General features: G+C 40.2%; 1 protein-coding gene across 1 annotated transcript; it reads left to right on the top strand.

Moving 5' to 3' along the window:
- Positions 1-48,738: 48,738 nt before the first annotated feature.
- lingo1a (leucine rich repeat and Ig domain containing 1a) lies at positions 48,739-125,273 on the top strand. The gene is made up of 2 exons (XM_063003686.1): positions 48,739-48,885; positions 123,072-125,273. The coding sequence occupies exon 2, from the start codon at positions 123,084-123,086 to the stop codon at positions 124,932-124,934; it is 1,851 nt and encodes a 616-aa protein (XP_062859756.1). The 5' UTR covers positions 48,739-48,885; positions 123,072-123,083; the 3' UTR covers positions 124,935-125,273.
- The last annotated feature ends 18,906 nt before the right edge of the window (positions 125,274-144,179 follow it).

Genomic DNA, 144,179 nt, shown 5'->3' with positions numbered 1-144,179 from the left:
AGCAGCTTTCTGACTGTACGGGCGGACAGGGACATGAAGCAAATGAATCTTTGCAGGATTGTCTGAAATTTACTGACTGGGATGTGAGTCATATGGGGAGGATATTGAGGGACTCACTGATTGCGTTATGGATTACATCAAGTTCTGTGTTGACAGAGAAATTCGGTGCTTTCCTAATAACAAACCATGGATTACCAGCAACCTGAAATCTCTGATAAATCAAAAGAAAATGGCTTTCAAGGAGGGTGACCATGCAGAGTTGCAGGTGGCAGAGTTAAGAATGCTCACAAAGCTTAACTTGATAATCACAAACCATTCACACCCACTTCATGCCCTGGAGGTGTTTCGACAGAGCACCTTCAGTCACAGACTGATTCCACCTAAGAACAGGACTGAGCGCTACAGGAAATCTTTCATAACAGCTGCAATTAGAATTTTCAATAATTCATAATAATTTAGAATAAATACATACCATTATTGGATGCTATGCATACACCAGCTGTTAATGTTTACATGTAGTATATAGAGATTTTTGTGTATTTTTTCTTTAGCTTGTTTTATATACTTGCCAGTGAATGTTGTATGTATGTAACAAGTTGATTTTGTCTGATGTGAGCTGCTATAACAAAGAAATGTTCTATCTATCCATCCATCCATCCATCTGTCTATCGTGGTCAGATGAATCAGCGTTCCAGGTCTTTTTTGGAAATACATGGACTCCATGTGCTCTGGACCAAAGACGAAAAGGACCATCCAGACCGTTATCAGCAACAAGTCCAAAAGCCAGGGTCTGTCATGGTTTGGGGCTGTGTCAGTCCCTTGGCAAAGGTCATTTACACTTCTGTGATGGCAGCATTAATGCAGAAAAGTACATTGAGATCTTAGAGCAACATGTGCTGCCTTCAAGACGTCCTCTTTTCCAGGGACGTTCATGCATTTTTCAACATGACAATGCAAAACCACATGCTGCACACATTACAAAGGCATGGCTGTGGAAGAAGAGGGTACGGGTACTGGACTGGCCTGTCTACAGTCCTGACCTGTCCCCAGTAGAGAATGTGTGGAGAATTTTTAAACAAAAAATATGACAACGACGACCCTGTACTGTTGCACATCTTAAGACGTGTTTGCAGGAAGAATGGGACAAAATAAAACTGAAACACTAAATCACTTGGTATCCTCGGTGCCAAAACGTCTTTTAAGTGTGGTGAAAAGGAATGGCAACATTACAAAGTGGTAAATGCTTTACTGTTCCAACTTTTTTTGGAATGTGTTGCAGGCCTGAAATGCAGGAATTGAGCTACTGTATAGTAATAAATGAAATGAAGTTGAGCAGACAAAACATGAATTATCTCAGGTTCATCCTGTCTGCAATCAAATAAGTCAAAGTAAATGTAAGAAACTCTGTGTTTTTTTTATTATTTGCATTTTCCATGCTGTCCCAACTTTTTCTGATTTGGGGTTGTAATTCATTGTCATTGTGTTGCAAATAGTGAGCAGTCAGCTCCTCCTGTGCAGCTATAACAACTTTCACTCCTCCGGGAAGGATTTTCACAAGATTTCAGAATGTGCCCAAAGGAGATTTTCTTTGTGCCAAAGAAGAGTTCAGTCACTCATGTTAAACCAGAAAGCCTGGCTTGAGGGCTCTGTAGGCCGGGGGAGATACTCCACATTAAATTTACTTAATAAAATCGGGTACAGGGCCATACTGTTTTCACAAGGTCAGAAGGATAAACATGTTAAATGTGTGTGTGTGTGTGTGTGTGTGTGTGTGTGTGTGTGTGTGTGTGTTTGTGTGAGAGAGAGAAATGTAAAATTCATTAGTTGTAGCATGACAGAGAGATGCATGGCATGCAGGTGAGCTCTTCCATCATGTAGCAGTGTGAACGGAGCTTGAAGAGTGATAGACTGTTATAGATTCTGCCAATTACGGCTGCTGTGTGTCCTGCACAGGCAATTGGTCACAGCGAGGCAGGCAGGACTGAGTGAGCATGAAGAGGACCTGGATGAGCCAGAGTTGATGAGTTCAGGACCAGTAATAGCTAGAAATCACTGAGTGGCTCCAACATCCAAAACCAATGAGTGTACCTATCTGGCTGTACAGTATAATACCCTCTCCTGCCATCAGTGTGTTTACTGTGAAATTAAAATATCACACTTGATTAGATTCATCCCTTATATTCACAGCTGATTAAAAATAGTTTAAATGAACCCCCTGAAAGCTTCATTTTTAACATCTTGAATTCTTAGTCCAGTATCAAATGTGTCTGATATTATCCACTACTGCAAACCTCTTAAGCTCTCTGAACTTCAAAGCATACATTGTTAAAGAATTAAAGTAAGATCATTGTATTCTGTAAACATATGAGTTATAGATTCATTGTATGAAGTATTAATCAAACCTATTTGATGTATGTAGCATCATGACCTCATGTAGTTGTAATCAGAAACATTCAACCCCCCCCCCTTTTCCTCCCGATTTAGCATACTCAATTTGTCTTCCGCTGCTGAGGGATACCTGATAACATCCAAGGAGAGCACGTCACTGTACACGCCTCCTCCGACACGTGCACAGCCCTCCTCTTCTCACCCCTGCATTCTGCACAGGCGTCTTTTCCGCCAATCAGGGTCCGTATGAAGATCCCACCTCACACATAGTCCGGCCCCCGGTAGCCTATTAGTATCTGCTGCAGGCACTGCCAATTGTGCCCACCAGATGGCGCCCAGACGACCGGTGGCAACAACCGAGGAGTATAGAATCTCGTCATTATTGTGTATCCCACTGCGCCACCTGGGCGCCCATATAAGCTTTTTTATGAGCTTTTTTCGCTGCAACGAGACACTCCCACCTAGGGGTGATAACACAATAACACCCGAAGTGTGTTCCTTATGTCCAGTGTACTTCGTAATTTAGTTTTGGTTGCCGTCACTGCAGAAAATCCCGCTTCACATAGATTTTTGATTGATTGATTTACTTTACTGATCCCCGAAGGGAAATTGCGGTGTAGCCGCAGCAATTACAATTATTACAAACATCGCACAACGACAATACAATGAGGTAGGATGTTGGAAATAGAAGCAGTGTTTTTATTGCTTTTGTAGCAATTTCTGATTATTTATTCTTTCTGTGTGGCCCGGTACCGGTCCGTGGCCTGGTGGTTGGGGACCACTGATTGAACCTACAGCCTCAGTACTGGGTAAAATATCTTGCCTTGCCTTGATAACCTCTAATAAGCAATTTTGTTAAGTGTTATTACCTCTTGTGAAATCTTCACCTAATTTCTGATTGCAGCTGTAAGTCAATAGATATATGAGTGGTATGGGTTGCAGCAGATAGTAAAGACACAGGTTCATGTGACCAGGGGAGCTACGTTTGATCCTTGCCTTGAGTTGAGATTTGTGAGGAGCTTACCTGTTTTCCCTGTGCCTGTCTGAGTCTCCTTAGCCTACTCAGGTCTTACATTTACATTTACATTTTCAGCATTTAGCAGACGCTTTTATCCAAAGCAACTGAGGGTTAAGGGCCTTGCTCAGGGACCCAACAGTGGCAACTTGGTGGTGGCGGGGCTTGAACCGGCAACCTTCTGTTTACTAGTCCAGTACCTTAACCACTGAGCTATCACTGGCCCCACTGTAGCTGCATTATGTTGTCTGATCACTAGACTGGTAAATAGAGGTAGGCAGCCGAAAGAAAGACAGAAAGTACATTGCATGGCCTGATGCATGCAAATTCTACTTCTAATTATTGAGGAAAAAATACAAATTTAAAACTAATAGAAAGATAAATAATTAAATTGCTTTCTTGCTAGATTACTTAATTACTTAATAATTGCACTTTTCCTAGATTACTAGATAACACAGTCAGGTGCATTTAATGTCGTAAGGGGTAAAGCTTTGCTTTTTAACTTGGTGGATGTTATCTAGCTGGAAATATATTATAGCTGCCAGTCAGTGATTCAATAGCCTTTCTGTAAAAAAGGTAAAATGATCATGCATTTAACATTTTCCATAACCTCTTTTGGTCTTCTCACACTTCCCCAAAACATGTGAATGTACGAGGGATCTTCAAAAAGTTTCGGCACTTTTATATTTTCGTTGGAAACGCTGAGGGTGGGAGAAGTAGTCATTCGTTTGGTAGTAATTAAGCTTAAAGTCTGGATTAAGCGTAATCTGATTTCCACCTTTTTTAGACCGTTCAAATAAGCTTTATGGGGAAGAAGATTTTCATTTGATGATGATGAGAAAGCAGCAGTGCATCAGTGGCTACATGCTCAACCAAAAACATATTTTGATAATGGCATTAAAAAGTTGGAACGATGCTGGGAAAAATGCATCGGAAGGGGACTATGTAGAAAAGTGAGTTATGTATGTGTAAAAGAGGTTATGGAAAATGTTAAATGCATGATCATTTTACCTTTTTTACAGAAAGGCTATTGAATCACTGACTGGCAGCTATAATATATTTCCAGCAAGATAACATCCACCAAGTTAAAAAGCAAAGCTTTACCCCTTACGACATTAAATGCACCTGACTGTGTTATCTAGTAATCTAGGAAAAGTGCAATTATTAAGTAATTAAGTAATCTAGCAAGTAAGCAATTTAATTATTTATATTTCTATTAGTTTTAAATTTGTATTTTTTCCTCAATAATTAGAAGTAGAATTTTCATGCATCAGGCCATGCAATGTACTTTCTGTCTTTCTTTCGGCTGCCTACCTCTATTTACCAGTCTAGTGATCAGACAACATAATGCAGCTACAGTGGGGCCAAAAAGTATTTAGTCAGCCACTGATTGTGCAAGTTCTCCTACTTAGAAAGATGAGAGAGGTCTGTAATTTTCATCATAGGTACACTTCAACTATGAGAGACAAAATGAGAAAAAAAAATCCAGGTAATCACATTGTAGGATTTTTTAAGAATTTATTTGTAAATAAGGGTGGAAAATAAGTATTTGGTCAATAACAAAAGTTCAACTCAATACTTTGTAACATAACCTTTGTTGGCAATGACAGAGGTCAAACGTTTCCTGTAAGTCTTCACCAGGTTTGCACACACTGTAGCTGGTATTTTGGCCTATTCCTCCAATCAGATCTCCTCTAGAGCAGTGATGTTTTGGGGCTGTCGCTGGGCAACACGGACTTTCAACTCCCTCCTCAAATTTTCTATGGAGTTGAGGTCTGGAGACTGGCTAGGCCACTCCAGGACCTTGAAATGCTTTTTATGGAGCCACTCCTTCGTTGCCCGAGCGGTGTGTTTGGGATCATTGTCATGCTGGAAGACCCAGCCACGTTCCATCTTCAATGCTCTCACTGATGGAAGGAGGTTTTGGCTTAAAATCTCATGATACATGGCCCCGTTCATTCTTCCCTTAACATGGATCAGTCGCCCTGTCCCCTTTTCAGAAAAACAGCCCCAAAGCATGATGTTTTCACCCCCATGCTTCACAGTAGGTATGGTGTTCTTGAAATGCAACTCAGCATTCTTCTTCCTCCAAACCAGTTGAGTTTTTACCAAAAAGTTCCATTTTGGTTTCATCTGACCACATGATATTCTCTCAATCCTCTTCTGGATCATCCATATGTTTTCTGGCAAACTTCAGACGGGCCTGGACATGTACTGGCTTAAGCAGGGGGACACGTCTGGCACTGCAGAATTTGAGTCCCTCTCAGCGTAGTGTGTTACTGATGGTAGCCTTTGTTACTTTGGTCCCAGCTCTCTGCAGGTCATTCATCAGGTCCCTCCGTGTAGTTCTGGGATTTTTGCTCACCGTTCTCATGATCATTTTGACCCCACGGAATGAGATCTTGCGTGGGGCCCCAGATCGAGGGAGATTATCAATATTCTTGTATATCTTCCATTTTCTTACAATTGCTCCCACAGTTGATTTATTCACACCAACCTGCTTGCCTATTGTAGATTCACTCTTCCCAGCCTGGTGCAGGTCTACAATTTTCTTCCTGGTGTCCTTCGACAGCTCTTTGGTCTTGGCCATGGTTGAGTTTGGAGTCTGACTGTTTGAGGCTGTGGACAGGTGTCTTTTATACAGATAACGAGGTCAAACAGGTGCCATTAATACAGGTAATGAGTGGAGGACAGAAGAGCTTCTTAAAGAAGAAGTTACAGGTCTGTGAGAGCCAGAAATCTTGCTTGTTTGTTATTGACCAAATACTTATTTTCCACCATAATTTACAAATAAATTCTTTAAAAATCCTACAATGTGACTTCCTGGATTTTTTTTCTCATTTTGTCTCTCATAGTTGAAGTGTACCTATGATGAAAATTACAGACCTCTCTCATCTTTCTAAGTAGGAGAACTTGCACAATCAGTGGCTGACTAAATACTTTTGGCCCCACTGTATTTTTTTATTTACGTGCCTATATATGGAATCTATACTCCTCACAATTTACCAAACACATTTGTTAAGGGTGGCATAGCCTTTTGATATACAACCCCAAATCAGAAAAATTTGGGACAGTATGGAAAATGCAAATAAAATGAAAACACAGTGTTCTTTAGATTTACTTTGAGTTTTATTTGATTGCAGACAGTTTGAACCCAAGATATTTCATGTTTTGTCTGTTCAACTTTATTTCATTTATTATTAAACATCCACTCCTGCATTTCAGGCTTGCAACAATTTAGTGCTAGCAATGAGGTGAAAAAGCTCAATAATGATGTGATTCCAAACAGGTGATGTCAACAGGTGATTGTAATCTTTGATGAGCAAAGATGACCAGAGGATCTCCAGTTTGTCAACAAATGCGTGAGAAAATGATTGAAATGTTTAAAAACAATGTACCTCAAAGAAAGACTGGAAGGGATTTGCATATTTCTCCCTCTACAGTCCATAATATCATTAAACCATTCAAGGAATTGGGAGGAATTTCAGTGCGTAAAGGCCAAGTGCACAAGCTTAAGCTGAATGCCTGTGATCTTCGATCCCTCAGATGGCACTGCATCAAGAACCGCCACTCAACAATAGCTGATGTAACCACATGGGTGAGGAATTACTTTGGCAAACCTTTGTCAAACCTTACAATACAGAGTTACATGCACAAATGCCACTTAAAACTTTACTGTGCAAAAAAGAAGCCTTATGTTAACCATGTCCAGAAGCGCTGTCGACTTCTCTGGGCTCGGAGGCATCTAGGACGAACCGTCACACAGTGAAAACGTGTATTGTGGTCAGATGAATCAGCATTCCAGGTCTTTTTTGGAAAAAAATGGACGCTGTGTACTCCGGACCAAAGACGAAAAGGAACATCCAGACTGTCCAAAAGCCAGGGTCTGTCATGGTATGGGGCTGTGTCAGTGCCCTTGGCAAAGGTTATTTACACTTCTGTGATGGCAGCATTAATGCGGAAAAGTACATTGAGATCTTAGAGCAACATGTGCTGCCTTCAAGACGTCCTCTTTTCCAGGGACGTTCATGCATTTTTCAACATGACAATGCAAAACCACATGCTGCACACATTACAAAGGCATGGCTGTGGAAGAAGAGGGTACGGGTACTGGACTGGCCTGTCTACAGTCCTGACCTGTCCCCAGTAGAGAATGTGTGGAGAATTTTTAAACAAAAAATATGACAACGACGACCCTGTACTGTTGCACATCTTAAGACGTGTTTGCAGGAAGAATGGGACAAAATAAAACTGAAACACTAAATCACTTGGTATCCTCGGTGCCAAAACGTCTTTTAAGTGTGGTGAAAAGGAATGGCAACATTACAAAGTGGTAAATGCTTTACTGTTCCAACTTTTTTTGGAATGTGTTGCAGGCCTGAAATGCAGGAATTGAGCTACTGTATAGTAATAAATGAAATGAAGTTGAGCAGACAAAACATGAATTATCTCAGGTTCATCCTGTCTGCAATCAAATAAGTCAAAGTAAATGTAAGAAACTCTGTGTTTTTTTTATTATTTGCATTTTCCATGCTGTCCCAACTTTTTCTGATTTGGGGTTGTAATTCATTGTCATTGTGTTGCAAATAGTGAGCAGTCAGCTCCTCCTGTGCAGCTATAACAACTTTCACTCCTCCGGGAAGGATTTTCACAAGATTTCAGAATGTGCCCAAAGGAGATTTTCTTTGTGCCAAAGAAGAGTTCAGTCACTCATGTTAAACCAGAAAGCCTGGCTTGAGGGCTCTGTAGGCCGGGGGAGATACTCCACATTAAATTTACTTAATAAAATCGGGTACAGGGCCATACTGTTTTCACAAGGTCAGAAGGATAAACATGTTAAATGTGTGTGTGTGTGTGTGTGTGTGTGTGTGTGTGTGTGTGTGTGTTGTGTGAGAGAGAGAAATGTAAAATTCATTAGTTGTAGCATGACAGAGAGATGCATGGCATGCAGGTGAGCTCTTCCATCATGTAGCAGTGTGAACGGAGCTTGAAGAGTGATAGACTGTTATAGATTCTGCCAATTACGGCTGCTGTGTGTCCTGCACAGGCAATTGGTCACAGCGAGGCAGGCAGGACTGAGTGAGCATGAAGAGGACCTGGATGAGCCAGAGTTGATGAGTTCAGGACCAGTAATAGCTAGAAATCACTGAGTGGCTCCAACATCCAAAACCAATGAGTGTACCTATCTGGCTGTACAGTATAATACCCTCTCCTGCCATCAGTGTGTTTACTGTGAAATTAAAATATCACACTTGATTAGATTCATCCCTTATATTCACAGCTGATTAAAAATAGTTTAAATGAACCCCCTGAAAGCTTCATTTTTAACATCTTGAATTCTTAGTCCAGTATCAAATGTGTCTGATATTATCCACTACTGCAAACCTCTTAAGCTCTCTGAACTTCAAAGCATACATTGTTAAAGAATTAAAGTAAGATCATTGTATTCTGTAAACATATGAGTTATAGATTCATTGTATGAAGTATTAATCAAACCTATTTGATGTATGTAGCATCATGACCTCATGTAGTTGTAATCAGAAACATTCAACCCCCCCCCCTTTTCCTCCCGATTTAGCATACTCAATTTGTCTTCCGCTGCTGAGGGATACCTGATAACATCCAAGGAGAGCACGTCACTGTACACGCCTCCTCCGACACGTGCACAGCCCTCCTCTTCTCACCCCTGCATTCTGCACAGGCGTCTTTTCCGCCAATCAGGGTCCGTATGAAGATCCCACCTCACACATAGTCCGGCCCCCGGTAGCCTATTAGTATCTGCTGCAGGCACTGCCAATTGTGCCCACCAGATGGCGCCCAGACGACCGGTGGCAACAACCGAGGAGTATAGAATCTCGTCATTATTGTGTATCCCACTGCGCCACCTGGGCGCCCATATAAGCTTTTTTATGAGCTTTTTTCGCTGCAACGAGACACTCCCACCTAGGGGTGATAACACAATAACACCCGAAGTGTGTTCCTTATGTCCAGTGTACTTCGTAATTTAGTTTTGGTTGCCGTCACTGCAGAAAATCCCGCTTCACATAGATTTTTGATTGATTGATTTACTTTACTGATCCCCGAAGGGAAATTGCGGTGTAGCCGCAGCAATTACAATTATTACAAACATCGCACAACGACAATACAATGAGGTAGGATGTTGGAAATAGAAGCAGTGTTTTTATTGCTTTTGTAGCAATTTCTGATTATTTATTCTTTCTGTGTGGCCCGGTACCGGTCCGTGGCCTGGTGGTTGGGGACCACTGATTGAACCTACAGCCTCAGTACTGGGTAAAATATCTTGCCTTGCCTTGATAACCTCTAATAAGCAATTTTGTTAAGTGTTATTACCTCTTGTGAAATCTTCACCTAATTTCTGATTGCAGCTGTAAGTCAATAGATATATGAGTGGTATGGGTTGCAGCAGATAGTAAAGACACAGGTTCATGTGACCAGGGGAGCTACGTTTGATCCTTGCCTTGAGTTGAGATTTGTGAGGAGCTTACCTGTTTTCCCTGTGCCTGTCTGAGTCTCCTTAGCCTACTCAGGTCTTACATTTACATTTACATTTTCAGCATTTAGCAGACGCTTTTATCCAAAGCAACTGAGGGTTAAGGGCCTTGCTCAGGGACCCAACAGTGGCAACTTGGTGGTGGCGGGGCTTGAACCGGCAACCTTCTGTTTACTAGTCCAGTACCTTAACCACTGAGCTATCACTGGCCCCACTGTAGCTGCATTATGTTGTCTGATCACTAGACTGGTAAATAGAGGTAGGCAGCCGAAAGAAAGACAGAAAGTACATTGCATGGCCTGATGCATGCAAATTCTACTTCTAATTATTGAGGAAAAAATACAAATTTAAAACTAATAGAAAGATAAATAATTAAATTGCTTTCTTGCTAGATTACTTAATTACTTAATAATTGCACTTTTCCTAGATTACTAGATAACACAGTCAGGTGCATTTAATGTCGTAAGGGGTAAAGCTTTGCTTTTTAACTTGGTGGATGTTATCTAGCTGGAAATATATTATAGCTGCCAGTCAGTGATTCAATAGCCTTTCTGTAAAAAAGGTAAAATGATCATGCATTTAACATTTTCCATAACCTCTTTTGGTCTTCTCACACTTCCCCAAAACATGTGAATGTACGAGGGATCTTCAAAAAGTTTCGGCACTTTTATATTTTCGTTGGAAACGCTGAGGGTGGGAGAAGTAGTCATTCGTTTGGTAGTAATTAAGCTTAAAGTCTGGATTAAGCGTAATCTGATTTCCACCTTTTTTAGACCGTTCAAATAAGCTTTATGGGGAAGAAGATTTTCATTTGATGATGATGAGAAAGCAGCAGTGCATCAGTGGCTACATGCTCAACCAAAAACATATTTTGATAATGGCATTAAAAAGTTGGAACGATGCTGGGAAAAATGCATCGGAAGGGGACTATGTAGAAAAGTGAGTTATGTATGTGTAAAAGAGGTTATGGAAAATGTTAAATGCATGATCATTTTACCTTTTTTACAGAAAGGCTATTGAATCACTGACTGGCAGCTATAATATATTTCCAGCAAGATAACATCCACCAAGTTAAAAAGCAAAGCTTTACCCCTTACGACATTAAATGCACCTGACTGTGTTATCTAGTAATCTAGGAAAAGTGCAATTATTAAGTAATTAAGTAATCTAGCAAGTAAGCAATTTAATTATTTATATTTCTATTAGTTTTAAATTTGTATTTTTTCCTCAATAATTAGAAGTAGAATTTTCATGCATCAGGCCATGCAATGTACTTTCTGTCTTTCTTTCGGCTGCCTACCTCTATTTACCAGTCTAGTGATCAGACAACATAATGCAGCTACAGTGGGGCCAAAAAGTATTTAGTCAGCCACTGATTGTGCAAGTTCTCCTACTTAGAAAGATGAGAGAGGTCTGTAATTTTCATCATAGGTACACTTCAACTATGAGAGACAAAATGAGAAAAAAAAATCCAGGTAATCACATTGTAGGATTTTTTAAGAATTTATTTGTAAATAAGGGTGGAAAATAAGTATTTGGTCAATAACAAAAGTTCAACTCAATACTTTGTAACATAACCTTTGTTGGCAATGACAGAGGTCAAACGTTTCCTGTAAGTCTTCACCAGGTTTGCACACACTGTAGCTGGTATTTTGGCCTATTCCTCCAATCAGATCTCCTCTAGAGCAGTGATGTTTTGGGGCTGTCGCTGGGCAACACGGACTTTCAACTCCCTCCTCAAATTTTCTATGGAGTTGAGGTCTGGAGACTGGCTAGGCCACTCCAGGACCTTGAAATGCTTTTTATGGAGCCACTCCTTCGTTGCCCGAGCGGTGTGTTTGGGATCATTGTCATGCTGGAAGACCCAGCCACGTTCCATCTTCAATGCTCTCACTGATGGAAGGAGGTTTTGGCTTAAAATCTCATGATACATGGCCCCGTTCATTCTTCCCTTAACATGGATCAGTCGCCCTGTCCCCTTTTCAGAAAAACAGCCCCAAAGCATGATGTTTTCACCCCCATGCTTCACAGTAGGTATGGTGTTCTTGAAATGCAACTCAGCATTCTTCTTCCTCCAAACCAGTTGAGTTTTTACCAAAAAGTTCCATTTTGGTTTCATCTGACCACATGATATTCTCTCAATCCTCTTCTGGATCATCCATATGTTTTCTGGCAAACTTCAGACGGGCCTGGACATGTACTGGCTTAAGCAGGGGGACACGTCTGGCACTGCAGAATTTGAGTCCCTCTCAGCGTAGTGTGTTACTGATGGTAGCCTTTGTTACTTTGGTCCCAGCTCTCTGCAGGTCATTCATCAGGTCCCTCCGTGTAGTTCTGGGATTTTTGCTCACCGTTCTCATGATCATTTTGACCCCACGGAATGAGATCTTGCGTGGGGCCCCAGATCGAGGGAGATTATCAATATTCTTGTATATCTTCCATTTTCTTACAATTGCTCCCACAGTTGATTTATTCACACCAACCTGCTTGCCTATTGTAGATTCACTCTTCCCAGCCTGGTGCAGGTCTACAATTTTCTTCCTGGTGTCCTTCGACAGCTCTTTGGTCTTGGCCATGGTTGAGTTTGGAGTCTGACTGTTTGAGGCTGTGGACAGGTGTCTTTTATACAGATAACGAGGTCAAACAGGTGCCATTAATACAGGTAATGAGTGGAGGACAGAAGAGCTTCTTAAAGAAGAAGTTACAGGTCTGTGAGAGCCAGAAATCTTGCTTGTTTGTTATTGACCAAATACTTATTTTCCACCATAATTTACAAATAAATTCTTTAAAAATCCTACAATGTGACTTCCTGGATTTTTTTTCTCATTTTGTCTCTCATAGTTGAAGTGTACCTATGATGAAAATTACAGACCTCTCTCATCTTTCTAAGTAGGAGAACTTGCACAATCAGTGGCTGACTAAATACTTTTGGCCCCACTGTATTTTTTTATTTACGTGCCTATATATGGAATCTATACTCCTCACAATTTACCAAACACATTTGTTAAGGGTGGCATAGCCTTTTGATATACAACCCCAAATCAGAAAAATTTGGGACAGTATGGAAAATGCAAATAAAATGAAAACACAGTGTTCTTTAGATTTACTTTGAGTTTTATTTGATTGCAGACAGTTTGAACCCAAGATATTTCATGTTTTGTCTGTTCAACTTTATTTCATTTATTATTAAACATCCACTCCTGCATTTCAGGCTTGCAACAATTTAGTGCTAGCAATGAGGTGAAAAAGCTCAATAATGATGTGATTCCAAACAGGTGATGTCAACAGGTGATTGTAATCTTTGATGAGCAAAGATGACCAGAGGATCTCCAGTTTGTCAACAAATGCGTGAGAAAATGATTGAAATGTTTAAAAACAATGTACCTCAAAGAAAGACTGGAAGGGATTTGCATATTTCTCCCTCTACAGTCCATAATATCATTAAACCATTCAAGGAATTGGGAGGAATTTCAGTGCGTAAAGGCCAAGTGCACAAGCTTAAGCTGAATGCCTGTGATCTTCGATCCCTCAGATGGCACTGCATCAAGAACCGCCACTCAACAATAGCTGATGTAACCACATGGGTGAGGAATTACTTTGGCAAACCTTTGTCAAACCTTACAATACAGAGTTACATGCACAAATGCCACTTAAAACTTTACTGTGCAAAAAAGAAGCCTTATGTTAACCATGTCCAGAAGCGCTGTCGACTTCTCTGGGCTCGGAGGCATCTAGGACGAACCGTCACACAGTGAAAACGTGTATTGTGGTCAGATGAATCAGCATTCCAGGTCTTTTTTGGAAAAAAATGGACGCTGTGTACTCCGGACCAAAGACGAAAAGGAACATCCAGACTGTCCAAAAGCCAGGGTCTGTCATGGTATGGGGCTGTGTCAGTGCCCTTGGCAAAGGTTATTTACACTTCTGTGATGGCAGCATTAATGCGGAAAAGTACAATGAGATCTTAGAGCAACATATGCTGCCTTCAAGACGTCATCTTTTCCAGGGACGTTCATGCATTTTTCAACAAGACAATGCAAAACCACATACTGCACACATTACAAAGGCATGGCTGTGGAAGAAGAGGGTACGGGTACTGGACTGGCCTGCCTGCAGTCCTGACCTGTCCCCAATAGAGAATGTGTGGAGACTTTTGAAAGGAAAAATGCAACAACGACCCCGTACTGTTGCAAATCTTAAGACGTGTTTGCAGGAAGAATGGGACAAAATAAAAGAAACACTAAATCACTTGGTATCCTCGGTGCCAAAACGTCTTTTAAGTGTGGTGAAAAGGAATAGCAACATTACAAAGTGGTAAATGCTTTACTGTCCCAACTTTTTTTGGAATGTGTTGCAGGTCTGAAATGCAGGAATGGATGTTTATTAATAAATTAAATGAAGTCGAGCAGATAAAACATGAAATATCTCAGGTTCAACCTGTCTGCAATCAAATAAAAGTCAAAATAAATGTAAGAAACTCTGTGTTTTTTTATTATTTGCATTTTCCATGCTGTCCCAACTTTTTCTGATTTGGGGTTGTATTAGTATTAGAGTAAAACCCATCTGGTCTAAAAGTCATCATATGTAGCATAGCATTCCATGTTGTGAAAATTGGAATAACACCATCTTATTTACAAACTAAATTTCCAGAAAAGTTGTGTATATTTAAAAAAATGCAATGTGTAAATTCTCAGAAATGTTTATTTAACTGATTTAAGTAAAACTTTCTTTTTTTCAATGTTTTCACTAATCAACAAACACAATTTGAATTTGATGCCTGCAACACACTCAAAAATTATTTGCAAAAAAGACAATAATCCTCAAGATACAGTATGTCTATAATTCAAATGGAGTCCACCTGTTCAACAATTAGACATTATTTTTGAAACACATGTCTGGGCCTATAAGGACCCACAATTTAGAATGCAGTGTAAGAACAAAAACCAGGGCATGAAATATAAGAAACTGCTTAATAAAATTGTGGCAAAGCATAGATCAGGGCAGGGATATAAAACAATAGAAAAGTCTTTGAAATGCTGCCAAGACCAAAGTGGTGTCAATTATTTAAAAATGGTAGAAGCATGGCACAACCTTGCCCCTTGCTATTTAGTCAAATTAGGGATCCATAGGCATAGACGTCATCGGTGAGATACATCTGTGTCTGTCAACATAGGAGGGTAGGAAAATTTGGAGTTATAAGTCCAAGTATAGGTATTATACATAAAGTGTAGAATGAATAATTAATGAATTTCTATATTAAGGTGAATATTTTGGTTCTCGTGCAGTAACAGGAAATACTTGGAATCAGCCACAAACTGCTGATGCCATGAGATTTCTCTCAAGCATTCATTATTTTATTTAAATAATCCTCTATTGTTGCAGGTTTTTCATACAAACCATGTACAAGCTAAACATTATCCAACTTTTTTTTGTTTTCTTTTATCTAATAATCTAGTCATTTAAAAAAAAAAATCTGCTTACATTTTCTCTGACTCTTGCACCACCCCTGGGGCGGCACTGTGGCTCGGTGGATAGCACTGTCGCCTCACAACAAGAAGCTCCTGGGTTCGATCTCAAGGTGGGGCTGTCCGGGTCCTTACTGTGTGGAGTTTGCATGTTCTCTCCGTGTCTGCGTGGGTTTACTCTGGGTGCTCCGGTTTCCTCCCAAAGTCCAAAGACGTGCAAGTGAGGTGAATTTTCCATGACTGTGTTCGATATACAGTGTATCACAAAAGTGAGTACACCCCGCAAATATTTTATTATATCTTTTCATGGGACAACACTATAGAAATAAAACTTGGATATAACTTAGAGTAGTCAGTGTACAACTTGTAAAGCAGTGTAGATTTACTGTCTTCTGAAAATAACTCAACACACAGCCATTAATGTCTAAATGGCTGGCAACATACAGGGGTTGGACAATGAAACTGAAACACCTGGTTTTAGACCACAATAATTTATTAGTATGGTGTAGGGCCTCCTTTTGCGGCCAATACAGCGTCAATTCGTCTTGGAAATGACATATACAAGTCCTGCACAGTGGTCAGAGGGATTTTAAGCCATTCTTCTTGCAGGATAGTGGCCAGGTCACTACGTGATGCTGGTGGAGGAAAACGTTTCCTGACTCGCTTCTCCAAAACACCCCAAAGTGGCTCAATAATATTTAGATCTGGTGACTGTGCAGGCCATGGGAGATGTTCAACTTCACTTTCATGTTCATCAAACCAATCTTTCACCAGTCTTGCTGTGTGTATTGGTGCATTGTCATCCTGATACACGGCACCGCCTTCAGGATACAATGTTTGAACCATTGGATGCACATGGTCCTCCAGAATGGTTCGGTAGTCCTTGGCAGTGACGCGCCCATCTAGCACAAGTATTGGGCCAAGGGAATGCCATGATATGGCAGCCCAAACCATCACTGATCCACCCCCATGCTTCACTCTGGGCATGCAACAGTCTGGGTGGTACGCTTCTTTGGGGCTTCTCCACACCGTAACTCTCCCGGATGTGGGGAAAACAGTAAAGGTGGACTCATCAGTGAACAATACATGTTTCACATTGTCCACAGCCCAAGATTTGCTATAGCAGCCCGGCCGTGGAGCTCCCGACGAACAGTTCTGGTGGAAACAGGAGAGTTGAGGTGCACATTTAATTCTGCCGTGATTTGGGCAGCCGTGGTTTTATGTTTTTTGGATACAATCCGGGTTAGCACCCGAACATCCCTTTCAGACAGCTTCCTCTTGCGTCCACAGTTAATCCTGTTGGATGTGGTTTGTCCTTCTTGGTGGTATGCTGACATTACCCTGGATACCGTGGCTCTTGATACATCACAAAGACTTGCTGTCTTGGTCACAGATGCGCCAGCAAGACGTGCACCAACAATTTGTCCTCTTTTGAACTCTGGTATGTCACCCATAATGTTGTGTGCATTGCAATATTTTGAGCAAAACTGTGCTCTTACCCTGCTAATTGAACCTTCACACTCTGCTCTTACTGGTGCAATGTGCAATTAATGAAGATTGGCCACCAGACTGGTCCAATTTAGCCATGAAACCTCCCACACTAAAATGACAGGTGTTTCAGTTTCATTGTCCAACCCCTGTAAGTGAGTACACCCCACAGTGAACATGTCCACCATTATTATCCAGCACTGCCTTAACCCTCCTGGGCATGGAATTCACCAGAGCTGCACAGGTTGCTACTGGAATCCTCTTCCACTCCTCCATGATGACATCACGGAGCTGGTGGATGTTAGACACCTTGAACTCCTCCACCTTCCACTTGAGGATGCGCCACAGGTGCTCAATTGGGTTTAGTCCATCACCTTTACCTTCAGCTTCCTCAGCAAGGCAGTTGTCATCTTGGAGGTTGTGATTGGGGTCGTTATCCGGTTGGAAAACTGCCATGAGGCCCAGTTTTCGAAGGGAGGGGATCATGCTCTGTTTCAGAATGTCACAGTACATGTTGGAATTCATGTTTCCCTCAATGAACTGCAGCTCCCCAGTGCCAGCAACACTAATGCAGCCCAAGACCATGATGCTACCACCACCATGCTTGACTGTAGGCAAGATACAGTTGTCTTGGTACTTCTCACCATGGCGCCGCCACACATGCTGGACACCATCTGAGCCAAACAAGTTTGTCTTGGCCTCGTCAGACCACAGGGCATTCCAGTAATCCATGTTCTTGGACTGCTTGTCTTCAGCAAACTGTTTGCAGGCTTTCTTGTGCGTCAGCTTCCTTCTGGGATGACGACCATGCAGACCGAGTTGATGCAGTGTGCGGCGTATGGTCTGAGCACTGACAGGCTGACCTCCCACGTCTTCAACCTCTGCAGCAATGCTGGCAGCACTCATGTGTCTATTTTTTAAAGCCAACCTCTGGATATGACGCCGAACACGTGGACTCAACTTCTTTGGTCGACCCTGGCGAACCTTGTGAACTGATGAATCTTGTGTGGCGAGTAACTACCATTTCTGTCGTGGATGTAACCAAAGGGTGTAAAACAAACAAACAAACAAAAAAGCACCACCCCCATGCTGGCTGTGGAGAGCCACAGACTTGCAAACAACTCCTTCAATCTGCATGCAGTCGCCGGCCTCTTCTTTTAACCTGCCACTGGCAGTATATCACAAAAGCTATGTCACATACAGAGAGTTATGCTATGCTTCCTGTGAATCATACGCTACTTATAAGATGCCTTAACCTCAATCATTTAGAAGAATCTTTCTCAACCTGCCCAAGTTGATTACATTCATAAGATTTAAACTGAAGAACTTGAGCTCTCTGTGGGGGTAAGCTAGCAGATTGATCACCCTCTAATTCTATTTTTTTTATTAGTTTATATCGGTCTACAAATAAATAAATACATAAATGATGAGTGGAACCAGGTAAAACTCACGCACTGTTTGGATGAAAACCTGCAGCCACCATGGCTCTTTGTAGATAAGTGAGTAGCACTGCCTTAAATTTACATCACAAAAGCAGAAAAGCATCTCAGAATGCATAATTAAATAAATAAAGTTAAACTTTGAGGTAAACAGGCAGATAAAACAGCATGAGACCACATTGTGTTTCATTCTTGTTAGCCAAGAATAGGAATCTGGTCTGGTTTGCAGACTATCACAGGCCCCTTTGTGCCACACACACACAGTCACTGACTGCTTCTTTTCATTTGCCATAGATGGGGTTATAAAGAGAGCTGTATTTTATGTACAGAGAGTCACACAATGCTCTCAATTATTCCAACATCTTTCAATGAACAATCATCCTCAAAAGATACAGTAAGTCATGTCTGTGTAGATGTCCAGCAGGTCAGTGGTAGGCTAGTGCATGAGACCACTATGACCACCTGAGTGTCTCCAACATGGTCCTAAATGTTCAAGGAAATATTTGAACACCTAGATGATTTTAAGATACATGTGATACATAGAACTGATACTTTTCTGAAAGTAAAGGGGGGCCTGCACAGTATTGTTAGTTTGGTGCCCCTAATGAAGTGGCTGATGGGCTGTGGATTTGTTATTACCTGGGCTGTAAAGTGGTCACAATTCTCAGGTGTGTCTACACCACAGGTTTAAGAACTCCTGTTTACAGACTATAAATACAGGCTTTACTAATTAATTGCACTAGTGTCAGATTCTGTTTTAGTTTAGGACCATGTTCTCTTGTCCTTACAGTACTGATATAATTGAACCTAATTGTTTTATTAACGGGCGGCACGGTGACTCGGTGTGTAGCACTGTCGCCTCACAGCAAGAAAGTCCTGGGTTCGATCCCCAGGCGGGGCGGTCCGGGTCCTTTGCATGTTCTCCCTGTGTCTGCGTGGGTTTCTTCCTGGAGCTCCGGTTTCCTCCCACAGTCCAAAAAACATGCAGTCAGGTTAATTGGAGACACTGAATTTTCCTATTGGTGAATGGGTGTGTGTGTGTCTGCCCTGCGATGGACTGGTGCAAGGTGTTACTGTGTGCCTTGCGCCCATTGAAAAGCTGGGATAGGCTCCAGCACCCAACCATGCAACCATAAGTGAGTGAGTGTTTTATTGACCTAGAAAAGGTGAATCATGGTCTTATTGCCTGCCTAATGAATATGAATATTGTAATTGTCAATTTTGCAACTGAGCTTCCCCTAAAATTTACCTTTTCTTTCATTTCATTTTCATGTTTACCATTTCTTTATACTGGTTGTGTTGTGGTGGGTCTGGTTTCCCTGAAATCATTAGGCTCAATGAAATAACACCCTGGACAGGATGCCAAGCCATCATGGGGCAATGGCAAAATTACATTTACATTAAAATTACATTCAATAAACATACTGGGGTGACCGGGTAGCACAGCAGTCTAACGCCCAGACCACCAATGCAGAGACATGAGTTTAACAGTGTCACCGTCAGGCATATAGGGAAATCAAGTTTATGCCACTATGACAGAAACTCCTACTGTGTCATGTGTTGGGTGTCATGAGAGTAGCAGGAGTTGCCAGACTGCATAGAGAAATGGAATACATCCAAGTTGTTGCAAGAGGGAAATTATATTGGAATAAAAGGAACAGCTCCAACCTCGCCCGGTTCCTAGAGCACATGGACACATGGAGCAATTTGTTCCTCACCTTCATGATGTTCACCTGTTCCTTGTTATGTAATTATCATGTGTATAAGTTAGCTATGTTTTACCTGTTTAGTTTCAGGGCTGTTTGTTTGAAGTTAGGTGTAAAAAGAGTTTTGGAGATCCATGTTTCTTGTCAAGTCATGAGTCTTTAGTCTAGAGTCTGAGTCAAGTCATAAGTCTTTAGGCTAGAGTGCGAGTCAAGTCACGAGTCTTAAGGCTAGAGTCTGAGTCAAGTCATGAGTCTTTAGGCTAGAGTTCGAGTCAAGTCATGAGTCTTTGGGCTAGAGTCTGAGTCGTCACGAGTCTTTAGGGTAGAGTCTGAGTCAAGTCAAAAGTCTTTAGGATAGAGTCCGAGTCAAGTCACGAGTCTTTAGGCTAGAGTCTGAGTCAAGTCACGAGTCTTTAGGCTAGAGTATGAGTCAAGTCACAAGTCTTTAGGCTAGAGTCTGAGTCAAGTCATGAGTCTTTAGGCTAGAGTCTGAGTCAAGTCACGAGTCTTTAGGGTAGAGTCTGAGTCAAGTCACAAGTCTTTAGGCTAGAGTCCGAGTCAAGTCACGAGTCTTTAGGCTAGAGTCCGAGTCAAGTCACAAGTCTTTAGGCTAGAGTCCGAGTCAAGTCACGAGTCTTTAGGCTAGAGTCCGAGTCAAGTCATGAGTCAATATAATCTACACAAAACATATATTGGAAATGTAACGTAGAAATAAACAAATAATATGTACGTTTAGATAAAAAACAACAACAGATTAGTGACTGTATTTTGCCGTTTCACTTAGTGCCTTTACTTTCCTAGGTACCAGTTAAAAGCTTTGTTTTCATTGCAAATTACGGCACAGCGGCCAAAATCCCAAACACCGCTGACCTCCCACGTCTTCAACCTCTGCAGCAATGCTGGCAGCACTCATGTGTCTATTTTTTAAAGCCAACCTCTGGATATGACGCCGAACACGTGGACTCAACTTCTTTGGTCGACCATGGCGAAGCCTGTTCCGAGTGGAACCTGTCCTGGAAAACCGCTGTATGACCATGGCCACCATGCTGTAGCTCAGTTTCAGGGTGTTAGCAATCTTCTTATAGCCCAGGCCATCTTTGTGGAGAGCAACAATTCTATTTCTCACATCCTCAGAGAGTTCTTTGCCATGAGGTGCCATGTTGAATATCCAGTGGCCAGTATGAGAGAATTGTACCCAAAACACCAAATTTAACAGCCCTGCTCCCCATTTACACCTGGGACCTTGACACATGACACCAGGGAGGGACAACGACACATTTGGGCACAATTTGGACATGTTCACTGTGGGGTGTACTCACTTATGTTGCCAGCTATTTAGACATTAATGGCTGTGTGTTGAGTTATTTTCAGAAGACAGTAAATCTACACTGCTATACAAGCTGTGAGGGGTGTACTCACTTTTGTGATAAACTGTATATACAGTGTATCACAAAAGTGAGTACACCCCTCACATTTCTGCAAATATTTCATTATATCTTTTCATGGGACAACACTATAGACATGAAACTTGGATATAACTTAGAGTAGTCAGTGTACAGCTTGTATAGCAGTGTAGATTTACTGTCTTCTGAAAATAACTCAACACACAGCCATTAATGTCTAAATAGCTGGCAACATAAGTGAGTACACCCCACAGTGAACATGTCCAAATTGTGCCCAAATCTGTCGTTGTCCCTCCCTGGTGTCATGTGTCAAGAACCCAGGTGTAAATGGGGAGCAGGGCTGTTAAATTTGGTGTTTTGGGTACAATTCTCTCATACTGGCCACTGGATATTCAACATGGCACCTCATGGCAAAGAACTCTCTGAGGATGTGAGAAATAGAATTGTTGCTCTCCACAAAGATGGCCTGGGCTATAAGAAGATTGCTAACACCCTGAAACTGAGCTACAGCATGGTGGCCAAGGTCATACAGCGGTTTTCCAGGACAGGTTCCACTCGGAACAGGCTTCGCCAGGGTCGACCAAAGAAGTTGAGTCCACGTGTTCGGCGTCATATCCAGAGGTTGGCTTTAAAAGATAGACACATGAGTGCTGCCAACATTGCTGCAGAGGTTGAAGACGTGGGAGGTCAGCCTGTCAGTGCTCAGACCATACGCCGCACACTGCATCAACTCGGTCTGCATGGTCGTCATCCCAGAAGGAAGCTGACGCACAAGAAAGCCCGCAAACAGTTTGCTGAAGACAAACAGTCCAAGAACATGGATTACTGGAATGCTCTGTGGTCTGACGAGACCAAGATAAACTTGTTTGGCTCAGATGGTGTCCAGCATGTGTGGCGGCGCCCTGGTGAGAAGTACCAAGACAACTGTATCTTGCCTACAGTCAAGCATGGTGGTGGTAGCATCATGGTCTTGGGCTGCATGAATGTTGCTGGCACTGGGGAGCTGCAGTTCATTGAGGGAAACATGAATTCCAACATGTACTGTGACATTCTGAAACAGAGCATGATCCCCTCCCTTCGAAAACTGGGCCTCATGGCAGTTTTCCAACAGGATAACGACCCCAAACACAACCTCCAAGATGACAACTGCCTTGCTGAGGAAGCTGAAGGTAAAGGTGATGGACTAAACCCAATTGAGCACCTGTGGCGCATCCTCAAGTGGAAGGTGGAGGAGTTCAAGGTGTCTAACATCCACCAGCTCCGTGATGTCATCATGGAGGAGTGGAAGAGGATTCCAGTAGCAACCTGTGCAGCTCTGGTGAATTCCATGCCCAGGAGGGTTAAGGCAGTGCTGGATAATAATGGTGCTCACACAAAATATTGACACTTTGGGCACAATTTGGACATGTTCACTGTGGGGTGTACTCACTTATGTTGCCAGCCATTTAGACATTAATAGCTGTGTGTTGAGTTATTTTCAGAAGACAGTAAATCTACACTGCTATACAAGCTGTACACTGACTACTCTAAGTTATATCCAAGTTTCATGTCTATAGTGTTGTCCCATGAAAAGATATAATAAAATATTTGCAGAAATGTGAGGGGTGTACTCACTTTTGTGATACAAAGTGAGTACACCCCTCACATTTCTGCAGATATTTAAGTATATCTTTTCATGGGACAACACTGACAAAATGACACTTTGACACAATGAAAAGTAGTCTGTGTGCAGCTTATATAACAGTGTACATTTATTCTTCCCTCAAAATAACTCAATATACAGCCATTAATGTCTAAACCACCGGCAACAAAAGTGAGTACACCCCTTAGTGAAAGTTCCTGAAGTGTCAATATTTTGTGTGGCCACCATTATTTCCCAGAACTGCCTTAACTCTCCTGGGCATGGAGTTTACCAGAGCTTCACAGGTTGCCACTGGAATGCTTTTCCACTCCTCCATGACGACATCACGGAGCTGGCAGATATTCGAGACTTTGCGCTCCTCCACCTTCCGCTTGAGAATGCCCCAAAGATGTTCTATTGGGTTTAGGTCTGGAGACATGCTTGGCCAGTTCATCACCTTTACCCTCAGCCTCTTCAATAAAGCAGTGGTCGTCTTAGAGGTGTGTTTGGGGTCATTATCATGCTGGAACACTGCCCTGCGACCCAGTTTCCGGAGGGAGGGGATCATGCTCTGCTTCGGTATTTCACAGTACATATTGGAGTTCATGTGTCCCTCAATGAAATGTAACTCCCCAACACCTGCTGCACCCATGCAGCCCCAGACCATGGCATTCCCACCACCATGCTTGACTGTAGGCATGACACACTTATCTTTGTACTCCTCACCTGATTGCCGCCACACATGCTTGAGACCATCTGAACCAAACAAATTAATCTTGGTCTCATCAGACCATAGGACATGGTTCCAGTAATCCATGTCCTTTGTTGACATGTCTTCAGCAAACTGTTTGCGGGCTTTCTTGTGTAGAGACTTCAGAAGAGGCTTCCTTCTGGGGTGACAGCCATGCAGACCAATTTGATGTAGTGTGCGGCGTATGGTCTGAGCACTGACAGGCTGACCCCCCACCTTTTCAATCTCTGCAGCAATGCTGACAGCACTCCTGCGCCTATCTTTCAAAGACAGCAGTTGGATGTGACGCTGAGCACGTGCACTCAGCTTCTTTGGACGACCAACGCGAGGTCTGTTCTGAGTGGACCCTGCTCTTTTAAAACACTGGATGATCTTGGCCACTGTGCTGCAGCTCAGTTTCAGGGTGTTGGCAATCTTCTTGTAGCCTTGGCCATCTTCATGTAGCGCAACAATTCGTCTTTTAAGATCCTCAGAGAGTTCTTTGCCATGAGGTGCCATGTTGGAACTTTCAGTGACCAGTATGAGAGAGTGTGAGAGCTGTACTACTAAATTGAACACACCTGCTCCCTATGCACACCTGAGACCTAGTAACACTAACAAATCACATGACATTTTGGAGGGAAAATGACAAGCAGTGCTCAATTTGGACATTTAGGGGTGTAGTCTCTTAGGGGTGTACTCACTTTTGTTGCCGATTGTTGAGACATTAATGGCTGTATATTGAGTTATTTTGAGGGAAGAATAAATTTACACTGTTATATAAGCTGCACACAGACTACTTTTTATTGTGTCAAAGTGTCATTTTGTCAGTGTTGTCCCATGAAAAGATATACTTAAATATCTGCAGAAATGTGAGGGGTGTACTAACTTTTGTGATACACTGTATATATATATATATATATATATATATATATATATATATATATATAATTGTCACACGTAACTAATGTTGCTGACTTTTATTGTCCACAAGTCATTTTTTGCGAGTCATGTCTTTGACATTGCCTTTGTCTTTGTATTCCCTATGGTGTCTTGCTCTCATGTTTCATGATTTAGCTTTTATCTCTGCACATTTAGCTTATTAGGAGCACAGAAACATAACAGTACTAAGCATTTATGCCAGGTATTCTAGCTCATGAGTCTAGAAATAATGCCCTAGACAAACAGGTAATTTATCAGAGGCTAGGGACTGGTGCCTTATAATTACTTGACTGTATTTACAAATTTGCTTGGTCCAACCACATAATATACTAGTAATCAATGCTCAGTGCCCATTACTCAGCAAAGACTGACATATTGTCTATGAAGACGGTCATGGTGCATAACTGGAATCTTACTTTGGACAAGATGTAAAATATAGCACTCATCAATTATTTATAAGACAGAACTTTGCAAAATTATCAGTCACCCAGCTGTTGTAGCATTTAACCGGTGTTGGTTCAATAATTGTGCAGTGTTGTAAAGTGTATCATTACAGCTAAGTTGCGCTTTATCAAGGTGGCTTTTCTCCCTTGGGACATGGCTGACAGAAGTTAATCTATAAACCCCGGAGAGGGGAATGCTTACTGTAATGGAGATGGAGACTAATGCAGGACATGTTATCCCATAATCTTTAAAAATACTCTTACTATAGCAGCGTAAGCATCACTTTAAACACATTAAATCTTTTAGAGTTACTTTTAATAGGGCCACACACCTAGATGAGAGCATAGCACATTAATTGTACCTGGCTAAGTCAGACAAGAAACAATCCATAGAAAATTGGATTGTTTAATTGAAAAAGTAAATAGGTGAAATGGCAATCATTAGAATAGGATTCATGGGCTAGAAAGGTTATGATGTGCATAAATTGCATACAAGTGCAAATGTAGTAAGTTATGACTACATGTATACGCCGATCAGCCATAACATTAAAACCACCTCCTTGTTTCTACACACACTGTTCATTTTATCAGCTCCACTTACCATATAGAAGCACTTTGTAGTTCTACAATTACTGACTGTAGTCCATCTGTTTCTCTACATACTTTTTTAGCCCTCTTTCACTCTGTTCCTCAATGGTCAGAACCAACACAGAGCAGGTATCATTTGGGTGTTGGATCATTCTTAGCACTGCAGTGTCAATGACATGGTGGTGGTGTGTTAGTGTGTGTTGTGCTGGTATGAGTGGATCAGACACAGCAGCGCTGCTGGAGTTTTTAAATACCGTGTCCACTCACTGTCCACTCTATTAGACACTCCTACCTAGTTGGTCCACCTTGTAAATTTAAAGTCAGAGACGATCGCTCATCTATTGCTGCTGTTTGAGTTGGTCATCTTTGAGACCTTCATCAGTGGTCTTAAGTCCAAGGACAGACCAATTGGAGCAATTAAAATGGCCTTAAGTGTGTGTGTGGGTGTGTGTGTGTGCCCTGTGATGGACTGGCAACATGTCTGGGGTGTTACCTACCTTTCGTCTAATGAATCAGACCCATGTTGACCATGACCAGGATAAAGCAGCAGTAAAATAAAGATAAGGATGGAATAAAATGTTTTTTGGCAAATATGTTTGTCCTGAAAAGTCAGGGCCAACACACTTACACAAACACACACACACAGTCATACCTGAGACAATTTTGTACCTCCAATAAACCTGACTGCATGTCTTTGGAGGGAAGAAAATGGGAGTACCCAGAGAAAATCCACGTAGACACGGGAACAACATGCAAGCTCTACACAGAAAGGACCCAGATTGCTCCACCTGGCAATCGAACCCAGGATATTCTTGCTGTGAGGCAATCATGCTACCCACCGAGCCACCAGGCCACCCTCAGGAACAATTATTGTCATATATTATCGCTATTTACTATTGCATGTTTAGGTAGTTTCTATGATGTAGGCTTCCTCTGTTAGGTTCTGTGGCGTCAGGGGAATGTGCCATCTCTCCCTGACACCACAGGCCTTACAGAGCAGAAACGAGCTGCTCATTTAATTACCTGGGCAGCTCGTTAGGGCGAACGAGCTACAGCTGTGCCTGGTGCCTTCCCTTATTTAAGGGAAAGGTGCAGAGCTGTAGCCGTCGCACCTTCTGTGTTCGTTGGCCTTTTTCGTTTTTCTTTCTTTCAGTTTGTTTGGCACTGCGGTGCCCTTTTATGTTTGTTTATTTGTTAACTCTAGGTTGTGCCGCCGCGCTGTGCCGCCGCCGCCGTGCCGCCGCCGCCGGGCCACTGCTGTTGGGCCGCCGCCAGGCCGCCGCCGCCGCCGAGCCGCTGCCATTAGTGCCGCCGCTGTCGAGCCGCCGCCGCCACCTGGTCGCCGCCCTTAGGTCGCCGTCAGGCCGCTGCCGCCGAGCCGCCGCCGCCGTGCCGCCGCCACCTTGAGATCCATTAGGAGTGCCCAGAGGAACGCGACCCCCTCCCAGCGTAAACCACTGGTGACAGCGTCGCGTTCCGCCCTCTGGAGCGCTATCGCAAACGGCCACTTCCCAGCCACCCTGGCTGGTGACAGCGCCGTTATATTTAATCTTTAAATCCGCAAGTAAATCACACCCGGTAGATGGCATGGCGCTGACCAGCATTAACTGCTGGTGAGCGCCGTGCCATTTATCTACCGGCGGTGTTATCCCCCCTTCTTCGGCCAACAGCGCGAGGTTTTCAATGGTCAGGACCCCCACAGGACCACTACAGAGTAGGTATTATTTGGGTGGTGGATCATTCTCAGCACTACAGTGACACTGACATGGTGGTGGTGTGTTAGTGTGTGTGTTGTGTTGGTATGAGTGGATAAGACACAGCAGCGCTGCTGGAGTTTTTAAAGTGCTTCTATATGGTAAGTGGAGCTGATAAAATGGACAATGTGTGTAGAAACAAGTGGTTTTAATGTTATGGCTGATCTGTGTATGTGTCCTTATAGGAGGTCCTAACTGCCTCCGTGTATACACATAATAATTTCTTTATTGATCCCCATGGGAAAAATTTGAGTTTCTTTCCCAAATTCAATTACATGAGCACACATATTCTTAAGATGATGCTTTCAATGCATGATTTATAGGAAAGAAAGGAAAGCTATCCCTATCCCTATCAAAGACTAGGCTAGAGATGTCTTTCAGTCTACATTAGGATTTTAATTGACTTTTTTGTTGTGCAACACAGAATTGTACAAAATAAAAATAAAAGCTTTTCTGATGTTAAAAACACAGCTTTAAAATCAAGCATTTAAGTCTTTACCTACCACAAAAAGGTTCAGTGCGAGAGAATTCTTTTTTTGGCAAAACCTCACTTCAGGAATGAATAATGACTTCCAGAAAACAGCCTTAATCCTAGTATAATTGAATACACAGACTCGGGGCTGGGAGGTTAGCCTACAGCTTTGGGTTTAGCTTGGAGGTCAAAAGAAAAAGAAAGGTGAAGGCAGCATTATAGAGCTGTGATTCATATGACCAGCATGATTTGGTTTGAGTCTGTGAGGGAGGACAAGCCATCTAAAGTGAATAGGGAACAGAGGATTGGGTCAGTAAAATAAAGTAGACTGCCACTGGTAATGGAATAACAGTCCTCGCTACCCACTGACTTCTCATTTTAAAAAATCTGTGTGGCTGAGAGAGCCTGGAAAGACTAATAATGTAGAAAAAGTCTGCTGAGGATCGTGGGTAGGGGTTCATAAATACAATTTCTGCCTGCCATTAACAGTGACAAAACAATATATCTTTTATTTAAGGAAAAACACAATGTGATATCAGTAGTTTGATTATTTAAGTCTCTGGGGCTGAACTAAAAAGATGATACAAATGCTGTTTTGACTGGATAGGCACAAATCTTGCATTCCAAAATCTCACAGAACGTCTTCTAAAAGAGTAGAGGCTGTTGTATCCACAAACTCTGTTTCAGTGGCTATACCTTAAAGATGTTTAACAAACCCATGGCCAGGTGTCCACGTACCTTAAGCCATATAGTGATATACAGTGTATCACAAAAGTGAGTACACCCCTCACATTTCTGCAGATATTTAAGTATATCTTTTCATGGGACAACACTGACAAAATGACACTTTGACACAATGAAAAGTAGTCTGTGTGCAGCTTATATAACAGTGTAAATTTATTCTTCCCTCAAAATAACTCAATATACAGCCATTAATGTCTAAACCACCGGCAACAAAAGTGAGTACACCCCTTAGTGAAAGTTCCTGAAGTGTCAATATTTTGTGTGGCCACCATTATTTCCCAGAACTGCCTTAACTCTCCTGGGCATGGAGTTTACCAGAGCTTCACAGGTTGCCACTGGAATGCTTTTACACTCCTCCATGACGACATCACGGAGCTGGCGGATATTCGAGACTTTGCGCTCCTCCACCTTCCGCTTGAGGATGCCCCAAAGATGTTCTATTGGGTTTAGGTCTGGAGACATGCTTGGCCAGTCCATCACCTTTACCCTCAGCCTCTTCAATAAAGCAGTGGTCGTCTTAGAGGTGTGTTTGGGGTCATTATCATGCTGGAACACTGCCCTGCGACCCAGTTTCCGGAGGGAGGGGATCATGCTCTGCTTCAGTATTTCACAGTACATATTGGAGTTCATGTGTCCCTCAATGAAATGTAACTCCCCAACACCTGCTGCACTCATGCAGCCCCAGACCATGGCATTCCCACCACCATGCTTGACTGTAGGCATGACACACTTATCTTTGTACTCCTCACCTGATTGCCGCCACACATGCTTGAGACCATCTGAACCAAACAAATTAATCTTGGTCTCATCAGACCATAGGACATGGTTCCAGTAATCCATGTCCTTTGTTGACATGTCTTCAGCAAACTGTTTGCGGGCTTTCTTGTGTAGAGACTTCAGAAGAGGCTTCCTTCTGGGGTGACAGCCATGCAGACCAATTTGATGTAGTGTGCGGCGTATGGTCTGAGCACTGACAGGCTGACCCCCCACCTTTTCAATCTCTGCAGCAATGCTGACAGCACTCCTGCGCCTATCTTTTAAAGACAGCAGTTGGATGTGACGCTGAGCACGTGCACTCAGCTTCTTTGGACGACCAACGCGAGGTCTGTTCTGAGTGGACCCTGCTCTTTTAAAACGCTGGATGATCTTGGCCACTGTGCTGCAGCTCAGTTTCAGGCTGTTGGCAATCTTCTTGTAGCCTTGGCCATCTTCATGTAGCGCAACAATTCGTCTTTTAAGATCCTCAGAGAGTTCTTTGCCATGAGGTGCCATGTTGGAACTTTCAGTGACCAGTATGAGAGAGTGTGAGAGCTGTACTACTAAATTGAACACACCTGCTCCCTATGCACACCTGAGACCTAGTAACACTAACAAATCACATGACATTTTGGAGGGAAAATGACAAGCAGTGCTCAATTTGGACATTTAGGGGTGTAGTCTCTTAGGGGTGTACTCACTTTTGTTGCCGGTGGTTTAGACATTAATGGCTGTATATTGAGTTATTTTGAGGGAAGAATAAATTTACACTGTTATATAAGCTGCACACAGACTACTTTTCATTGTGTCAAAGTGTCATTTTGTCAGTGTTGTCCCATGAAAACATATACTTAAATATCTGCAGAAATGTGAGGGGTGTACTCACTTTTGTGATACACTGTATTTGTTTATACTTGTTAAATTGTTTAGTGACCATTCACCCCGTTAATGAGAGCATTTTCATCCATTTCTTACATTTACTTTGACTTTTATTTGATTGCAGACAGGATGAACCTAAGATATTTGTTTTGTCTGCTCAACTTAATTTCATTTATTATTAAACATCCATTCCTGCATTTTTGGCTTGAAACACATTCTAAAAAAAAGTTGGGACAGTAAAGCATTTACCACTTTGTAATGTTGCCATTCCTTTTCACCACACTTAAAAGATGTTTTGGCACCGAGGATACCAAGTGATTTAAAGTTTCAGCTTTTATTTTGTCCCATTCTTCCTGCAAACACGTCTTAAGATGTGCAACAGTACAGGGTCGTCGTTGTTACATTTTTCATTTCCAAATTCTCCACACATTCTCTATTGGGGACAGATCAGGACTGTAGACAGGCCAGTCCAGTACCCGTACCCTCTTCTTCCACAGCCATGCCTTTGTAATGTGTGCAGCATGTGGTTTTGCATTGTCTTGTTGAAAAATGCATGGACGTCCCTGGAAAAGATGACGTCTTGAAGGCAGCATATGTTGCTCTAAGATCTCAATGTACTTTTCTGCATTAATGCTGCCATCACAAAAGTTTAAATGACCTTTGCCAAGGGCACTGACAGCCCCATATTATGACTGACCCTGGCTTTTGGACTTGTTGCTGATAACAGTCTGGATGGTCCTTTTTGTCTTTGGTCCAAAGCACACAGTGTCCATTTAAAAAAAAAAAAAAAGACCTGTGATGGTCCATCCTAGATGCTTGCAAAACCCAGAGAAGTCGATGCCGCTTCTGGACATGGTCAACATAAGGCTTCTTTTTTGCACAATAAAGTTGCAAGTGGCATTTGTGCATGTAACTCTGAATTGTAAGGCTTGACAAAGGTTTGCCAAAGTAATCCCTCACCCATGTGGTTATATCAGCTATTGTTGAGTGGCGGTTCTTGATGCAGTGCCGTCTGAGGTATCGAAGATCACAGGCGTTTAGCTTAAGCTTGCGTCCTTGGCCTTTACGCACTGAAATTCCTTCCAATTCCTTGAATTATTTAATGATATTATGCACTGTAGAGGGAGAAATATGCAAATCGCTTCCAATCTTTCTTTGAGGTACATTGTTTTTAAACATTTCAATTATTTTCTCATGTATTTGTTGACAAACTGGAGATCCTCTGGTCATCTTTGCTCATCAAAGACTCCTCTCCTGGATGCTGCTTTTGTACCAAACCAAATCACATCATTATTTAGTTTTTGGAATGTGTTGCAGGCCTGAAATGCAGGAATGGAGGTATATTAACAAATGAAATGAAGTTGAGCAGACATGAAATATCTTGTTGAAACTGTCTGCAATCAAATTAAAGTTAAAGCAAATGTAAGGAACACTGTGTTTTTATTTTATTTGCATTGTCCATACTGTCCCAACTTTTTCTGATTTGGGGTTTATATTATTTATATTATTCAGGTAAGCACTTAGCTGAATAACTTCAGCAGACTCCAGACCATGGCATTGATGTGTCACACAGCATGACAAAGGTACAGACAGGATTATCTCACTGTAGGGGTCAAGCACCTGTTCACCTCAGGTCTAGTTCAAGAACTGTTCTTTTGGTGCATGTTATTTATAGAATCACACGTGTTGTTGAATTGTCTGACCATGTGTGTATGGTTTTTGCAGCACTGAACAAATCAAATGTGCCTTTCTCTATGTATTAAGAGGTTTATTTATTTTAAAGAGGTTTATTTTTTTGGTGTGTGTGATGTATTGGAGGATGACTGCATATGTTTTATATGTGTTTTAATAATAAAAAAATAATAAGTATAATATAATTATATATGATTAAGTTTAGTAACAATGGTGGCTCGGTGGGTAGCACTGTTGCCTCACAGCAAGAAGGTCCTGGGTTTGATTTCAGGTGGAGCGGTTCAGGTCCTTTCGCTGTGGAGTTTGCATGTTCTCTGTGGGTTTCCTCCAAAGTCCAAAGACATGCAAGTGAGGTGTGACCAGTAACTACCATTTCTGTCATGAATGTTACCAAATTGTGTAAAACATGGCATAAAAATCCTAATAAATAAATAGTAACAACATCAAATCATATAACAGCATTTTTATGTGCATACCCTTTTTAGTGCCTTAAATAAACTATATGGCCAAGAATATGACAATAACCCTACTAAATATTGAGTTCAATTATTTTTGCCATGTGATTGTGTCAACATGAGGTTGTCCAGTATTATCTGAACACTCAAAACATACCAGAGAGTGGGCGAATGAGTGAATAAATGTATGTTTGGTGTCACATCCATTAAGAATATGATTAAACCACTTACTCTTGCATATACCATGATTACAAACATTGTATAAAATTTGTGTTCACTGGGTTCAAAAGCTGGCACATACCCTAGACTGAGATTTCTGGCAGCCTGTCTATCATTGTATTGAGTTCAGCTTGAACTCTTGACATGTTAAATACTATATGGCAAACATCCAGTGAAGTGCTGACTGGAGGAGTGCTTTACAACTTGCCATAAATCCATGCAAATTGAGATTTTATAGCAGTATTTGGAGACGAGGCTACTATACAACGCCTCTCTCTCTCACTCCGTTTCTCACATGCTTAGCTTTTCAAGGTTTGGTGCAAATGGGATTTTAAATGAGAATTGTGGTACATAACTTGATACTCTATTTGAGTATCACTGTGCTCCATGTCTCGTTGAGTGTTCATAAATTTATTTTCATTATTAAAATGCAAATAGAGCTGTAACAGTATCCATAGTCTTTTGGTAAAAATAGTCATAACTAGTGAGGTTTTTCCCCTGTTTCCATTTAAACCAAGCAATAAACACATTAAATCAGCTACGAGTGGATTTAACATACAGTATGTTCATACTGGCTCCATATTTTAACACAAAATATTTTATTATATTTGAGAATGCTCCTGCAATGCTCTGTGTACACACAGGATATAAAATAATTAAGAAAAATATGCAACCGCAAACATGCCACAAAACAACACAGGTCCTTGGGTTTCATTTTCACCTCCAGTAACTGTCTGTGAAAGGGGTTCACTTGTCAAATTATCACTGAGTAATCAAGTAATTACATAAGCATGTGGATCTCTTTTCTGAACTGGAGTACACCAATCAGGCATAACATTATGACCACTTTCCTAATATTGTGTTGGTCCCCCTTTTGCTGCCAAAACAGCCCTGCAACTGTGATGCACTGTGTATTCTGACACCTTTCTATCAGAACCAGCATTAACTTCTTCAACAATTTGAGCTGCAGTAGCTCGTCTGTTGGATCGAACACCCCACAAGAGCTGCAGTTTTGGAGATGCTCTGACCCAGTTGTCTAGCCATCACAATTTGGCCCTTGTCAAACTCGTCCTAATGCCCATTTTTCCTGCTTCTTACACATCAACTCTGAGGATAAAATGTTCACTTTCTGCCTAATATATCCCAACAGGTGCCGTGATGAAGAGATAATCAGTGTTATTCACTTCACCAGTCAGTGGTCATAATGTTATGCCTGGTCGGTGTATATCTTGCACAAAGTGACTCTGGGTGGCATCCACACAACAGCTTCATCAGGATGAGGTAGAAAAAAGACATTCTTATTTTTTTTAAATTCTTATAGAGCACTAAACCATGTTAAAAGCTATTTCTTTTTGGTAAACTAAATACCTGACATCTTTCACAATGTTTTATGGGATCTGTAGTTCTTTCCTGTGTTCTGCCTTATGTCTATTATTGCCTGGTAGCTCTGGGTCCACTGTAAGAATGATTCCTGATCAAGATGTAGCAGTAACTGTAGAATAATGAATGAAGGCTGCTCAGGTGACGCAGTGGTAAAAACACACGCTAGAGCACCAGAGCTGGGATTTCGAATACATCCGGCTGGGCTGAGCAGCCACATGAACAACGATTGGACTGTTGTTCATTTAGGGGTATTAAGCTGGATAGGTATTCCTTGTAACTGATGCACAACGACCTCTGCTGGCTGATTGATGGCGCCTGCACAGAGGTGGGAAAAAAGTTTGTTGATCTGGGTGTGTCTCTCCATATACAGTGCTGATTGGCATATATGCACTCACCTAGTGAGGGTGACAAAATGCATACGGCTGCTGCCCACGTGTCGGAGGGGGCGTGGGTTAGCTTCGTTCTCCTCAAATCAGAGTGGGATCAGCATTAGTGGAGAGGAAGCGATTGGACGCGCTAAAAAGTCGTGGAAAAAAAGGGGAGAAAATGCATAAACAAAATATTAAAAAGAAGAATAATGAACGAATAAAGTAATAGTGTAAATGGTTTGTCCAATTTATAGTCATCTATCGAAATATTGCTGAAACTGTGAACATAAGTCTTTTTCTGAGTTTAAATAATACAATTTAATCATAATTTTAATCACACACCTATTTCTGACCCCATATATAGAGCTTCTCTGTTCATGTGACCTGACATCCATTTACAAGCAGGGCTTTAACAAGCAGATTTTCGTAATTCTGTCTGTCCTTAAGAAAGCGTTCACAAATTTGCATTTTCCTTGAAAAGTTTAACAGCTTCTAAATGAGTATCACCCAGCCAAGGGTAATGAGATTTGATTGGCTCCAGATTAGACGAGTTGTGTGATGAGATTGGCTGGAAACATATTTTATAGCAGTAACTGGCATATAACTGGGCTATTGTCTTCGCAAGAAGGCGACGACCTGTAAGTCACGATAAATTGTGGTCCTGTGGAGGGAGGGAATAGCTTTGTGCCAGGCATTGTTTGAGTCTGGTGGTGAGAGAAATGTCTGGCAGCTCTGAGGCTCAGAGGTGAAGGTAATAGAAACTCACTCAGGGAACACATTAGTCAGCTAGTCCTGCAAGAAAAGAGAGAGAGAGAGTGAGAAAAAGACCGGGCACATCTTCAACAAGGCAGAATGGGTAAACATGTCAACATAAAGCACAGTCAGCATGGAAGTGAAAATCATAGTTAAAGTACTTTTGAACTGCTCTGAAAGAAAGTACTAGGGCTGCAACAGGGAAGGATGTGAATCCTCACACGGTGGGCGAGCACCCTGACCACACTATTCATCTCTATGTCTCCACGTCTATGGTGGATTTATGGGTGTGCCTCACCTCAGAAATATGAGACATTGCGCCACTACTGGGGCATTCTGCTCTCTTAGGAGGTGTATCAAGAAAGGCCCAAACCCACCCAAGAACCAGGGCGAGTACCAGAAACAACAGAAAGCTGACGTAGTGTGTCAACTGGCTGCTACCATGTTACAAAGACTTAACAATTGGCAGTTATTTACTGATGATGGCGTCCCCTCGTAGTCCGAGAATAGATCTCCAGTGCGATGCTTGGTTCTCCGTCAGTGTTTGGCTCTCTGATGCCTGGTGAGGCCAGTTCTTGAGGCAAACATTCTTGGACATTTTTCACAAGGGATTGTAAGAGCTCGGGGTTGCAGTGCTCTTTCCTTCCTCCGTTGTCGTCTCGCTTCCACATCCGCTCTTCTGTTGGCTTTGAAGAGTGTATTTCCTTGTTTGACAGCTCTTCTCCACAGAGGTCTTTCTTCAAAGTGAGTCAATGCTTCCCAGGTCTTGTGGTCAATGCCTGTGGATTTTAGGGTCTGCTATAATTGATCTTTGTAGCGTTTCACTGGGGCACAGAGGGGTCGTTTCACCAAACAGGATCCGTCGTGGGAGCTGATCATCTGACATGCGAGTTACGTGGCCTATCCACCGGTGTTGATGTTTCATGATGGATGCTTCAATGCTGACAGAGGAAGCTCTTTCCAGCACGGAATTATTGGTCACATAATCATCCCTGTTGATGTTGAGGATGGCTCGCAGCTCCTGTTGGTGAAACTGCTCCAGCTTCTTCCGATCTGCTCGGTAGAGGGTCCAGGTTTCACATCAATACAGAAGAGTGGGTGCGACGACGGCATTGTAGACCATAATTTTAGTTTGAAGGGTCGGATCCTTGTTACGGAAAACACGGCTGGTGAGTCTTCCGAAGACTCGCTGTGCCGCTTGGATTCTGTTTTCTATGTCCTTAGATGATGTGCACTGGGTAGACAGGATGCTGCCAAGGTACGGGAAGTGGTCCACACATTCTAGGGTCTTCTTGTTGATGAAGATGGTAAGGAAGTCCTGGGAGGCGGTTGTGCGAGGACCTTGGTCTTTGAGGCATTCATGGTCATGCCATTTAGGCTGTCTCCATAAGAACATAATTGTAATAGGTATTTTTTATTTGGTTTGACTACTTTCAAAATAATATAATTTCTGAGCCATAACCCAAGTATAAAGTCCGATTCACTGTTAGATTTCTATTTATTTATTTATTTATTAGTATTTTAACATCATGTTTTACACTCTTTGGTTACATTCATGACAGACGCGGTAGTTACTCGTTACACAAGATTCATCAGTTCACAAAGTTAATGTCGAACACAGTCATGGACAATTTAGTGTTTCCAACTCATCTCACTTGCATGTCTTTTTACTGTGGAAGGAAACTGGACTGCTACCCACTGAGCCATTGTGTCGCTGCCAGATTTCAGCCGCCAAGTCTTTAAAAAAGATTTGATAAAGTTTTTATAGCTCACTGTGTAGGGAAATGTATAATACTTACACTAGGCTATCAGCTTCGGATGCCTAACATGATATACCTATTACTTTTCTATGTGTTTACAATGTGCACATCAGTAATAAGTTACTGTAGTTACAAATACACTGTCATTATGCATTTATTTTATTTATATATAGTATAGTACAGTCTGTGTTTTTCTTGTGTCCTTTAGATATTTCCATTTTATTTGCACAAGTAAGAGCAGAAATAATAACCAATGCACCCCTAACCCTTACCAGATGGTTAATTTAAATAGATGTTATGTAACCACTGTGCTACTGTGTAAATAATGTGGAGTGGCAAAATACTTTCCTATTTGTGTCATTTCTCCAATTAATTTTAAACTACAGTATTAACTTACAGTTTTATTGTACTGTTTTGTTACACATGCTTCACAACACACATTACAAAGTATAACTGTATTACTTGGCACCAATAGACTATGGAATATAATCTGTAAAGCCAGATGTACTGTACTTTTCAATGTATGCATACACTGATCAGCCATTATATTAAAACCACCTCCTTGTTTCTAGACTCACTGTCTATTTTATCAGCTCCACTTACCATATAGAAGCACTTTGTAGTTCTACAGTTACTGAATGTAGTCCATCTGTTTCTCTGCATTTTTTTGCCTGCTTTCACCCTGTTTTTTAATAGTCAGGACCACCACAGAGCAGGTATTATTTAGGTGGTGGATCATTCTCAGCACTGCAGTGACAAAGACATGGTGGTGGTGTGTTAGTGTGTGTTGTGCTGGTATGAGTGGATCAGACACAGCAGCGCTGCTGGAGTTTTTAAATACCGTGTCCACTCACTGTCCACTCTATGAGACAGTCCTACCTAGTTGGTCCACCTTGTAGATGTAAAGTCAGAGACGAACGCTCATCTATTGCTGCTGATTGAGTTGGTCATCTTCTAGACCTTCATCAGTGGTCACAGGATGCTGCCCACAGGGTGCTGTTGGCTAAATAGTTTTTATGTTGGTTGACTATTCTCAGTCCAGCAGTGACGGTGAGGTGTTTAAAAACTCCATCAGCACTGCTGTGTCTTATTCACTCATACCAGCACAACACACACTAACACACCATCACCACCATGTCATTGTCACTGCAGTGCTGAGAATGAACCACCACCCAAATAATACCTACTCTGTAGTGGTCCTGGGAGAGTCATGACCATTGAATAAAAGCATGAAAGGGGGTAACAAAGCATGCAGAGAAACAGATGGACCACAGTCAGTAAATGTAGGACTACAAAGTGCTTCTATATGGTAAGTGGAGCTGATAAAATGGACAGTGAGTGTAGAAACAAGGCGTTGGTTTTAATGTTATGGCTGATCAGTGTACATGTATATGTATATATTTATTTTCCACTATTTACCAGATGCCAGATATCTACAAGCAGCCGATTGTATTCTTCTTAACAACAATAGTATCCTAAGATGGTAGTCAGTTAGCAGGGAAGTCTGCCATTTTTTGTTTGTAAACAGTGATTGTGATCAAGTAAAGGGCACATGGTGGCATGCTTGTAACCCAATTAGTGGGATAAATGTAAATAAGCCTGTATGACTTTTTTGATTCTTTGATTCTGTTTTATTAATCGTATAAAAGTCTTGCCTTTGGACCACCCTCCAAAAGTGTACATGACAATGCTTATTTTGCAACAGTTGTGCATATTATGGTCAGACACATAATGTTGGGCTGATAGTACACATGTTGAATGCAGCACATATGATCAATAGCTTTGGTAAGGGCCAAATTACTGGGTTTAAGCATCTTTAAACAGACAGCTGTGGTAAGTACCTGTCACGTATCCAGCATATGTGTGCTCCTGGGACTCCTGCCATGCCCCCTCACTCTGATTGGTCTCTGAATATTTACCCACAGGCATTTAAGAGGACAGCTGTGGGTCCCCCAGTGGGAACTATTTTAATTAGCTTTGCCTTTGTCATGCGTTTGCTTCCTAGCACATGTTCTTTTGGTTTGATTTTGACTCTGCTCTGTTTGCCCTTGCACGTTAGCTCCTGTCCATGTTTAGAAGTCTTGTTTAGTTCTTGTTCTAGTGTAGTTTAGTCTGGATGTGTGTGTTAGCTTAGCACAGGATTTAGGGTCATGTTAATGTGTGCTTATATTAGCTTTAGCATTGTTAGCTTAGCATGTAGCATAGGTTGTGTGTTTGTGTCTTGTCTTGTTTAAACCTGTCTTGTGTAACCTTGTCTTTTGTTAGTAACACACTTTTGTTAACATCTCTGCGTGTGTCCACCCCCTCTTGTCACCTCTTAGCCCTAAATCATTACAGTACCTACCGACAGTCATTCAACTGCTGAGGTGCTGTAGATTAGTCTAGTTTGGACATAAACATTACGAATATTTTGTTTTTGAAATATCTTTATCATCACTTTATCATCATGTTACTTTAACATGAATATTTTGCTGTTTGATCTCTATATTTTTTGTCATTGCTGGTGTGGCTGCAGGATTTCATTTAAAACCAGCAGAAGCACACCTAATACAAATCATTAATCGTTTGAAGAGCCAGACAAATTGATTAAACAAGTGGAACCAGGTGTCCTCCTGCTTGATTTGAATAAAAATTGGCAGCCACACTGGCCTTTTGAAAGATAAGGTTTGAATGCTTTGAAATAAAGGGCTTTCGATTGCCTTGGTCTTTCAATTGGGCAGTTAGCTCATTGTGCTAGTGATTTTTGAGAGAAAATCATTGTAAAATCTGTATGTCTTTCTCTGGTTAGTGTTCATTTTAGCCGAGAGCTGTTGACTTAACTGAGCACTTAAATCTAGTCAATATATTAGAGAAAACGCTGAAGCATATTTCCAAAATGGAGGAGATGCTTTTTAGCAAATACATTATACATTAACGGGTCTATAAAATGAATTACATAAAAAAAATGATATGCCTCCAACTGTGAGGTCCATAAAGATATGGTTTGAGGAGCTTGGTGTAGAGGGACTCCAGTGGCCTGTACAGAGCACTGACCTCAAACCCAGTAAAACATCTTAAGAGTTCATTTTAAAGTTGGTTGCAAGCCATGCCTTTTCATCCAACTTCAGTACCTGACTTCACTGATGCTTCTTTGACTGAAGGGGCAATAATTTCCACCGGCACACTTTAAAATGTTGTGGAAAGCCTTTAGAGAAGACTGACACCAAAGATGACGGCATGTTAACATACAGCAGCTTCTCCAGGCTAGAAAATCTTACTAGTTCAAGCTTTTTGTCCATTACTGTCACAACTACATGGAAAGAACCACCGCTTATATGTACCTCTACCAGACCCTGTTATAGTTAATAAACAACCAGAAATCAGTCTGGAAGATGATCTCCTACAGACGCTATGGAATCTCTGCTTGCTACGAGAACCAGACCTGAAAAAGACAGGAAAGCATTGGAAGTAAGCCAGGGTCTATGCTTGGCTAAAGGATGACCCTAGCCGGACAGCTCTACCATCATTATTCCTTGCTAATATATGCTCTCTGGAGAATAAACTGGACTATATCCGACTTCAGTGAACTGCCCAGCGTTCAGAGATTCAGAGACTGCAGTGTTTTAGTTTTCACTAAAACTATCACCCAGTATCCCTAACATCAGTCATGATGAAGTGCTTTAAAAGGATTATCAGAAACTTCATCATCTCTTCACTTCTGGACTCCTCTACTGTTAGCATACCACCACAAATGCTCTACGGATGATGCCATTACTTACCTTCTTCACACAGCACTAACTCACCTGGATGCTAAGTGGCAATTGTTGACTACAGTTCAGCGTTAAACACTATTATTCCCTCTAAACTAACCACCAAGTTGAAGAACCTAGGACTTCATCACTGGATTTCCATGTGCCTGACTGACACAACACAAGCAGTACAGGTAGGCAAACATGTGTCACACACCCTCAGCACTGGTACACAAACAGTTGCATTCTGAGCCCACTGTTGTACTTACTATACACCTATGACTGTTGCCACTTCCAGCTCTATTATCATTGTCAAATTTGCTGACGACACTGTTGTGGTGGACCTGATCTCTGATAATGATAGGAGGGCCTACCTGGAGAAGATAAAACACATGAAGAACCGGTGCCAGGATAACAATCTCCTCCTCAACGTCAGCAATGGTCAAAGAAGGCCTGTCAGCGTCTATATCACCTCATATGTTTAAGGGACTTCAGATTACCCTCCAGGGTGCTGCAGAACTTCTACACCTGCACCACTGAAAGCATCGTCACAGGAAACATCACATCCTGGTTTGGAAACAGCACTAAGCAAGACTGGCAGGCTCTAGCACTTAGCTCCCTGAAGGCCAATACAGAGAAAGTGAGAAGGAGTTTTTTTCGGCAAGGTATTCAGACCCTCAACCAGAACCTCAACTAGAACTAAAACTTTCTTAATACATACAGTGAACAAATTATCCAACCATACTGTATGTATTGTACTCACGGTGTATCTCCTGCTAGAGCAAATGCGAAGAGGCATTGTGTAAACTGCATGGAGCTATTAACGATCTGCACAGCATTCATCCAGATGGACTGTTTATTGCTGTAGGAGATTTTAATCATTCAAATTTTAAGACTGCTCTCTAAATTCTACCAAAATATGGACTTTGCAACAAGAGGAGCAAACCTGCTGGACCTTTAGACAAACATTACAGGGTACAGCTCAGAGCCCTGCCTCCATCTCATTTACTCAGATCTCATTTCTGTTATACAGACCACTTGCCAGATGCTCCAAACTGTTTCTGAAACAGGGTAAAACATGGCCAGAAGGAACCATCTCTGCTCTTCATGAATGTTTGGGACATTGGCTGGGACATGTTTGAGAAGGGTGCAATATGGTGATTCCACCTGCTTGGAGGAGTACACAAGATCAGTGACCTGGTACATAGTTAAATGCATTGATGATGTCACTGTCTCCAAGACAATCACCACACTCACAAACAAAGCCTGGATGACTGTGGAGGTATCTGCACTGCTGAGGGTCTGAGCAAGAAAGAAAATAGCCCTTAGAACAATGACGTACAAACAGTCCCAAGTGTTTAGAGAATCAAAGTGCACACATAGCCAGAGCATCTACAGCCACTTTCAAAACAGCGGTGACACCCGGTGATCACCAATTACAGGATTACACCATCTGCCTCTCATTCAAATTCACTTACAACTTCTATGCTCGATTTGAGCCACAAAGCAGCATGGTGGCAGAATCAACCTACAGAAAGCTGATGGAACGGACAACAATCCAGGCAAAGTGCTCAAAGTATGTGCTGTCAAATGTCCTTCCCTTTTTTCCCCTGGGTAAAACTCCACACTTTTAATGAGTCTCAAAGCAAAGTAGAGATTAGCAGAGCAGAGACTGGCACTTTTTTTCAGTTTACCCTATATTACCCAACAAAGGCTAACTGAACTGAGGCACAATCATAACCCATGCATGACTATCACCAGTCAGACCAAGGGGCTCACATTCACAAATAAATTGGAAACAACAAAGGCTATTTGAACTGAAGTGCTGTCAAACTGACTGCGGATGGACCTTGAGGAACTTAGAAATTACCAGTTTAATTCATTTTGCAGTGAGCTGGAAGAAAATGCAAAAAAGGCAATACCAGACCTGTATCCCAGATAGTGTGGAAGCTCACCACACCATTCTAACATCAAACTACAGCCATCAAGGACAAAAATGGGAAAAACCAATAGAGGTGTGTCAAAGATGGATGAACTACTGTGAAGAATTGTACAGTTGTGAAGATAAGAACACAGATTTTGTTCATTAAAAAGAACTACCACTAAAGTAAGAGATTATGTATGCCATGCTAGAACTTGCTAAGCAAAAGGCACATTGTTCAGATGACATAGAAACTGAGCTGTTCAGGTTTGGTGGAATAATGACTCTGAACAAGCTGCACAGAGTCTGCAGAAAAGTGCAAATCTGGCCAAAAGAGTGTATGTAATCAGCCACTGCCTAAGGAAGGTGACTTGCTCCAATATAGCAACTACTGGATCATTGTACAGGTCTCACGTGCTATCAATACAAAAATAAAGGCAAACCAAACTTGAAGAAGAGATTGCCCAATTACAAACTGGATTCAGCCCAAGAAGAGGCACACAAAGGGAAGGAACTAAGTACTATACCCATGTTTCACAAAGGCCTTTTTAAATGGTACAGGTGACCAATTATGGATAACCATGTTTGAGACGAGTTTTATCTTGTACCTGGTCGAACTACTTCTAAATCTGTATAGCCAACAACAGCTGTATAGCTGTCAACACAATCAGAAAGGGACTCCGACAAGGATGTAACGTCCCGACATGTCTGTTTAATTAACATCTTTGGAGAGCAAGTGATGGGAAAGGTGCTATAAGTATGTGATGGAGGATTAGGAATTGGTGAAAAGACCATTTCCAATCTCAGATATGCTAATGACATTGTAATGACAGGGAACTACTGGCACTCAGACTTGTTGTTAAGGAATAAAGAGACTGGCTAGAGGGAGCCAAACATCTGGTGTGGACTGACCTTAAGAATTTGTGGAAAAAGAAGAAGGTTGACAGGTCTGACAAATCCAGACGAATCCAGTTTTTTCCAAGATCAAGATCACATTGATGGCCAGGCACATGTGCATTGTTTACCTCTGGAAGAGATGCCACTAGGATGTATGATAATCCACCTTGCAATGTACAAATGGGAAGCCAAGTGCTTTAACTTCCCCCTGGCCAAATGGGTCTTGTTCTTCATCCAGTTTGACTTCATTCTTTCTTTCTAAGCCTGGCTTAAGGAACACCAAGCCAGACTTGTTAGAGAGACAATGGGCGCCACCAACCTCTTCTCCCTATAGTGAGCCCAGTTTATTGGGTGCCCAGGATGGCTCAGTGGCAGGGTGCCTGACCAAGGCAATGTCCCTTCAGGACATTATTTGTTCCTTTCTCTCTCAGAAAACAGATCCTGCAGTGGGGGGCCTTTTGCAGGACACCTAGAGGCCAACCACAGGCTGGAGTTTCTGTGTCAACATTTTTGGTGACTATCCATGGACAAGGACTTGCAGGGCTTGTGCAAGTGCAAGAAGAAGTGTACTACAACCACTGCCCATCCGATTCTGCCCTAGGGTGCCATCTGTTCCCTGGTCCCAGCTTTCACATAAGCTGATACCCACTGACAGTTGTTCAAGAAGGGAAAAGCGACAAACAGCCTTTAGGTTGTTGGGCAGCCAAGACAGGACATCATGGCAACTGGTACAGATCAGGTCATGAGCTTAATATGTCCCAACACACAGTGCATTGAACCCTTCTTTGTATAGGGCTGTGTAGTAGCAGGTCAATTAAAGTGCACATGCTAACCCATGTTCACTGTGAAAGCACCTACAACTTGCACATGCATCAGAACTGGACATCAGAGCACTGCAGGAAGGTTGACAAGTCTAACAAATCCTTTTTTTTTTCCAAGATCAAGATCACATTGATGGCCAGGCACATGTGCATTGTTTACTTTTGAAGGAGATGCCACTAGGATGCACTATAGGATGATCCACCTTGCAATGTACAGAAGTTGAAGGACCTGCTGGTTGGTTGGGGGTTTTCCAAACTCAGCTACCCGAGTAGTGTTTTTAGCTGCTTTAGACTTCGACATCTTGAACATTTTGTTTAACCGATTGCTAATGTAACCGAGCATCTTTAGAGGTTGCTGTGTTTATAAAGAAAGAAATAAACTGTACACAAACTACCCCCTCAATGTGCATTGTGAGTCTCTAACTGTGCACTAAAAGGGGACTGTTTGTTCCTAATGAAGTGTAAGTTGAAACAGTATTTAAAAATCCTGATGCACCTAATACACTCATACCAGTACAACCTGAAAGCCATGACTACCCTGTCATTACTACACTAGTGTTATTGCAGTGCTATGAATGGTAGCACTTGGTGGTCCTATGCTTTCTATTGATAAAGTTGGTACAGTTGGGTAAAATGTGTACAGAGCAACAGATGGGCTACATTCAGTAATTGTATACCCACAAAGTACATCAGTATGGTAAGTGTAGCTTATAAAACAATAGACAATTGTATGTACACAGTCACTTTATCTCTTTAAAGACACATGATGCATTAATTTGGTTGGTTGCCTTTTGGTCCCTAACTAAGGTTGTGATCTGATTTGCATGTGCACACGGTGGCTAAGTGGGTAGCACTGTCGCCTCACAGCAAGAAGGTCCTGGGTTTGATCCCCAGGTGGGGCGGTCTGGGTCCTGTCTGTGTGGAGTTTGCATGTTCTCCCCGTGTCCGCGTGGGTTTCCCCCGGGTGCTCTGGTTTCCTCCCACAGTCCAAAGACATGCAAGTGAGGTTAATTGGAGATACGAAATTGTCCATGACTGTGTTCAATATAACCTTGTGAACTGATGAATCTTGTGTAATGAGTAACTACCGTTCCTGTCATGAATGTAACCAAAGAGTAAAACATGAGGGTAAAATCCTAATAAACAAACAAACAATACATGTGCACGCATAATAAACAACTATGCCAACACATGTGGAGGATCAGGGACCTCTATCAGGACAGAAATCTGTTCTTTTATTAGTGGCTCCATTTAGATGCCATGGAGCTATTGTTGCTTTCCAGGGACATGTCTTGAGAGAGCATTGTGTAGAATTTAATGACATTGCTTCACAAGAAAAAAAATCTCCTTCTCTGAGTCCAATAGTGCCACCAGGTCCTCATAATGAGAAGTACAGCTCCATATGAAACCTCTGACTCTAAACCTCAGAATCAGTCTGCTGGGTGTGCATATTCATGTCATGTATGTTCAAATTAGATTAGTGATAAATAGCTTAGGTCATTACAATGAGCATGCAGTAATGTTGTACTGGTTTATTGTTTAAGGTTTAAGTTTCCAAACTACTGTAGATTGTGCCTATGTAGTTCTCTAATCAGTTTTAGTACAGTTGTTCTAAGAGTAATTATGCTAAAGCAATGCAAGTATTAATGTATTTATTAGCTAAACATATGAAACGAAATTATATAAAAAATAATAAAAATTTAATTAAGTCTCCAATCACTTATGAAGTAGGTAATTTAGAATATGTGAATATTCACAAAATAATATAATATTATTATTATTATTATTATTATTATTATTAATAATAATAATAATATGACACAGTAATAAACTATCAATCAGCTCTCCTGCCCAAGTGGTTTTGCTATGAGGACAAAAAAGAAAGAGCCAAAAGGCACTGCATAACTGGCAAAACTTACCAGTTTCCCAGAAAAAAAAGAATGCCAATATATGCCCACCATCACAACTTTAAACAGAAATACTGCAAGAACAACAGAAGCCAGCAAAATCTGCCAAAGAGGCCTGCACTTTAAAGGTCCTCTGCCAATTCATCGAATTAATGCTTAATGAGATTCCAAGAATGTCAGTTAAAGAAAACCAGTTCTATGACCCTCATTTATGCCCCATGCCATCTGCCAGCCATAATGACATTGTAGGTGGGCAGAGTACTAAGTTGCTTTGATAAGCTAGAGTGGCACCTTTAAGCAATAACAAATACAAGCATAAAATACATTCCCATAGTCTAATCCATCTTTTTTTGCTATAGTAAAAGCCTTTTCACTACACTTTTATCTAATAAATTGTTGCCAGGTTGTCACCAGGTTGTTGCTTTTTGTCACACCCATGATGTGGGTGGTGGGCCATTACTAGCACTGCAGTGACTGAAAATATCATTTTTGTTATTGGTTATGGTTGTGTGTGTTGTTCTGGTGTACCAAGCAATGTTGTTGGGATTGTTAATTACAATGTATAAACTTACTGGTTCCTTTATGACACATAGCCTGTTAGCACTTGTACAGTTAGGAGTATTTTCCTCCCAATCTAGTTGTATCCAATTACCCAATTGCATTACGCTTCCTCTCTACTGATGTCAATCTCCACCCTGGTTAAGGAGAGCCAAGTCTAACACATGCCCCTTCCAGCACATGTGCAATAGCCTGCACGAGGAAAGTTCATATGCAGATCAGCTTTGTGTATGGAGAGACACACCTGTCCACATTATCCCTCGTCTCTGTGCAGGCGCCATCAATCAGCCAGCAGAGGTCGTATTTGCATCAGTTATGAGGTCCCGTCCAGCACACCCCCCCCTTTTGAACAACAGCCAATCGTTGTTCGTGTAGGCGCCCAGCCTGCCGGATGGCAAAGCAGAGTTTTGAACCGATGAGTGTGCTAGAGTGTTTTACCGCTGCACCACCTGAGCGCCTGTTAGTGGTTTTTAATACTTCCCCTTGTTAAATACGATTTGGTTCAGGTTATCAAGAAATCAGTACCTAATTAAATAAAATGAATGTGCATTTGTTGAATTAAAAATAAATGAATGAATAAACACTGTAATAGAATAGCTGCCATACATTTAGAGATGCTAATTTTGTTTTAAAAATTGGAGTGGTCTCTTACTTTCAGCAACACCTATCAATAGCAGCTGTATAGTACTACAGAATACAATCAATTATATAAAGTTTTGCTTCCAACTTTAACAGTGCCATTGAGCACAAAGTGGGTCAATAATTGACTGGTTTGATCTGGTGGCTCTTTGTGTCCTGCACAAAGACCTGATTTCAACCTCACTGAACACCTTTGGTAATAATTTGAGTGGTGTTTGTGAGCCAGGCTTTCTGTTCCTACATCAGTGCCTGACCTCACAAAATGCGCTATTGACTAAATGGACACAAATTCTCATAGATGCACCCAAAACCTAATGAGTGCGACATAATCCCAAGACACATCATGTATACACTGATCAGCCATAACATTAAAACCACCTCCTTGTTTCTACACACATTGTCCCTTTTATCGGCTTCACTTACCATATAGAAGCACTTTGTAGTTCTACAATTACTAACTGCAGTCCATCTGTTTCTCTTCATGCTTTGTTAGCCCCCTTTCATGCTTCAATGGTCAGGACTCTCCCAGGACCACTATAGAGTAGGTATTATTTGGGTGGTGGGTCATTCTCAGCACTGCAGTGACACTGACATGGTGTTGGTGTGTTAGTGTGTGTTGTGCTGGTATGAGCTGGTAACAGCAGCAATAGATGAGCAATCGTCTCTGACTTTACATCTACAAGGTGGACCAACTAGGTAGGAGTGGACAGTGTGTGGACACGGTATTTAAATACTCCAGCAGCGCTGCTGTGTGCGATCCACTCATACCAGCACACAACACACACTAACCTGGTCTGTGGTGGTCCTGACCATTTAAGAACAGGGTGAAAGCAGGCTAAAAAGGTATGTAGAGAAATAGATTGACTACAGTCAGTAATTGTAGAACTACAAAGTGCTCCTATATGCTTCCTATAAGTGAAGCTGATAAAATGGACAGAGTGTAGAAACAAGGAGGTGGTTTTAATGTTATGGCTGATCGCTGTATGTAACCCTTACAAACGTATGTTAACTGTACATTTTTTGTGTCCCAGTTGATACCTTAGAATCTTATACTGAATCTGAATCCGATGAATGTGGGAACCAGTCTCTCTCTAGCTTTCTCTCTCGCTCTCTCTCTCTCTCTCTCTCTCTCTTGCTTTCGCATCCACCCTCATTGTGTGAGCTGGCGCTAGCATCAGGCGCATGTGAAAATCTTCCTCTAGTGCACCTGCCTCGCAACACGATGCTCTCACGGGTTCGATACTTGTAAAAGCTACAGGAATAGATCGAGTGCTTTGTGTGTATTGTACTGACCGAACATCATACATCAGTGATGAAGCTGAGATAGTGCTATCAGTCCGTTCTACTCGGGGAGTTGCCCCTTTGTGCCTGAGCGCGAGTGTGTGTGTGTGTGCTTGTAAGAGAGATAACCGAAAGGATGCTAAAGAAGAGCGGTGGTAGGTGAGTACGCATATATACACACATTATACTATACAATAGAAATATGACCGAGGATGAATGTTATTAGTATGTAATGGGATTCTTTAAACTCCATGCGATGCAAACGACGCCAGTTCGACTTTGCTGCTGTAGGTATTTAAGTGAATGGCAGATGGAGCGTCGATATCTGCTATCAAGGGTGTTTAAATGTCAATAGGGAGTGATAAATATCACTGTGCGAGGGAGCCAGTTCTTTTAGTTTCATCCAAGGGAATGTTTTAAAAAGTATTTAACCTGTTCTTTATTCATATTCATTTCTGTGACGTACATTTGCCCTTCGATATAACGCTGTCGTTTAGTGTAAGTGCAAACCTGAACATTGCCAGAACTATATATATATATATATATATATATATATATATATATATATATATATATATATTTTTTTTTTTTTTTTTTTTTTTTTTTTTTCCCCAGGTGCTGCCGAATTCATATACATTGTGCAGTTTTTAGAAACCCAGCTAGACTCAATTTTGCATGAAAATCCTGGACACCCACTTTATCTAGCTGAAAAAAAGCATATAAAGCATCTATCTAACATTGTTTTCAGTTCAGTAAGGCTATGGAGTTGTGTGTTCTGTACGGAAAACAGAAACCCAGCTAGACTCAATTTTGCATGAAAATCCTGGACTCCTAACAGGGAACCATACATGACTTGAAGTACATGTAATATGTACTTCATTCAACCACCTAGACACAGTCTTGAACAAAAATGCTAAACACTTATGGGTCATTCCTGGAATTGGGTGCCTTTTGGAAATGAAACACTGTTTTTAATTGTTTTTCATGTTTTATTATGAAAAGGACATGTTATACTTTTCCAAACTAATATTGGTCAAGCTCAAGCACACAAACTGTAGATTTTATTAAAACATTTTTTGCAGTCTCTGACCCAGGATGTTCACCCTGTTACGGACACATGCATAACTAAGGTGGCTACATTCATAGTCACAAAAAGGAGGACATTACACCCCAAAAGGAGGATGTCATACCAGGAACAGGGGGACATGATACTGCACACACAGAATGAAACCATAACCCATATAACAGAGTTTTACTGAGAGTTAACAAATTACTGTTTTACTCACCATGTTGTGTCTACTTTTGATATTTAAGTCTTTTCTTCGCAGCCTCCAAAAGTTTACTAATTGACTCAAGTAGAGGTGTATGCAGAACAGAGCGAGCGGGCGAAATTCAACCACAGACTAGCATTTAGAGGACGGACCTTCTGCGATTGGCCAGTGGTGGGCGAGCATTTGTTTTGACATGTACCTGAGCCAATGACCGATAATATTGATCAAAAATGTAACCAGTTCACTCCAAAAGGAGGATTTTTAAGTGTCCGTCCTAGCGTTGCATGGGCGGAGGACTGGCAGCTGAAAAACTGGACTGTCCGACCTAAAGCCGTACGGCTGGCCACCCTGTGCATAACTGTTGTTTTTGTTTTTCTGCTGCACTTAAGGCCATTCTTTAAAGGATGAACACATAATATCAATATTTCCGTTATTATTATAACCAAACTGAATAATAAAGCTATATAAATTACACATGCACCTCATATACACTGTGATGTCCACCCTGTTACGTATTAGGTCGTAAGAGGGTGGACCATAACAGGGTTGAAATTCTGACATTCAATGAGCCATTAGCTAGCGAGTGAGCAAAACCATGCTAGTATAAAAGTGAATTTAGACAAAGATTTCTCTGCTTTTTAGTATGATTATTTTTTAAATGATCAAATCGCATTTCTTTTTCTGATATATCCCGTAACAGGGTGGACATGTTAGGATAAAATGTGGAAAAAACAACATTAAAATGATTTTCATTTTCCACAGTTGTTTTCCCTCCAAAAAGATCATGTGAGCTCCAGGAAATGATGTCAGTATGTAAAACAGCTCTTCATTTTAAGAGACAGTAGTAAAAAAATAACAGGGTGGACGGCAACTTGGGGGAAAAAAAAATCCAAGGTTTAGAGGGACTTAAACAAACCTTTTAAACAGTATTGAAAGACTGAGATATTTTCATGATTAAACCTCATATATTAATCACTAAATCAGAATGTGCAACACTGGGGACATGGGAAAACCTCTGGTATCTAAGAAATAAAAACAGTGTAAAATGTATACAGTAATTTATTATTTTTTTTTTTTTGGGGGGGGGGGCATTGTGCTTTTTTGATAGTGTTAATTATTTTGGTAAGATGTTTAGAAATTGTATTGTTTAAAATTTTACTTAATAAATACAATGATCAGTACTGGGGACACAAAAGGCACCGAATTGTAGGAATGACCCTTATAGCATTTTACTACAGTAGATAAAGTATTTTTAGTGTTTCTTGCTTTGTATAGAACATACAGTGGGGCCAAAAAGTATTTAGTCAGCCACTGATTGTGCAAGTTCTCCTACTTAGAAAGATGAGAGAGGTCTGTAATTTTCATCATAGGTACACTTCAACTATGAGAGACAAAATGAGAAAAAAAATCCAGGAAATCACACTAGGATTTTTAAAGAATTTATTTGTAAATTATGGTGGAAAATAAGTATTTGGTCACCCACAAACAAGCAAGATTTCTGGCTCTCACAGACCTGTAACTTCTTCTTTAAGAAGCTCTTCTTTCCTCCACTCGTTACCTGTATTAATGGCACCTGTTTGACCTCGTTATCTGTATAAAAGACACCTGTCCACAGCCTCAAACACTCAGACTCCAAACTCAACCATGGCCAAGACCAAAGAGCTGTCGAAGGACACCAGGAAGAAAATTGTAGACCTGCACCAGGCTGGGAAGAGTGAATCTACAATAGGCAAGCAGGTTGGTGTGAATAAATCAACTGTGGGAGCAATTGTAAGAAAATGGAAGACATACAAGACCATTGATAATCTCCCTTGGGGTCAAGATCTCATCCCGTGGGGTCAAAATGATCATCAGACCGGTGAGCAAAAATCCCAGAACTACACGGAGGGACCTGATGAATGACCTGCAGAGAGCTGGGACCAAAGTAACAAAGGCTACCATCAGTAACACACTACGCCGAGAGGGACTCAAATCCTGCAGTGCCAGGCGTGTCCCCCTGCTTAAGCCAGTACATGTCCAGGCCCGTCTGAAGTTTGCCAGAGAGCATATGGATGATCCAGAAGAGGATTGGGAGAATATCATGTGGTCATATGAAACCAAAATGGAACTTTTTGGTAAAAACTCAACTCGTCGTGTTTGGAGGAAGAAGAAGAACCCAAGAACACCATACCTATTGTAAAGCATGGGGGTGGAAACATCATGCTTTGGGGCTGTTTTTCTGCAAAGGGGACAGGACGACTGATCCGTGTTAAGGGAAGAATGAACGGGGCCATGTATCGTGAGATTTTAAGCCAAAACCTCCTTCCATCAGTGAGAGCATTGAAGATGGAACGTGGCTGGGTCTTCCAGCATGACAATGATCCCAAACACACCGCTCGGGCAACGAAGGAGTGGCTCCGTAAAAAGCATTTCAAGGTCCTGGAGTGGCCTAGCCAGTCTCCAGACCTAAACCACATAGAAAATTTGTGGAGTCCGTGTTGCCCAGCGACAGCCCCAAAACATCACTGCTCTAGAGGAGATCTGCATGGAGGAATGGGCCAAAATACCAGCTACAGTGTGTGCAAACCTGGTGAAGACTTACAGGAAACGTTTGACCTCTGTCATTGCCAACAAAGGTTATGTTACAAAGTATTGAGTTGAACTTTTGTTATTGACCAAATACTTATTTTCCACCATAATTTACAAATAAATTCTTTAAAAATCCTACAATGTGATTTCCTGGATTTTTTTTCTCATTTTGTCTCTCATAGTTGAAGTGTACCTATGATGAAAATTACAGACCTCTCTCATCTTTCTAAGTAGGAGAACTTGCACAATCAGTGGCTGACTAAATACTTTTTGGCCCCACTGTAGTTACTACTACATAGTAACAGAATCATAACACAAAACAATACAGAGCAAAAAAGTCACATTTATCTTATCCTTTTATTATTAAGACAGCTTGCTGCACTCATTTTTGACTGAAGCAACTTGCTAAAAAGATAATACATCTTTCTAACATTGTTACAGTAAAGCTTATTTTGAAAAAAGGTGCTTACTTGAAACAGAAAACCATCCAAACACTGTGAATTAAATATGTCAGATTTGCCACGTCAGGAAATTGGACAACCAGCTAGATGCAGTTTTTAAAAACGTTAGGCACTTTAGTCAGGTTTATGAAGCTACATCCTAGACCTTGTCTACATAAATACATGTATTCCCTTAAACATGTTTTCCCCATCTTGTACTAGCAATGGCATACATATAACCTGTGTTCTCAGTACTTAGAAAAGTGAGAGTGAGAGAGCACATTTTGACAGAAGTCAGCATTTTTAAAAATGTGAATTTGCACATAAAATGCACATAAAAATAAAACAATTAGATGTCAATTTTGCTGCTGTAGCAATTCAGCCACTTTCACTCGTCCCTCTTCTGTAATAGGTACATATCTTTCAGTTTTTTATTTTGTCAGTGTTTGTGATTATCCTCTGATAATCTTTCAGTATTATAATTCACTAATGTACCAGGTTTTTGTGTTATAATGTATGTGGTATTTTGACTTCATGATTTTATAAACTGAAGAAAAGTTATATACTAATATATACTAATATCATATACTAATGTGCTAAACAATCTGCATAGCAGTGTTATAGTAAAACTGTGTTGCTATGTGCTGTATACTGCTGCTTCACATCAGTGGTACAACAGAGCTGTGGACCAGCATTTCTACTCACTTAGAGATAGGAATTACCTGCATCTCAAGTCCTGATTTGTTTAAGTCGAAGTCAAATTCAAAATGGAAGCAACTATTTATTAATTTATATACAACCCCAAATAAGAAAAAGTTGGGAAAGTATGGAAAATGCTAATAAAATAAAACTGCAGTGTTCCTTACATTTACTTTGACTTTATTTTATTGCAGACAGTATGAACCCAAGATATGTCATGTTTTGTCTAGTCAAGTTCATTTTATTTGTTAATATACATCCATTCCTGCATTCTGACCTGCAACACATTCCAAAAAAGTGCATCTCAAAGTGGTAAAAGCAGAGCATTTACCACTTTGTAATGTTGTCCTTCTCACAACACTTGGCAGACATTTTGGAAACCAAGCAATGAAGTGTTTCAGGTGTTATTTTGTTGTTCCTGTAGACTTGCTTTAAGGTGTGCAACAGTACAGGGTTGTCACTGTCACATTTTTCATTTACAAATTTTCCACACATTCTCTATTGAGGACAGGTCAGGACTGCAGGCAGGCCAGTCCAGTAACCCGTTCCGCAGCCATGCCTTTGTAATGTGTGCAGCATGTGGTTTTGCATTGTCTTGTTGAAAAATACTTAGATCTCCATGGAAAAGATGTTATTGTAAAGGCAGCATATGTTGCTCTTAAGATCTCAATGTACTTTTCTGCATTAATGCTGCCATCACAGAAGTCTAAATTACCTTTGCCAGGGGCATTGACACAGCCCCATACCATGACAGACCCTGTCTTTTGGACTTGTTGATGATGGATGGTCCATTTTTTTCCAAAAAAGATTTGAAATGCTGACTTTGTGTTTGACCACAATACACATTTCCACTGTGTAATGGTATATTCCAGATGCCTCCAAGCCCAGAGAACTTAACATACTTCTGGACATGGTAAACTAAAGAAAGAGTAAAGTTTAAAGTGGCATTTGTGCATGTAAATCTGTATTGTAGTGCTTGACAAAGGTTTGCCAAAGTAATCTCTTGCCCATGTGGTTATATCAGCTATTGTTGAATGATGATTCTTGATGCAGTGTGAGGGATCGTAACCACTGGTGTTCAGCTTAGGCTCTACGCACAAAAAATCCTCCAGATTCCTTGAATCGTTTAATGATATTCTGCACTGTAGATAAAGCAAATCACTTCCAGTTTGTCTTTGAGAAACATTGTTTTTGAACGTTTCAGTACTTTTCTGATCCTCTGCCCATCTTTGCTCCTCAAAAACTCATTTTTGTGGATAGTGGTTTTGTATACAAAATCATTATTACAATCACCTGTTTAAAATCACATAATTTTCTTATCGGTACCTCATTACTTGTCCTTTAACTTTTTTTAAATGTGTTGAAGTCCTTAAATGCAGGGAAGGATGTAGGTTACCAAATTGGAATTTGGAATTGACCAAACATAAAATATCATGGGTTTATACTGTCAGCGATTAAATAAAAGTCAAAGTAAATGTAAGAAACACTGTGGTTTCTTTTACTTGCATTTTCCTGTTTGCATGCTGTCAAACTTTTTCTAATTTAAGGTTGTATTTACATTACAGAATACATGTCACATTAATGTCACCATTTAATGAACTCCACAATCTCTAAAGCCTAGATCATGCACCAAGCTAAATGTAGTTTTAATTGGAGATGCTGGACACCAGCACCTTTCTAAAGGTTTTTGGTATAACATATCCATAGCTGTATACAGTCACCCCTCAAGTCACAAACTTCCAGCAGGTTGTTGGGTGACCAACGGACATAAAGGCTATGGTCTCTGAAGTGGATCAATATAAGGGCTACTGTGGCAAAAAATGCAAATCATGTTAATACTACATATGGGGTGAATGTGTCAGAACACACAGTGCATTAAACATTTCTGTGCATGAGGCTGCATAGTGCCGAATCTAACTTCTGTTCACCGTCAAAAGACTCACAGTGGGCTGGCAGGCATCAAAACTATAGCAGTGTGCATTGTTTATATGCAGAAGAGATTGCACCAGGATGCACTGTAGGACAGTGTACTTCATAACATACAGAACTTTATAGGCTGGTGGTTCTAATGATTTAGCTCATAAGTGTATACTAAAGTAAAACATTTATTAATTCACTCTGTGTATTTTAGAGTATTTTGTACATTTTAGCTATCAAGTGATTGTGTTTACCTAACACTATAATAACATATATTGACATTTTGTAATAAGCCTGCATGTTGTGTAGCTTGACAGGCTTGCTGGCTATATTATGCCCATCTGCTATGGCACTAATGGCTTACCGGGGGCATGGAGGTGCAGATGTTAGTACCTTTAAGCGACAGTGCCGGCTCCTCATTTAGCATTAATGCGCTTCAGGTGGGGCTTTGCCAATTTAATCAAAGCTTTTTTTTAGCCAGAGGGTTGCTGGCTTCTCTGTTTGATCCTGCATTCTGTGTCTGTGATGTCAGGCTCAGTCTGGTCATCATAGCCAAAATGCTTTGCCTCCAGAGGTGGTGTGACAGCATCTTTATAAGTGGACCCCACAGATGGAGCAGCACTTGATGTGGGCTGAGTTTCTGTTGAGCTCTTACTCTACACTCTTTTTTTAAAGAACTTGTGTTGTCACATGACATTGTTGCACATTCGTGACAACTGGTTTTCATTCTGTTTCTAAACCTTGCCTGTGTGCTCTTACCACTTTAGGCTGCTGTTTTTCATTTGGTTTTCTTTTGTTATTAGTGTCTGTTATATTGGTCAGCAGCTGTTATTTTTAGTATTTTTGTTTGTGGCTATTTAGTCACATTGTTGTGTCTTGGTTAAGCATTCTGCACACTGGTTTCATTTTTTAAAATATCTCAAGTATGGAGTTCCTCTTGGCACATTCTTAGCACTACCCACCTCATTACAGAAGAAACCAGCCAGTATGTAAACCCAACAGAGCTTTACCAGGGTGAGCTTCTTGCATTTCCATTTAAGATTTCCTTTCTTTCAGCATGCTGTTTTTAGTGGGGTGTTCAGCTTTTGTAGATACATTTCACTGGATTTTTAGGAGAATTAGGAACTTGGTAGGAGGCATGAACTACAGTATCATGCCCACCTGCCATGCCACAACAAATACAAACATAATACATCACTTTCACAGTCATAAATTCCTTATGAAACCATGCTTTGGTTTTTAGAAAGTGTTTTTCTTCCTAAAAATGGGACAGAGAAAAATAAGACCAAGGATGTACAAATAACACTGTTCTGAGGGGTTCCACAATTGGTCGTTTAACTGGTAACAGGTGATGCCTTTAAGAGTATAAAAGTAGCATCCTCCAAAGTCTTGCGTCATGGTCCACCACTTGCAAAAGCTGTGACAGAGCTGTCAATCACTTCAAAGACAATATCTCTCAGTGCAACATTTTATGTCAAGGATTTAAGGTATTTAACCATTTGCAGTATATAATATTATGAAAAGATTCAGGGAGTGAGGGGAAGTCTTGGTGCATAAAGGCCAAGGGCTGAATGTGCATAACTATTGAGCCCTCATGCTATTGAGTCATAATGCTATGGACATAGCCACAAAGGCTTGAGAATACGATGAAAAATCATTGTCGTTTAACATAGATTGGCGCTGCATCAAGTAATGCAACCTGAAAGTGTATTATGCAAAGAGTAAGGAACGCAGACGAGTACTCAAGGCCCAAAGTCATCTGAGACGTTCTGTGGTCAGATGAATCCATGTTTCAGCTTGTTTGGGGGAAAAACAGACGTCAGATTCAGTGTTACCAACAGAATCTGTGATGGTATAGGGGTGCATCAGTGACCACAGCATGAGTGAGCTGCATATACGTATGTGAAGGTATCATTGATGTAGAGGCTTATATGGCATTTTGGAGCAGCATATTCTTAAAACAAGATGACCTATTATCCCAGGAATTTTATGTCTTCTTTAGCTAGACATTGCCAGGCCTCATTCTGAATGAGTTACAACAGTGTGACTTTGTAGACAGAATGTGTGTGCTTGAATGGTCTGTGTGCAGTCCAGATTTGTCTTTTATTAATCATGTGTGGCTTATCAAGAAGAGGAGAATCAGACAACAGTGACTAGGAACTGTTGAGCAGCTCATGTCTTGTATACAGCAAGAACGGGCAAAATTTCCACCTGCAACAATTAGTATCTTATATTGCCAAATGATTAATGAGTATAACTAAAATAAAAGATGACATGACCCAGTAGTAAACGTGTGTTGCAGGCATCAGTTCATCACGGCACCTGCTAGTGGGTGGGATATATTAGGCAGCAAGTGAACATTTTATCCTCAAAGTTGATGTGTTAGAAGCAGGAAAAATGGACGAGTGTAAGGATTTGAGCGAGTTTGACAAGGGCCAAATTGTTATGGCTAGACGACTGGGTCAGAGCATCTCCAAAACTGCAGCTCTTGTGGAGTGTTCACGGTCTTCAGTGGCCAGTATCTATCAAAAGTGGTCCAAGGAAGGAATAGTGGGAAACCGGCGACAGGGTCATGGGCGACCAAGGCTTATTGATGCACGTTTGGAGCGAAAACTGGCCCGTCTGGTCCTATCCATCAGAGAAGCTACTGTAGCTCAAATTGCTGAAGAAGTTAATGCTGGTTCTGATAGAAAGGTGTTAGAATACACAGTGCATCGCAGTTTGTTGCATATGGGGCAGCAAAACGGGGACCAACACAATATTAGGAAGCTGGTCATAATGTTATGCCTGATCAGTTTATGTTATATAAAGGTTTAAGTAAATTAACAAACTACAGATTTCAGTTTTTATTGCATTTTTTGGAAGTGTCCCAACTTTAACACTTGTTGTACAGCTTGGTGTACAGCTAGATACTAGATCTTTTCTTTTTTTACGTTTAATGTGTGTTAATCTTCCTTCAGTCTTTTAAATCATCTTTTCACTACAGACTATAGTTTGTCTCCAATATAAATAATAAAATAATAAAATATCAGACGTTTGTAAGGTTAATAACTTTGAGCCATAGTAAAAACCCTTCAAATACAGTAAGATTTAAAGTGCAATGGGTTAAATCATTGCCTTTTTAACCTGTTCATACCATTTATAAACTATGGGTGTGTTCGAAAACCTAGTGAGCTGCCTTGATGTCTTACTGCCTACATAGGTAGCGGCCTACGTAGAGAGGATTCTAATAAGTCATCGACAAGTCAGGTTATACGAACGCGTTACTTAGACAGCGATTCCATAAGTTTTCGCTTACTAGGCTAACACAGTTAGCCTCATGACATTCAAACCAATGGGATGGGGTGGTACAACGCACTAGCATGTCAACTAACATCTCACTCTGTGTACCAAAAATGTTAAATTCGCTAACAAGATCGAATTTGCAAATAAATCACATTTGTGCAAGTTTATACAAATTAAAAATCAATGATAATTTATTTATGTTTGAAAAGAACTCGTTGCTCTGCACCGTCCGTCATATTTTTTTTATGTTTCTGTGAGAAAAGTTGTGCCGCACTGAATCCTGGGATTGCCTTCATCGCTAAGGCAGCATCGGATGCTCGCTCGTTATTCAGTCAAAACACAGTTCAAATTTAAGGTGCCATAGTAAGCAGCATTTTAAGGCACCCAAGAATTCGAACAGCCTCCTTCTCGGGAGCGCACGTAGGATGAAGTAAAATGCTGTCTATGTAGAGAGCTCACTAGGTTTTCAAACACACCCTATATGACCAAAAGTATGTGGACACATGACCATGAGTTTGTTAAACATTCCATTCTAAAATCATGAGCATTAGTATAGAGTTGACATCCATCTTCTGTGGGAATTTGTACCCATTCAGTCAAAATAGCATTTGTAAGGTCAGGCACTGATGTTGGATTAAAAGAAGACATACTTTTGGCCATACAAAAATTAGTTTGTAAGAATCAAAGTGCCTTAAATCGTCTATGTCTTTTTTGCTCCATGGTTCTCATGCATAATGCAGAAGTCTGTTACATCATGTCTAACGCTGTGTACTTTTGCAACCATTTTACAGCTGAGCCTGCAGGCAAAAATATGGTAAAGAGAATCCTTTCCGAACGTCATTATGTTTGGTGAGGGAGAAGGTCTTTTAACTCAAGCTCTGTATGCACCCCATTGCTGTGTTTATCCCCAATGACCCTCTTTAAATCACAGCAACAGCAGGTGCACGTTGTTGCATCCCAGCACAGACACTTACTTGCAGCCAGTTTCTGAGAGGAGGCTAATTTTAGGGTGCTGAGTCTTATGGCTGCTTTGTTGGATCCCTGTGGTGAAGGTCTTGAAGTTCCTAGCCCAGCAGCACATACTGGGCTGGCAGCCCATGGGACATTTGTAGGCTTTACCTGTGAGCTGTGAGATTTTTTCCTTGGGAAAAGGTGGAGCTGGAGCACAGAAGGGCACACTGAAAATATGACATTAATACTTAAGTTTCTGAATGGTAAAAAGTGTAAAAGATCCCTATCTGAATATTGAATTACTTATTAGTCAAGCCATATCACTCCCTCTCATTTAATCTGCTTTGAAAGCTAAATCATTTCCATATTCCTACACGGTGAGAAAGAAATAGAGCAGCCTACTGCTAATCTTTAAATGAAATGCATTTGACCAGATCAGGGGAACTCTGCAAGAGAGCTTTTAGTTCATCTATTAGCTTTTCTAGGTTGGTTAATGTTTACATATTGTCTGTAGACTTCTTATATAAAATTCTTAGTTAACATCAGGACTGAAACAGGGTTCTCTTTGCAATGTGTAATTATATATTGCGTTTATGCTGTTTGCAGAAGAGTATGTAAATATTTTGATGTGCATGCCTTACGAAACACCAGAGGTTCCAGAATTGTATCTATTCAAGTCTTTTTGAAACAATTACTCTAGTATTTATGTGGTAAATGTACACCGATCAGCCATAACATTAAAACCACCTCCTTGTTTCTACACTTACTGTCTATTTTATCATCTCAACTTACCATATAGAAGCACTTTGTAGTTTTACAATTAGTTCAACTGTTTCTCTGCATGCTTTGTTAGCCCGCTTTCATGTTGATCTTTAATGGTCAGGACCCCCACAGGACCACCACAGAGCAGGTATTATTTAGGTGGTGGATCATTCTCAGCACTGCAGTGACACTGACATGGTGGTGGTGTGTTAGTGTGTGTTGTGCTGGTATGAGTGAATTAGACACAGCAGCGCTGCTGAAGAAACACCTCACTGTCACTGCTGGACTGAAAATAGTCCACCAACCAAAAACATCCCGCCAACAGCGCCCCATGGACAGCGTCCTGTGACCACTGATGAAGGTCTAGAAGATGACCAACTCAAACAGCAGCAATAGATGAGCGATCGTCTCTGACTTTACATCTACAAGGTGGACCAACTAGGTAGGAGTGTCTAATAGAGTGGACAGTGAGTGGACACGGTATTTAAAAACTCCTGCAGCGCTGCTGTGTCTGATCCACTCATACCAGCATACCAACACACACTAACACACCACCACCATGTCATTGTCACTGCAGTGCTGAGAATCGTCCACCACCTAAATAATACCTGTTCTGTAGTGGTCCTGGGAGAGTCCTGACCATTAAGGAACAGGGTGAAAGCAGGCTAAAAAGGTATGTAGAGAAATAGATTGTAGAACTACAAAGTGCTTCTATATGGTAAGTGGAGCTGATAAAATGGACAGTGAGTGTAGAAACATGGAGGTGGTTTTAATGTTATGGCTGATCAGTGTAAATGTCATATAGCAGAGTTTTCTGTTAACATGAGACCATGTCTTAGATGCATCATTGGTCAAAGAAGCCCTGACAGATCTGAATAGAAAAGAGAAATTTTCATTTTGCATGAAAGAGCGAGTAAAGAAACCTTACTGACCTAAGCAAGGCCACTGGATGTTTCCATTTCAGAAGTAATCATCTAACACCTAGCCTCGGCGTAAGACTTATTTAATGTTTTCTGGATTCCCTCGCTTTAACTCCCAATGTAGTCATTTCCAATTGCTGACTTTGAATCTACTGTTGCTTACGCAACCCCCATTCTGATCAAGAAAAATTGTATCACCCCCTCCGACATGTTTCTAATCTGTGGCTGCTTTTTATCATGTGCCAGTGTTGGGTTCCTTCACAGAGGCTTGTTGTCTACGCAAAGCCATGCTAGGCTCTCTTTTGCTCGACAGCCATTAAGGTCACAAAGCTTTTAAGAGCTTTTAGCAAACACTTAATAACATGATATTAGAATTACCCCAGTTTGAAATGTAATCTTGTTAAAGGAAGGATTTTCAGTTCTGAAACAACAGGGGCCTATATTCTGTTTGCAGCATAAATCAGAGATGTTCACAAGTCACAAAATACGAGTCTTAGGCTTAGGCTAAAGTCCGAGTCAAGTCACGAGTCTTTAGGCTAGAGTCCGAGTCAAGTCACGAGTCTTTAGGCAGGAGTCCGAGTCAAGTCACAAGTCTTTAGGCTCGAGTCTTTAGGCTATAGTCCGAGTCAAGTCACAAGTCTTTAGGCTAGAGTCTGAGTCAAGTCACAAGTCTTTAGGCTAGAGTCCGAGTCAAGTCACGAGTCTTTAGGCTAGAGTCCAAGTCATGTCACAAGTCTTTAGGCTAGAGTCCGAGTCAAGTCACAAGTCTTTAGGCTAGAGTCCGAGTCAAGTCACAAGTCAATATAATATACACAAAACATATATTGGATATGTAGCGTAGAAATAAACAAATAATCTGTAAGTTCAGATAAACAAAAACAGATTAGCAACTGTATTTCGCCATTTTACTCAGTGCCTTTACTTTCCTAGTCATTGTGCAAATGAATGTAATTTCAGTAACAAGAAGGTACCAGTTAAAAGCTTAAACTGATACGTTTTGTTTTCATTGCAAAACAAAAGCGTGCGATAAATCACGGCACAGCAGCCAAAATCCAAAACACAGCAAAAAAAATCATAACCACTGCTTACCTTAGCTTATGTTCTTCCATATGCTATTACATTTATAACCATGTATTGTCTCATTAGGAATATAATCCGTTATTTTGTAAATGTGCTTATAATTAAAAACCTCCAAACTTTTCCCAGTTGTGAATTAAAACACTCACTCATTAGAAAGCCAATCAAGCGTTTCATTGACACGTCATCTGTGTGACGCAAACTGAATGAATGCAAATAACAGCATTTCTTACAAAAAATTAAAATCAGAGGGTTTAATTGGTTCAGAAAGCGGTTCTTTCAACCATTAGCGCCAATTCTGTAGGAGTGTTTCATTCACCCCAGTTGTTTTTGTGAAGTGCACTATGTAGGGTATTCCACCATTTTTAATTAGATTCCAAGCCAAAGGTAACGAAAATGTTCAAATGAATTGAATATATAATTGTTTATGAGTACAAAATATAAGTTTACGAGTCTTTTTTTTTTTTCGAGTCCGAGTCATTTGAAACGAGTCCGAGTCGAGTCTGAAGTCGATGTGTGTCTGACTTACGTGCAACTTCCCCATTACATTTAACTGATCATTTAGCTTCTGTCATCACACTGTAAATATTTTAAGGTTAACACAACAGTTTTGTAACATAATTAAATGGGACAATTACCATGGGCTGTTTCTAAAATTAGAAATAGCTTTTTATTGACATTTTTCATCACAACCATTTCTGACAGGAAACAAAATATGCCAGAGAAGATTTGACCGATAATGACATTGTGTCTGTAACAAGTAGGGTAAGGCAATGCTTAGTATAAGATGCCACATTTGTTTTTTAAAGTTGGAATCTAACACTACATAGTACAGATACACTCACTCACTTTTTTAACTGCTTATCCAGTTAGGGTCGTGGGCAAGGATGGATTAAGGATAGTCTGGGCCCCTGGGCAAAGAGTTGAATCGCTGAATCGCATATTTGCAACAAAACGTCTGTTATGAAATATGTTAGCTTGCCTGGCAATTAGTAGGTCCCTAGAAAGTCAAGGAGCCATGGTAAACGACTTCTATGGAAGTCAAGGGCCCCATAGCAGGGGCCCTCGTGATCAAGGGCCCTCTAATGGTATGCCCTGCTCTTCTCTAGGGCCCCCTGGTAGGGGCTCTCATAACCAGGGCCCTCTAAAAATATGCCCCCCTCTTTCCTAGGACCCCTAATAGCCAGAAGTCGAAGTCAGAGCAGTGCCACAACGCCTCATCCATTTTCATAAGGGGCCCAAAAGCATGGCTAGGGGCCCCAAAAGCATGACTAGGGCCCCCAAGAGGCCCTGGGGTCAAAGTCCCTAATAGTCAGAGGATCCTTAAAATGGAGGGCCCTCGGAAATAAAAATATATTGTATCATAAATGTTGATAGGCATAGCAAAATGTTTTGGGCCAGGGCCCCCCCGGGGCCCCCTGACCTCAAGGGCCCCTGGGCGCTGGCCCCACTGGCCCGGTCAGTAATCCAGCCATGGTCGTGGGAGGGTGCTGGAGCCTATCCCAGCTTTTCAATGGACGCAAGGCACACAGTAACCACCAGTCCATTGCAGGGCAGACACACACACACCCATTCACCTATAAACTGACCGCATGTTTTTGGACTGTGGGAGGACACTGGAGCTCCCAGAGGAAACCCACGCAGACCCAGGAAGAACATGCAAACTCTGCACAGAAGAGACCCAGACCGCCCCGCCTGGGGATCAAACCCAGGACCTTCTTGCTCCAGTCAGCTCCAGTATGCTGTTGTCACAATGGAAACATAAAAATTACTAAGAAATTCAGAAAGTTACAGACATTTAAGATTTAAAATGTGTGTGTGTGTGTGTGTGTGTGTGTGCATGTGTCTGTGTCTCAAAGACTGTGGAAATCCATAGCTCTGTGATCCACAGCCATTTATAAAGATCCGTCTTCTGTGTGCTGTAGAGATTCATTTTTTTTAATTGCAGCATTATGAACAAAAAAGGTTTCTTGTGGATATTGCCTTGCTTCATAATGAAATTGTATTGAGAAATAATATTTTACATTACTTGAATCCTGTTCAGTTTAGTTTGTGTAATGAATACTACTGGAGTGCTCACATTAAACCCACACAGTAGTGGCATGTCTAGTATGCATGCATTGGCATGAATAAAATGTAAACTGCACATCAATGTGTGTATAACATATAATAAATATATATATATACACACACTGATAAGCCATAACATTAAAATCACCTCCTTGTTTCTTGAAGTTCTACAATTACTGACTGTGGTACATCTATTTCTCTACATACTTATATATATATATATATATATATATATATATATATATATATATATATATATATATATATATATATATATATATATATATAATACATAATATGTATATAACATAAACACATATATATGTATATATATATATATATATATATATATATAATTAAACATTTTAATGTACCCAGATGAATGCAGTAAATACAATATTAATACAAGGATGCATAAATTACCAACATGCTATGACCGTGCTGGTTTTGGCACTGTTGAAAGACACAGCAAATTGTAGGATTAGGAAAGGTTTTTTTTTTTACTTGAGTTGGTGAGACCTGGGTTTTAGTGATTAGGATGGTCTATTTTTCAGACTTGCAAGTCGATAGCTGCCCTTTAACTGGGAAAATTCAAAGACATTACCCGTTTTAGGATTGACTGATTGGTCTGCCCAAGCTCAGTAGATCAGACAGGTTGTAAATTATATAGGCGTGGGTGGTTTACCAATCAGCATGAGGCCAGTGGGGTTTATTTGCAGCTTAGATCAGAGTGTGTCTAGAAAAGGAGCTGAGCTAAGCACTGCCACACTGATGCTCACTTTAATTGGATTTGTTTATTTATCTACAGCAGGCATGGTGATTTATGATGTGCCCTAAATATGTCAGCATCAATTTTCATTATGTATCAACGTTTGATTGGAATATCCATGAGGAGGCAGAGAAAGTGTTAGTCATGCCCTCATTGGGAGCTGTGGGTGGATATACACTATATGGATAAAAGTAATGGGACACCCCTTCCAATTTTTGTATTTATGTGTTTCATCCATAAAAATTGCCAAGAGAAATAATTCAGGTATATAAATATAAGGAAATATTTATTTAAAGGAAATTATATGCTTCCAACTTTGCAGCAACAGTTAAGAGAAGGCCCAAATTCCATCATTACTGTGCCCTCGGTTGTGTAAAGACCAGAAGGAAATCTTGGTTTAAACAAACAGTGGTCTGCACAAAACCCTGACCTCAGCCCCACTTAACAGATTTGACATACATCTTGTGAGAAGCCTCTTCTTTATAACCTAAATTTAAAATGATGTAAACACTAACTGTTTTATGTATAGAGAGTTTTTATTGCTATTCACTCCACACTAATGAGCCAAAACATTAGGAACACTGTCTAATATGCTGTTGCTGACCTGCCGAGACATTGGGTGTGTTCGAAAACCTAGTGAGCTCTCTACATAGACAGCATTTTACGTCATCCTACGCACGCTCCCGAGAAGAAGGCTGTTCGAATTTTTAGATGCTTTAAAATGCTCCCTAGTAAGGCACCTTAAACTTGAACATATTTTGACTGAATAACGAGGGAACATCCGATGCTGCCTTGGCAGTGAAGGCAATCCCAGCTTTCAGTGCAGCACAACTTTTCTCACAAAAAATTACAAATATGGCGGACGAATGCGGTGCCACGAATGGAATTATTTTCAAACGTAAATAAATTCTCATACATTTTTTATTTCTATAAACAAGTACAAGTGTCATTTATTAGCAAATTTAGGCTTGTCAGTGACAATTTAACCGTTTTCAGTACACAGAGGGTGATGTTAGTTGACATGCTAGCACGTTGTGCCACATCATCCCATTGGTTTGAATGGCATGAGGCTAACTGTGTTAGCTTAGTAAGCAAAAACTGATGTATACGCTGTAATTGCTGTCTAAATAGTGCATTCGAATAACCTGACCTATAAGTCAATGTCTTATTAGAATCCTCTCTACTTAGGCAGCTGCCTATGTAGGCAGTAGACAACAAGGCAGCTCACTAAGTTTTCGAACAGACCCATTGTCATCCTGTGATACCCCCAGTCCTGTGGTACCTTCACATTAAGTACAGGTCTGTCAACTTCAGTATTTTTACATTACATTTACATTTTCGGCATTTAGTAGACGCTTTTATCCAAAGCGACTTACAGTTGAGACAGGGTACAATCTAAGCAATTGAGGGTTAAGGGCTTTGCTCAAGGGCCCAACAGTGGCAACCTGGCAGTGGTGAGGCTTGAACCGGCAACCTTCTGATTACTGGACCAGTACCTTAACCACTAGGCTACAGTGTCCAGTGCTAAGCATAAGCACATTTTCACAGGGTGGTCCTGAGGTTTTTGCTTATCTGTGTTTTTGTGAGAATAAACTTTTGGATGTCTTTTGGATTTAGGATGTCTTAGCTTTTCTCATGGCAATTTGTAATTTCCCAAGGTTCACTGAGTTTCTGATTGATTCACAATGTTAAAATCCTTAGTAAATAATTAGTAGGATTCAGTCAGGCTAGGTCACACAGTCACTAATACCTTCCAGGAAACCAGTCATGGGTTGTCTTGGCTTGATGTTTGGGGTTGTTGTTTTATTAAACATCCAGATTACATTTCTTGACTGATAAGACAAAATTCTCCTCTAATGCCTAGTTCACACTACACGATTTTTGCCCTGATTTTTGCTCGCTGACTGGTCACCACTAGATGTGGCAGCTCGGGAGCAACTGTGCTCGGTGATCTAAACTTTGCTCTCAATCGCTATGTGTGAACTACTCAACAACTCGATCCGAGCGGCTAGCCGAGCGCTGAGGAGAGATATCTAGCATGTTGAATATCTGGATCAGTTGGTTGCGACTGGCAATGAGTGTGGTGAGGGGGATAATATAGTTTCTATCAGAATACATCGGCACACACACAAGCTTTACAATATTTGTGATCTTATCGTCCACGCCAAACCATCATACCAACAATGCATTACAAAAAAATATTTATTACCTTCAACTCGCTACAGAACAAAACAATCCCTGCTGGTCACGTTGCCAAATCCACTTGGATTCATTTATTTTTCCCTTTGATTTTACGCTGCACATCAGCGCACAAACAACTTTGATCGCTCGCTACTTGCTGACGTGCATTTTTGGACGTGGTACATTAAACTCCTCTTCACTTCTCGCGTTTGTTTTCATAACAAAATGTAGTTTGGGAGACCGGAGAAGCTCACCTGTGATTCCAGTTTGGTGATAGATTGTGTAGTGTGTGCCCCCCTATCACCGATCAATCGTGTAGTGTGAAAGCTACACCGACTTGAAAGACTCCCGATTACAAGAGATCCAGTTGTGTAGTGTGAACTGTACAGCGACCTGACGACTTGGAAAGTCGTGTAGTGTGAACTTGGCACAATATGTCCAAATACATCTCTTCATTCATGTTTTGATCACATGTAATGTAGCTCCACATGCAATACAAAGTGAAAGAGTAGTTTCAAGTGGTGTTAAAAACAACAAAAAAAGAAATTTAGAAATTAATTTGAACGTGAGCAACATTGCTGATGTGATTCAATGGCTGTTCACGTTCACCTAGGCATGAAAGCTTCCCATATTAGATCAGTTCAGCAAGCACGCCTTTACGATCAGCGTGGTCGGGTTTTTCCTGAGAACTGATTGCTTATTTAGTTTCAGAAAGCTTTATATTACTCTGGGTAATTTAAGCACTCTGTGCATTTTAGTTTTTAGTGTTTGAATACAGGAACATGGGCATCTTTTTACGCTGCCACTGCTGAAGCACAGCACATTTACTCCTCCGCCCTGCTTTTGAATCAATCAACAAACATTAATTTATATTTGTCATTATATAAATTAATTGTCATTTGTCATTTGAATCAATCAACAAACATTAATTTACACTGGATCCAAATCTCAAATCTCAATAGTGAATAATAATATTAGAAGAAATAAAGGCCATCATTTTAATTATTCAACATAAATTTCATTTTAAGAGGAAGGGTGTAGGAACCATGAAGGTTGCGGTACAGCTTATTGGTTGTTGTTCTTTGTATAACTGCTGTTTTCAGGTTGCTTTTTTGAGTGACTGCTGGCTATTCTGTCTTTCACCAAAAACCTCACCATTTGTTAGCAAATTTGGTGTGGTGGTTGTTTTGGTTCCCACTTTCTTCACAAGAAAGAAAGACTTTCTTCTTGTTTTGGTTTCTTCTTCACAATTTTATAAATTTTGTTACAGTTTTTCTCAATTGCTTTGGTGTATTTATCTGATCAGAATTAAAATTCTCATAACTGTTAGTTCAACCTCCACAAGATTTAGTCATTTGTGCACATCATAGTAGCAGTCTCTCATTCATTCCAACAAATTGCAAATGCTTTTGGACATGCATCAATTGCTTCCATACAATTCTCTGCTGTTTTATAACATTATCATTTGCTTTCGTCATGTCAGTCAAAATGAACTATACTTATAAATGCTGAATAGTCATTCCCTATGAAACTAGTAGTCCTCATTTCATTGCTTGAATCATTACATACAAAAATGTTGAACTAGTTGTCAAAATCAGTCAAGAACGATTTACAGTACTGTGTATGTTGTATGTTCCAATTCAGTTCCAATTTGTACTGCAATATTGTTTACAGTTGTGCACAGCGCTACCCAAAGGGTGTTTCTTATGTTTGTTGTAAATAAGTTTGTACTTTGCTTGAGCACAATGCTGTGAACAAATGAGAATTGCAAAGAGCATATGCAGTAAAAATGTGAAACATACGTATTGAGTGTCTTGTACTCATTTACCTCACTAAATACAGTAATGTGTAACTTAACTGTAGATTTCAAATGGGTGTGCTAATAGTGTATAGTGTTGTCTTGAGCATTTTCAGGTAGTGTCACCATGATCTGACTTTTTTGCATTGGAAAACACTTACAGATTGAACTGTCATAATGAAAACATGATAAAGCCATTTGACTATCTTGTTCATAAACTATGGTGTCAGGTCTTTTTATTTTGAATACAGTGGGGCCAAAAAGTATTTAGTCAGCCACTGATTGTGCAAGTTCTCCTACTTAGAAAGATGAGAGAGGTCTGTAATTTTCATCATAGGTACACTTCAACTAAGAGACAAAATGAGAAAAAAAAATCCAGGAAATCACATTGTAGGATTTTTAAAGAATTTATTTGTAAATTATGGTGGAAAATAAGTATTTGGTCAAAAACAAAAGTTCAACTCAATACTTTGTAACATAACCTTTGTTGGCAATGACAGAGGTCAAACGTTTCCTGTAAGTCTTCACCAGGTTTGCACACACTGTAGCTGGTATTTTGGCCCATTCCTCCATGCAGATCTCCTCTAGAGCAGTGATGTTTTGGGGCTGTCGCTGGGCAACACGGACTCCACATAATTTTCTATGGGGTTTAGGTCTGGAGACTGGCTAGGCCACTCCAAGACCTTGAAATGCTTTTTACGGAGCCACTCCTTCGTTGCCCGAGCGGTGTGTTTAGGATCATTGTCATGCTGGAAGACCCAGCCACGTTCCATCTTCAATGCTCTCACTGATGGAAGGAGGTTTTGGCTTAAAATCTCACGATACATGGCCCCGTTCATTCTTCCCTTAACACGGATCAGTCGTCCTGTCCCCTTTGCAGAAAAACAGCCCCAAAGCATGATGTTTCCACCCCCATGCTTCACAGTAGGTATGGTGTTCTTGGGTTCTTCTTCTTCCTCCAAACACGACGAGTTGAGTTTTTACCAAAAAGTTCCATTTTGGTTTCATCTGACCACATGATATTCTCCCAATCCTCTTCTGGATCATCCATATGCTCTCTGGCAAACTTCAGACGGGCCTGGACATGTACTGGCTTAAGCAGGGGGACACGCCTGGCACTGCAGGATTCGAGTCCCTCTCGGCGTAGTGTGTTACTGATGGTAGCCTTTGTTACTTTGGTCCCAGCTCTCTGCAGGTCATTCATCAGGTCCCTCCGTGTAGTTTTGGGATTTTTGCTCACCGTTCTCATGATCATTTTAACCCCACGGGATGAGATCTTGACCCCAAGGGAGATTATCAATGGTCTTGTATGTCTTCCATTTTCTTACAATTGCTCCCACAGTTGATTTATTCACACCAACCTGCTTGCCTATTGTAGATTCACTCTTCCCAGCCTGGTGCAGGTCTACAATTTTCTTCCTGGTGTCCTTCGACAGCTCTTTGGTCTTGGCCATGGTTGAGTTTGGAGTCTGACTGTTTGAGGCTGTGGACAGGTGTCTTTTATACAGATAACGAGGTCAAACAGGTGCCATTAATACAGGTAACGAGTGGAGGACAGAAGAGCTTCTTAAAGAAGAAGTTACAGGTCTGTGAGAGTCAGGAATCTTGCTTGTTTGTGGGTGACCAAATACTTATTTTCCACCATAATTTACAAATAAATTCTTTAAAAATCCTACAATGTGATTTCCTGGATTTTTTTCTCATTTTGTCTCTCGTAGTTGAAGTGTACCTATGATGAAAATTACAGACCTCTCTCATCTTTCTAAGTAGGAGAACCTGCACAATCAGTGGCTGACTAAATACTTTTTGACCCCACTGTACTTGCTTTTGAGGAATGAACTATCCGTTTTGAGCAAGTGAAACGCTTTTGCAGGTTATCAACTAGGTTTTTACAGTTTGTACTAATTGTTTTGAGGAATGCACTTACTGTTGTGCAAAAGTTAATAGTGATGTGAGAAATGCACCAAAGCGACTGAGAAAAACTTTAATACATTTGCTGTAAATAAACCCTGCACCAGTTTTTGACCTGTTGTATGTAGATAGATAGATAGATAGATAGATAGATAGATAGACAGACAGACAGACAGACAGACAGATAGAGCGATAGATAGATAGATAGATAGACAGACAGACAGACAGACAGACAGACAGACAGACAGATAGAGCGATAGATAGATAGATAGATAGATAGATAGATAGATAGATAGATAGATAGATAGATAGATAGACAGACAGACAGATAGAGCAATAGATAGATATAGCGATGGATGGATGAATGGATGGATGGATGGATGGATAGATACAGTGTATCACAAAAGTGAGTACACCCCTCACATTTCTGCAAATATTTTATTATATCTTTTCATGGGACAACACTATAGAAATAAAACTTGAATATAACTTAGAGTAGTCAGTGTACAACTTGTATAGCAGTGTGGATTTACTGTCTTCTGAAAATAACTCAACACACAGCCATTAATGTCTAAATGGCTGGCAACATAAGTGAGTACACCCCACAGTGAACATGTCCAAATTGTGCCCGAAGTGTCAATATTTTGTGTGAGCACCATTATTATCCAGCACTGCCTTAACCCTCCTGGGCATGGAATTCACCAGAACTGCACAGGTTGCTACTGGAATCCTCTTCCACTCCTGCATGATGACATCATGGAGCTGGTGGATGTTAGACACCTTGAACTCCTCCACCTTCCACTTGAGGATGCGCCACAGGTGCTCAACTGGGTTTAGTCCATCACCTTTACCTTCAGCTTCCTCAGCAAGGCAGTTGTCATCTTGGAGGTTGTGTTTGGGGTCGTTATCCTGTTGGAAAACTGCCATGAGGCCCAGTTTTCGAAGGGAGGGGATCATGCTCTGTTTCAGAGTGTCACAGTACATGTTGGAATTCATGTTTCCCTCAATGAACTGCAGCTCCCCAGTGCCAGCAACACTCATGCAGCCCAAGACCATGATGCTACCACCACCATGCTTGACTGTAGGCAAGATACAGTTGTCTTGGTACTTCTCACCAGGGCGCCGCCACACATGCTGGACACCATCTGAGCCAAACAAGTTTATCTTGGTCTCGTCAGACCACAGGGCATTCCAGTAATCCATGTTCTTGGACTGCTTGTCTTCAGCAAACTGTTTACGGGCTTTCTTGTGCGTCAGCTTCCTTCTGGGATGACGACCATGCAGACCGAGTTGATGCAGTGTGCGGTGTATGGTCTGAGCACTGACAGGCTGACCTCCCACGTCTTCAACCTCTGCAGCAATGCTGGCAGCACTCATGTGTCTATTTTTTAAAGCCAACCTCTGGATATGACGCCGAACACGTGGACTCAACTTCTTTGGTCGACCCTGGCGAAGCCTGTTCCGAGTGGAACCTGTCCTGGAAAACCGCTGTATGACCTTCGCCACCATGCTGTAGCTCAGTTTCAGGGTGTTAGCAATCTTCTTATAGCCCAGGCCATCTTTGTGGAGAGCAACAATTCTATTTCTCACATCCTCAGAGAGTTCTTTGCCATGAGGTGCCATGTTGAATATCCAGTGGCCAGTATGAGAGAATTGTACCCAAAACACCAAATTTAAAAGCCCTGCTCCCCATTTACACCTGGGACCTTGACACATGACACCAGGGAGCGACAACGACACATTTGGGCACAATTTGGACATGTTCACTGTGGGGTGTACTCACTTATGTTGCCAGCTATTTAGACATTAATGGCTGTGTGTTGAGTTATTTTCAGAAGACAGTAAATCTACACTGCTATACAAGTTGTACACTGACTACTCTAAGTTATATCCAAGTTTCATGTCTATAGTGTTGTCCCATGAAAAGATATAATGAAATATTTGCAGAAATGTGAGGGGTGTACTCACTTTTGTGATACACTGTAGATATAGCGATAGATGTATAGCGATGGATGGATGGATGGATGGATGGATGGATAAACATACAGATAGATAGATAGAGCAATAGATAGATATAGCGATAGATGGATGGATGGATGGATGGATGGATAGATAGATAGAGCAATAGATGGATGGATGGATGGATCCATCCATAGATACAACAGCTCACATCAGACAAGCAACTTATGTACATGCATACAACATCCACTGACAGTACGAAAACAAGCTAAAACAAATGACAAGAAAATCTATATACATGTAAACAATGTAAACAATAGAAGCTGGAATGTAGTCTGTCTTTGTTACATAACGTCAATCAAAAACAATAATGATACCACAGCCCACTTTAATGGCTGAAGACACTTTATTTTCATTTTGAAGAGCTTTGATAGAGCATTTCAACCCCTAAGAGTTGTATTTAATGGCATTAGATGTGTCTGTAATGTAGGAACTTGCACTAAACATTTTTTTTTACAAAATGCCATTAAAACAGACCCTTTAACTTAATTATGTTAAGGCTAATTAAATATTTTACTGCTATAAAACAAATGTATTCCATCTAGATGCATAAAATTCAGCCTGTCTTTTAATTATTTTGTTTTAATGCTTCCACCAGACCCTTTCTTTCTGCACTCAAAAGTCCAGTGTGTGCTTTTAATCTGCTTCTTAACACAATTGTATTCATCAGTTTTGCAGCTTTCTTTCTGATGAACAATGGATTGGGCTCTTAAAACTCTCTTACTGCTCATTATGACTGACCCTGTGAGGCTGCTTAAGCATTAGCTAGTCTCCAGTACTCAGCCAGGGTTGGTGGGATTAGCCAGTCATGAATGAAGGCTTGGACCCAAACTAAATCCTTCTGTTGCATGGAAGCACAGTCCAGTGCATGTCTGGTATTATACTGAAATGTATTCTATGTAGTTACAAGTGTGTGGACACTTGATCATAAGCATGTTACAAACCATAGGCATTGATATGGAGTTACCCAACCTTGCCCGTTTTTGTGGCTATGACAGCCTTTAATTATTGGAAAAGCTTTTGATTCTGTGGAAATGTATGCCAATTGACTCACTCACTTAACCGCAATTAGGGTTGGGGGGGGGGGGGGGTGCTGGAGCCTATCCCAGCTTTTCAATAGGCGCAAGGCACACAGTAACACCCTGGACGGGGCGCCATCGCAGGGCAGACACACATACACACACATATACACATACATTCACCTAAAGGGCAATTCAGTGTCTCCAATTAACCTGACTGCATGTTTTTGGACTGTGGGAGAAAACCGGAGCTCCCAGAGGAAACCCACGCAGACACGGAAAGAACATGCAAACTCCACACAGAAAGGACCCAGACCGCCCCGCCTGGGGATCGAACCCAGGACCTTCTAGCTGTGAGGCAACAGTGCTACCCACCCAGCCACCGTGCCGCCCTTTATGCCAACTTATACAGTGGGGCCAAAAAGTATTTAGTCAGCCACTGATTGTGCAGGTTCTCCTACTAAGAAAGATGAGAGAGGTCTGTAATTTTCATCATAGGTACACTTCAACTATGAGAGACAAAATTAGAAAAAAAAATCCAGGAAATCACATTGTAGGATTTTTAAAGAATTTATTTGTAAATGATGGTGGAAAATAAGTATTTGGTCAATAACAAAAGTTCAACTCAATACTTTGTAACATAACCTTTGTTGGCAATGACAGAGGTCAAACGTTTCCTGTAAGTCTTCACCAGGTTTGCACACACTGTAGCTGGTATTTTTGCCCATTCCTCCATGCAGATCTCCTCTAGAGCAGTGATGTTTTGGGGCTGTCGCTGGGCAACACGGACTTTCAACTCCCTCCATAAATTTTCTATGGGGTTGAGGTCTGGAGACTGGCTAGGCCACTCCAGGACCTTGAAATGCTTTTTACGGAGCCACTCCTTCATTGCCCGAGCAATGTGTTTGGGATCATTGTCATGCTGGAAGACCCAGCCACGTTCCATCTTCAATGCTCTCACTGATGGAAGGAGGTTTTGGCTTAAAATCTCACGATACATGGCCCGTTCATTCTTCCCTTAACACGGATCAGTCGTCCTGTCCCCTTTGCAGAAAAACAGCCCCAAAGCATGATGTTTCCACCCCCATGCTTCACAGTATTTATGGTGTTCTTGGGATGCAACTCAGCATTCTTCTTCCTCCAAACATGACGAGTTGAGTTTTTACCAAAAAGTTCCATTTTGGTTTCATCTGACCACATGATATTCTCCCAATCCTCTTCTGGATCATCCATATGCTCTCTGGCAAACTTCAGACGGGCCTGGACATGTACTGGCTTAAGCAGGGGGACACGCCTGGCACTGCAGGATTTGAGTCCCTCTCGGCGTAGTGTGTTACTGATGGTAGCCTTTGTTACTTTGGTCCCAGCTCTCTGCAGGTCATTCATCAGGTCCCTCCGTGTAGTTCTGGGATTTTTGCTCACCGTTCTCATGATCATTTTGACCCCACGGGATGAGATCTTGACCCCAAGGGAGATTATCAATGGTCTTGTATGTCTTCCATTTTCTTACAATTGCTCCCACAGTTGATTTATTCACACCAACCTGCTTGCCTATTGTAGATTCACTCTTCCAGGTGCAGGTCTACAATTTTCTTCCTGGTGTCCTTCGACAGCTTTTTGGTCTTGGCCATGGTTCAGTTTGGAGTCTGACTGTTTGAGGCTGTGGACAGGTGTCTTTTATATAGATAACGAGGTCAAACAGGTGCCATTAATACAGGTAACGAGTGGAGGACAGAAGAGCTTCTTAAAGAAGAAGTTACAGGTCTGTGAGAGCCAGAAATCTTGCTTGTTTGTTATTGACCAAATACTTATTTTCCACCATAATTTACAAATAAATTCTTTAAAAATCCTACAATGTGATTTCTTGTATTTTTTTTTCTCATTTTGTCTCTCGTAGTTGAAGTGTACCTATGATGAAAATTACAGACCTCTCTCATCTTTCTAAGTAGGAGAACCTGCACAATCAGTGGCTGACTAAATACTTTCTGGCCCCACTGTATGCATAGAATGAAATTTCTAATACCTGAATTCTTTAATTAGGGAGTGTGTGCATTTTTTTGTCGTATAGCAAATTACTTGTAATAGAAGTGCAACTTCAAAAATAGCTCTAGTTCCAGAAGTACACTTTCCAGTTGCTTTCTTATTAAACCATTTAGAAAGGCCATTAAATTGTAGAGGCCTATAAATCGTATAGACCCAGATGTGTGTCTTTTTAAACGATGTCCAATCAATTCAAATGGCAACAGTTGGACTTTAATTACATTCTATTCTTATCTCGAGGATAATTAAAGGATGCATCTCACAGTTTGGAGTACCACACATCAAACAGGTCTGAATACTTTTGTGAGTAAGAGATCTCTTCATTTATTTATTTTTTTTATTATTTTTATTTATTCATTTATTTTATTTGTTAGTGTCAGATCCAGTTCTTCTTGGGTTTTCTGAAAGAAAATAAAAATCAATCATGTGGCCTTAGAATAGAATAGAACTGAGCTGCTCAATGACAGGAGGATAAAGGGAGGAGAATGACTTTAGACATTGATGGGGTGGGAGAGAGAGGCTGAAATGGGCAGTTTAAAGCAGGAGATCAGGCAAAGCCAACCTGTCCAACACATTTACAGTTGTCAGATCTCATATGGGACACAGATCCACTAAAACTTTAAGAATAACTTGGCATAGTAATTCTGAAACAGGAAAGACCTATTCCTAAATTGTTGCTTCAGAGTTGGAAACATACTATTTCCTTCTATATAATGGATTTATTACACCTGTTAGCAATTGTTGCAGCTAAAAAACATGCCTAACAAGTGGAATCATTTTATTCGAGATTGAGGTTGTTATTATTCTGGAATATGGGAACACCTGGTCTTTTAAAATTGCTGCATGTTTGTTATATAGCCATGCCAGGCAATCATAGGAATGATTACCTCTAGACCTCTGCCCAGGCAATTATGGATCAATGTACTTGACACTTGGAAAAGGACATTGTGAATCAAATCCAATCATTCATTGGTCCACGTGTATGCATTACTCTTTCACACAATAGAATTCTAAATTGCAGGCCTGCTGTTTATTCTAGTTTGTATAATGCTTACAATGTAAGATTGGGTTTAAGAGGTGTTCATTCATTCATGTTTCATTATTTTTTTCCACCACCTGTACATGCAAGCTCTGACAAGACCACATATTAACACATACTATATTTTTGACATTACTATGACATCACAGTGTATTGTATTCTGCTGGGATTGACAAGCTTGTCTGGCATTTCTGTACGGCCTTTATTTTCTACTCATACAGGTTTGGTCAAACGTGTACACACAGTTGTATGTACACCAATCAACCATAACATTAAAACCACCTTCTTGTTTTTACACTCACTGTCCATTTTATCAGCTCCACTTACCATATAGGAGCACTTTGTAGTTCTACAATTACTGACTGTAGTCCATCTGTTTCTCTTCATGCTTTGTTAGCCCCCTTTCATACTGTTCTTCAATGGTCAGGACTCTCCCAGGACCACTACAGAGTAGGTATTATTTGGATGGTAAATCATTTTCAGCACTGCAGTGACACTGACATGGTGGTGTGTTAGTGTGTGTTGTGCTTGTATGAGTGGATCAGACACAGCAGCGCTAATGGAGTTTTTTAACACCTCACTGTCTGACTGAGAATAGTCCACCAACCAAAAATATCTAGCCAACAGCTCCCCGTAGGCATTGTCCTGTGACCACTGATGAAAGTCTAGAAGATGACCAACTCAAACAGCAGCAATAGGCAAGGCAAGGCAGGCAAGGCAAGTTTATTTGTATAGCACCTTTCATACACAGTGGCAATTCAAAGTGCTTTACATAGGGAAAAATTAAAAGCATTAAAACATTCCTGAGATCTAGAACCTCAGAAAGACTTCTTGCAAACATTTAGTTACAATTAAGACAACATGAAATTCAAACAAGAGAGATAAAAAAAATTAAGAACATGAAAAATTAAAAGAAAATATTGTAAAATATACCCTACAATTTGGGAAATACGAAATTAAAACAAGAGAGATAAGCAATTAAAACATGAAAACTAAAAGAAAATATAGTAAAATATACACTACAATTTAGAATGTACACTACTCTATAAAAAGAATTATTAAGAGCATGAAAAACTAAAAGAAATAGGGTAATAGCAAAAATTTCGAGCTCAATCATAGGCACAAGAAAAAAGAAAAGTTTTTAACCTGGATTTAAACATTTCTACATTTGCGGAACATCTAATATCTCCTGGCAGTCTGTTCCAGTTATATGCAGCCCAACAGCTAAATGCTGCTTCACCATGTTTAGTTTGGACTCTGAGCTCAACTAGCTGACCTGAGTCCATGGATCTAAGAGATCTACTAGGTTTATATTCTCTAAACATATCTGAGATGTATTCTGGGCCCAACCCATTCAGTGATTTATAGACCAGTAGCAGCACTTTAAATTCTGTTCTGTAACTAACTGGAAGCCAGTGTAGAGATTTTAGAACTGGAGTGATGTGCTCAGTTCTCTTCGTCTTAGTTAAAACTCTAGCAGCAGCGTTCTGAATGAGCTGTAACTGTTTAATGGTCTTTTTGGGAAGTCCAGTTAAGAGACCATTACAATAGTCCACCCTACTGGAGATAAAAGCATGGATCAGCTTCTCTAGGTCTTGTTGGCACACTAGACCCTTGATTTTGGCTATATTTCTAAGATGGTAGAAGGCTGTTTTGGTGATGGTTTTAATATGGCTGGTGAATGTAAGATCTGAGTCTATTAGAACGCCAAGATTTCGGACTTTCACTGACACTAGACCTCTTTTCTTTGCTGCCAAACACCACAATCTCTGTTTTGTCCTTATTTAACTGTAAAAAATTCTGGCTCATCCAGTTATTGATGTCCTCCAGACACTGACACAGTGAATCTATTGGGCTGTAATCATCTGGTGAGAGAGCCAGATATATCTGTGTGTCATCTGCATAACTATGGTAATCAATGTTGTTAGACTGTAGCATTTGGCCTAATGGCAGCATATGAAGATTGAACAAAAGAGGTCCGAGAACTGATCCCTGGGGGATTCCACATGTCATAGCCACCCTGTCAGATTCACAGCTGCCAATAGTGACGAAGTAACTTCGGTCTTCTAAATAAGACCTGAACCAATTAAGGACTGTTCCGGAAAGTCCAACACAGTTTTCCAACCTATCCAGCAGTATTCTATGATCTACAGTGTCAAAGGCAGCACTAAGATCCAGTAAAACCAGAACTGATATTTTACCCGAGTCAGTATTCAGCCGTAGATCATTTAACACTTTTATAAGAGCCGTTTCAGTGCTGTGGTGAGCTCGAAAGCCTGACTGAAATTTGTCAAAATAACCACTGGAATTCAAAAAACTGCTGACTTGATTGTAAACAACTTTCTCAATGATCTTAGCTATGAAAGGAAGATTTGAGATCGGCCTGTAGTTGTTTAACACAGACGCATCCAGAGTTCTCTTTTTTAGGAGTGGCTTAATGGCAGCTGTTTTCAGTGACTTTGGGAAAACGCCTGATGCTAGTGAGCCATTAACTATTTGTTGCAAATCAGTTTTTACAGAGTTAAAAATAGTTTAAAAAAATTCAGATGGCAGCATGTCGAGACAACATGTCGATGATTTAAGATGCTGAACTGTTTTCTCCAGAGTTTTTTGGTCTATTGTATTAAATTGTGACATAATAGTCGTGTTATTTCTAGGTGTCTGTAGGGGCAGCATGGTTTCATCGTTTGACTGAGTGGCGTTGATGGTCAGTCTAATAGTTTTTATTTTTTCACAGAAGAAATGAGCAAATTCATTACATTTCTCTGTGGACAGAAGTTCTGGTGTGATCTGTTTTGGAGGATTTGTAAGCTTGTCGACCACGTTGAATAGAGTGCGGGTGTTGTTGATGTTCCTGTTAATGATCTTAGAGAAGTGCAGCTGTCTAGCCCTGCATAACTTCGAGTTAAAACTACAAAGGCTTTGCTTATAGAGATCATAGTGGATTTGAAGTTTAGTTTTCCTCCACTTACGTTCAGCTCTCCTGCATTCTTTTTTCAGAGCTATTACCATCATTGTGTTACGCCATGGTGCTTTCTGTTTGCTCAACGTTTTCATGACTTTTACCGGGGCAACCACATCCATGACAGTCAATATTTTCACATTAAAGTTATCCAGGAGTTCATCAACTGACTCTGCAATTAAAGTTGGTGATATAGCTATGGCCTCCATAAACTGAGAGCTAGTACTTTCATTTATGCACCTTTTCTTAACAGAAACAGAGCTAGTTTGAGCATCTGGAGTGATCAGCATTTCAAAGAAGACACAAAAATGATCAGAGAGGGCCAAGTCCTTGACCATAACAGAAGAAATGTTAAGACCTTTAGAAATAACTAGATCCAGAGTGTGCCCTCGAGTATGTGTAGGCCCTTTCACATGTTGCAATAGACCAAACGTGTCAAAAAGACCAAAAAGTTATTTGGTGTTATTGTCCTTGTTATTATCTAAGTGGATGTTAAAATCCCCAGTTATGATGATATAGTACTCAGTGGAGATAACTGACAGTAGTTCATTAAATTCATCTATAAAATGTGCAGAGTATCTTGGAGGTTTATAAATGGTTAAAAATAAAATTTTGGGAGTACCCTTCAAAATAAAACAGAGGTATTCAAAAGACATAAAATTGCCAAGTACAGTCTCTTTGCACTGGAATACATCTTTATATAAGGCAGCTACTCCTCCACCTTTCCTACCACTTCGACACACATTCATAGAACTGAAGTTTGCTGGTGCTGTTTCATTAAGAACAGTAGCACTGCTGCCTTCTGCTAACCATGTTTCAGTTAGAAACAGAAAATCTAAACTGTAGGTTAGAATTATGTCATTCACTAAAAATCTACAAGGTGGACCAACTAGGTAGGAGTGTCCAATAGAGTGGACAGTGAATGGACACGGTATTTAAAAACTCCAGTAGCACTGCTGTGTCTGATCCACTCATACCAGTATAACACACACTAACACACCACCACCATGTCATTGTCACTGCAGTGCTGAGAATCGTCCACCATCTAAATAATACCTGCTCTGTGGTGGTCTGTGGGGGTCCTGACCATTGAAGAACAGAGTGAAAGCAGGCTAAAAAGGTATGTAGAGAAACAGATGGACTACAGTCAGTAATTGTAGACCTATAAAGTGCTTCTATATGGTAAGTGGAGCTGATAAAATGGACAGTGAGTGTAGAAACAAGAAGGTGGTTTTAATGTTATGGCTGATCAGTGTATGCGTCATATGTTATTCAGCGTTGGAATGTATTTATGTATTTATTTGCATCAGCTTTTTTTTCTTAGCTAAGAAGGATATAAAATGTGCATTGTATATTTCTGAGTACACACGTTGGTGATTCTCTCAAGTGCCTTCCTCAATTTAGCATTCCTGCTTTTTAAATTAATATATTTGGCTGTTTTGTCAGCACTTATTAGCTGGCAGAACTCACGTCTATTCACTGGTTTTATTAAATAACAATGCTTATTAAACAAATTCCATTACTTTAGTTAAGTAGTTGAATTAGTGATGAGACAGGTTAACAGAGAAGATTATAGTGCATGACCTGTTCATACTGTTTGCCATTGGACAGCTTGTTTGGATAGAAAACGGGTGGTGGGTTAATGGGTTGGTATAGATTGAGACACTGATCAGCCATAACATTAAAACCACTTCCTTGTTAGTACACTCACTGTCCATTTTATCAGCTCAACTTACAATATACAGTGGGGTCAAAAAGTATTTAGTCAGCCACTGATTGTGCAAGTTCTCCTACTTAGAAAGATGAGAGAGGTCTGTAATTTTCATCATAGGTACACTTCAACTATGAGAGACAAAATGAGGAAAAAAAATCCAGGAAATCACATTGTAGGATTTTTAAAGAATTTATTTGTAAGTTATGGTGGAAAATAAGTATTTGGTCAATAACAAACAAGCAAGATTTCTGGCTCTCACAGACCTGTAACTTCTTCTTTAAGAAGCTCTTCTGTCCTCCACTCGTTACCTGTATTAATGGCACCTGTTTGACCTCGTTATCTGTATAAAAGACACCTGTCCACAGCCTCAAACAGTCAGACTCCAAACTCAACCATGGCCAAGACCAAAGAGCTGTCGAAGGACACCAGGAAGAAAATTGTAGACCTGCACCAGGCTGGGAAGAGTGAATCTACAATAGGCAAGCAGGTTGGTGTGAATAAATCAACTGTGGGAGCAATTGTAAGAAAATGGAAGACATTCAAGACCATTGATAATCTCCCTTGGGGTCAAGATCTCATCCCGTGGGGTCAAAATGATCATGAGAATGGTGAGCAAAAATCCCAGAACTACACGGAGGGTCCTGATAAATGACCTGCAGAGAGCTGGGACCAAAGTAACAAAGGCTCCCATCAGTAACACACTACGCCGAGAGGGACTCAAATCCTGCAGTGCCAGGTGTGTCCCCCTGCTTAAGCCAGTACATGTCCAGGCCCGTCTGAAGTTTGCCAGAGAGCATATGGATGATCCAGAAGAGGATTGGGAGAATATCATGTGGTCAGATGAAACCAAAATGGAACTTTTTGGTAAAAACTCAACTCGTCATGTTTGGAGGAAGAAGAATGCTGAGTTGCATCCCAAGAACACCATACCTACTGTGAAGCATGGGGGTGGAAACATCATGCTTTGGGGCTGTTTTTCTGCAATGGGGACAGGAAGACTGATCCGTGTTAAGGGAAGAATGAACGGGGCCATGTATCATAAGATTTTAAGCCAAAACCTCCTTCCATCAGTGAGAGCATTGAAGATGGAACGTGGCTGGGTCTTCCAGCATGACAATGATCCCAAACACACCGCTCGGGCAACGAAGGAGTGGCTCCGTAAAAAGCATTTCAAGGTCCTGGAGTGGCCTAGCCAGTCTCCAGACCTAAACCCCATAGAAAATTTGTGGAGGGAGTTGAAAGTCCGTGTTGCCCAGCGACAGCCCCAAAACATCACTGCTCTAGAGGAGATCTGCATGGAGGAATGGGCCAAAATACCAGCTACAGTGTGTGCAAACCTGGTGAAGACTTACAGGAAACGTTTGACCTCTGTCATTGCCAACAAAGGTTATGTTACAAAGTATTGAGTTGAACTTTTGTTATTGACCAAATACTTATTTTCCACCATAATTTACAAATAAATTCTTTAAAAATCCTACAATGTGATTTCCTGGATTTTTTTTCCTCATTTTGTCTCTCATAGTTGAAGTGTACCTATGATGAAAATTACAGACCTCTCTCATCTTTCTAAGTAGGAGAACTTGCACAATCAGTGGCTGACTAAATACTTTTTGGCCCCACTGTAGAAGCACTTTGTAGTTCTACAATTACTGACTGTAGTCCATCTTTTTTTCTGCATGCTTTTATTACCCTGCTTTCACCCTGTTCTTCAATGGTCAGGACCCGCACAGAGCAGGTATTATTTGGGTGGTGGATCATTCTCAGCACTGCAGTGACACTGACATGGTGGTGGTGTGTTAGTGTGTGTTGTGCTGGTATGAGTGGATTAGACACAGCAGCGCTGCTGGAGTTTTTATATACAGTGTCCACTCACTGTCCACTCTATTAGACACTCCTATCTAGTTGGTCCACCTTGTAGATGTAAAGTCAGAGACGATCGCTCATCTATTGCTGCTGTTTGAGTTGGTCATCTTCTAGACCTTCATCAGTGGTCACCGGAAGCTGCTCACGGGGAGCTGTTGGCTGGATATATTTTTGGTTGATGGACTATTCTCAGTCCAGCAGTAACAGTAAGGTGTTCAAAAACTTGATCCACTCATACCAGCATAACACACCCTAACACACCACCACCATGTTAGTGTCACTGCAGTGCTGAGAATGATCCACCACCTAAATAATACCTGCTCTGTAGTGGTTCTTTTGGGGTCCTGACCATTGAAGAACAGGGTAAAAGCAGGGTAAAAAGGTATGTAGAGAAACAGTCAGTAATTTTAAAACTACAAAGTGCTTGTATATGATAAGTGGAGCTGATAAATAGAACATTGAGTGTAGAAACAAGGAGGTGGTTTTAATGTTATGGCTGATCAGTGTATGCGTCGTATGTTATTCAGTTTTGGAATGTATTTATTTGCATCAGCTTTTTTCTGTTAGAGAATGATTAGAATTTTCTTAGCTTAGAAGGATATAAAATGTGCATTGTATATTTCTGACTTAACAAGTTGGTAAGGCTTCCAAGTGCCTTTCTCAAGTTAGCATTCATGCTTTTTAAATTAATTTATTTGGCTGTTTTGTCAGCACTTATTAGCTGGCAGAAATCACGCTTATTCACTCAGGGTTTTGTGAGCTCATTAACAGCAAATGTGACTAAATTGGGTTTTATTAAATAACAATGCTTATTAAACAAGTTCCAGTACTTTAGTTAAGTAGTTAAAGTAGTGATGAGACAGAGATTAAATTATATTGAAAATATATTAAAATTATAGTGCATGGCCTTGTCTGTTCATACTGTTTGCCATTGGACAGCTTGTTTGATAAGAAAATGGTTGGTGGGTTAATGGGTTGGTCTGCTAGATATATAGATATATAGATGAATAGATGGATAAATAGATTGATATACTTTGTTTATCCCCAAGAGGAAATTTGGGAAAGGGCGCAGGTATTTTAAGTACTTTTTAGACATTTTAGACAAGATTAAAAATGACTTATGTTGTTTATTCGGTCTATTGTCTCTTAAAAGGGCAAATGCTGTGTGTGCTATGCATCTATGGCTAAAACCAATTAAGAAAGGGTGTCCACATTCCTTTGGTCAAAAGTGTATGTCTGTTAAGCAATGTCACTAAAGGATTATAGCATGGCACCAACAGGGCTTTATAATTAATTAGATTAAATAGTTACTGCAATGCTTGGGTGGAGTAACAATAAATTATGCTAGCTCACTTGTGCTGGGATCCAGGGTTAGAATCCCTCAGTGGTGCTATTTGCTGGTAGGGTGTGCACATACAGACATGATTGACTATGTCAGGGGGGGTTGGCATCCTGTCCTGGGTGTGTTACTGCATTGCACCTAGTTATTCCAGGGAAGCCTGGTCCAACATGACCCTGACCAGGATAAATCAGTGATAAAACATGGAATTAAATGAATGAATAAATAAATACATGGTTTTCACTTTTAATTGTGTTTGAAAATACAGTTGTACCTTGTAACTCAATCTTTAAAACTCAACACCCTTCGTCAAGAAATGTGTACCTTTAAACTCAAAGTTTCCCTTAAACTCAACGTGTGTGCGACTGCTGCTTTGTTCAGCGCTCGGCATCGAGCGGCGCGGTAAAGTCATCAAAGTGCGAATATGAGACGAATCAGCATATGTGTGGAATAACCATCAAATTCACTCTGAAAGCGTCCACATGTATTAGTGTTTAGCTGGATTTTCCTACTGTTTCACTTTTAAACTTGTGTTGTAGCTCAAGGTTCTGAGAAATTGTGAGAATCAGCCTTTCCGAGAGTCTAAAACACTTATTGTTAATAAAAAAGCTTAATATGACTTAATGTATTAAATGAACGACATAAAAACACTTAACCTCTCTTAATTATTACTCTCTACTAATTAAGAAGCATAAGGAAACAATAAAAAAGTAAAGATAAAGAGCAGGTTTTGTTGTATTTTTGACTGATTTTTAACTGTTTTTAAATGTTTTTATCAAAAACAACCCGATTATTTTACATTAGCTTAAAATATATGCAGTTCCACGGGATCATGGAAAGCATTAGCAGGTTTTTCATACACCCTTATGGGAAAAAATACTCTAAATCTCAACGCCTTTCCCAGAACCAATTAATGTTGGGTTTCAAGGTACCACTGTACATATTTTGCTTTTGAGATGTTGAACACTGAGATAATTGTGACTAAATAATTACAACCAAAATGTGTTATGTAGTTTATTTTATGTTATTTAAAAATTAGTCACAAGAATTATTAAACATACACTGACCAGGCATAACATTATGACCACTGACAGGTGAAGTGAATAACATTGCTTATCTCTTCATCACGGCACCTGTTGGTGGGTGGGATATATTAGACAGCAAGTGAACATTTTATAAGCAAGTGTAAGGACTTGAGCGAGTTTGACAAGGGCCATATTGTGATGGCTAGACGACTGGGTCAGAGCATCTCCAAAACTGCAGCTCTTGTAGTATGTTCCTGGTCTGCAGTGGTCAGTATCTATCAAAAGTAGTCCAAGGAAGGAACAGTGGTAAACCAGCGACAGGGTCATGGGCGACCAAGGCTCACTGATGCATGTCAAACAAATCTGATCAGTTTTCTAAGGAAAAACCAAAAGTAACTGAGTTATATTAAATCCAGAATATGTGATCATCGCATGTACTGTATCAGTAATTGCTTTTACTCACCCTTTGTTCATGTAACCTAATTTCCTAAGATTAACAAGGGTGAAAAGGACAAAAAGACAACATGATAGGAGGAAATGGGGGAAGCTTAGACAAGTATTTTCATCTTTAATTAGTCTGAATCCCCCTGTGTTTAACACCCATTGAATAGCTGTTGGATTGTTGTTGTTTCAGTCTAGCTCATAATCACATAGTATAAGGGGTCAGCATTTCATCCTAAGCCTCTTAGCTAAAGAACACATGAAAAGGTTGTTGAGGAAGCTCTTAACAGACACAAGAGCAAGAATGACATACCCTTTCCCTCACTTTCTGCCTTGTTTTCTTACATTTTCAGCCTGATCTTTGTAACAATAACCTCTTTCAAACAGTTCATTGGCCTAATTAAGTTTTCTCCTTGCTTTAGCATTCCTGAGAGAGGAAAGGATAAGATTCTTCTGGCCTTGCCCTCTTCCTGTAGGCCGGAGATGGAAGAGAGTAAGTGATGGAGAGTGAAGTGCAAATAAAAGAATGAAGCCCAGCCCTGGGAAAGAAAGTGGCCTGCAGTGATCGATAACATTAGGCAGCGTTAGAGTAGAATACACACGGGTCTCTGAAATAGATTGAACAGGCCACAGTTGGAAATAAAGCTGTAGTTTTTTTCTCTGCAAATTGAAAAAGCATAGTTTCAAGATACATTTTTATCTACAGCATACTTTAAGGCATGTGTCTGTAAAATGTTCACATTTCAGTTTTAGCTTTATTTTGATCAGGTTGAAGGTGGGTCCAGGAAACATCAGGAGGTTTTTGTATGACTGATCATTTTAAGTGTTCTATCTAAACCGATCAGGCATAACATCATGACCGCCTCCTTGCTTCTTCACTCACTGTCCATTTTATCAGCTCCACTTACCATATAGAAGCACTTTGTAGTTCTACAATTACTGACTGTAGTCCATCTGTTTCTCTACATACTGTTAGCCTGCGTTTACCCTGTTCTCCAATGGTCATGACCCCCACAGGACCACTACAGAGTAGGTATTATTTGGGTGGTGGGTCATTCTTAGCACTGCACGTGTTGTGCTGGTATGAGTGAATAAGACACAGCAATGCTAATGGAGTTTTTAAACACCTCACTGTCACTGCTGGACTGAGAATAGTCCACCAACCAAAAATATCCAGCAACAGCGCCCCGTGGGCAGCGTCCTGTGACCACTGATGAAGGTCTAGAAGATGACCAACTCAAACTGCGGCAATAGATGAGCGATCATCTCTGACTTTACATCTACAAGGTGGACCAACTAGGTAGGAGTTTCTAATAGAGTGGACAGTAAATGGACACGGTATTTAAAAACTCCAGCAGTGTCTGATCCACTCATACCAGCACAACACACACTAACACACCACCACCGTGTCAGTCACTGCAGTGCTGAGAATGATTCACCACATAAATAATACCTACTCTGTGGTGGTCCTGACCATTGAAGAACAGGGTGAATGCAGGCTAAAACAGTATGTAGAGAAACTACAGTCTTAGTAAAGTGCTTCTATATGGTAAGTGGAGCTGATAAAATTGACAGTGAGTGTAGAAACAAGACGGTGGTCATAATGTTATGCCTGATCGGTGTAGATGTGCATGTATGATGTGCATTTTTATTACCTTTCTATCAGTTAATACAGCAGCTTTATTCCTTTTCTTAGTATTACCCTTCTCAGCCTGTCTCTTTTCCTTTTTCTACGTTTCAGCATGCAGCTTTTTATTGGCATGTGTTATAATTCATACTGCTTTCTGTTTTTAAAGGGAGCAGTTATGAAAGATTGTTTTTAAACCCGCTGCATCAGAAGGGATAAATTTTAAATGAGTAAACAGTAGCGACTTTGCTGAGACAGTTTTATATATCATTCAAGAGGCACTAAATTCTTTGGCTATAAATCAAAAACTGATTTGCAAATTGGTAGTGCTTTTTTTGTATACTTAACTTTGGTGTAAAAAAAAAAAAAATAGAAAACCTTCAGCTCAGTGCTCTCATACAGCTTTAAGAAGTTACAATCACTGTACAAAGAACACTGCATGACTGAGTCGCTTGTAATTACTATCTAGTGATTACAGGGTAGTCATCTGTCACTGATTACAAATTTGCAGGCATGGAGACCAAAACACCATTATTTAAAAAAAAATGTGACAGCTAGGGATGCACCAATACCATTTTCTTCTTTTAATATCAGTTGCTCTAGTGTGTGCAGATATCAAGTACCCATACTGATCATAACTCTTTCTACTATATAATATACAATAGAATGCCTTTATTTGTCATGTATACACTGATCAGCCATAACATTAAAAACCACCTCCTTGTTTCTACTCTCACTGTTCATTTTATTAGCTCCACTTACCATATAGAAGTACTTTGAAGTTCTACAATTACTGACTGTAGTCTGTCTGTTTTTCTGCATGCTTTGTTAGCCCCATTTCATGCTGTTCTTTATTGGTCAGGATCACCACAGAGCAGGTATTATTTAGGTGGTGGATCATTCTCAGCACTGCAGTGACACTGACATGGTGGTGGTGTGTTAGTGTGTGTTGTGCTGGTATGAGTGGATCAGACACAGCAGCACTGCTGGAGTTTTTAAATACTGTGTCCACTCACTGTCCACTCTGTTAGATACTCCTACCTAGTTGGTCCACCTTGTAGATGTAAAGTCAGAGATGATCGCTCATCTATTGCTGCTGTTTGAGTTGGTCATCTTCTAGACCTTTATCAGTGGTCACAGGACGCTGCCCACGGGGTGCTGTTGGCTGGATATTTTTGGTTGGTGGACTATTCTCAGTCCAGCAGTGACAGTGAGATGTTTAAAAACTCCATCAGCGCTGCTGCTCAAAAACTGGTTGTAATGCGGGTTCTCTAAAAAACACCATGGTTCAAAGAAACTCGAACAGAACGGATTCAAGAACAAGAGTTCTTTTGGTGGAAAAGCGCTAAAAGGGTGGAATGAAAATCAGTGGAAAAAAGTATTATGGAGTGACGAATCCAATTTTTGGGTCCAGTCTTTGACAGTTTGTGCGAAGAAGAGTTGGAGAGAGATGGAAGAATTAGTGTTTTTAACCATAAATGAAACATGGTGGAGCGTCTGTCCTGTTTTGGGGCTGCAATTTATTTTAATTCATCATGCCATCCTTTATGGAAAGCACCTGATTGCGAATGGTTTTATTTTTCAGCATGATAACAATCCTAGACACACTGCTAATGCAATAAAATCATAATTGGAGAGAAAAACCACTGCCAGTCATAGACTGGCATCCACAGAGTCCAGACTTTAATATTATAAAGGCAGTATGTGATCACCTAGACAGAGAAGGAAATCTAAAGAAGAAGCCTGCTTTAATATAGTGGAAGATTACTTCAGGAGACTATCTGTTCTGCCCCTGCTCTTGGGGCCAGAATTAGCTTACTAGTGAGTCTGGTCTGTGCACAGGTCTCATTACCGTATCAAAAGGATCTCATTGTTGAAAGGTATCAGTCAGAAGATATCCGTCAGAAGGTACAAAAATAACATACGATATTACATTACATATACCATGGAACACAATGAAGTCAGTCATCAACAAGCAATACAATACGGAACTGGACGTCCCTCCAAAACTGATAAAAATACAAGAGGAAAACTGGTCTGGGAGGCTGCCAAGATACATACAGCAATATTAAAGGAGCTGTGGGAATTTCTGGCAAATACTACATGTGACAGCAATCTCCTATATTCTTCATATGTCTGGGCTGTGGGGTAAGGAGGCAAGACGGAAGACGGTTATGGTGCAAATAAACAAATGTGACAGACGTGAAAGAGTCCGAATATGGCATGGTGATTGTTATGCTGCCTGCAACATCATCCAGCATGTTGCAGGCAGCAGGTCATGTTGTTGGGAGTGCATACAGGAACCCCAATATATTCGTGGGCACCTTCACAAAAGCAGCTGTCAAAATTTTTTCAACAGAAGCTAATGAAAGAGATTGTGGTCATTCACTTATGTATGCATATTTTTATTTTAAAAAATTGTGCTTAAGTTGTGTCTTGTGTCCTTGTCAAGCTGTCAAAGCAATGCAGCTTTCTACTCTAATAGGATTGTAGTTGTAGATCATCCCTCATCTTGCTGACCACTGTGGGATTTAATCTCTGGAGTTAACACAATATAGCACTCTAAACGTGAGTGTATGTACAGATTTATACAGGAACCTAGAGTGCTTTAAAGATTTAGAACTGTGATAACTGGGGATCACGCTATCCCCTCTGCTCTTTCCTTACATTAAACAGTTCATACTCTTCTGTTGTTTTCTCTCTCTTGCACACTTATGTTGTGAGGTGAAATAAAGTGGTTGGGCCAGGATACCACTATTTGGGTGGACTGACTGTAAACTGATGTTTTTCTCAAATGCAATGTGTAAGGGCCATAGATATCAGACATACCTCATTGTGCTCCCGGAGTTTCAAGTGAGTGTGTTTTATGCACATCAATAATCCAGTCATTTATAGATTCTGGGAATAGTATACTTAAATGTTTTAAATTAGAGAACAGCTGGGGTAAAATTTTGCCCAGTTATTATTACTGGGGATTTAACGATACACTCTACCCACGATGCGATACGAATCATGATACTGGGTTCACGATACAATTTTTTCCTGATGTTTTTAAACAAAATGAAATTAAAGACAAATTATCATTTTATTATTTCTATTTAAAAAATAAAATGTATTTGTGCTTATCTTTTATTTATCTAAATAATGAATGCCATTTTATTTCTGAGGTAGGTACAAACTATGCCAAGTAATGCTTATTGTGTAAAAAAAAAAAAAGTGCTCAAATAGATTTTTCAATTGTTTTAAACTATTCTTCTATAAGTCATCTTCTGAGAGCCCAAATATTTGGACAGTGTAACTCTTCATCTCTGAATCAGCTCTTAAATTTAAACAAATTAAAACAGAATCAGCCCAGAGACAGAATTAATAGATTCTAAATCAGTTGTATGCTTTTACTGTGTAAGGGCCATAGATATCAGACATCCCTCTACTTGTGTGCTGTGTGTCATGAATCCAGTTTCATCGTGCTCCCGGACTTTGCACATGGAGGTGGTTTGTTTTTTGGGTAAAGCCAACGCCCCCTCTATCCTGATTCGTCAGTAAAGCTAATGATCCACAGCTGCTCCTTTTTTCAGAGGTACCGCTCAGAGCATTTAAGGGAGCAGCTGTGGCTTCCTCAGGGGAGACTATTTTGCCTTTGTCATGTTGGTTTGCTTCCTAGCTCATGTTCTGGTTTGGAATGCTCTTGTCTAGTTCATGCTCTTGTCTAGTTCATGCTTTTGTCTAGTTCATGCTCTTGTCTAGTTCATGCTCTTGTCTAGTTCATGCTCTTGTCTAGTTCATGCTCTTGTCTAGTTCATGCTCTTGTCTAGTTCATGCTCTTAGTTTGTTCTTGTGTGTTTAGATTAGTGTTAGCTTAGCAATTAGCATTAGCTTTTAGGTTAGCTTTAGCATAGGTCATGCTTTAGTGTCTTGTGTTGTTTTAGTGTCTTCAATCCTGTTTTGTGTCTTTTCTATTGTTTAAAATAAATCTTATAAACATTTCTGTGTGTGTCCACCCCTCTTGTCACGTCTTAGCCCAAATTGTTACACTGTGCTATTTTGTACAAATTTACTTTCATACCTAGCAGACCTTAACCTACCTTTATCCAGGTTATGTTAAACAGCTCCACAATTAACCTACTTCTTTTGTTGATTATGCATTTATAATTTGTAAGGACTCTCACTGTGACCAATGAAATTGTATTAGTGTTAGTATAACTGATTCATGCAAATAAATTATTCTTGGGTAATTGTTCACCAACCTCTGTGCATTTTGAAAATAAATCAATTAAAGACAAAGGTGTTTAGTAAGAGAGCATAAATCCTTTAGTACTGAGACTTGTTTTTGAATTTTTCAAAGCAAATTGCATCTTTGATTTGTATTTGAATTTTATCAGCTCCACTTACAATATAGAAGCACTTTGTAGTTCTACAATTACTGACTGTAGTCCATCTGTTTCTCTGCATGCTTTCACCTCCTCATTTCACCCTGTTCTTCAATGGTCAGGACCACCACAGAGCAGGTATTATTTAGGTGGTGGATCTTTCTTAGCACTGCAGTGTCAATGACATGGTGGTGGTGTGTTAGTGTGTGTTGTGCTTATGAGTGGATCAGACACAGCAATGCTGCTGGAGTTTTTAAATACCGTGTCCACTAACTCTCCACTCTATTAGACACTCCTACCTAGTTGGTCCACCTTGTAGATGTAAAGTCAGAGATGATCGCTCATCTATTGCTGCTGTTTGAGTTGGTCATCTTCTAGACCTTTATCAGTAGTCACAGGACGCTGCTCACGGAGCGCCGTTGGCTGGATATTTTTGATTGGTGGACTATTCTCAGTCCAGCAGTGAAAGTGAGGTGTTTAAAAACTCCATCAGCGCTGCTGTGTCTGATCAAATCATACCAGCACAACACACACTAACACACCACCACCATGTCATTGTCACTGCAGTGCTGAAAATGACCCACCACCCAAATAATACCTGCTCTGTAGTGGTCCTGTGGGTGAGGCTAGTTTAGGTAAAGGAGCTAAGGGACACATGAGCAAATATTAAACAACTTCATCGTATGAAATTAGAGAAAATGCATAAATAAAATAGAAATAAATAAATAACCATTCTTAAAATCAGTACATATATGAATGAAACACATTTGTAAATGAGCATGTATGTTGATGTGTATATGTGTGTATCTTAACCAAGCCCAAATGATCACTCATTTTCTCCTCCTTGTCAGAGCATCATTTCTATATTGATTGATTCCTGTTTTTTTTTCAAGCAAGAAGTGTAAAAGAAAGCTTGAATTCTTTCATACCAAGAAACCGCTGAATAATGCAACAGTGCAAAGTAGCTCTTTTCTGTAAATCTAATTACAATTGAATATTATTCATTAACAGATGTCTGATAAGGATTTTCAGTACACTGTACAGAGATTTAGTCATTTTTATCACTTCATTTTGTGTTGTTAACTTCTGGTGTGTAGAAATTCATTTATTCGATGATATGCACTTAGTGCTGTTCAGAGATATGAGTTGAACATAATTAGTAAGTAAATGATACTAAAAATGCATTCATTAGTAGTAGCTAGGATCTAATGCAAACCTTTTGCTTTATCACAACAAATTTGTGAAAAGTTGGCAAAACAGAATCTCCATGAAGCTTTATGTCTACACACCTACTGTTGTGTCACAATCCTGAATATAAAGTACAACCCCAAATCAGAAAAAGTTGGGACAGCATGGAAAATTCAAGTAATAAAAAGATACAAAGATTCTTACATTTACTTTGACTTTTATTTGATTGCAGACAAGATGAATCTGAGATATTTCATGTTTTGTCTGTTCAACTTTCATTTCATTTATTAATAAACATTCATTCCTGCATTTCAGACCTGCAACACATTTCAAAAAAAGTTGGGACAGTAAAGCATTTACCACTTTGTAATGTTGCCATTCCTTTTCACCACACTTAAAAGACGTTTTGTCCCATTTTTCCTGCAAACACGTCTTAAGATGTGCAACAGCACGGGGTCGTCATTGTCACATTTTTCCTTTAAAAATTCTCCACACATTCTCTATTGGGGACAGATCAGGACTGCAGACAGGCCAGTGCAGTACCCGTACGCTCCTCTTCTGCAGCCATACCTTTGTAATGTGTGCAGCATGTGGTTTTGCATTGTCTTGTTGAAAAATGCATGGACGTCCCTGGAAAAGATGACGTCTTGAAGGCAGTATATGTTGCTCTAAGATCTCAATGTACTTTTCTGCATTCATTTGCCAAGGGCACTGACACAGCCCCATACCATGACATGGCTTTTGGACTTGTTGCTGATAACAGTCTGGATGGTCCTTTTCGTCTTTGGTCTGGAGCATGCAAAAAAAAAAAAAAACCTTGGAATGCTGATTCATCTGACTACAATACACGTTTCCACTGTGTGATGGCCCATCCTAGATGCCTCCGAGCCCAGAGAAGTCGACGCCGCTTCTGGACATGGTTAACATAAGGCTTCTTTTTTGCACAGTAAAGTTTTAAGTGGCATTTGTGCATGTAACTCTGTATTGTAGTTACATGCATGTATTGTAGTATATTAACAAATTACATAAAGTTGAGCAGACAAAACATGAAATATCTTGGGTTTAAACTGTCTGCAATTAAATAAAAGTCAAAGTAAATGTAAGGAACACTGCATTTTTATTTAATTAGCATTTACCATACTGTCCCAACTCTTTCTTTTTTGGGATTGTAACATGATTAAGTAAATTATATGTAGAATATATGGGCTGGACATATGCTATGTTTATTTGCTAAATGTAACATACTGGAAAAAGCATAAAGTGTGAAATAAGTTCATTTAATTTTCTTTAATCGCTTTATCCTAGTCAGAGTCGTGGCAAGCAGCAATACTCTGGACAGTGCACCAATCCATTGCCGAGCTTTGAACAAACCCCACTTAGACATAGCCAATCATGCAATGCTGTCTATGTTATCAGTGTGTGCATAATGAGCAGACTATGAATGATGTGTTTGTAATGAATACTACAATCTCTAGCACTTGACAGTGTGCTTGTTCTGTTTGCTTTTGTCCTCCAAGTTACTGTCTGTGTAAATTTATGGCAAGTTACCAATTTCAGCCGGATTTTCACCTCGTATTCTGGTTTCCTCTTACTTTTCAAACATTTTTTTAAATGGATTGTCAAGTGTTGGCAGTCAAGTGAGTGAGTGTGTGCTGCTCTGTGATTGAATGTTTTTTGCACAGATTAGCTTTAAAGCCAACTCAACCATAATTAATGTGTTGGCTACTGATGATTAACATATTGTAATGTTGGACAGTATGAGGGTCACACCCATTGGACTTCTGATTGGGATTAGGACTTATATGTAAATAGTTTAACTATCATTTTCATGTTATCTGTTTAATTTTGGGGTGACTCCTTTGGATGTTATGTGTTGTTTATGCTTGCACTTGCTTGTCATGTGATTGGTCTTACTGTGCGTGTGGCTGCACCCGTTCTCTAAAAATTTATTTATTTAATAATTAGGATTTTAATGTCATGTTTTACACACTTTGGTTATATTCATGACAGAAATGGTAGTTACTCATTACACAAGATTCATCAGTTCACAAGTTTAATGTCAAACACAGTTATGGACAATTTTGTATCTCCACTTCACCTCACTTGGACCATTCTCTAAAAGGAGCCTTTCTGAAATAAACAGCCATAAAGACCTTGCATTCTAATCTAGCTATTGTGAATATTTAACCCAACACTACAGTATGAACATTTCTATCTAGTAACAGGAGGAAATATTGCTTATAAATCCACTTTCTTACATGAGAGAATCCAGCTTGTAAGTGAGAGGTGGTGGATGCCTTGAAGAAACTCCTACGTCTTGCTTTGAGCTAGAGGATTTAATCGTCTTAAGTTCCTATGACTACTTCTGAAGCACACAGTACTGACTCAAGTATATTTCCATTTGCTCCAGAGGATGGTAGATTTATTTTTTCTCTTAGGTGTGGTTGTTTTTATGCAAAAATTGTTATGCATTAATATCCCATTAACTAAGGTCACACTGATTGCTAACATTGCTTTCTGTCATAGTGTGACTGTGCCTCTGTGCACAAAGTGAGGTCCATATAGACATGGTTTGACAAGATTGGTGTGGTGGAACACCAGTGGCCTGCACAGAGCTCTGAACCTAACCCCATTACAAGCTTTGGGATGATTTGGAATGTTGATTGCAAGCCAGGTCTCCTTTTTTTAATATCAGTGCATAACTTAACTCCCTAATGATCTTTTGATTGAATGTGCACAGATTCCCTCATTAACCTTACCAAAAGGACTGGAGGTTGTTATAGCCACAGAGGGTAGGAAATAGAAATGAGTGAAAATAGGAATGAATGGGATTGAGACATACACTATATGCCCAAAAGTATGTGGACACCAGACTAAAAGCTTGATAAGCATATCATTTTAGGTCAGTTGTCATTATCATACACTATGTTGCCAAAAGTATTCACTCGTCTGCCTTCACACACATATGAACTTGAGTGACATCCCATTCTTAATCCATAGGGTTTAATATGTTGGCCCACCCTTTGCAGCTATAACAGTTTCAACTCTTCTTTGAAGGCTTTCCACAAGGTTTAGGAGTGTGTTTATAGGAATTTTTGACCATTCTTCCAGAAGCGCACTTGTGAGGTCAGACACTGATGTTGGACGAGAAGGCCTGGCTCACAGTCTCCGCTCTAATTCATCCCAAAGGTGTTCTATTGGGTCTATTGAGGTCAGGACTCTGTGCAGGCCAGTCAAGTTCTTCCACACCAAACTCGCTCATCCATGTCTCTATGGATCTTGCTTGTTGGAACAGGAAGGGGCCATCCCCAAACTGTTCCCACAAAGTTGGGAGCATGAAATTGTCCAAAATCTCTTGGTACGCTGAAGCATTAAGAGTTCCTTTCACTGGAACCAAGGGGCCGAGCCCGACTCCTGAAAATCAACCCCACACCGTAATCCCCCCTCCACCAAACTTTACACTTGGCACAATGCAGTCAGACAAGTACCGTTCTCCTGGCAACCGCTAAAACCCAGACTCATCCATCGGATTGCCAGACGGAGAAGTGTGATTCGTCACTGCTGAGAACACGTCTCCACTACTCTAGAGTCCAGTGGCGGCGTGCTTTACACATCTGCATCTGATGCTTTGCATTACGCTTGGTGATGTAAGGCTTGGCTGCATGTAAACCCATTCCATGAAGCTCTCTACACACTGTTCTTGAGCTAATCTGAAGGCCACATGAAGTTTGGAGGTCTGTAGCGATTGACTCTGCAGAAAGTTGCCGACCTTTGCGCACTATGTGCCTCAGCATCCGCTGACCCCGCTATGTTATTTTACGTGGCTACCACTTCATGGCTGAGTTGCTGTTGTTCCCAATTGCTTCCACTTTGTTATAAAACCACTGACAGTTGATGCTGGAATATTTAGTAGCGAGGAAATTTTAAGATATCCTTTATTTGTCATATATACAGTACATATACAGATGTACAGTACAATGAAATTCTTTCTTCGCATATCCCAGCTTGTTTGGAAGCTGGGGTCGGAGCGCAGGGTCAGCCATCGTACGGCAATCTTCCGGTTGGTAGCCCAAAGCTCTATCTACTAGGCTACCACTGTCCCAAAGTTTCATGACTGGACTTGTTGTACAGGTGGCATCCTATCACGGTAACACGCTGGAATTCACTGAGCTCCTGAGAGCGACCCATTCTTTCACAAATGTTTGTAGAAGCAGTCTGCATGCCTAGGTGCTTGGTTTTATACACCTGTGGCAATGGAAGTGATTGGAACACCTGAATTCAATTATTTGGATGGGTGAGTGAGTACTTTTCGCAATATAGTGTATTTTATTATTTTATTATTATTATAGCTGATTTTGACATCCTCATGTTCACTGTGTTGATTCTCCTCAAAGTGATGGTTAAGTATTTTACATTTACTTTTATGGCATTTAGCAGAGGCTTTTATCCAAAGTGACTTACTGTACTGTGACAGTGTAATGCCTAAGCAATTAAGGGTTAAGGGCCTTGCTCAAGGACCCAACAGGGGCAACCTGGCAGTGGTGGGGTTTGAACCAGCAACTTTTTGATTACTAGTCCAGTACCTTAACCACTAGGCTACAACTGCCCTTTTCAGTACACGAGTTGCCTGATCAGAGGATGTGAATTGTAACCTGCAACACATTCCAAAAAAAGTTGGGACAGTAAAGCATTTACCACTTTGTAATGTTGCTATTCCTGTTCACCACACTTAACAGAAGTTTTGGCACCGAGGATACCAAGTGATTTAGTGTTTCAGCTTTTTTTTGTCTCATTGTTCCTGCAAACACGTCTTAAGATGTGCAACAGTACGGGGTCGTATATCTTCATGACAAAAATAGCCAGAGACATACCTGAGTGGACTCGGCAGTGTGCTTTCAGGTGGGAGGACTTGCCGCAGGTCTTTCCGCACCCGGCGTACGGGCACCGGTGCTTCTTCTCTGCGCTTTGGCGCATCCGAGTCTGGTTCGTGGCACATATGACTGTGGTTGTAGTACTTAGTTTATTTCTTGATCCCACTAACCATCCATTCACATGGACATGAAACCATGCCTTCCAAAACCTATGCTTGGTAGTGCTCATTTATGTTAGTTTACTAATAAGCCACACTATGTGGCCAGAAGTATGTGGTTACGTAAACATGACCGTGTTGGATATTTAACTTGTTTAAAAAGATAATATGAATTTACCACCCCATGCCACTAAAACAGATTGATCCCATACGTCTTCATTTGTGAGAGATCATGCACTGAAGTGGATGATAAAGGTACAAAGTTTAAAGAATATAATTTATTTTACAGAATTGATTTTATACAATTGTATCAATGGGTTTGACGGAAACATTATATCAATAATTTGTTGGTGGCCACATACAGTACTTATACAGTACCTATAGTACTGTATCTAAATGTATTTGTGATTGGTTTCAATCATTACTGTAACTGTAGGAGTTATGGATGATAAAAATACTTGATTTTTGATTAACCATATTGATTAATGTACCATCAAGCTAATTGAAATGTGTTGTTTTGTCAGTTGTTGTAACTGGCATACCTGAACAGTTTACAGCTATACATGTTAATTGCATTTAAACAATTTTTCATTAGCAGGCACACTCTGGCAGGCTGGGCGCCTACATGAACAACGATTGGCTGTTGTTCATACAGGGTGCAAGCCGGACAGGGATTCATCATAACTGATTCAATAACAACCTCTGCTGGCTGTTTGATGGCGCCTGCACAGAGTCTAGGGATAATACGTTGATCAGGGTGTGGCTCTCCGTACACAAAGCTGATCCGCATATGAACTCGCCTCGTGCAGGTGAAAAGATGCAGTCGGCTACTGCACAGGTATCAGTGGGGTGCGTGGGTTTCGGGCCCAGTTTTCTGAACTCATACACATAACATTGACAAACCAAATAAAGTACAAATGTATAGACAATTTACCTAACTGTCTTAGCTTAATATACAGTTCAGTGTTCGCTGCTTTTTTACTACTCGGTCAGTTAGACAAGATGACTGTAAACATGTGACACACTAAAATGATGGATTTATTAAAATTAATAAAAGTAAAGGTAGCATTACTTTTTCAGGAGAAATGTAGCTAATTTAGCATTCTTTATGAATTCCATATTGATAAAGCATTTTATTTCAGTATCAGGTCAGGACATTGCTACAGTGTTTTATGTTTTTACTAAAGAAATAGCAATTAAAACTGCTTTTTATAGAAGTAATTGTTTAAAACTAATGTATGTGCTATATGAACACAACATTAGGTGTTAATTGTTATGCAAGGCAAAAAAGACAGGTCATACAACTAAATTTTAAAAATGTAACCTATTCATTTAACCTTATTAGTGTTAGCTCTATATTGTCTGAACACAATTTGTGATGTAAATTATTTAATGTTATTGTAATATGAAAATGATTGAATCTGAAAAAAATCAGTAGCATATTAAATCAACATACACTGATCAGCCATAACATTAAAATCACCTTCTTGTTTCTACACTCACTGTCTATTTTATCAGCTCCACTTACCATATAGAAGCACTTTGTAGTTCTACAATTACTGACTGTAGTCTATTATTTCTCTACATACTTTTTTAGCCTGCTTTCACTCTGTTCTTCAATGGTCAGGACCCCCACAGAACAGGTATTATTTGGGTGGTGGATCATTCTCAACACTGCAGTGACACTGACATGGTGGTGGTGTGTTAGTGTATGTTGTGCTGGAGTTTTTAAATACCGTGTCCTCTCGCTGTCCTTTCTGTTAGACACTCCTACTTAGTTGGTCCACCTTGTAGATGTAAAGTCAGAGACGATCGCTCATCTATTGCTGCTGTTTGAGTTGGTCATCTTTTAGACCTTCATCAGTGGTCACAGGACGCTGCCCACGGGGAGCTGTTGGTTGGATATTTTTGGTTGGTGGACTGTTCTCAGTCCAGCAGTGACAGTGAGCTGTTTAAAAACTCCATCAGCGCTGCTGTGTCTGAACCACTCATACCAGCACAACACACACTAACACACCACCACCATGTCAGTGTCACTGCAGTGCTGAGAATGATCCACCACCCTAATAATACCTACTCTGTAGTTGTCCTGGGAGAGTCCTGACCATTGAAGAACAGCATGAAAGGGGACTAACAAAGCATGTAGAGAAACAGATGGACTACAGTCAGTAATTGTAGAACTACAAAGTGCTTCTATATGGTAAGTGGAGCTGTAGAAACAAGGAGGTGGTTTTAATGTTATGGCTTATGAGTGTATTTCAAATGTGTGTGCTTATGTGTATAGCTTTTGTAAATCTAAGATTCACCTTGGCATTCTGCCAGTTTTAATGCAGCGTCTTCTAAATAATTAAAGCACGCTGCTCATTAGTAATGGTTTCTGGCCTTGCCCTTAATGCGCAGATGTTTCCTCAGAATTCTCAAATGCTTTGATGGCATTATGCACTGTGTAAGTAAAAAAAAACTAAAACCCAAATAATTGCTTGTTGTGGGACATCTCAACTCATTTTCTAGCAAGGTGGTCAGTCTAGTCCCATTCTTGCTTAGACTAGGCCTTTCCTGAATTGCTCCTGGATCACTTTTGTTTTCACAGGGTTAAAAAAGCACTTAGTATTTCATTTAACAGTGACAAAAATGGGCAAAGGTTTAAGTGGTGACCTTTAGACCTAGCTTAGACAGAAAATATTGGGATAGGTAAGAAGCAAAAGACATAACTACTCAAAAGAGAAAAAAATTTGGGCAGTGCAATGCTTTGTATTAAATGTGTGTGCCTATGTGTATGGCTTTGGTAAAGGGCACTGGTGGGCATTTTTCTCTGGCAAAATAAAGCATCCTACATGCATTTATATGCTGCCTGTGGAGCAAAGCAGTTTCATGAAAATAATGAGACCAAATGACCTTTACAGCAGTTTTCCTCTTATTGGCATCATCTTTTTGGATGTGTGCCAATATACCATTTATGCCAGTTCTCCATGAAGAGGATGGAGATGGCAGGAAGGTCAAAAGCAAGTGGTGGAATGGGAAATAAATCTGGAGAGAGTAAGATGTAATAATCCCAAGGCGTGTGTGCTTACATTGTTATATACTGCTCAAAATATTATGGGAACAACTAAATCGCACACCAGATATCGATGAATGAAAGATTCAAGTTGAAAATTTTTATTGATACAAATTGTGTAGAACAAAATGATGTACCAGTGATCAGTAGAAACCAAAATAATTAACTCAGTAATACCTGGATTCAAAATCGCACCAAAAATCAAAGTAAAAATTGACATCTCAGGCTGATCCAATTTGCATGAATTTCATAATGTGAATTTTTAACACATACTGGTCCTGCTGCTGGGTTGATGTTCTTCTACAGCCCTGTCTAGCACTCCTTGTGTATTGGCTCTTGTTCTTGTATTGCCCAGCTCTTGAGACTGTGCTTGAAGACATAGCAAACTCTCTTGCAATAACATGTATGGATGTACCATCCTGGATGAGATTGGCTACCTGTGTAAGCTGAATGGGCTGCTACCACCTCATGCTCTTTGTGGTGACAAGAACACTAGCAGACCTAAATAGGATCAATTAGTTCAGGAAGAATGAGGAAAGAGTAATTGTAATCACCACCTGCAAAATGATATCCTTTTTGGCAGTTGTCTTGCTGTTTCCTCTCCAGTGCACCATAGCAGGTGAAAATGATTTATAATTACTCATGCTTCCTAACCAGACAGATGAATACCTCTACAGTTTAACTGACTTGGTGTTTTACTGTGATCCAGAAAATCCAAAAACATATGTCCACAAATAAATTTTGTTGTTTGCATGTTATAGTGGCACGGTGGCTCGGTGGGTAGCACTGTCGCCTCACAGCAAGAAGGTCCTGGGTTCGAACCACGGGCAGAGACGGAGTTTGCATGTTCTCCCCGTGTCTGCTCCGGGTTTCCTCCGGGAGCTCCGGTTTCCTCCCACAGTCCAAAAACATGCAGTCAGGTTAATTGGATTGGGTGTGTGTATGTGTGTATGTGTGTCTGCCCTGCGATGGACTGGCGCCCCGTCCAGGGTGTTACTGTGTGACTTGCGCCGATTGAAAAGCTGGGATAGGCTTCAGAAACCGACCCTGATTGGATAAGTGGTTAAGAGTGAGTGAGTGAGTGTTTGCATGTTTACTTTTGTAGACAGAATTGCATGTGTTTAAATGTAATTTAAAAAAAAGTGCATGTGTGTTTAATTAATTATAGTTATTATTGTTTAGGTATTATTTCTACTCTCATGTCTATAAATTAGATTAATTATTTGTTAGTTTATTAGTTTATATCTCAGAGGTGCTATTGGCCAGCTAGTCATCTAAACAGACATGATTAATGAGAGGGGGGAGGCGGAAGTCCTGCAATGGATTGGAGCTCAGTTCAGGATATTCCTGTCTTTTGCCTGTGGTCAACTTCATTTAATTTGTTAATGTACATCCATTCCAGCAATTTATGCCTGCAACACATTCTAGAAAGTAGGAATGGGGGTATTCATGGCTATTAATAAAAAACTAAATAATGATGTTATGTTAAAGAGGTGATGTCAACAAGTGATTGTAATCATGGTTTGGTACAAAAGCAGCATCCAGGAAAGGTTGAGTCTATGATGAGCAAAGATGGTCAGAGGATCTTCAGTTTGTCAACAAATGTGTGAGAAAATGATTAAAATGTTTAAAAACAATGTACCTCAAAAAACGTTTAGAAGGGATTTGCATATTTCTCCCTCTACAGTGCATAATATCATCAAACGATTCAAGGAATCGGGAGGAATTTCAGTGCGTAAAGGCCAATGGTGCAAGCTTAAGCTGAACACCTGTGATCTTCGATCCCTCAGACAGCACTGCATCAAGAACCGTCATTCATCAATAGCTATTGTAACCACATGGGCAAGAGATTACTTTGGCAAACCTTTGTCAAGCACTACAATACGGAGTTACATGCACAAATGCCACTTAAAACTTTACTGTGCAAAAAAGATGATAACCATGCAGGACAACAAACACTCACCCACTCACATACATACACACCTTGGGGGGAATTTACATCAGTTAAACCATCTTCTGTATGAATACAGGCGAATATTAACCCAGGTTTTCTACATCTGTGAAATGTTTAGAAGTTGCTGTACAATAAACAAGCCCTTGCACCTGCTCTTTCTTTCAATGTGATCTGCAACACTCATTGTACAGTAGACCCTTGACTTACGAATTTAATTGGTTCCGAAGGGCTGTTCTTAAGTCAAAATGTTCGTTAGTTAAACCTATTTTTCCCATAAGAAATAATGTACACAGAATTAATCCGTGCCAGACCTCCCAAACCACCCCCTTACCTAACCTTTCTAATGTCTTAAATGGTCTTTTTTGTTATAAGTACAAGTATATTTTCCCTTAATCTTAAATTATAGAATAGACATTCCTGTAACAAACAATAATAAACAACAATACACAGTAGTACTGTACTGTACATAAAAACTCACATCACATTTTACTACACTATGTGTGCTGTATTATACACCATAATACATTTCCTTCTTTTTTTATAAAATGTATCTACCAGAAACAACAATAACTCTCATATTTCTCTATTATTTCCTTCTTTATTTCAATAGTATTGTGTTTTGTAGGTGTAATTGCACGAAAGAAAGAATACTTTACTTAGCGATTTCCTTCTTCTCTCCTCTCATTTTCCCTTCTGTCTGATACACAGCGACAGCTACTGGCAGAAGTAATTATTTAACAGCAAATAATAATAGATTCATTCTTTGGGTCCATTTTAATATAGAATTTTACAAAATATAAAGAAAACACAGGGAGCACAGTCACCAAGAAAACCATTAGTAACACACTTCGCCGTAATGGATTGAGATCCTGCAGTGCCCGCATTCAGAGAAAAGAAAGAGATTCTGATTCAGAGAAGGCTTGGGAGAATGTGATATGGTCAGATGAGACCAAAATTGAGCTCTTTGGCATCAACTCCACTCGCCGTGTTTGGAGGCAAAGAAATGCCCGGTGGGGATGGTGTTCTTGGGGTAATATCCAGCATTTCTCTGCTCCCTTGAGATCATTGATAAGCTCCTCCCATGTAATTCTTGACTGACCTCACCTTTCTCAGAATCATTCTTACCCCACCAGGTGAGATCTTGCATGGAGCTCCAGAGTGAGGGTGATTGACTGTGATCTTGTATTTCTTCCATTTTCGAATTATCGCACCAACAGTGGTCTCTTTCTCACCAAGCTTCTTGCTGATGGTCTTGCAGCCCATTCCAGCCTTGTGCAGGTCTACAATCTTGTCCCTGACGTCCTTTGATAGCTCTTTGGTCTTGCCCATGGTGGTCGAGAGATTTGAACGGAAGAAACTGATTCTGTGACAGGAGTCTTTTATACAGGGACAGGACTAATTTGTGTGCCTCATGGGCACATAACCGGTCTGTGGGGGTCAGAATTCTTGCTGGTTGGTAGGGGATCAAATACTTATTTCCCTTAATTAAATACAAATTAATTTATAACTTTTATTTAATGTTTTTTTTCTGGATTTTTTGTTGATATTCTGTCTCTCTCTGTTAAAATAAACCTTCCATAAAAATTATAGACTGTTCAAGTCTTTGTAAGGGGGTAAACTTACAAAATCAGCAGGGGATCAAATACTTATTTCCCCCACTGTATATACAGTATATATATATATATATATATATATATATATATATATATTTTTATACTTATTTTTTATTTTTTATTCATGTTAAGGATTAAACTTCTGTGCTCCTGACTTTTGCCAGTATAATAATGCTGTATCAAGTCACACTGAATAATAAGTATTTCTGTTGGTGGGGCTGTACCGCATTATTTGTTATCTTTTAGTTGAATATTGCAGACATTTGTCATTTTAGCCCAGTGGTTGTGTAGTGCTGAGATTAGATTTACCAGTGTCAGAACTGTTTATGTTGTGTTCCTGGGTTTCTCACTCCACACTAATGGCCCTGACCCTGCTTATGCTCCCCGATCATTGCTCACCCCTATTCATCATGATTAATTGCTCTGTCTTTATATTCCAGTTTGTCTTGCTCTTGAATGTGTCATTGCAATTGCAAAACAATTCATAGTCCGTAGTCTTTAAAGTATGTGGTTTTCTTAGTGTCTCAATAGCCACCAGGGGCCACTGAAGAATAAATGTATGCATTTATTATTGTTATTGTTATTATTATTTTTTTTATTATTATGATAAGAAGAAAAACACCTTACATTAGTCTTCATTTTAATTAGTCTTCATTTCAATGTTTTTGTTGTTGATCCCAATTATCTCTATTTCTTCACTAGCAGAATCTTCATTATTACTCAGCAGCTTTAATTCTGGGAAGATGAGGGCTAACACAAGCGTACTTTATAACACAAAAATGCAATACCTTCCTTTTTTTTTTTAAACTGCTGCAGTGAACAGCTAAACTTGCCTGAATGTGGCACCAACTGCACTGCTTTGTGTACATGAGCTTACAGACTATGTTTAATGGCTAGCATCATTGTTTTAGTTACAAAGAGCTAACTATTATTCCTTCTAATCACAGAGTAGGTCCAGTGATTGTCTCTAAATGCCAGACTCTTGAATTGCTGAAACTTAAACTAGTAACATTCTGCAAATAGGATAAATACTGCTGCACCACTTGTATATTTGACTCTGAATATGAGGTTAGGGCATCCCTGGTCAAAAGTAAAAATACACTAAGTTAACATACAGCCTTTAGTTGGGAACACAAGCCTGCACATTCTTGAACACAATTGCTGTTTGTTTGTTAAATTTAATATGCAAATACGTTTAGATTGTGCAGACTCTATTGCAGAAACTTATTTGCCCCTGTAAGGAATGTCAAGGATGTATGCATGTGCTGATCATGTTTGCCAGTGAACCTACTTTGGCTGTGGTTGTGTAATCAGTCCAAACATTTAGACCTTTATTTGGCTGACTTCAGTTGTTTATTGATTAGGGCTGGCACCTACAGTGCGGTCAAAAAGTATTTAGTCAGCCACTGATTGTGCAAGTTCTCCTACTTAGAAAGATGAGAGAGGTTTGTAATTTTCATCATAGGTACACTTCAACTATGAGAGACAAAATGAGAAAAAAAATCCAGGAAATCACATTGTAGGATTTTTAAAGAATTTATTTGTAAATGATGGTGGAAAATAAGTATTTGGTCAATAACAAAAGTTCAACTCAATACTTTGTAACATAACCTTTGTTGGCAATGACAGAGGTCAAACGTTTCCTGTAAGTCTTTACCAGGTTTGCACACACTGTAGCTGGTATTTTGGCCCATTCCTCTATGCAGATCTCCTCTAGAGCAGTAATGTTTTGGGGCTGTCGCTGGGCAACACAGACTTTCAACTCCCTCCACAAATTTTCTATGGGGTTGAGGTCTGGAGACCTCCAGGACCTTGAAATGCTTTTTACGGAGCCACTCCTTCGTTGCCCGAGCGGTGTGTTTGGGATCATTGTCATGCTGGAAGACCCAGCCACGTTCCATCTTCAATGCTGGATTTGGCTTAAAATCTCACGATACATGGCACCGTTCATTCTTCCCTTAACACGGATCAGTCGTCCTGTCCCCTTTGCAGAAAACAGCCCCAAAGCATGATGTTTCCATCCCCATGCTTCACAGTAGGTATGGTGTTCTTGGGATGCAGCTCAGCATTCTTCTTCCTCCAAACACGACGAGTTGAGTTTTTACCAAAAAGTTCCATTTTGGTTTCATCTGACCACATGATATTCTCCCAATCCTCTTCTGGATCATCCATATGCTCTCTGGCAAACTTCAGATGGGCCTGGACATGTACTGGCTTAAGCAGGGGGACACGCCTGGCATGCAGGATTTGAGTCCCTCTCGGCGTAGTGTGTTACTGATGGTAGCCTTTGTTACTTTGGTCCCAGCTCTCTGCAGGTCATTCATCAGGTCCCTCCGTGTAGTTCTGGGATTTTTGCTCATTGTTCTCATGATAATTTTGACCCCATGGAATGAGATCTTGCGTGGGGCCCCAGATCGAGGGAGATTATCAATGGTCTTGTAGGTCTTCCATTTTCTTACAATTGCTCCCACAGCTCCCACACCAACCTGCTTGCCTATTGTAGATTCACTCTTCCCAGCCTGGTGCAGGTCTACAATTTTCTTCCTGGTGTCCTTCGACAGCTCTTTGGTCTTGGCAATGGTTGAGTTTGGAGTCTGACTGTTTGAGGCTGTGGACAGGTGTCTTTTATACAGATAACGAGGTCAAACAGGTGCCATTAATACAGGTAACGAGTGGAGGACAGAAGAGCTTCTTAAAGAAGAAGTTACAGGTCTGTGAGAGCCAGATATCTTGCTTGTTTGTGGGTGACCAAATACTTATTTTCCATAATTTACAAATAAATTCTTTAAAAATCCTACAATGTGATTTCCTGGATTTTTTTTTTCTCATTTTGTCTCTCATAGTTGAAGTGTACCTATGATGAAAATTACAGACCTCTCTCATCTTTCTAAGTAGGAGAACTTGCACAATCAGTGGCTGACTAAATACTTTTTGGCCCCACTGTATCCGATACTCTGTATCGGTCTGATATTAGCCCAAATCACTGGATCGGATATCAGAAGGGAAAGAAAACGTGTAATCCGATACTGTTGCTTAACGTAAATAACACTTAATGTAAATAACACTTAATGTAAATAACAATAAAAATAATAATGTAAAACACACTGATCTACTTAAAATTTAAGCATTTAAAAAAATCATCTACTACTGCCACATCTAAAAACACTGTTTAAACACAATAAAAATCGCTTTATAAATGATAAATCGCTCACTTGAGATAAAGAAAACCTTGTCCTGGCTTGGAGATCTCTCACATCCTCAACAAAATTTTATCCATTAGTTTTATGAAATAAAACAAACTACACCGTTTCCCGTTTAGCCACAGATGTCCTCTTCAAAATCCAGCAGGGTTTAATAATCCAAAAATGTGACAGAAAACGTGACGGAAAATCTCAACTCTGCATCAATTCTAATTGGTCCATCGCGTTCGATTGACATCCACATCTTCCAATTGTAGACACTTTGGACGACACGCCGTAAAGCGAGATGTGTCACGTGAACAACAGCTTGAACGTGAATGAAACCAAAAATGCTGCTAATTGTTCTGTGTGTAAAAGTTTTGCATAAGTGTTATGTTGTAGGTTCTGTATTTATTCCTGAGCATTGTTATTTAGATAGATAGTTTAACCATGGTGCATTGAGACATGTATTATTACTGCTTAGTTGTTTGAGAGGAGAAATGACGGTATCGGATTGGTATTGGAATCAGCAGATACTCAATTTGCAGTATCGAGCCAGCCCTAATATTTATAGAATTCTTACTGATTGACTTACTTCTTGTAAGCGTCTTTTAATAAGCTGTGGGTTTAAGTGATGAGCTGTTTGTGTACACCAATAGAATTTGAGAGAGTTAAGTCATTCTAAGTCATTGTGTGTGTACGTGTGTGTGTGTGTATGTGTGAGTGTTCAAATGTGTAATTATGTATATGAAGCAGCTGGCCTCTGTTGGCATGTGGCACCTTGTTGCACACAGCAGCTCAAGGCTGGGGATTAAAATTTGTCCCATCTGTCCAGAGACAGCTTCAGTTTTAACTGCTAAACATCATGCTGAGTATAGCCAGTGCTAAAGCCATATTTCAAACACACTGGCATCTGTGGTTAACTTTCTACCTCAGACATGATAAGAAATTTAAATAACATGAAAGGTTGGAATGTGTCTTTGCATGCATGCCAGCACAATGGGACAGCCACACAAAAACAACCACAATATTAGTATTGCATCTGTTTTGTTTGAAGCTTATAGTTTAGCTTTGGGACTAGTTTTAGCTAGGTTAGCACCCCTACAGGAAAAGTTTTATCTTAATTGACTTTGGGTCTCAAAAGCTCACTGGCCCTTCTGCTCAAAATTAATGTAATTCTATAAACTATTTGTGTAATACAGTTTTAGATTGCATTTCTTGATGCAGTGGAGGACAGTGTTAAGGGACAACAGTTTTCTGAAGTACTCCTGTGCTCACTATATTTATCACAGTAGCTACACAATAGCTATCACGGTAACTACACTCTCTCTCTACCACCACCTTGAAGTCTCCAATCATTTTCAGGTTACATCTCCTGCATAGGATACATTTTCAGCATTTAGCAGACACATCTGGCTTTTATCCAAAGTGACTTGCAGTACCGTGACAGTATATTGTCTGAGCAATTGAGGATTAAGGGCCTTGCTCAAGGGCCCAACAGTGGCGACCTGGCAGTAGTGGGGCTTGAACCAGCAACTTTTTAATTACTAGTCCAGTATCTTAACCACTAGGCTACACCTGCCAGCCTACATATAGTCCACCTTTTCCCACTTTAGTAGTAGCCCATGTTCCATGTTTAACATTCCAACTCTCACCTCCACCTTTCTACCCTTCTGTCTCCCTCTCCGCTGTAGACCATTCTCACCCCCTTTTTTCCTCCTTCTCCATTTTGTCCCAACAGTAGCAAAGTTACCACAAGTACCTTGCTGACCAACAGTACTACAGGTGGTCATTGTTAACCTGGGCCTTGATTGATCCAGGATGTACGTCTGTATTATGATCCACACTTTCCTTAAAAGAGTGGGCTTGGGACTAGCACTAATAGTAGACTGATATGTGCACCCCCAATTACTATATTAAAATTTTGGTCAAGCACCCAGGTGGCCCATCAAGATATTCCGTTAGCACACCAGCACCGACATTCTGAACTCCTTGGTTCAAAACTCGGTGTTGCCACCGGTCAGCTGGGCGCCATCTAGCAGGCATAATTGGCAGTGCCTGCTGCAGACACGTCTCTGCTAGGGTTGGATGACTGGACTATGTTGGTGGGGTCTTCAAATGCTGTGTAAGGACCCTGATTGGCAGATAGAGAGGCATGTGCAGAATGCATAAGTGAAAAAGGGTTCCGTTAAGGGCTGTTTGCGGGTCAGAGGAAGCAATATACCATCCTCGACTGCAATCAGGGATCCCCCAGCAGCGGAAGACACATTGACTACGCTAAATTGGGAGAAAATGGGAAAAAATGCATAAATAAAATAGAAAAAAATAAATAAATACCTTATTAGCCGCTCAGGTGGCGCAGCGGTAAAAAGACACGCTGCAACCAGAGCTGGATTCTGAGTACATCGTATCGAATCCAGCTCTGCCTTACCGCTTTGAGGCTGAGTGGCTGTATGAGCAACGATTGGCCAGTTGCTCAGTTGGGGGGCGGGACAAAGAACCGGATGTGGGTCTCTGTCAGAATGCGATTACGACCTCTGCCGGCTGATTAAAGGCACCTGTACAGAGATGGGTGTGTCTCTCCGCATGCAACACTAGGTGGCGCCACACTCATCAATGTGTGGGTGGCAAAAATGCATCCGGCTGCTGCCCATGTTTTAGAGGGGATATGGGTTAGCTTTGATCTCCTCGATCAGGGCAGGGTTCGGCATAGACAGAGAGGAAGCACGATACAAACTGAACAATTGGATGTGCTAAAGGGGGAGAAAAAGGGGAAAAATAAAAAATAAAATAAAAAAAAGATATGTAACCATAAAACTTAATTGTGATCCCCTTTTTAAAATTTTTATTAATTAGACATAGGGGGCTATAATGGTTAAAAATGACCAATTTTTACCAGGACAACTACCAATCCTGTTTTAGGATCTCCTCGAATTGTGGCAAGGCACTGATCAGTGCAGAGATAGAAAACAGTTTTATGGGAATCTCTTAAAGCCTAGCTACATAGACAAATGATTCCCTACACAGCATACTGAAAAAGATTACTAAAAGCCAAACTGCAAGATCTATTGACGAAGATCACAGATTTGAACAAACTCATGCAGTTAACCCAACACCTGCTTCAGTAAAATGCTGACTCGAATTACAAGCCGAATTTGACCCTATCACAACAACTAATGCAGAACAACTGTTGTTGTGTACACGTAGTATTTACTGTGAGCCTGGTGATAAGCTGTCTAGATTTTTGGCTGATTAATTGAAGAGACAGGCTGCATCTTGATTCAGTGGGAGTGCTGTGCTCAGATCCATTGTCAGTTAATGCAATCTTCAAATCTTTTAATTTGAATCACTACCAGATAGAATCTATGTCAGATGAGGTTGAGATGTCATTGTTTCTTAAAGAATTGGTGTTTACTGGTGTGGATTCGAGGGTCGCAGATGAGCTTGATTCACTTTTAAATCTGGAGGAAATTATTGTTGATATTAAAGCCATGCAAGAAAAATGACACCTGGTTTTGGCAGATGCCCTGTCGAATTTTTACAAAATTAATGAACAGGTGAATTTGCTGAAGAGTGAGTGTTATCCAGTTAACTCAATATCACTGGTAATTAACCATTTATGCCTTTTTAATTTGCTGTGACTAGAATCAGATATTTAGTGATTCATATATACTGTACTGTAGTTTATCTTTTTTTAGCATTTTTTTTATTTTACTTGAATAAATGTTATAAAAAATATACTGATCAGCCATAACATTAAAACCACCTCCTTGTTTCTACACTCACTGTCCATTTTATCAGCTCCACGTATCATATAGAAGCACTTTGTAGCTCTACAATTACTGACTGTAGTCCATCTATTTCTCTACATACCTTTTTAGCCTGCTTTCACCCTGTTCTTTAATGGTCAGGACCCCCACAGGACCACCACAGAGCAGGTATTATTAAGGTGGTGGATCATTCTCAGCACTGCAGTGACACTGACTGGTGGTGTGTTAGTGTGTGTTGTGCTGGTATGAGTGGATCAGACACAGCAGCGCTGCTGGAGTTTTTAAATACCATGTCCATTCACTGTCCACTCTATTAGACACTCCTACCTAGTTGGTCCACCTTGTAGATGTAAAGTCAGAGACGATCGCTCATCTATTTCTGCTGTTTGAGTTGGTCATCTTCTAGAATCTTTTTTGGTTGGTAGACTATTCTCAGTCCAGCAGTGGCAGTGAGGTGTTTAAAAACTCCATCAGCGCTGCTGTGTCTTATCCACTCATACCAGCACAACACTCACTAACACACCACCACCATGTCATCGTCACTACAGTGCTGAGAATGATCCACCATCCAAATAATACCTGCTCTGTAGTGGTGCTGGGAGAGTCCTGACCATTGAAGAGCAGCATGAAAGGGGGCTAACAAAGCATGCAGAGAAACAGATAGACTACAGTCAGTAATTGTAGAACTTCAAAGTGCTTCTATATGGTAAGTGAAGCCAATATAATGGGCAATGTGTGTGGAAACAAGGAGGTGGTTTTAATGTCATGGCTGATTGGTGTATGTTTTGCCTAGATTTCTTTTTTGTTCCAAACCTATCCATTATTATTGCCTACAATTTTTTTAGATCCCTGGACCAACTTCTCTTCTTATTTATATGGGACCGGAAGGTTCCAAGAGCCAAAATCACTCTTTGAGAGATGTAAATCTGATGGTGGGCTTTCCTTGCTTAATTTCCTATTTTAATTTTTTATTTTATTATTGATCAGCTCATATAAAAAAAAAACACTTTCCAGAGTTGCTGTGGTGTAGGGTGGAGACACATTTCTGTTCTTCATTCTTTGTTCTTCACTTTGTTGGCGCTGCTTACTTCTTCCACACCACTTTAACTCTCAAATCGTTTTGGCAATCCATTGATGGTTTCCACCATCTGTATCTGGTTTTAGTTCAGGCATCAGTTTAAGGTTGGTGATGGCTATGCTATGTAGATCATCATTCATTTTTCCCAGCTTTGAGTGAGATAGCTGTTAAAATGTGCCATGAGAGAGGGATTAAGTATTGTGATCTTTATAAAGTCAGTACCTTTTACAGTTCTGGTCAATTATCCACAGAGTTTAATCTGCCCTCCACACACATATTCTATGATATTTTAAAATTAGACATTTTGCATTTTCCATTTTTCAAATTACATGTCTTTCCACTGGACAACCTTGGGGTGTCCTGTTGACCCTAGACCTTTCCCAAAAATGGGGGATGTGTCTTTGGATGTACATCATCTTAGTAAAATTAACTGTGCTTGGGAACATAAAGCGGTATAAACAGAACTAGTGGTAGGACAAGTGCTCCTTGTGCAAGACTTCGGCTGATATAGTTCGAGGTTATACACAGATTTCATCGTCCCAACTATCTAAATTCTGCCCAAATGTTGTCAGTGATTACTCAGATATTTTGAGATCATGTCAGAGATTTTACGCATTAACATCAGCATGTGCCCCTCATCGCGATATTTGGTCTCTGCGCTAGATTATCTTTGTTAACATGATGTTCGGTTAAGATGTTTTGGCTTTCACTTCTTTATTGGCAAGATACTGTTTTTACTACTGTGGAAGTCCACAAAACCACCTTTAATCTCATTATGAGGTATTCTGTAAGGTAAAATTGCTGCATAGATGGGTTTCTTTCCTCCATTGTTCTAACTTTTCTGGAAATAGGGTTTGTATAATTTGCTGGGACAGTGGGTAAAATGCAAATACAAGCACAAAGCAGTAATTTATTTTTAAATTAAACAGATATAGAAAAAAGAAAATATATGTAAGGAAAGGATAGTTCTAATGTTGTGAAAGTAAAACTGTGACACCAGTACGTCAAAATTCTCTAGTATGGATAGTATGGATAATTTATAAAAATAGATAACTACAGCTCTGCCATCCGACTGGGCTGGGCAGCTATATGAACAACGATTGGCTTGTTTGTTCATACAGGGATGGGAAGCCAGAGAGGGAGCTCATAACTGATGCAATTACGACCTCTTCTGTCTGGTTGATGGCACCTGCTCAGAGTCGGGGAATACTGTGGACAGGGTGTGGCTCTCCATACACAAAGCTGATCCGCATATGAACTTGCCTCGTGCAGCTGAAAAGATGCAGTCGGCTACTGCTCACGTGTCGAAAGGGGGCGTGTGTCAGTGTTGCTCTCCTCAATCAGCAGTGGGGATCAGCATCAGCAGAGAGGAAGCGTAATGTAATCGGGTAGTTGGATACGACTAGATTGGGAGGAAAACTGGGAAAAATGCAAAAAAAAAATATATAGTTACCTTTACTGCAATAAAATGGTAAGTGTGTATTAAAGGTACAGCCTAAGTTACAGTACTAATAAGTCAAACACAAGTGCGCCGCTCAGGTGGCGCAGGGGTAAAAACACACGCTGGAACCAGAGCTGGGTTCTCGAATACATCGTATCGAATCGTATCGATTGGCCTGTTGTTCAGATATGGGTGGGATTAAGCCGGATAGGGTCTCTCTCTCTCATAACTAATGCAATTACGACCTCTGCTGGCTGATTGATGGCACCTGCACAGAGATGAGAAAAGAGTGCTGTCAGGATGTGTCTCTCTGTACACAGTGCTGATCTGCACTGCACTCATCAAAGTGTACGTGATAAGACGCATACGGCATGCTGCCCATGTGTCGGAGGGGGCGTGGGTTAGCTTCGTTCTCCTCAGTCAGAGCAGGGATTGGCATTGGTGGAGAGAAAGCATGACGCAATCGGGCAATTGGATGCACTAAAAGGGAGAAAAAGGTGAGAAAATGCATAAATAATAATAAAAAAAACACAAGTGCAAACAGCAACATGTAAATAAATATATAAATACTGATTTAATCTACTTTTTTGTATTTCTTAACGCTGACACCTTAAGCAGGTAATGAGTGTTGTTATATTTTCATATCCAGGATTGGCAGGAGAATTATTTGTCTAAAAACTGCTGATCCCACTTTAAATAGATGGCACATGGGATGTAGCATTATAAATAAAAAAAATAAGTGTTTTATTCAGACTAAGGAGACATTTTAAAATAAAGTGTAGATCTAATGTTTTAGGTATTAACAAATTTAACAGCTTAATTATGATTAACATTTTTAATAATGATCATTTATTTATTATAAACATGCCCATGACCTGGTTTCTATAACTGTTATGAATAAATGTTTTAACACCTAAAATCTGTGAACTGCCTCTTCAACAGAGACATCAAAATGCATCCCTGCACGGGCACAGATGAGTCAGCTCTAATAGCTGAGTCAGCTCAGAAAGGCCATAATAATTAGGTGACTGGTTCAGATGTGCAGTGCTGTGGATTTGTGCTTTGCTTTTAACCTTAATCTGGAGTATAAAAGGGTAACATACTGTGTGGATAATGAAAGGATTTTATGATGACCTGATTATATAAGGATAATATGGAATGTCTATAGTAGAATTAAAAATATGATGGTTGGTAGGTGAAAGTATAAGGTACACTACATTGCCAAGTATTCGCTCGTCTGCCTTTACACGCATATGAACTTGAGTGACATCCCATTCTTATTCAGGGTTTAATATGATGTCAGCCCACCCTTTGCAGCTATAACATCTTCAACTTTTCTGGGAAGGCTTTCCACAAGGTTTAGGAGTGTGTTTATGGGAATTTTTGACCATTCTTCCAGAAGCGCACTTGTGAGGTCAGACACTGATGTTGGACGAGAAGGCCTGGCTCGCAGTCTCCACTCTAATTCATCCCAAAGGTGTTCTATTGGGTTGGGGTCAGGACTCTGTGCAGGCCAGTCAAGTTCTTCCACACCAAACTCGCTCATCCATGTCTTTATGGACTTTGCTTTGTGCACTGGTGCCCAGTCATGTTGGAACTGGAAGGGGCCATCCCCAAACTGTTCCCACAAAGTTTGGAGCATGAAATTGTCCAAAATCTCTTGGTACGCTGAAGCATTAATAGTTCCTTTCACTGGAACAAAGGGGTCAAGCCCAACTCCTGAAAAACAACCCCACACCATAACCCCCCCTCCACCAAACTTTACACTTGGCTCAATGCAGTCAGACAAGTACCGTTCTCCTGGCAACTGCCAAACCCAGACAGAGAAGCGTGATTCGTTACTCCAGAGAACACTGCTCTAGAGTCCAGTGGTGGCATGCTTTACACCACTGCATCTGACGCTTTGCATTGCGCTTGGTGATGTAAGGCTTGGATGCAGCTCTCTATGCACTGTTCTTCAGCTAATCTGAAGGCCACATGAAGTTTGGAGGTCTGTAGCGATGGAAGTGATTGGAACATCTGAATTTAATGAGTTGGATGGGTGAGTGAATACTTTTGGCAATATAGTGTATATACTAGTATGTCTGGTATATACTATACTATGTGCTTTTAAATAAGTCCATAATGTGAAGGTATATTTTATTGTATCCCGACAATACATCTGAAGTATGAAAGGATAATTTAATGTCAGAAGTATGAAAGAATAATATCTGAAGTGTGAAAGAATAATAGAATCTCTGAAATATAATAAGCCCATGATAATACAATTCTATTTGACTGTGGACACTGTCACTCTTGTTCTCCTAGGTGCTGAAAGTTATACACTGGCTGCATAAAAGCACAGCATGATGAATGGAGATTTAAAGCAACACAAATGGAGAGTTTGTGGTTGCCATGTCTTAACTCTTAGCTCTAATAGCAGTGACAGCAATCTTATGAGGATTTTAAAGAAAATCATACATATTTATCTGGAGCGTTTATTAAGTGGGATTGTCACTTCTTTCTTACAGACATTTATTACCCTAAAATGTTGCTGTGAAATCTCTGATGTGCATTCTTCTAAGCTTTTGTCAACCTGCCAGCCAGCAAATGTATTTTCAGTACAGTAATGTACACTGATCAGCCATAACATTAAAACCACCTCCTTGTTTCTACACTCACTGTCCATTTTATCAGCTCCACTTACCATATAGAAGCACTTTGTAGTTCTACAGTTACTGACTGTAGTCCATCTGATTCTCTGAATGCTTTCTTAACCCCCTTTCATGTTGTTCTTCAATGGTCAGGACTGTCCCAGGACCACTACAGAGTAGGTATTATTTGGGTGGTGGATCATTCCAGCCCTGCAGTGACACTGACATGAAGGTCTAGAAGATGACCAACTCAAACAGCAGCAATAACTGAGTGATTTACATCTACAAGGTGGACCAACTAGGTAGGAGTGTCTAATAGAGTGGACAGTGAGTGGACACGGTATTTAAAAACTCCAGCAGTGCGGCTGTGTCTGATCCACTCATACCAGCACAACACACACTAACACACCACCACCATGTCAGTGTCACTGCAGTGCTATGATCATCCACCACCTAAATAATACCTGCTCTGTGGTGGTCCTGTGGTGGTCCTGACCATTGAAGAACAAGGTGAAAGCAGGCTAAAAAGATATGTAGAGAAATAGGTGGACTACAGTCAGTAATTGTAGAAATACAAAGTGCTTCTATATGGTGAGTGGAGCTGATAAAATTGACAGTGAAACAAGGATAATAAATTGCAGATAATAAACTGAAGCAAATAAAAGACAGTGGGCATCGACTGGGCATGAGAAACAGACATGAAAATGAACAAAGTGGGTGAGGAGGGGAGCTAGAGGGAAAACCAGGGAGGATGTTACAGCTACCTGTCATGATATGCCTACAAATCAGTTATAGATTAGTGCATATATAGAACTACTGCAGAGTTAAGTAGCCCAAAACATTCATCACAGTGTACAGTGATATGATACAGGAATGCAAAGTTGGTTGTATTATTTAATAAACTGCTAGTGCATACAGTGAATTTGGAAAGTATTCAGCATTGTAACTTAAGCATTTTTGATTGGATGGCAGGTGTCACAGATGTTCAATAAGGACATTTGGTAGACTTACCCTAAAGCCACTCCAGTGTTGTTTAGGCTGTATGCTTTGTATGTGTTTAAAGGTGAACTGTCATGCCAGTCTGAGTTTGTGTGCACTTTGGGGGAGGCTTCTTCAAGGATCTTTCTGTATTTGTACAGATCTCAAACCGCATCTGGCACAATATAGTTTAAATACAGCTCCTAGGGAATGGACCACAGAAAACTAGAGTAAGGTCATTTTCTCTGATGAGGCTCCAATGTTCTTCTTGCTTTTACATCTGATCATCTACTGTAGATACATCGATCAGGCATAACATTATGACCACCTTCCTATTGTGTTGGTCCCCCTTTTGCTGCCCCATACACAACAAACTGTGATGCACATTGTATTCTGACACCTTTCTATCAGAACCAGCATTAACTTCTTCAGCAGTTTGAGCTACAGTAGCTCATCTGTTGAATCGAACCACACGGGCCAGCCTTCGCTCCCCACGTGCATCAATGAGCCTTGGCTGCCCATGACCCTGTCGCTGGTTTACCACTGTTCCTTCCTTGGACCACTTTTGATAGATACTGACCACTGCAGACCCGGAACACCAGACAAGCTGCAGTTTTGAAGATGCTCTGACCCAGTTGTCTAGCCATCACAATTTGGCCCTTGTCAAACTCGATCAAATCCTTACGCTTGCCCATTTTTCCTGCTTCTAACACATCAACTTTGAGGATAAAATGTTCACTTGCTGCCTAATATATCCCACCCACTAACAGGTGCCATGATGAAGAGATAATCAGTGTTATTCACTTCACCTGACAGTGGTCACGATGTTATGTTCGGTGTACAGTGGGGCCAAAAAGTATTTAGTCAGCCACTGATTGTGCAGGTTCTCCTACTTAAAAAGATGAGAGAGGTCTGTAATTTTCATCATAGGTACACTTCAACTATGAGAGACAAAATGAGAAAAAAAATCCAGGAAATCACATTGTAGGATTTTTTAAGAATTTATTTGTAAATTATGGTGGGAAATAAGTATTTGGTCAAAAACAAAAGTTCAACTCAATACTTTGTAACATAACCTTTGTTGGCAATGACAGAGGTCAAACGTTTCCTGTAAGTCTTCACCAGGTTTGCACACACTGTAGCTGGTATTTTGGCCCATTCCTCCATGCAGATCTCCTCCAGAGCAGTGATGTTTTGGGGCTGTCACTGGGCAACACGGACTCCACAAATTTTCTATGGGGTTGAGGTCTGGAGACTGGCTAGGCCACTCCAGGACCTTGAAATGCTTTTTACGGAGCCACTCCTTCGTTGCCCGAGCGGTGTGTTTGGGATCATTGTCATGCTGGAAGACCCAGCCACGTTCCATCTTCAATGCTCTCACTGATGGAAGGAGGTTTTGGCTTAAAATCTCACGATACATGGCCCCGTTCATTCTTCCCTTAACACGGATCAGTCGTCCTGTCCCCTTTGCAGAAAAACAGCCCCAAAGCATGATGTTTCCACCCCCATGCTTCACAGTAGGTATGGTGTTCTTGGGATGCAACTCGGCATTCTTCTTCCTCCAAACACGACGAGTTCAGTTTTTACCAAAAAGTTCCATTTTGGTTTCATCTGACCACATGATATTCTCCCAATCCTCTTCTGGATCATCCATATGCTCTCTGGCAAACATCAGACGGGCCTGGACATGTACTGGCTTAAGCAGGGGGACACGCCTGGCACTGCAGGATTTGAGTCCCTCTCGGCGTAGTGTGTATACTGATGGTAGCCTTTGTTACTTTGGTCCCAGCTCTCTGCAGGTCATTCATCAGGTCCCTCCGTGTAGTTCTGGGATTTTTGCTCACAGTTCTCATGATCATTTTGACCCCACGGGATGAGATCTTGACCTCAAGGGAGATTATCAATGGTCTTGTATGTCTTCCATTTACTTACAATTGTTCCCACAGTTGATTTATTCACACCAACCTGCTTGCCTATTGTAGATTCACTCTTCCCAGCCTGGTGCAGGTCTACAATTTTCTTCCTGGTGTCCTTCGACAGCTCTTTGGTCTTGGCCATGGTTGAGTTTGGAGTCTGACTGTTTGAGGCTGTGGACAGGTGTCTTTTATACAGATAACAAGATCAAACAGGTGCCATTAATACAGGTAACGATTGGAGGACAGAAGAGCTTCTTAAAGAAGAAGTTACAGGTCTGTGAGAGCCAGAAATCTTGCTTGTTTGTTATTGACCAAATACTTATTTTCCACCATAATTTACAAATAAATTCTTTAAAAATCCTACAATGGGATTTCCTGGATTTTTTTTTCTCATTTTGTCTCTCATAGTTGAAGTGTACCTATGATGAAAATTACAGACCTCTCTCATCTTTCTAAGTAGGAGAACCTGCACAATCAGTGGCTGACTAGATACTTTTTGACCCCACTGTATATGAAGACAGTGTGTAATGTAGAGATTGAGGAGGCCATTGTGCCACAGTGTTCTGTACACAACATAAATTTGATGTGATGTCAGGGTCGCAGTGGTCTTGATTCATTGGGCGAAAGATAAAAAACATCATGGTCCATCACAGAGCACACACACATTCACACTTAAGGCAATCCTAGTAGCTCCAGTTGGCCTGACTGCATGCCTTTGGACTGTGTTTATTGTGTTTTTTAAAAATACTTTTGTATGAATAGTAAAACCTGAGAAACCAATGCACTTGCAACTTGTTTATTGTTTTTGGCATCTAAAGATATATGTCAGTTGCCTCAAGAATCAAACATATGAAAGCACTAATTGTCAGAGCCTTTATAGCTGATACATGCTGTTAATTGCAAATAACCTGATATAAAAAGCTGTTTTGTGACTTAACTGTTATGCCTACAGATACACTGCTGTTTCTGTTCATTTGTCTTGTATACATGCAGCCTGACTACATAAAAATAGTCCAATAGTATAATTTGTACTTGCTCTACAGGGGATGGGTGTGTTGTATTAGGAAATTACGCTGTTAATGCTGAGCACTGTTCTGGTTGGAGAGATAGGGCTGGAGAGGTGCAGATTGAGGACACTAATGTAATCTGCACTAATATAGAATTACCAAAACCCTGTTCTTCATAAATATTTTAATTAAATGTTTATAGCTTCACATTTTGTCCTGGTCAAAAATTCCATAAATCTTATATCGTCTGACAATTTGTCTCTAAATGTTAGGATAATGTTTAACTGATTTGTGGTACCAATAATGTGGTTGTGTAATAATGAGATTATTTTTAGCATGTGATATGATATATGTTATTATATAATTAATGTTAGATACAGTCAAGCCGGAAAGTATGCACACCCCTTTCACCTTCTCCACATTTTATTACATTACAGACTCATTCTATAATAGATTGAGTTTATTTGTTGTCATGAAAGTCTACACAAAATAGCCCACAATGACAAAGTGAAAGCAGGTTTTTAGATGTGTGCTAATTTATTAATAATCAAAATCAAGTGTGCACACCCTTTGATATGACACCCAAAAGTGAGCTAAGGTACATTTTGCTTTAGATGTTTCTACAATTGAATTAGAGTCCACCTGTGGTAAATTCACTTGATTGGACATGATTGGGGATTGCCAACACCTGCCTTTATGAGGTCCCACAGTTGACAGTGCATATCAGAGCAAACTTCAAGCCATGGGGTCAAAAGAATTATCTGCAGACCTCAGAAACAAGATTGTGTCAAGGCATAGATCTGGAGAAGGGTACAGAAAAATTGCTGCAGCTTTACAGGTTCCAAAGAGCACAGTAGCCACCATCATTCGTAAATCGAAGAAGTTTGGAACCACCAAAAATCTTCCTATACCTGCACGCCCGGCCAAACTGAGCGATCAGGAAAGGTGAGAAGGAACCCGAGGCTCACTCTGACAGAGCTTCAGTGTATCCTTGTGGAGATGGGAGAACCTAACAGAAGATCAACCATCCAGGCAGCACTCCACAAATCACACCTTTATGGTAGAGTGGCCAGACGGAACCCACTCCTTAGTAAAAGGCACATGACAAAAGGCACCTAGAGGACTCTCAAACCATGAGAAACAAGATTCTCTGGTCTGATGAAACCAAAATTGAACTTTTTGGCCTGAATTCCAAGTGTCACGTCTGGAGGAAACCAGGCACTGCTCATCACCTGGCTAATGCCATCCCTACAGTGAAGCATGGCGGTGGCAGCATCATGATGTGGGGATGTTTTTCAGCAGTGGCAAAAAAGAACTCAATCTACAGTATTATAGAATGAGTCTGTAACGTAATAAAACGTGGAGAATTATTTAACTGTTAGTCCATTGTTAGTAATATGCTTTTAACCCTTTTTTTTTTTTTTCTACAGGTAACCAGTAAAATGGTGGCAGGGGAAGCAAGTGGGCACAGCTACCTGGTGGCATGCTGGCAGCCCATCTTAATTCTTATGCTGGGCACTGTGCTGTCTGGCTCAACCACAGGCTGCCCTTCTCGCTGTGAGTGCAATGCCCAGGAGCGCTCTGTAGTATGCCACCGTAAAAAGCTGATGTCAGTTCCTGAGGGTATCCCATCTGAGACTAGGTTCTTGGACCTCAGCAAGAACCGTATAAAAACCATCAACCCAGAGGAGTTTTCTGGCTTTCCAAACTTGGAAGAACTGGAGCTAAATGAAAACACAATCTCCACCATAGAACCTGGAGCTTTCAACAACCTGTATGGCCTACAGACTCTTGGATTACGCAGCAACAAACTGAAGCTTATTCAGCTAGGTGTGTTTACAGGCCTCAGTAACCTTACCCGGCTGGACATCAGTGAGAATAAGATAGTCATCCTGCTAGATCACATGTTCCAGGACCTGTATAACCTGCGCTCTTTGGAAGTTGGTGATAATGACCTGGTGTTTATATCCCACCGAGCATTCCATGGCCTCAACAGCCTGGAAAACCTCACCTTGGAAAAGTGCAATCTGACCTTGGTTCCAACAGAGGCATTTACCCATCTACACAGCCTCAACACCTTGCGTCTACGTAACCTTAACATCAACACCATTAGAGACTACTCCTTTAAACGGCTCTCCCGACTTAAAGTTCTGGAGATTGCCAACTGGCCATACCTGGACACCATGACAACTAACTGCTTGTATGGTTTAAATCTAACTTCGCTAACAATTACCAATGCAAATCTGACTTCGATTCCATATCTAGCACTTCGGCATCTCGTTTACCTGCGATTTTTGAACATGTCCTACAACCCCATTTCAATCATCGAGGGAAACAAGCTCCATGATCTGCTCAGACTGCAGGAGCTCCACCTGGTTGGCTGTAGATTGGTTAATATAGAGCCATATTCATTTAAAGGCCTCAACTACTTAAAAATCCTGAATGTCTCTGGAAATTCTCTATCCACACTGGAAGAATCAGCCTTCCACTCAGTGGGGAACCTGGAGACCCTGGTGCTATATGACAACCCCCTGGCTTGTGACTGTAGGCTTCTATGGGTCTTCCGTCGTAGATGGAGGCTCAACTTCAACCGGCAGCAACCCACATGTGCCTCACCTGAGTTCGTCCAAGGCAAGGAGTTTAAAGATTTCCCAGACATCTTACAGCCCAATTACTTTACGTGTCGTAAGTCCAGGATCCGGGACCGCAAAGCACAGCAGACATTTGTGGATGAAGGGACAACGGTGCACTTTGCCTGCCAGGCAGATGGAGATCCAGCCCCAGTCATTATGTGGCTTACCCCACACAAACAGTTCATCACTACAAAAACGATAGGCAGGCTCACCATGTTTCTTGATGGTACTCTGGAGGTGCGCTATGCCCAGATTCAGGACAATGGAACTTATGTGTGCATTGCAAGTAATGCTGGTGGAAATGACACCACTCTTGCTCATCTTCACATCCATAGCTACTCTCCTGAATGGGCGAACCAGCCTAACAAGACCTTTGCTTTCATTTCCAATCAGCCCAGTGGTGACAATGGATCCAATGAGACAAAAGCTACCATTCCTTTTCCTTTTGACATCAAAACTCTCATCATCGCCACCACTATGGGGTTCATTTCCTTTCTTGGTGTGGTATTATTCTGTCTGGTATTGCTATTTCTGTGGAGCAGGGGTAAAGGTAATACCAAACACAACATTGAGATCGAATATGTACCACGTAAATCAGACGCAGGGCTGAGCAGTGGTACGTCTGACGCTCCTCGCAAGTTTAATATGAAAATGATTTGATCCGCCAAGGAATTTCAAAGACACTGTAATCACAGAATTATAGTGAAAATATCCATGACTAACCTCTGGATTCTGGAACCTTTTGTAAAGGATGTGTGTGTGTGTGTGTGTGTGTGTGCTTTATTCCTGTATGTTCTAAAGATGGATATGTAATGCAGGAGTTCTTTGTTTTCCTTGATGTTAAAAGAGAAGAAAAAAAGAAACAAAACGTGTGATGAAACTTTCTGCTCGGCCTTCAGGGACCACGTCTTTAAAAGAGAATTTTGTTGAAAGGTATTCAAGTTTCTGTGGATTTATATGGCAAAAGGAAAAGACTAATAAACTCTACTTAATGTTTGTGTAAACCACCAAATACAAAAGACCGTTGTCCTTTTTTGCTGTCCTTTTGCCTGCATTATGTGTTTGATTTTATTATTATTATTATTTTTTCAAACTAAAATATCATCATCAAATGAAAATTTTGGGGTTGATAAGCACATTCGAATTAAATACAAAGAAATCTGACATCTTTTAAATCAGAGTGCCGTGGTAGTGTCACACAGCATACACAGGAACTAGGGCCAAGCCCCTGGTCACTGCCTGTGGGGAGGGTTGGTTTGGCTATTCCTAAATGTTGTTTAGTTAGTGTGTGACTTTGGCATGCCCTGTGATAGATTGGCAACCTGTCCAGAGCATATTCCTCTCACACTGTTGGTGTTTCCAGGTGGTGCTGGACCCAACACAACCCAGACCAGGTTGAAGTAATAAGTTAAAATTCATAAATGAACTGCCTAAATTAGTTAAACATTATCTCTATGCTTTAAAAAACACCCTGCATCCAAAAAAGCAGGCTAAGCTGATTGGCCAGCCATCATGTGAACTTAATCAGGGTTATGAAGTTGTTAAGAATAGAGGGTTGAGCACTCAGGTGGCGCAGCAGTAAAACACGCTAGCACGTCGGTTCGAAACTCAGCTCTGCTATCCTGCAGGCTTGGCCCCTACATGAACAATGATTGGCTGTTTTTTAAGGGAGGGTGCTGGAAGGGTCCTCATAACTGACACACCCTGCTGGCTGATTGATGGCGCCTGCACAGAAACGAGGGATGAAAAGGATCAGGGTGTGTCTCTCAGTACACAAAGCTGATCCGCATATGAACTCACCTTGTGCAGGTGAAAAGATGCAGTCGGTTACTGCACATGTTTTGGAGGGGGCGTGTGTGTCACTCTCCTCAACCAGGGTGGAGATCAACATCAGTAGAGAGGAAGCCTAATGCAATAGCGTGATTGGTACTAAAATCCTATTTTTTTGTACATGTGATCAGTGTTAATTGCAGTTAGCTTGCTAATTAGCTTAGCTTTTTTGTTTTGTTTTCTTTCCTATCTAGTGACAAATTCATAATAAAGGTCCCTGGAAATTCCAGAGATGGTAAGTTGATCACAGTTGTGGCACATGCATATTTGGCTACTGTTAAATAACCCACCAATATTTTATTTATGTACACTGAAACTCATACAAACTATTCTGCACATTTTACAAGGGCCAAACAACTTGTTAGGCTAATTAACTGACATTGTGCTAACATTATTAACAGATATTATGCTATGTTTTACTTGTTGAGCTACTGTTAACTCAATCACTAAAAATGTATGAATGTAACTTTGAGACTTGAAAGCTAGCCTGCTCATAGAGTAGCTGCCAGCTTATATCACATATATGTATCACCTCAAGTCACAATACTAACAACACCAGGGTTAATTTGATATACTTTTTGGTACAGTTGTATGTGGTTTGGAATACATGACAGAAGGATGCTTTAGCATATCAAATAACATATTTATGAATTTTTAATGGGTGGCACCGTTACAAATTAGGTAATGTGGGTGGATTCTGGGGAACTAGGTTCAAACCTCACCTTAAGTCACTATCTGTAAGCAGTGTTTGTTGTTTTGTTTGCTTGCTTCTTCCAAGTACTTCAGTTACCTCATAAGTCCCCTAAACACGCAAATGGCAGATTTGCAATGACGACTTACCTCTTGGTGTGAGTGAGTCCAGCGTGTATTTCTATGTTGTGCCCGGTGTTCCCAATGGAGTAGGACCAATGTGATTAAAAACTATTAAAAATTATGTTATTATTCATATTATACAATTATTTCATACTACAAACATTGTTTTGATGGCTTAAAGTTCAGACACAACATAATTACTTTTTAATGAACACACCAAATAAAAAAGCCCAATTAATTGTTTTGTTTATTTGCTACTTTAAAAAAACAGGAAATTACATTTTAATAGCAGTTGACCTTTATGGTTTGGGAAAAGCTTTGGGAAAATTAATACCTACTTTTTTACCATTATAAATAAATATATTCTGCTTATTTTGTTAAATGTTTACAATTGTCTCAGATTCTCTAAAACTCCTCTTTTCTAAGCATTTAATCATAAAGAACAACTGTTAGCATTTTATTTTCAAATACATTTTGGAGAATAGGCATAAAAAGACGATCTCCCGATCGATAGATGCCCAATCTCCTCACACTGCAGATCCTCTGACTTTAAACTCACACACATTCATTATGAAAAGGCTAATACAATAAACCAGTGATTTTAGAGTAATATAATAATATGCAGCATATAAGTATTGGTCTTTTTTCACTTCTCCAAACATTTAGCTTGGTTAAAAAGCTACCCTTAATTACCCCTAGGTGCAAAGTAAGTTAGTCAGCACTGTGGTGGACAGGTGCACTGGTTAGGGAGGTGCCAGACCCCTGTGATTCTTATACAGAATAAGCAGTTACTGAAGATAAATGAATCCAGTTTTGCAGTTTTAAAACAAAAATCATATGGCCACTCATGTGGCGCAGCGGTAAAAGCACACTCTGGAACCAGAGCTGGGATCTTGAATGCATCTTATCGAGTCTCATCTCTGCCTGCCGGCTGGGCTGGGTGGCCTCATGAACGATTGGCCTGTTGTTCAGATAGGGGCGGGATATTAAAGCCGGATAGGGACTCTCTCATAACTAATTCAATTACGACCTCTCGTGGCTGATTGATGGCGCCTGCACAGAGATGAGAAAAGAGTGCTCTCAGGGTGTGTCTCTCTGTACACAGTGCTGAGCTGCACTGCACTCGTCAAAGTGTAGGTGACAAGATGCACACGGCATGCTGCCCACGTGTCGGAGGGGGCGTGGGTTAGCTTCATTCTCCTCAATCAGAGCAGGGATCAGCATTGGGGGAGAGGAAGCATGAATCAATTGGGCAATTGGACGTGAGAAAAAGGGGAGAAAATGCATAAACAAAATATTTTTTTTAAATCATGAAAATAAAAGTACATTTATTTGATGATGAATGGCATTATGGTAACGTGGGCAGTATGGGTATTGCACAGCATTTGGGTACTTGGGACCTGGTATTAAACACAACCCTGAGAAGTTTGTCTGCATGGGTTTACTCTTGGTGCTCTGGTTTCCTTCTATTTCCTTTAATGCATGCTAAAGTTTGTTTGGCTACCCTATTTTCACCTAATGTAAGTGAGGGAGTAAAGAAAATGTATGTTCACCTGCAATAGATTGATGTTCAGTCCAGGGTAAATTACTGCCTTGCATTTTACATTCCTATGTAATTCCAGATAAACTGCAACACTGACCAGGATAAAGCAGATGGTAAAAAATAAATGTAATGTAAATGAAAATAGAGCTTACAGAAAAATAAACATACAAAATTTAGACCAAGACAGTTCTTGGACATAATAGACTTAACACCAAGATAAGACCAACACTTGGGCTTAGTGGCTTCATGACTGGTCTTAAGTGTAAGACGTCTAAGAATCTATAGTTCTGTTAAACTGAAAATAAGATAATGTAATATATTTAAACAAAATAAATGTACTTGACAACCCTGACATGTTCATGTTGCCTGTAACAATTTCCAGCAGTCTAATGTTTAATTTTTTTTATTTTATTTTTATGTTTTATTAATGTTTAAATTTCTGTATCACTACATCTAATAATAAACATTCCTAAAACAATACCAAACTATTTATATATTATTTATATAAACTAAATAATTCAAATTGAAACTGTGATGTTGTTTTTAAGAAGAGTATACAGTGCTGTGAAAAGTAGTACCCCCTGATTTCTTATTGCATATTTGTCAACCCATTTTTTGTAATAAAAAATAAGGAAAATGTCATTTGTCCATGACCTGAAGCTTAAGTGCAATTGGTCCTTGAACCTTAAATGTGGCTGAATTCAACCAAATTTGCATAGAAGAGTGGGCCAAAATTCCTCCATGGTAATATTAAATACAATTGCTTGTTTACAGTTTATGCAAAGTTGAATCAGTTCATCTGGGCATAGTCTGCATATAAGGTTGGGGTATTCAACACCAGCTCAGACTGAAGAAGTCACTCGGATGAGTGACGAAACATATCTCTACACCAAACCTTGTGTCTAGATGAACTGATTCAACTTTGTGGATTTGTGTACCTGGATTATTGTATCAAGAGGGTGACAGTTTCTGCAACACCACTAGTTATAATATTTAGGAGAAAAATAACTTTTTACATATAATATATTGTGTTAAATTACCTTTTTCTTTTAATACATAAAATGATTATTTATGCCCAAGGTCTCCTTGTTTGTTTACATTTTAAATGATGATCTAACCAATTAATGTGACGAATTTGCAAAAGCATTTTTTACAGCACAGTATATTTGATGTGTTATCCTTACCCTAATTAAAATTATTTTGTAAGGGTGTAAGAGCTTTGTAAATGTGAGAGGGATAAAGAGAGGCTGTTTGTCTTGAATTTAAGTGTTAGATAATACGTTAGATGGGTTATGCTTGTTTAATCATTTCTCAAACTGATGGGGTCTACATTTGGTGAAGAAGAACAGATGATTTCACCAAAAACTCTGTTTTCAAACTTCTCTGTGCACCTTTCCTTCGGTTCCATAAGTGCTGTCTTTTTTATTTCACTTTATTTGGGGGAAAACAAGCAAAAAAACAAAAGGTTTGTGCAATAAAGGTAATATGAATGTATTATTCATATTAGTATCTATTATTAAAGAAATAACTGATGTTGTTAAAAATATAGTATGTGTTTAAACAGTCTTTTATACACTTTTTATACAACTTTTTTGTTGCAGTCACCTGCTAACAGAACATAACTCACAATGACCAAAGTATGACAGCAAATCAGCTGCATAATTGTAAATACATTCATCCTCTCAAAAAGTTAGTAAAAATACTGAATTTATACAGACATCAAAGGATTAATATAAGTCAACAAAGTTGATGTGTTAGAAGCAGGAAAAATGGACAAGCGTAAGGATTTGAGTGAGTTTGACAAGGGCCAAATTATGAAGGCTAGATGACTGGGTCAGAGCATCTCCAAAACTGCAGCTCTTGTGGGGTGTTCCCGGTCTGCAGTGGTCAGTATCTATTAAAAGTGGTCCAAGAAAGGAACAGTGGTAAACTGGGGGGTAATGGGCGGCCAAAGCTTATTGATGCTGTGGGGAGCGAAGGCTGGCCCATGTGGTCTGATCCAACAGACGAGCTACTGTAGCTCAAATTGCTGAAGAAGTTAATGCTGGTTCTGATAGAAAGGTGTCAGAATACACAGTGCATCCCAGTTTGTTGCGTATGGGGCTGCGTAGCCACAGACCAGTCAGGGTGCCCATGCTGACCCCTGTCCACCACCGAAAGCACCAACAATGAGAATCGGAACTGGACCACGGAGCAATGGAAGAAGGTGGCCTGGTCTTGATAAATCACGTTTTCTTTTACATCACGTGGATGGCCAGGTGTGTGTGCGTCGCTTGCCTGGGGAACACATGGCACCAGGATGCACTATGGGAAGAAGGCAAGCCGGCGGAGGCAGTGTGATGCTTTGGGCAATGTTCTGCTGGGAAACCTTGGGTCCTGCCATCCATGTGGATGTTACTTTGACACGTACCACCTACCTAAGCATTGTTGCAGACCATGTACACCCTTTCATGGAAACGGTATTCCCTGATGGCTGTGGCCTCTTTCAGCAGGATAATGCTCCCTGCCACAAAGCAAAAATGGTTCAGGAATGATTTGAGGAGCACAACAACGAGTTTGGCCTCCAAATTCCCCAGATCTCAATCCAATCGAGCATCTGTGGGATGTGCTGGACAAACAAGTTCGATCCATGGAGACCCCACCTCACAACTTAAAGGAGTTAAAGGATCTGCTGCTAACATCTTGGTGCCAGGTACCACAGCACACCACAGCAACTTGGTATTATTATGTACATGGTTGTCATTGTGGCATTTTTTGTTCGAAAACCCTCCACACATTCTCTGTTGGGGATAGACCAGGACTGCAGATTGGCCAATCCAGTACTCTTTTCTTCCACAGCCATGCCTTTGTAATGTGTGCAGCATGTGGTTTTGCATTGTCTAGTTGAAAAATGCATAGATGTCCCTGCAAAAGATGTAGTCTGCATTAATGCTGCCATCACAGAAGTGTAAATTACCTTTGCCAAGGTCACTGACACAACCCCATACCATGACAGACCCTGGCTTTTGGAATTTTGCTGATAACAGTCTGACAGTCAATGCAATAACATTCCTTTAGATTTCTAGACACATTCAATGCAAATATGCACTGTATAGGAAGATAAATGAAAATCCCTTACAATCTTTCTTTGAGGAATTGTTTAAATAATTTTCCATATATATCTGTTGATAAACTGAAGATTTTATGCCCAGAGGATCCTAAGACTCAGCACTTTGTCGATACTGCTGACCCGCTTTTTCTGATTTTTTTTAATGAATATTTTTTAACATATTTAACTAATTAACATATTTTCTCTAAGTTTAATTTAGTATATTATAAGAAAGTGTAATGAGGCAGTGTGCACATCGTCACAGAGGCACCAGTTGTAGCCCCGCCTCTATGATTAACAGTAAACCCAAATGTAGAATACTTAACCAAGGTAAAACAATAATGTGGCTAAAAGCCAAAAAAAGAACATGAACAATATATTCAAAATAATAAAATGAAGCAGAAAGAGCATAAAACAAGTAGGCAAACATGGTTGACGAAGCAGAGATCACCAACAAAGTTAAAACAGGGAGGTGATCACTCCTGGAGAGGTACTCCTAGATATTGGTAAAGTTCACCACATACTGACTTTCTCCAGTGTTTGGACTTGGTAAGGTCTAGAAGCATCAACCTTGGGTGAACGTTGCAAATGATAGGCAAAAGCATAGCAACCACTGTAGTAACCACTGTTACTTAGCCTGCTGCCAGCTTATGGATGAGCTGTGAAGTAGATTATAGCCAAGCATGAAATCAGAGAATGATGTGTGTGTGTGTGTGTTCTCACTGAGACCTGGCTGTTTCACAATATGCCAGACTTGGTGATTCAGCTTTAAATGCACTGACCTTGGGGAAGAGCGGAGACGGCAGAGTATGTGTCTTAGTCTGTATATCTGAACACCATTTTTGTTCACTGTCAGGGTTTACTCATCAGAGCTTTGTGATGTGTTTGCAGACGTAGCCAATCTTTCTCTTCAAGCTTATGTGCCCACATCTTCAATTCCACCACCATTGTGCACCTATTATAGGAAAGTATCTAAATGACCGTCATCATGTTGCACTCACTCCTATTCTGAAAAAAAAGTGTTTTGAAGGGATCCCATTCAAAAAATCATTCACGACTCCATGAACCCTCTGCAGTTTGCATATTATCATAACCGGTCCACTGACTACACAGTTAACACTGCCATTCACACAGCCTTCACACACCTAGGCAAGAATGCCTGTATTTGAATGCTGCTTATCAACTACAGCTCAGATTTCAATGTGGTCATTCAACACAAACTCAAAAGATTCTCACTTTTACTGACATCCCACTGGGTTCTGTACTTTCTCACAGACGGACCTCAGTCAGTAAAAACTGGCAACCCCACATCCAGCGCAACATTATCAAGTTTGCTGATGATATTGAACTGATTACTAATGGATATAAAACAGTGAACAGAAGGGAGATGGCAGATCTGGTGGCCTGGTGTTGGGACATCAATTTTTTACTGGATGTAGACAAGACCAAGGAACTGCACACACCATTTTACATAAGACAGACAGAAGTGGAGAAAATGAAAATACCTATAGCACCCACTGTAGTTTCTTACAAAGCTGGTATAATCGTGAGTGTTTTCCTCACTACAGGACATTTACCATACTAGGGTCATCAGGAGGGTACTTATCAAAAACAGAACACATCCCCAACACAGCCTCTTCACATTTCTGCCTTCAGGCAGACGTTTAATAGGAGCATAAGGTCCAGGACAACAAGGCTGTCAAACAGTTTCTCTGCACAGGCTTCCAGGCTTATGAATGACCCTGTAACACACTGCTTCTTCACCATGACCTCGACTGTTTGAAATCTGTCTATCACTCACACACACACACACACACACACACACACACACAACATCATTTATTAAACCTCCCTAAACTTTATATACTCACATATACTCATATATATATATATATACAGGTATATACAACCCCAAATCAGAAAAATTTGGGACAGCATGGAAAATGCAAATAAAAAAACACAGAGTTTCTTACTTTGACTTTTATTTCATTGCAGACCTGAGATATTTCATGTTTTATCTGCTCAACTTCATTTCATTTATTAATAAACATCCACTCCTGCATTTCAGGTCTGCAACACATTCCAAAAAAAGTCGGGACAGTAAAGCATTTACCACTTTGTAATGTTGCCATTCCTTTACACCACACTTAAAAGACGTTTTGGCACCAAGGATACCAAGTGATTTAGTGTTTCAGCTTTTATTTTGTCCCATTCTTCCTGCAAACACGTCTTAAGATGTGCAACAGTACAGGGTCGTCATTGTCTCATTTGACATTTGAAAATGCTCCACACAATCTCTATTGGGGACAGGTCAGGACTGCAGACAGGCCAATCTAGTACCCGTACCCTTTTCTTCCACAGCCATGCCTTTGTAATGTGTGCAGCATGCGGTTTTGCCTTGTCTTGTTGAAAAATGCATGGACGTCCCTGGAAAAGATGACGTATTAAAGGCAGCATATGTTGCTCTAAGATCTCAATGTACTTTTCTGCATCAATCCTGCCATCACAGAAGTGTTAATGACTTTTGCTGAGACACTGACACAGCCCCATACCATGACAGACCCTGGCTTTTGGACTTGTTGCTGATAACAGTCTGGATGGTCCTTTTCGTCTTTGGTTCGAAGCACACGGCGTCCATTTTTTCCAAAAAAGACCTGCAATGCTGATTCATCTGACCACAATACACGTTTCAACTGTGTTATGGTCCATCCTAGATGCCTCCGAGCCCAGAGAAGTCGACATAAATTAACATAAGGCTTCTTTTTTGCACAGTAAAGTTTTAAGTGGTATTTGTGAATGTAACTCTGTATTGTAGTGCTTGACAAAGGTTTGCCAAAGTAATCCCTCACCCATGTGGTCATATCAGCTATTGTTGAGTGGCGGTTCTCGATGCAGTGCCGTCTGAGGGATCAAAGATCACGGGGGTTCAGCTTAAGCTTGCGCCCTTGTTCTTTACGCACTGAAATTCCTCCCGATTCCTTAAATTGTTTAATGATATTATGCACTGTAGAGGGAGAAATATGCAAATCCCTTCCAATCTTTCTTTGAGGTTCATTGTTTTTAAACTTCTCAATCATGTTCTCATGCATTTGTTGACAAACTGGAGATCCTCTGATCATCTTTGCTCATCAAAGACTCAACCTTTCCTGGATGCTGCTTTTGTACCGAAAATATCTCAGGTTCAAACTGTCTGCAATCAAATAAAAGTCAAAGTAATTGTAAGGAAAACTGTGTTTTTATTTGCATTTTCCATACTCTCCCAACTTTTTCTGATTTGGGGTTGTATATACATTAAAAGCAGTTATATGCAAATGGTATAGTACCTAGGCTAAGATTTAATCAGCCAAAACAGGTTAGATACAGTGGGGCCAAAAAGTATTTAGTCAGCCACTGATTGTGCAAGTTCTCCTACTTAGAAAGATGAGAGAGGTCTGTAATTTTCATCATAGGTACACTTCAACTATGAGAGACAAAATGAGGAAAAAAAATCCAGGAAATCACATTGTAGGATTTTTAAAGAATTTATTTGTAAATTATGGTGGAAAATAAGTATTTGGTCAATAACAAAAGTTCAACTCAATACTTTGTAACATAACCTTTGTTGGCAATGACAGAAGTCAAACGTTTCCTGTAAGTCTTCACCAGGTTTGCACACACTGTAGCTGGTATTTTGGCCCATTCCTCCATGCAGATCTCCTCTAGAGCAGTGATGTTTTGGGGCTGTCGCTGGGCAACACGGACTCCACAAATTTTCTATGGGGTTGAGGTCTGGAGACTGGCTAGGCCACTCCAGGACCTTAAAATGCTTTTTACGGAGCCACTCCTTCGTTGCCCGAGCGTTGCAAACTTTAGACGGGCCTGGACATGTACTGGCTTAAGCGGGGGACACGCCTGGCACTGCAGAATTTGAGTCCCTCTATACTGATGGTAGCCTTTGTTACTTTGGTCCCAGCTCTCTGCAGGTCATTCATCAGGTCCCTCCGTGTAGTTCTGGGATTTTTGCTCACCGTTCTCATGATCATTTTGACCACGCGGGATGAGATCTTGACCCCAAGGGAGATTATCAATGGTCTTGTATGTCTTCCATTTTCTTACAATTGCTCCCACAGTTGATTTATTCACACCAACCTGCTTGCCTATTGTAGATTCACTCTTCCCAGCCTGGTGCAGGTCTACAATTTTCTTCCTGGTGTCCTTCGACAGCTCTTTGGTCTTGGCCATGGTTGACTGTTTGAGGCTGTGGACAGGTGTCTTTTATACAGATAACGAGGTCAAACAGGTGCCATTAATACAGGTAACGAGTGGAGGACAGAAGAGCTTCTTAATGAAGAAGTTACAGGTCTGTGAGAGCCAGAAATCTTGCTTGTTTGTTATTGACCAAATACTTATTTTCCACCATAATTTACAAATAAATTCTTTAAAAATCCTACAATGTGATTTCCTGGATTTTTTTTTCTCATTTTGTCTCTCATAGTTGAAGTGTACCTATGATGAAAATTACAGACCTCTCTCATCTTTCTAAGTAGGAGAACTTGCACAATCAGTGGCTGACTAAATACTTTTTGACCCCACTGTAAGCTGCTGTTTGTAAACCATGGCAGTAAGGTTTTTGAAATACAGCCCTGGGATCTCTTGGTGGGATTTTAGCATCATCTGAGTCAGTGTCCTGTAGCAGTGGAATGCTTATGATGACCAATGCATGGGAAGTTAAGCTGTGTGGTCCGTATCTAAATGCTGCTTTAGCCTGAATGAATAAATGAAGAATAGTTTAGGAGGATTGCCATTTAGAGAGAGAAACTGTTGCCTAAGCCTGGAACCTGTATCAATAAATGACTGAGTTGTATGGGTTGTGGTTTTGATTGGTAGAGTTTGTTTCTTTGTGTTAATGTGTCTTGCTTTGTTCAGTGGTGGAAATGGGATGTCATTGTTTAGGTTAATGAAGCATGGACAGAGTATTTGGAAGTCTGAAGTAAGATACTAGCTTAGAGTTGTCACAGAAGGGATGGGTTGGAGTGTATTTGCTTATTTGCAGAGTATTTGGAAAAATGAGTCTCTGGTGAGTAATGAGGCTGGAAGGCTGAATGGATGAGCTAATGCATTTTACTAATGCATATTACCCCCTCTTCTCTAACACTGTTTACTTCTCATAAAAATAGACCATATTGCAATTTTGTGAAACACAGAACAGATTATATTTTCATGGCATAGTTGGTGAGTAAATTGACATGTAAGGCTTAACTTGACTGACAGCCAGAACTGACAGTCTTGCATCATGGACATAAAGACACTTTCTGTTTGCAGACAGCTTTAATCACAGGCCACAGCACAGCCAGCCTCTCATTCATCTATTTTTGACAGCAAAAATAAATGACGTTCTGGCTATATTTGATCCTGCAGTGTTCTGACTGACCAGCATCAGTCAAGTACACTTTGCCCCACTTACCCCCCACCCCCAAATATGTCAATCAACTAGAAATATGCAGGCACCTTTCTGAGGTGAGGCCCTCCGGAGGCCACAGTGAGAGTGAAAAGAGTCTTCACTGTGGTCGTTGGTCCACTTTTCTTTTCTCTAGGATTGCCTGAAGTGTCACTGTAAGAGGCTTTGTGGGCTGTGCAAAGAATCTTGGCTGTGAATAGGTGGACTTGATGATATAATTTAGATTATTTCAAGTAAATTGGCAGAGATCTATGTCTAAGCCCAGGTGTAAACCTCAGATGAGAGAGCTGAGGGTGACAGTGGAAAGGATGTTAAGGACCCCTTGTTATCTCTTGATGCATGCTCAATAATCCAGGTACGCAAATCCACAGAGTTGAATCAGTTCATCTGGACAGTCTGGAAGTTTGTTGTTGAGATATGTTTCGTCACTCATCCAAGTGACTTCTTCAGTCTGAGCTAGTAATGAATAACCCCAACCTTATATGCAGACGATTGCATAACGTCCAACCACCGCCCATTGCATAACAATGAAACCAGTCATCAGGTCCATATGCAAATCACAATGATCATTAATTACAATGGCCATGTGTGCCTTTCACATATGATTGGGGTATATCTCTTATCACGGCGTTGTAAGATGGTGAGAGATGTACTCTCAGGCCCCCCTCGGTTAAGGGATGGTCGTTCCCTCTTCACATAGATGGCCTCTTCGACTCCCCGTTCAAACCAGCATTTCTCCTTGTCAAGACGTCGATCTTCTATGTTGGGCCATTCGTTTCGCCAGTGGCTGTTTAGTTTCCCTGATGTGCAGTTCCTGGCAATCCTCCCACGCTACGCCAGAAATTAGTTTACCCTAAGGACCGGGTCCCTCGACACAAACAGAGTAACTTAGTGTATGCTGTTAGGTGCTGGGAGGATTGCCGGGAACTGTACATCAGGGAAACTAAACAGCCACTCTAAGCGGCCACTCTTTTAATGATGACGATGTGCAGATCCTTGATAAGGAGGAACGCTGGTTTGAATGGGGAGTCAAAGAGGCCACCTATGTGAAGAAGTTCAAGTTCAACGGGACAAGTTGAAACAGTGTCGACGTCCTGAAAATTGCAGATGAAGAAAACAACAAAATATCGGCTGAACTTGATTTCCGCTCTGTAATAGGAGAGTATGTGGGGGTTATATATTTTTGTTAAGATATGTAATATTGTGTATGCAAGTGTGAATAGTTTTGCTCAGACAGGTGATTTTTCTGCACACATGCATGCTCAGCAAATGCTAATGTGTTGCAACGTGTAATTATTGGTTGTTAAATTTTGTATACAATAGATGGATGGATGGATGGATGGATGGCTGGATGGATATGTAACAGTTGTTACACATTCTGTAGCAATTCCCACCCCGACCACTAAGTGGCAGTCATAGTTTTAGAAGGGAGATTTACAACCAAAAAGGGGAACCATGTGGTAGATGGAGACTGTTTGGAAGAAGCACCACATTGCATTGTGCTGTGCTAATGGACCTTATTGAGGAACTTGTTTGTTCTTTAAGCTCAATGTAAGTTATTGTTTATTTGTTTATATACACTACTGTTCAAAAGTTTGGGATCACTTGCAAATTTCCCTTTTTTCCAAAGAAAAACACATTTTCATGCAATTCACAAACAATTTTGTCAATTACACAATTAATTTACATGTATCAGATGATTTTTAAAAAATGAAAATGTTTGCATTAAAGCCTATTTTTGTATAGAGGCCTATTTTGCATATAGTCCTATTATCAGCAATTCTCAGTCCTCTGCCTCAATCTCCTGGTATGGCTGCCAATCCAAGTTAAGATTAGGCTAACTGATTATTAGGAAACCCTTTTTCAATTTTCTTGCACAGCTGAAAAACGTTTTACTAATAAGGGAGCATAAAAGGGAGCAGGACATTCTAGGTTAGTTTAGTATCTGAAGCATCAGCAGTTGTTGGCTTGCTTACAGGCTCAAAATGGCCAGAAAGAATCTTCTGTCTTTGGATCAAACAGAAGAACATTTGTGAGGTGCAGGAACAATGAATAGACAGATAGACAGATGGATAGATAGATTGATTGGATGGATGGATGGATGGATGGATGGACGGACGGACGGACGGACGGACAGATAGATAGATAGATAGATAGATAGATAGATAGATAGATAGATAGATTGGATGGATGGATGGATGGATGGATGGATTGGATGGATTGGATGGATGGATGGATGGATGGATCGATCGGATGGATAGATAGATCGATCGGATGGATGGATAGATTGGATGGATAGATAGATAGATGGATAGATAGATCGAATGGATAGATAGATCGAATGGATGGATGATAGATAGATGGATAGAAGGATAGAAGAATAGATGTAATGTCATAATGTGGGTTAGTGATGAATGGGAGAAACAAGGATTGAAAAGTGAGAAGGGCACTTCAGTATTGCTGTGTATTAGAGCTTGTTGACCTGCACTGAAGAACTACATGCAGTTTGGGTGCTTTCAGGTAAATGAAACTCAATGTGCGGGTCAAAATGACTTTGTGGTGGTGGGTCTGCCTTGTGATAGTATATCTGCAACAATACAATTGTGGAACAGGAAAGAAATAAAAAAGCGGATGTAATAATATTAATAATAATAATTACTAGAGAGGTGCATTTTCTAAATTAAATGCAATAGTGATCGCAGCTTAGCAGGTGTAGAGGACGTGGTGGGGTGAATACTTTTGGTGAAAGATGTTAGTGTATGAAAATATTTACAAACCCAAGACAGTAGGAAAAATGCAATATACAGTAGTGTTCAAAAAAATAGCAGTGATTTTAAAAAAGTGAATAAAGCACAAAATCATTATAATAACTTTTATTTCCATAAATGCAAATGCACTGAAAATACTACACTTTTAATTCTAAATCAAAACATTAACAAAATTTAGTCAGTTTGTTTTAATCCTTTACAGAAAGTTAAGAAAAATTAATATTAGGCTGTTCAAAATAATAGCAGTGCCAGCATTTTTCTTTAAAAACTCAAAAAATGTATCTATAAACTGAAAATGTTTGAGGTTTCACTTTACTTTAAATTACTGAACTAATATTTAGTGGCATAACAATTGTTTCTGAGATCTGTGTTGCATGGAGTCGACCAACTTCTGGCACCTCTGAACAGGTATTCCAGTCCAGGATGATAAGACTACATTCCACAGTTCTTCTGCAACTTTGGGTTTTGCCTCAAAAAAACGCGTTTCAGATATCAGAACACAAGTTCTCTGTGGGATTGAGGTCAGGGGATTGGGCTGGCCACTCTATTACCTCAATCTTGTTTGTCTGTAACCAAGATGTTTTGGGTCATTGTCATGTTAAAACACCCATTTTAAGGACATTTCTACTTCGACATAGGGCAACATGATCTCCTCAAGTATTCTGATATATTTAAACTAGGGCTGTCACACGATTAAAAATTTTAATCGAGATTAATCGCGATTAAAGAACAAAATTAATCTCGATTAATCTCGATTAAAAATTTTAATCGTGTGACAGCCCTAAATATATATGTATTCATCTCAATTAATCGCAAACTAATAATTAAGCAAAATTTGAACAGTTATGCACATTGTTATTGCAAGAACGTGTTTACCAATAAAACATTCATAAAATATGATAGAATTATTAAATCGAAATTCATTGTAGAAAGCACATTATCTGACAAAAGTGAGGATCTTTTCCTGTTCATGACCCTGACACTGAAAACAGGTGCACCAACCATAATGTTTTGATCTAATATAAGGCATCAATAAAGCATCAAAACACAGATATGATTATTTCATAGATCTATTAAGAAAACCCTTTAATACTGTGTTTGTGCAGAAACAATACTGGGAAATACTGTTCTAAATTATCATTTAAACATCTATAAATACCTGAAACAGTCAAGTTAGCAAACATTATCTATACGTAATTGACTGTAGCTATATAAAAAAAAGTGTTAATTAAAACAGTCCATGTGAACGCTTAGTCCATATAAATATCAGATACGAATGTGTTTTTAGAAAACTACAAACATCACAAATATAAATCATGTTTATAACCATGTGATAGAATAACCTGAATGAACTGTAGAGATGAAACATCACGCAGAGTTTCACTTTTTACCGGAGGGAAGGAGGCGGAGCTACGCGGTTTTGATGGACAGCTCTAGCAGCCAATGGAGATACTCGTTACAGAGATCGCGTGATTTTATTCATCTTTTCATTAACACGTAAAAAAGTGAAAACCGCTAAAAGTAGTTTATCATCGGACAGTCCATGCGCTTTACATCCTAATTCATCTGAAACACAGATAATTACCACAGAGACACACATGTATATGCGAAATATAAATAGTTAGATTAAAATTTTTAATCTTGATTAATTTTTTTAATCGCGATAAAAATTTTAACGCGTTAATCGCGTTAATTAATGCGATTAACGACAGCCCTAATTTAAACTGATCCATGATCCCTCGTATGTGATAAATAGACGTAACACCATGGTATGAAAAACATCCTCATATCATCATTTTGTACCACCATGCTTTACTGTCTTCACAGTGTACTTTGGCTTGAATTCAGTGCTCGAGGGTCATCTGACATACTGTCTATGGCCACTTGACCCAAAAAGAACAATTTTGCTTTCACCAGTCCACAAAATGTTGAGCCATTTCTCTTTGGAACAGTCAATGTGTTATTTGGGAAATTTGAACCCATTCAGGACACGTCTTTTTCTTAACAACGGGACTTTGCAAGGAGTTTTTCCTGGTAAATTGGCTTCACTTAATCATCTTCTGTACTCACTGGGAACTTCAGATGTTCCTTGATCTTTCTGGAGGTGATCACTGGCTGAACCTTTGCCATTCTGGCTATTTTTTGATCCATTCGAACAGTAGTTCCACGCTTCCTTCTGCGTCTTTCAGGTTTTGGTTGTCACTTTAAGGCATTTGAGATCATTTTAGCTGAGCAGCCTATCATTTGCTGCACTTCTCTGTATGTTTTTTCCCTCTAAAATCAACTTTTTAATCAAAGTACGCTGTTCATCAGAACAATGTCTGGAACGACCCATTTTACCCAGTATTTCAGAAGGAAATGTGCTATGACCAACCTGTGCAACATTTGCCACCCTCCTACCTTAAATAAGGGCCAAAATTGACACCCATTCTTCTGCAGAATGAATGACTTCACCAATTGAACTCCTCACTGCTATTATTTTGAACAACCCCCTTTAAATCAATGCTGCGATTACTCAGAATGAGCGGCATGCATGTCCTAATTGTTGGGTTTGTTTTGTTTTCATTACTCTACTACACTTTCAAGTAAATTTTTTGCTATGTAGAAATAGCATTTCTACTAAAAACTTTGATTTATCAAGTTAATGGTGTTGGACTGCTATTTTTTTGAACACCACTGTATATTCCCATTCCTCTTTCACGTCTTAAGGTGTGCAACAGTACGGTGCTGTCATAGTTGCAATTTCTGTTTCACAAGTCTTCACACATTCTTTATTCGGGACAAATCAGGACTGCAGGCAGGCCAGTCCAGTACCCGTACCCTCTTTTTCCGCAGCCATGCCTTTGTAATGTGTGCAGCATGTGGTTTTGCATTGTCTTGTTGAAAAATGCATGGACGTCCCTGGAAAAGATGTCATTCTAAAGGCAGCATATGTTGCTCTAAGATCTCATTGTACTTTTCTGCATTAATGCTGCCATCACAGAAGTGAAAATTACCTTTACCATGGGCACTGACACGACCCCATACCATGACAGACCCTGGCTTTTGGACTTGTTGCTGATAACAGTTTGTTTGGTCCTTTTTGTCTTTGGTCCGGAGCACGCAGCATTAATTTCTTCCAAAAACAGATCTGAAATATTGATTCATCTGACCACAATACACGTTTACACTTTGTTATGATCTATCTCATCACACAGATGCCTTCAAGCACAGAGAACTCGACAACGCTACTGTACATGGTTAACATAAGGCTTATTTTTTGCACAGTAAAGTTTTAAGTGGCATTTGTGCATGTAACTCTGTATTGTATTGCTTGACCAGGGTTTGCCAAAGTAATCCCTCGCCCATGTGGTTATATTAGCTATTGATAAATGCCGGTTCTTGATGCAGTGCCGTCTGAGGGATCAGAAATCAAGAGTGTCCCTAGCCCTTTATGCATTGAAATTCCTTTAGATTTTTAAATCTTTTAATGATAATATGAAGAAACATGCAAATCCCTTCTTGAAGAAACATGCAAATCCCTTCTTTAAGGAACACTGTAATAATGATTGTTTACAAAAAAAAGTAACTATGAGTCTTTAAGAAGCAAAAATGAGCAGAAGATGCCCAGTTTGTCAACAAATGTGAGAAAATTATTACAATTATTAAATAGATTTTTTTTCTGGAATGTGTTCCATGCCTGAAATGCAGGAATGGATGTTTATTAAAAATAAAATAAGCTTGAGCAGACAAAATATGAAATATATTGGGTTCATACTGTCTGCAATAAAATAAAAGTCAAAGTAAATGTAAGAAACACTGCAGTTAATTTATTTATTTATTTGATTTTCCATACTGGCTCAACTTTTTCTGATTTGATTGTTGTATGAATGTAAGGGTTTAAAATAATTTTGCTTAGATAGGTAACTGTGTATGCAAGCATGTATTTGGTGGCTGTAAATACTTTTGCTCAGATAGGTGAATGTGTATGTGCAAGCATGTATTAGATTGGGTGTAAATACTTTTCCTTTAATATGTGATTGTGTGTGTGCAAGCATGTTTTTGGTGGATATAGACAAGTTGAATAATAATAATAAGAAGAAGAAGAAGACGACAAAGAAGAATAGTGTACACACTAATGAAACAAAGATCTTTGTCAGGTTGATTTTTAATGAAACTACCTAAGGCAAGCACCACTAAGGATTTTGTGAAAGATTTGAGGGTGTTTACACTAGAACTGAAATATCTACTTTTTATTTTTGTAAATATTTGATTGATTTATGATTGTTATGACAGAATCCTAATTCTGTTAGATATACAGTTTTATTTTATCTGAATCTGTATCTTCTGGTAGGTCCATGAATCTTAATAGGTTGGTTGTGCTTTATTTGCATGATAATATTTGTGAACAAATTTCACTATTACTAATTCTAATTATGATGATTAT

Source organism: Trichomycterus rosablanca, chromosome 1, assembly GCF_030014385.1.
Source record: "Trichomycterus rosablanca isolate fTriRos1 chromosome 1, fTriRos1.hap1, whole genome shotgun sequence".
Classification (NCBI taxonomy): Eukaryota; Metazoa; Chordata; class Actinopteri; order Siluriformes; family Trichomycteridae; genus Trichomycterus; species Trichomycterus rosablanca.
This window is presented reverse-complemented; position numbering and strand designations above follow the sequence as displayed.

Bases quoted from the DNA above. Each gene is read 5' to 3' on its own strand.
- lingo1a (XM_063003686.1), top strand. From the start codon at position 123,084: ATGGTGGCAGGGGAAGCAAGTGGGCACAGCTACCTGGTGGCATGCTGG.